Below are 137,032 nucleotides of genomic sequence, written 5' to 3'. Positions count from 1 at the left end.
CAGAGGAGCAACGACATAGTTTGAGCTGGAAGGGCTTGGCAGAGCAGCCGGGGAGAAAAGGCCTCTTGCTATTCTCTTTTCTTTCTGCCTGAATGCGGTCAATTCGCACTTGCCAAAGCAAGGTTTCCCAGCACAAACTACAAAGCAGCAGCTCTCTCCTGGCGGAGGAAGTGCCATGCAGTGTTGCCCTGGCGAGATCGTGTTGCTACAGTGAGGCCCAGGGAAAACACACTGCCTAGAGAAATCCTAGCAAAGCCCTGTGTTTCCCCACAGGAATGTATGTCACTTTCAGTTCTTTGCCAGCAACGGAGCTCAGAGGCAACGTCAGATTGTGTGTATCTCAGGGAGAGGAAGAACACTGTGACTTCCCCCGTTCCTCTGACGAAAGCGGTTAGAGGGAGAAAAGCGTCCTTTGCTTTCGCTTTCCCGCAGTGAGCTCGGCAGATCTGCCCTTCGCGAAGGGCCGTTTTCCCCCGGAGAACTGCCTCGCCGTAGCCCGGTTCTGGAAGTGGAACGAGTATGCAGTGTTAGCGTTCAGCTATTGTGAAGGCTCGCTTTGGCCCAGGGCAAACGAAGCGCCGGGGGAAATCTTAGCAGAGCCCGGCGCCTTTCCACGGTTCAAAGCGTGGAACTGCAGACTCTTTTGCAAAGAAGAGAGCGCCCAGGCAACAGCAGCCCGCACGTTTCTCAGTGAAAGGGAGAACTCCCTGACTTCATCCGGTCCTCTGAGCAAAGCAGGCAGAGGGAGAGAAACTTTCTTTCCTTCCTCTTTCCTGCCACGAATTCCTCATTTGCTCTTGCAAACGCAGGGCTTCTTCGGAAAAACTACGCCGCGGTGCAGGGATCCTTCCAGAGGAGCAACGACATAGTTTGAGCTGGAAGGGCTTGGCAGAGCAGCCGGGGAGAAAAGGCCTCTTGCTATTCTCTTTTCTTTCTGCCTGAATGCGGTCAATTCGCACTTGCCAAAGCAAGGTTTCCCAGCACAAACTACAAAGCAGCAGCTCTCTCCTGGCGGAGGAAGTGCCATGCAGTGTTGCCCTGGCGAGATCGTGTTGCTACAGTGAGGCCCAGGGAAAACACACTGCCTAGAGAAATCCTAGCAAAGCCCTGTGTTTCCCCACAGGAATGTATGTCACTTTCAGTTCTTTGCCAGCAACGGAGCTCAGAGGCAACGTCAGATTGTGTGTATCTCAGGGAGAGGAAGAACACTGTGACTTCCCCCGTTCCTCTGACGAAAGCGGTTAGAGGGAGAAAAGCGTCCTTTGCTTTCGCTTTCCCGCAATGAGCTCGGCAGATCTGCCCTTCGCGAAGGGCCGTTTTCCCCCGGAGAACTGCCTCGCCGTAGCCCGGTTCTGGAAGTGGAACGAGTATGCAGTGTTAGCGTTCAGCTATTGTGAAGGCTCGCTTTGGCCCAGGGCAAACGAAGCGCCGGGGGAAATCTTAGCAGAGCCCGGCGCCTTTCCACGGTTCAAAGCGTGGAACTGCAGACTCTTTTGCAAAGAAGAGAGCGCCCAGGCAACAGCAGCCCGCACGTTTCTCAGTGAAAGGGAGAACTCCCTGACTTCATCCGGTCCTCTGAGCAAAGCAGGCAGAGGGAGAGAAACTTTCTTTCCTTCCTCTTTCCTGCCACGAATTCCTCATTTGCTCTTGCAAACGCAGGGCTTCTTCGGAAAAACTACGCCGCGGTGCAGGGATCCTTCCAGAGGAGCAACGACATAGTTTGAGCTGGAAGGGCTTGGCAGAGCAGCCGGGGAGAAAAGGCCTCTTGCTATTCTCTTTTCTTTCTGCCTGAATGCGGTCAATTCGCACTTGCCAAAGCAAGGTTTCCCAGCACAAACTACAAAGCAGCAGCTCTCTCCTGGCGGAGGAAGTGCCATGCAGTGTTGCCCTGGCGAGATCGTGTTGCTACAGTGAGGCCCAGGGAAAACACACTGCCTAGAGAAATCCTAGCAAAGCCCTGTGTTTCCCCACAGGAATGTATGTCACTTTCAGTTCTTTGCCAGCAACGGAGCTCAGAGGCAACGTCAGATTGTGTGTATCTCAGGGAGAGGAAGAACACTGTGACTTCCCCCGTTCCTCTGACGAAAGCGGTTAGAGGGAGAAAAGCGTCCTTTGCTTTCGCTTTCCCGCAGTGAGCTCGGCAGATCTGCCCTTCGCGAAGGGCCGTTTTCCCCCGGAGAACTGCCTCGCCGTAGCCCGGTTCTGGAAGTGGAACGAGTATGCAGTGTTAGCGTTCAGCTATTGTGAAGGCTCGCTTTGGCCCAGGGCAAACGAAGCGCCGGGGGAAATCTTAGCAGAGCCCGGCGCCTTTCCACGGTTCAAAGCGTGGAACTGCAGACTCTTTTGCAAAGAAGAGAGCGCCCAGGCAACAGCAGCCCGCACGTTTCTCAGTGAAAGGGAGAACTCCCTGACTTCATCCGGTCCTCTGAGCAAAGCAGGCAGAGGGAGAGAAACTTTCTTTCCTTCCTCTTTCCTGCCACGAATTCCTCATTTGCTCGTGCAAACGCAGGGCTTCTTCGGAAAAACTACGCCGCGGTGCAGGGATCCTTCCAGAGGAGCAACGACATAGTTTGAGCTGGAAGGGCTTGGCAGAGCAGCCGGGGAGAAAAGGCCTCTTGCTATTCTCTTTTCTTTCTGCCTGAATGCGGTCAATTCGCACTTGCCAAAGCAAGGTTTCCCAGCACAAACTACAAAGCAGCAGCTCTCTCCTGGCGGAGGAAGTGCCATGCAGTGTTGCCCTGGCGAGATCGTGTTGCTACAGTGAGGCCCAGGGAAAACACACTGCCTAGAGAAATCCTAGCAAAGCCCTGTGTTTCCCCACAGGAATGTATGTCACTTTCAGTTCTTTGCCAGCAACGGAGCTCAGAGGCAACGTCAGATTGTGTGTATCTCAGGGAGAGGAAGAACACTGTGACTTCCCCCGTTCCTCTGACGAAAGCGGTTAGAGGGAGAAAAGCGTCCTTTGCTTTCGCTTTCCCGCAGTGAGCTCGGCAGATCTGCCCTTCGCGAAGGGCCGTTTTCCCCCGGAGAACTGCCTCGCCGTAGCCCGGTTCTGGAAGTGGAACGAGTATGCAGTGTTAGCGTTCAGCTATTGTGAAGGCTCGCTTTGGCCCAGGGCAAACGAAGCGCCGGGGGAAATCTTAGCAGAGCCCGGCGCCTTTCCACGGTTCAAAGCGTGGAACTGCAGACTCTTTTGCAAAGAAGAGAGCGCCCAGGCAACAGCAGCCCGCACGTTTCTCAGTGAAAGGGAGAACTCCCTGACTTCATCCGGTCCTCTGAGCAAAGCAGGCAGAGGGAGAGAAACTTTCTTTCCTTCCTCTTTCCTGCCACGAATTCCTCATTTGCTCTTGCAAACGCAGGGCTTCTTCGGAAAAACTACGCCGCGGTGCAGGGATCCTTCCAGAGGAGCAACGACATAGTTTGAGCTGGAAGGGCTTGGCAGAGCAGCCGGGGAGAAAAGGCCTCTTGCTATTCTCTTTTCTTTCTGCCTGAATGCGGTCAATTCGCACTTGCCAAAGCAAGGTTTCCCAGCACAAACTACAAAGCAGCAGCTCTCTCCTGGCGGAGGAAATCCCATGCAGTTCTGCCCTGGCGAGATCGTGTTGCTACAGTGAGGCCCAGGGAAAACACACTGCCTAGAGAAATCCTAGCAAAGCCCTGTGTTTCCCCACAGGAATGTATGTCACTTTCAGTTCTTTGCCAGCAACGGAGCTCAGAGGCAACGTCAGATTGTGTGTATCTCAGGGAGAGGAAGAACACTGTGACTTCCCCCGTTCCTCTGACGAAAGCGGTTAGAGGGAGAAAAGCGTCCTTTGCTTTCGCTTTCCCGCAATGAGCTCGGCAGATCTGCCCTTCGCGAAGGGCCGTTTTCCCCCGGAGAACTGCCTCGCCGTAGCCCGGTTCTGGAAGTGGAACGAGTATGCAGTGTTAGCGTTCAGCTATTGTGAAGGCTCGCTTTGGCCCAGGGCAAACGAAGCGCCGGGGGAAATCTTAGCAGAGCCCGGCGCCTTTCCACGGTTCAAAGCGTGGAACTGCAGACTCTTTTGCAAAGAAGAGAGCGCCCAGGCAACAGCAGCCCGCACGTTTCTCAGTGAAAGGGAGAACTCCCTGACTTCATCCGGTCCTCTGAGCAAAGCAGGCAGAGGGAGAGAAACTTTCTTTCCTTCCTCTTTCCTGCCACGAATTCCTCATTTGCTCTTGCAAACGCAGGGCTTCTTCGGAAAAACTACGCCGCGGTGCAGGGATCCTTCCAGAGGAGCAACGACATAGTTTGAGCTGGAAGGGCTTGGCAGAGCAGCCGGGGAGAAAAGGCCTCTTGCTATTCTCTTTTCTTTCTGCCTGAATGCGGTCAATTCGCACTTGCCAAAGCAAGGTTTCCCAGCACAAACTACAAAGCAGCAGCTCTCTCCTGGCGGAGGAAGTGCCATGCAGTGTTGCCCTGGCGAGATCGTGTTGCTACAGTGAGGCCCAGGGAAAACACACTGCCTAGAGAAATCCTAGCAAAGCCCTGTGTTTCCCCACAGGAATGTATGTCACTTTCAGTTCTTTGCCAGCAACGGAGCTCAGAGGCAACGTCAGATTGTGTGTATCTCAGGGAGAGGAAGAACACTGTGACTTCCCCCGTTCCTCTGACGAAAGCGGTTAGAGGGAGAAAAGCGTCCTTTGCTTTCGCTTTCCCGCAATGAGCTCGGCAGATCTGCCCTTCGCGAAGGGCCGTTTTCCCCCGGAGAACTGCCTCGCCGTAGCCCGGTTCTGGAAGTGGAACGAGTATGCAGTGTTAGCGTTCAGCTATTGTGAAGGCTCGCTTTGGCCCAGGGCAAACGAAGCGCCGGGGGAAATCTTAGCAGAGCCCGGCGCCTTTCCACGGTTCAAAGCGTGGAACTGCAGACTCTTTTGCAAAGAAGAGAGCGCCCAGGCAACAGCAGCCCGCACGTTTCTCAGTGAAAGGGAGAACTCCCTGACTTCATCCGGTCCTCTGAGCAAAGCAGGCAGAGGGAGAGAAACTTTCTTTCCTTCCTCTTTCCTGCCACGAATTCCTCATTTGCTCTTGCAAACGCAGGGCTTCTTCGGAAAAACTACGCCGCGGTGCAGGGATCCTTCCAGAGGAGCAACGACATAGTTTGAGCTGGAAGGGCTTGGCAGAGCAGCCGGGGAGAAAAGGCCTCTTGCTATTCTCTTTTCTTTCTGCCTGAATGCGGTCAATTCGCACTTGCCAAAGCAAGGTTTCCCAGCACAAACTACAAAGCAGCAGCTCTCTCCTGGCGGAGGAAATCCCATGCAGTTCTGCCCTGGCGAGATCGTGTTGCTACAGTGAGGCCCAGGGAAAACACACTGCCTAGAGAAATCCTAGCAAAGCCCTGTGTTTCCCCACAGGAATGTATGTCACTTTCAGTTCTTTGCCAGCAACGGAGCTCAGAGGCAACGTCAGATTGTGTGTATCTCAGGGAGAGGAAGAACACTGTGACTTCCCCCGTTCCTCTGACGAAAGCGGTTAGAGGGAGAAAAGCGTCCTTTGCTTTCGCTTTCCCGCAGTGAGCTCGGCAGATCTGCCCTTCGCGAAGGGCCGTTTTCCCCCGGAGAACTGCCTCGCCGTAGCCCGGTTCTGGAAGTGGAACGAGTATGCAGTGTTAGCGTTCAGCTATTGTGAAGGCTCGCTTTGGCCCAGGGCAAACGAAGCGCCGGGGGAAATCTTAGCAGAGCCCGGCGCCTTTCCACGGTTCAAAGCGTGGAACTGCAGACTCTTTTGCAAAGAAGAGAGCGCCCAGGCAACAGCAGCCCGCACGTTTCTCAGTGAAAGGGAGAACTCCCTGACTTCATCCGGTCCTCTGAGCAAAGCAGGCAGAGGGAGAGAAACTTTCTTTCCTTCCTCTTTCCTGCCACGAATTCCTCATTTGCTCTTGCAAACGCAGGGCTTCTTCGGAAAAACTACGCCGCGGTGCAGGGATCCTTCCAGAGGAGCAACGACATAGTTTGAGCTGGAAGGGCTTGGCAGAGCAGCCGGGGAGAAAAGGCCTCTTGCTATTCTCTTTTCTTTCTGCCTGAATGCGGTCAATTCGCACTTGCCAAAGCAAGGTTTCCCAGCACAAACTACAAAGCAGCAGCTCTCTCCTGGCGGAGGAAGTGCCATGCAGTGTTGCCCTGGCGAGATCGTGTTGCTACAGTGAGGCCCAGGGAAAACACACTGCCTAGAGAAATCCTAGCAAAGCCCTGTGTTTCCCCACAGGAATGTATGTCACTTTCAGTTCTTTGCCAGCAACGGAGCTCAGAGGCAACGTCAGATTGTGTGTATCTCAGGGAGAGGAAGAACACTGTGACTTCCCCCGTTCCTCTGACGAAAGCGGTTAGAGGGAGAAAAGCGTCCTTTGCTTTCGCTTTCCCGCAATGAGCTCGGCAGATCTGCCCTTCGCGAAGGGCCGTTTTCCCCCGGAGAACTGCCTCGCCGTAGCCCGGTTCTGGAAGTGGAACGAGTATGCAGTGTTAGCGTTCAGCTATTGTGAAGGCTCGCTTTGGCCCAGGGCAAACGAAGCGCCGGGGGAAATCTTAGCAGAGCCCGGCGCCTTTCCACGGTTCAAAGCGTGGAACTGCAGACTCTTTTGCAAAGAAGAGAGCGCCCAGGCAACAGCAGCCCGCACGTTTCTCAGTGAAAGGGAGAACTCCCTGACTTCATCCGGTCCTCTGAGCAAAGCAGGCAGAGGGAGAGAAACTTTCTTTCCTTCCTCTTTCCTGCCACGAATTCCTCATTTGCTCGTGCAAACGCAGGGCTTCTTCGGAAAAACTACGCCGCGGTGCAGGGATCCTTCCAGAGGAGCAACGACATAGTTTGAGCTGGAAGGGCTTGGCAGAGCAGCCGGGGAGAAAAGGCCTCTTGCTATTCTCTTTTCTTTCTGCCTGAATGCGGTCAATTCGCACTTGCCAAAGCAAGGTTTCCCAGCACAAACTACAAAGCAGCAGCTCTCTCCTGGCGGAGGAAGTGCCATGCAGTGTTGCCCTGGCGAGATCGTGTTGCTACAGTGAGGCCCAGGGAAAACACACTGCCTAGAGAAATCCTAGCAAAGCCCTGTGTTTCCCCACAGGAATGTATGTCACTTTCAGTTCTTTGCCAGCAACGGAGCTCAGAGGCAACGTCAGATTGTGTGTATCTCAGGGAGAGGAAGAACACTGTGACTTCCCCCGTTCCTCTGACGAAAGCGGTTAGAGGGAGAAAAGCGTCCTTTGCTTTCGCTTTCCCGCAGTGAGCTCGGCAGATCTGCCCTTCGCGAAGGGCCGTTTTCCCCCGGAGAACTGCCTCGCCGTAGCCCGGTTCTGGAAGTGGAACGAGTATGCAGTGTTAGCGTTCAGCTATTGTGAAGGCTCGCTTTGGCCCAGGGCAAACGAAGCGCCGGGGGAAATCTTAGCAGAGCCCGGCGCCTTTCCACGGTTCAAAGCGTGGAACTGCAGACTCTTTTGCAAAGAAGAGAGCGCCCAGGCAACAGCAGCCCGCACGTTTCTCAGTGAAAGGGAGAACTCCCTGACTTCATCCGGTCCTCTGAGCAAAGCAGGCAGAGGGAGAGAAACTTTCTTTCCTTCCTCTTTCCTGCCACGAATTCCTCATTTGCTCTTGCAAACGCAGGGCTTCTTCGGAAAAACTACGCCGCGGTGCAGGGATCCTTCCAGAGGAGCAACGACATAGTTTGAGCTGGAAGGGCTTGGCAGAGCAGCCGGGGAGAAAAGGCCTCTTGCTATTCTCTTTTCTTTCTGCCTGAATGCGGTCAATTCGCACTTGCCAAAGCAAGGTTTCCCAGCACAAACTACAAAGCAGCAGCTCTCTCCTGGCGGAGGAAGTGCCATGCAGTGTTGCCCTGGCGAGATCGTGTTGCTACAGTGAGGCCCAGGGAAAACACACTGCCTAGAGAAATCCTAGCAAAGCCCTGTGTTTCCCCACAGGAATGTATGTCACTTTCAGTTCTTTGCCAGCAACGGAGCTCAGAGGCAACGTCAGATTGTGTGTATCTCAGGGAGAGGAAGAACACTGTGACTTCCCCCGTTCCTCTGACGAAAGCGGTTAGAGGGAGAAAAGCGTCCTTTGCTTTCGCTTTCCCGCAGTGAGCTCGGCAGATCTGCCCTTCGCGAAGGGCCGTTTTCCCCCGGAGAACTGCCTCGCCGTAGCCCGGTTCTGGAAGTGGAACGAGTATGCAGTGTTAGCGTTCAGCTATTGTGAAGGCTCGCTTTGGCCCAGGGCAAACGAAGCGCCGGGGGAAATCTTAGCAGAGCCCGGCGCCTTTCCACGGTTCAAAGCGTGGAACTGCAGACTCTTTTGCAAAGAAGAGAGCGCCCAGGCAACAGCAGCCCGCACGTTTCTCAGTGAAAGGGAGAACTCCCTGACTTCATCCGGTCCTCTGAGCAAAGCAGGCAGAGGGAGAGAAACTTTCTTTCCTTCCTCTTTCCTGCCACGAATTCCTCATTTGCTCTTGCAAACGCAGGGCTTCTTCGGAAAAACTACGCCGCGGTGCAGGGATCCTTCCAGAGGAGCAACGACATAGTTTGAGCTGGAAGGGCTTGGCAGAGCAGCCGGGGAGAAAAGGCCTCTTGCTATTCTCTTTTCTTTCTGCCTGAATGCGGTCAATTCGCACTTGCCAAAGCAAGGTTTCCCAGCACAAACTACAAAGCAGCAGCTCTCTCCTGGCGGAGGAAGTGCCATGCAGTGTTGCCCTGGCGAGATCGTGTTGCTACAGTGAGGCCCAGGGAAAACACACTGCCTAGAGAAATCCTAGCAAAGCCCTGTGTTTCCCCACAGGAATGTATGTCACTTTCAGTTCTTTGCCAGCAACGGAGCTCAGAGGCAACGTCAGATTGTGTGTATCTCAGGGAGAGGAAGAACACTGTGACTTCCCCCGTTCCTCTGACGAAAGCGGTTAGAGGGAGAAAAGCGTCCTTTGCTTTCGCTTTCCCGCAGTGAGCTCGGCAGATCTGCCCTTCGCGAAGGGCCGTTTTCCCCCGGAGAACTGCCTCGCCGTAGCCCGGTTCTGGAAGTGGAACGAGTATGCAGTGTTAGCGTTCAGCTATTGTGAAGGCTCGCTTTGGCCCAGGGCAAACGAAGCGCCGGGGGAAATCTTAGCAGAGCCCGGCGCCTTTCCACGGTTCAAAGCGTGGAACTGCAGACTCTTTTGCAAAGAAGAGAGCGCCCAGGCAACAGCAGCCCGCACGTTTCTCAGTGAAAGGGAGAACTCCCTGACTTCATCCGGTCCTCTGAGCAAAGCAGGCAGAGGGAGAGAAACTTTCTTTCCTTCCTCTTTCCTGCCACGAATTCCTCATTTGCTCGTGCAAACGCAGGGCTTCTTCGGAAAAACTACGCCGCGGTGCAGGGATCCTTCCAGAGGAGCAACGACATAGTTTGAGCTGGAAGGGCTTGGCAGAGCAGCCGGGGAGAAAAGGCCTCTTGCTATTCTCTTTTCTTTCTGCCTGAATGCGGTCAATTCGCACTTGCCAAAGCAAGGTTTCCCAGCACAAACTACAAAGCAGCAGCTCTCTCCTGGCGGAGGAAGTGCCATGCAGTGTTGCCCTGGCGAGATCGTGTTGCTACAGTGAGGCCCAGGGAAAACACACTGCCTAGAGAAATCCTAGCAAAGCCCTGTGTTTCCCCACAGGAATGTATGTCACTTTCAGTTCTTTGCCAGCAACGGAGCTCAGAGGCAACCTCAGATTGTGTGTATCTCAGGGAGAGGAAGAACACTGTGACTTCCCCCGTTCCTCTGACGAAAGCGGTTAGAGGGAGAAAAGCGTCCTTTGCTTTCGCTTTCCCGCAATGAGCTCGGCAGATCTGCCCTTCGCGAAGGGCCGTTTTCCCCCGGAGAACTGCCTCGCCGTAGCCCGGTTCTGGAAGTGGAACGAGTATGCAGTGTTAGCGTTCAGCTATTGTGAAGGCTCGCTTTGGCCCAGGGCAAACGAAGCGCCGGGGGAAATCTTAGCAGAGCCCGGCGCCTTTCCACGGTTCAAAGCGTGGAACTGCAGACTCTTTTGCAAAGAAGAGAGCGCCCAGGCAACAGCAGCCCGCACGTTTCTCAGTGAAAGGGAGAACTCCCTGACTTCATCCGGTCCTCTGAGCAAAGCAGGCAGAGGGAGAGAAACTTTCTTTCCTTCCTCTTTCCTGCCACGAATTCCTCATTTGCTCTTGCAAACGCAGGGCTTCTTCGGAAAAACTACGCCGCGGTGCAGGGATCCTTCCAGAGGAGCAACGACATAGTTTGAGCTGGAAGGGCTTGGCAGAGCAGCCGGGGAGAAAAGGCCTCTTGCTATTCTCTTTTCTTTCTGCCTGAATGCGGTCAATTCGCACTTGCCAAAGCAAGGTTTCCCAGCACAAACTACAAAGCAGCAGCTCTCTCCTGGCGGAGGAAGTGCCATGCAGTGTTGCCCTGGCGAGATCGTGTTGCTACAGTGAGGCCCAGGGAAAACACACTGCCTAGAGAAATCCTAGCAAAGCCCTGTGTTTCCCCACAGGAATGTATGTCACTTTCAGTTCTTTGCCAGCAACGGAGCTCAGAGGCAACGTCAGATTGTGTGTATCTCAGGGAGAGGAAGAACACTGTGACTTCCCCCGTTCCTCTGACGAAAGCGGTTAGAGGGAGAAAAGCGTCCTTTGCTTTCGCTTTCCCGCAATGAGCTCGGCAGATCTGCCCTTCGCGAAGGGCCGTTTTCCCCCGGAGAACTGCCTCGCCGTAGCCCGGTTCTGGAAGTGGAACGAGTATGCAGTGTTAGCGTTCAGCTATTGTGAAGGCTCGCTTTGGCCCAGGGCAAACGAAGCGCCGGGGGAAATCTTAGCAGAGCCCGGCGCCTTTCCACGGTTCAAAGCGTGGAACTGCAGACTCTTTTGCAAAGAAGAGAGCGCCCAGGCAACAGCAGCCCGCACGTTTCTCAGTGAAAGGGAGAACTCCCTGACTTCATCCGGTCCTCTGAGCAAAGCAGGCAGAGGGAGAGAAACTTTCTTTCCTTCCTCTTTCCTGCCACGAATTCCTCATTTGCTCGTGCAAACGCAGGGCTTCTTCGGAAAAACTACGCCGCGGTGCAGGGATCCTTCCAGAGGAGCAACGACATAGTTTGAGCTGGAAGGGCTTGGCAGAGCAGCCGGGGAGAAAAGGCCTCTTGCTATTCTCTTTTCTTTCTGCCTGAATGCGGTCAATTCGCACTTGCCAAAGCAAGGTTTCCCAGCACAAACTACAAAGCAGCAGCTCTCTCCTGGCGGAGGAAATCCCATGCAGTTCTTCCCTGGCGAGATCGTGTTGCTACAGTGAGGCCCAGGGAAAACACACTGCCTAGAGAAATCCTAGCAAAGCCCTGTGTTTCCCCACAGGAATGTATGTCACTTTCAGTTCTTTGCCAGCAACGGAGCTCAGAGGCAACGTCAGATTGTGTGTATCTCAGGGAGAGGAAGAACACTGTGACTTCCCCCGTTCCTCTGACGAAAGCGGTTAGAGGGAGAAAAGCGTCCTTTGCTTTCGCTTTCCCGCAATGAGCTCGGCAGATCTGCCCTTCGCGAAGGGCCGTTTTCCCCCGGAGAACTGCCTCGCCGTAGCCCGGTTCTGGAAGTGGAACGAGTATGCAGTGTTAGCGTTCAGCTATTGTGAAGGCTCGCTTTGGCCCAGGGCAAACGAAGCGCCGGGGGAAATCTTAGCAGAGCCCGGCGCCTTTCCACGGTTCAAAGCGTGGAACTGCAGACTCTTTTGCAAAGAAGAGAGCGCCCAGGCAACAGCAGCCCGCACGTTTCTCAGTGAAAGGGAGAACTCCCTGACTTCATCCGGTCCTCTGAGCAAAGCAGGCAGAGGGAGAGAAACTTTCTTTCCTTCCTCTTTCCTGCCACGAATTCCTCATTTGCTCTTGCAAACGCAGGGCTTCTTCGGAAAAACTACGCCGCGGTGCAGGGATCCTTCCAGAGGAGCAACGACATAGTTTGAGCTGGAAGGGCTTGGCAGAGCAGCCGGGGAGAAAAGGCCTCTTGCTATTCTCTTTTCTTTCTGCCTGAATGCGGTCAATTCGCACTTGCCAAAGCAAGGTTTCCCAGCACAAACTACAAAGCAGCAGCTCTCTCCTGGCGGAGGAAGTGCCATGCAGTGTTGCCCTGGCGAGATCGTGTTGCTACAGTGAGGCCCAGGGAAAACACACTGCCTAGAGAAATCCTAGCAAAGCCCTGTGTTTCCCCACAGGAATGTATGTCACTTTCAGTTCTTTGCCAGCAACGGAGCTCAGAGGCAACGTCAGATTGTGTGTATCTCAGGGAGAGGAAGAACACTGTGACTTCCCCCGTTCCTCTGACGAAAGCGGTTAGAGGGAGAAAAGCGTCCTTTGCTTTCGCTTTCCCGCAGTGAGCTCGGCAGATCTGCCCTTCGCGAAGGGCCGTTTTCCCCCGGAGAACTGCCTCGCCGTAGCCCGGTTCTGGAAGTGGAACGAGTATGCAGTGTTAGCGTTCAGCTATTGTGAAGGCTCGCTTTGGCCCAGGGCAAACGAAGCGCCGGGGGAAATCTTAGCAGAGCCCGGCGCCTTTCCACGGTTCAAAGCGTGGAACTGCAGACTCTTTTGCAAAGAAGAGAGCGCCCAGGCAACAGCAGCCCGCACGTTTCTCAGTGAAAGGGAGAACTCCCTGACTTCATCCGGTCCTCTGAGCAAAGCAGGCAGAGGGAGAGAAACTTTCTTTCCTTCCTCTTTCCTGCCACGAATTCCTCATTTGCTCGTGCAAACGCAGGGCTTCTTCGGAAAAACTACGCCGCGGTGCAGGGATCCTTCCAGAGGAGCAACGACATAGTTTGAGCTGGAAGGGCTTGGCAGAGCAGCCGGGGAGAAAAGGCCTCTTGCTATTCTCTTTTCTTTCTGCCTGAATGCGGTCAATTCGCACTTGCCAAAGCAAGGTTTCCCAGCACAAACTACAAAGCAGCAGCTCTCTCCTGGCGGAGGAAGTGCCATGCAGTGTTGCCCTGGCGAGATCGTGTTGCTACAGTGAGGCCCAGGGAAAACACACTGCCTAGAGAAATCCTAGCAAAGCCCTGTGTTTCCCCACAGGAATGTATGTCACTTTCAGTTCTTTGCCAGCAACGGAGCTCAGAGGCAACGTCAGATTGTGTGTATCTCAGGGAGAGGAAGAACACTGTGACTTCCCCCGTTCCTCTGACGAAAGCGGTTAGAGGGAGAAAAGCGTCCTTTGCTTTCGCTTTCCCGCAGTGAGCTCGGCAGATCTGCCCTTCGCGAAGGGCCGTTTTCCCCCGGAGAACTGCCTCGCCGTAGCCCGGTTCTGGAAGTGGAACGAGTATGCAGTGTTAGCGTTCAGCTATTGTGAAGGCTCGCTTTGGCCCAGGGCAAACGAAGCGCCGGGGGAAATCTTAGCAGAGCCCGGCGCCTTTCCACGGTTCAAAGCGTGGAACTGCAGACTCTTTTGCAAAGAAGAGAGCGCCCAGGCAACAGCAGCCCGCACGTTTCTCAGTGAAAGGGAGAACTCCCTGACTTCATCCGGTCCTCTGAGCAAAGCAGGCAGAGGGAGAGAAACTTTCTTTCCTTCCTCTTTCCTGCCACGAATTCCTCATTTGCTCTTGCAAACGCAGGGCTTCTTCGGAAAAACTACGCCGCGGTGCAGGGATCCTTCCAGAGGAGCAACGACATAGTTTGAGCTGGAAGGGCTTGGCAGAGCAGCCGGGGAGAAAAGGCCTCTTGCTATTCTCTTTTCTTTCTGCCTGAATGCGGTCAATTCGCACTTGCCAAAGCAAGGTTTCCCAGCACAAACTACAAAGCAGCAGCTCTCTCCTGGCGGAGGAAGTGCCATGCAGTGTTGCCCTGGCGAGATCGTGTTGCTACAGTGAGGCCCAGGGAAAACACACTGCCTAGAGAAATCCTAGCAAAGCCCTGTGTTTCCCCACAGGAATGTATGTCACTTTCAGTTCTTTGCCAGCAACGGAGCTCAGAGGCAACGTCAGATTGTGTGTATCTCAGGGAGAGGAAGAACACTGTGACTTCCCCCGTTCCTCTGACGAAAGCGGTTAGAGGGAGAAAAGCGTCCTTTGCTTTCGCTTTCCCGCAATGAGCTCGGCAGATCTGCCCTTCGCGAAGGGCCGTTTTCCCCCGGAGAACTGCCTCGCCGTAGCCCGGTTCTGGAAGTGGAACGAGTATGCAGTGTTAGCGTTCAGCTATTGTGAAGGCTCGCTTTGGCCCAGGGCAAACGAAGCGCCGGGGGAAATCTTAGCAGAGCCCGGCGCCTTTCCACGGTTCAAAGCGTGGAACTGCAGACTCTTTTGCAAAGAAGAGAGCGCCCAGGCAACAGCAGCCCGCACGTTTCTCAGTGAAAGGGAGAACTCCCTGACTTCATCCGGTCCTCTGAGCAAAGCAGGCAGAGGGAGAGAAACTTTCTTTCCTTCCTCTTTCCTGCCACGAATTCCTCATTTGCTCGTGCAAACGCAGGGCTTCTTCGGAAAAACTACGCCGCGGTGCAGGGATCCTTCCAGAGGAGCAACGACATAGTTTGAGCTGGAAGGGCTTGGCAGAGCAGCCGGGGAGAAAAGGCCTCTTGCTATTCTCTTTTCTTTCTGCCTGAATGCGGTCAATTCGCACTTGCCAAAGCAAGGTTTCCCAGCACAAACTACAAAGCAGCAGCTCTCTCCTGGCGGAGGAAATCCCATGCAGTTCTGCCCTGGCGAGATCGTGTTGCTACAGTGAGGCCCAGGGAAAACACACTGCCTAGAGAAATCCTAGCAAAGCCCTGTGTTTCCCCACAGGAATGTATGTCACTTTCAGTTCTTTGCCAGCAACGGAGCTCAGAGGCAACGTCAGATTGTGTGTATCTCAGGGAGAGGAAGAACACTGTGACTTCCCCCGTTCCTCTGACGAAAGCGGTTAGAGGGAGAAAAGCGTCCTTTGCTTTCGCTTTCCCGCAGTGAGCTCGGCAGATCTGCCCTTCGCGAAGGGCCGTTTTCCCCCGGAGAACTGCCTCGCCGTAGCCCGGTTCTGGAAGTGGAACGAGTATGCAGTGTTAGCGTTCAGCTATTGTGAAGGCTCGCTTTGGCCCAGGGCAAACGAAGCGCCGGGGGAAATCTTAGCAGAGCCCGGCGCCTTTCCACGGTTCAAAGCGTGGAACTGCAGACTCTTTTGCAAAGAAGAGAGCGCCCAGGCAACAGCAGCCCGCACGTTTCTCAGTGAAAGGGAGAACTCCCTGACTTCATCCGGTCCTCTGAGCAAAGCAGGCAGAGGGAGAGAAACTTTCTTTCCTTCCTCTTTCCTGCCACGAATTCCTCATTTGCTCGTGCAAACGCAGGGCTTCTTCGGAAAAACTACGCCGCGGTGCAGGGATCCTTCCAGAGGAGCAACGACATAGTTTGAGCTGGAAGGGCTTGGCAGAGCAGCCGGGGAGAAAAGGCCTCTTGCTATTCTCTTTTCTTTCTGCCTGAATGCGGTCAATTCGCACTTGCCAAAGCAAGGTTTCCCAGCACAAACTACAAAGCAGCAGCTCTCTCCTGGCGGAGGAAGTGCCATGCAGTGTTGCCCTGGCGAGATCGTGTTGCTACAGTGAGGCCCAGGGAAAACACACTGCCTAGAGAAATCCTAGCAAAGCCCTGTGTTTCCCCACAGGAATGTATGTCACTTTCAGTTCTTTGCCAGCAACGGAGCTCAGAGGCAACGTCAGATTGTGTGTATCTCAGGGAGAGGAAGAACACTGTGACTTCCCCCGTTCCTCTGACGAAAGCGGTTAGAGGGAGAAAAGCGTCCTTTGCTTTCGCTTTCCCGCAATGAGCTCGGCAGATCTGCCCTTCGCGAAGGGCCGTTTTCCCCCGGAGAACTGCCTCGCCGTAGCCCGGTTCTGGAAGTGGAACGAGTATGCAGTGTTAGCGTTCAGCTATTGTGAAGGCTCGCTTTGGCCCAGGGCAAACGAAGCGCCGGGGGAAATCTTAGCAGAGCCCGGCGCCTTTCCACGGTTCAAAGCGTGGAACTGCAGACTCTTTTGCAAAGAAGAGAGCGCCCAGGCAACAGCAGCCCGCACGTTTCTCAGTGAAAGGGAGAACTCCCTGACTTCATCCGGTCCTCTGAGCAAAGCAGGCAGAGGGAGAGAAACTTTCTTTCCTTCCTCTTTCCTGCCACGAATTCCTCATTTGCTCTTGCAAACGCAGGGCTTCTTCGGAAAAACTACGCCGCGGTGCAGGGATCCTTCCAGAGGAGCAACGACATAGTTTGAGCTGGAAGGGCTTGGCAGAGCAGCCGGGGAGAAAAGGCCTCTTGCTATTCTCTTTTCTTTCTGCCTGAATGCGGTCAATTCGCACTTGCCAAAGCAAGGTTTCCCAGCACAAACTACAAAGCAGCAGCTCTCTCCTGGCGGAGGAAGTGCCATGCAGTGTTGCCCTGGCGAGATCGTGTTGCTACAGTGAGGCCCAGGGAAAACACACTGCCTAGAGAAATCCTAGCAAAGCCCTGTGTTTCCCCACAGGAATGTATGTCACTTTCAGTTCTTTGCCAGCAACGGAGCTCAGAGGCAACGTCAGATTGTGTGTATCTCAGGGAGAGGAAGAACACTGTGACTTCCCCCGTTCCTCTGACGAAAGCGGTTAGAGGGAGAAAAGCGTCCTTTGCTTTCGCTTTCCCGCAATGAGCTCGGCAGATCTGCCCTTCGCGAAGGGCCGTTTTCCCCCGGAGAACTGCCTCGCCGTAGCCCGGTTCTGGAAGTGGAACGAGTATGCAGTGTTAGCGTTCAGCTATTGTGAAGGCTCGCTTTGGCCCAGGGCAAACGAAGCGCCGGGGGAAATCTTAGCAGAGCCCGGCGCCTTTCCACGGTTCAAAGCGTGGAACTGCAGACTCTTTTGCAAAGAAGAGAGCGCCCAGGCAACAGCAGCCCGCACGTTTCTCAGTGAAAGGGAGAACTCCCTGACTTCATCCGGTCCTCTGAGCAAAGCAGGCAGAGGGAGAGAAACTTTCTTTCCTTCCTCTTTCCTGCCACGAATTCCTCATTTGCTCTTGCAAACGCAGGGCTTCTTCGGAAAAACTACGCCGCGGTGCAGGGATCCTTCCAGAGGAGCAACGACATAGTTTGAGCTGGAAGGGCTTGGCAGAGCAGCCGGGGAGAAAAGGCCTCTTGCTATTCTCTTTTCTTTCTGCCTGAATGCGGTCAATTCGCACTTGCCAAAGCAAGGTTTCCCAGCACAAACTACAAAGCAGCAGCTCTCTCCTGGCGGAGGAAATCCCATGCAGTTCTGCCCTGGCGAGATCGTGTTGCTACAGTGAGGCCCAGGGAAAACACACTGCCTAGAGAAATCCTAGCAAAGCCCTGTGTTTCCCCACAGGAATGTATGTCACTTTCAGTTCTTTGCCAGCAACGGAGCTCAGAGGCAACGTCAGATTGTGTGTATCTCAGGGAGAGGAAGAACACTGTGACTTCCCCCGTTCCTCTGACGAAAGCGGTTAGAGGGAGAAAAGCGTCCTTTGCTTTCGCTTTCCCGCAGTGAGCTCGGCAGATCTGCCCTTCGCGAAGGGCCGTTTTCCCCCGGAGAACTGCCTCGCCGTAGCCCGGTTCTGGAAGTGGAACGAGTATGCAGTGTTAGCGTTCAGCTATTGTGAAGGCTCGCTTTGGCCCAGGGCAAACGAAGCGCCGGGGGAAATCTTAGCAGAGCCCGGCGCCTTTCCACGGTTCAAAGCGTGGAACTGCAGACTCTTTTGCAAAGAAGAGAGCGCCCAGGCAACAGCAGCCCGCACGTTTCTCAGTGAAAGGGAGAACTCCCTGACTTCATCCGGTCCTCTGAGCAAAGCAGGCAGAGGGAGAGAAACTTTCTTTCCTTCCTCTTTCCTGCCACGAATTCCTCATTTGCTCTTGCAAACGCAGGGCTTCTTCGGAAAAACTACGCCGCGGTGCAGGGATCCTTCCAGAGGAGCAACGACATAGTTTGAGCTGGAAGGGCTTGGCAGAGCAGCCGGGGAGAAAAGGCCTCTTGCTATTCTCTTTTCTTTCTGCCTGAATGCGGTCAATTCGCACTTGCCAAAGCAAGGTTTCCCAGCACAAACTACAAAGCAGCAGCTCTCTCCTGGCGGAGGAAGTGCCATGCAGTGTTGCCCTGGCGAGATCGTGTTGCTACAGTGAGGCCCAGGGAAAACACACTGCCTAGAGAAATCCTAGCAAAGCCCTGTGTTTCCCCACAGGAATGTATGTCACTTTCAGTTCTTTGCCAGCAACGGAGCTCAGAGGCAACGTCAGATTGTGTGTATCTCAGGGAGAGGAAGAACACTGTGACTTCCCCCGTTCCTCTGACGAAAGCGGTTAGAGGGAGAAAAGCGTCCTTTGCTTTCGCTTTCCCGCAATGAGCTCGGCAGATCTGCCCTTCGCGAAGGGCCGTTTTCCCCCGGAGAACTGCCTCGCCGTAGCCCGGTTCTGGAAGTGGAACGAGTATGCAGTGTTAGCGTTCAGCTATTGTGAAGGCTCGCTTTGGCCCAGGGCAAACGAAGCGCCGGGGGAAATCTTAGCAGAGCCCGGCGCCTTTCCACGGTTCAAAGCGTGGAACTGCAGACTCTTTTGCAAAGAAGAGAGCGCCCAGGCAACAGCAGCCCGCACGTTTCTCAGTGAAAGGGAGAACTCCCTGACTTCATCCGGTCCTCTGAGCAAAGCAGGCAGAGGGAGAGAAACTTTCTTTCCTTCCTCTTTCCTGCCACGAATTCCTCATTTGCTCTTGCAAACGCAGGGCTTCTTCGGAAAAACTACGCCGCGGTGCAGGGATCCTTCCAGAGGAGCAACGACATAGTTTGAGCTGGAAGGGCTTGGCAGAGCAGCCGGGGAGAAAAGGCCTCTTGCTATTCTCTTTTCTTTCTGCCTGAATGCGGTCAATTCGCACTTGCCAAAGCAAGGTTTCCCAGCACAAACTACAAAGCAGCAGCTCTCTCCTGGCGGAGGAAGTGCCATGCAGTGTTGCCCTGGCGAGATCGTGTTGCTACAGTGAGGCCCAGGGAAAACACACTGCCTAGAGAAATCCTAGCAAAGCCCTGTGTTTCCCCACAGGAATGTATGTCACTTTCAGTTCTTTGCCAGCAACGGAGCTCAGAGGCAACGTCAGATTGTGTGTATCTCAGGGAGAGGAAGAACACTGTGACTTCCCCCGTTCCTCTGACGAAAGCGGTTAGAGGGAGAAAAGCGTCCTTTGCTTTCGCTTTCCCGCAATGAGCTCGGCAGATCTGCCCTTCGCGAAGGGCCGTTTTCCCCCGGAGAACTGCCTCGCCGTAGCCCGGTTCTGGAAGTGGAACGAGTATGCAGTGTTAGCGTTCAGCTATTGTGAAGGCTCGCTTTGGCCCAGGGCAAACGAAGCGCCGGGGGAAATCTTAGCAGAGCCCGGCGCCTTTCCACGGTTCAAAGCGTGGAACTGCAGACTCTTTTGCAAAGAAGAGAGCGCCCAGGCAACAGCAGCCCGCACGTTTCTCAGTGAAAGGGAGAACTCCCTGACTTCATCCGGTCCTCTGAGCAAAGCAGGCAGAGGGAGAGAAACTTTCTTTCCTTCCTCTTTCCTGCCACGAATTCCTCATTTGCTCTTGCAAACGCAGGGCTTCTTCGGAAAAACTACGCCGCGGTGCAGGGATCCTTCCAGAGGAGCAACGACATAGTTTGAGCTGGAAGGGCTTGGCAGAGCAGCCGGGGAGAAAAGGCCTCTTGCTATTCTCTTTTCTTTCTGCCTGAATGCGGTCAATTCGCACTTGCCAAAGCAAGGTTTCCCAGCACAAACTACAAAGCAGCAGCTCTCTCCTGGCGGAGGAAATCCCATGCAGTTCTGCCCTGGCGAGATCGTGTTGCTACAGTGAGGCCCAGGGAAAACACACTGCCTAGAGAAATCCTAGCAAAGCCCTGTGTTTCCCCACAGGAATGTATGTCACTTTCAGTTCTTTGCCAGCAACGGAGCTCAGAGGCAACGTCAGATTGTGTGTATCTCAGGGAGAGGAAGAACACTGTGACTTCCCCCGTTCCTCTGACGAAAGCGGTTAGAGGGAGAAAAGCGTCCTTTGCTTTCGCTTTCCCGCAGTGAGCTCGGCAGATCTGCCCTTCGCGAAGGGCCGTTTTCCCCCGGAGAACTGCCTCGCCGTAGCCCGGTTCTGGAAGTGGAACGAGTATGCAGTGTTAGCGTTCAGCTATTGTGAAGGCTCGCTTTGGCCCAGGGCAAACGAAGCGCCGGGGGAAATCTTAGCAGAGCCCGGCGCCTTTCCACGGTTCAAAGCGTGGAACTGCAGACTCTTTTGCAAAGAAGAGAGCGCCCAGGCAACAGCAGCCCGCACGTTTCTCAGTGAAAGGGAGAACTCCCTGACTTCATCCGGTCCTCTGAGCAAAGCAGGCAGAGGGAGAGAAACTTTCTTTCCTTCCTCTTTCCTGCCACGAATTCCTCATTTGCTCTTGCAAACGCAGGGCTTCTTCGGAAAAACTACGCCGCGGTGCAGGGATCCTTCCAGAGGAGCAACGACATAGTTTGAGCTGGAAGGGCTTGGCAGAGCAGCCGGGGAGAAAAGGCCTCTTGCTATTCTCTTTTCTTTCTGCCTGAATGCGGTCAATTCGCACTTGCCAAAGCAAGGTTTCCCAGCACAAACTACAAAGCAGCAGCTCTCTCCTGGCGGAGGAAGTGCCATGCAGTGTTGCCCTGGCGAGATCGTGTTGCTACAGTGAGGCCCAGGGAAAACACACTGCCTAGAGAAATCCTAGCAAAGCCCTGTGTTTCCCCACAGGAATGTATGTCACTTTCAGTTCTTTGCCAGCAACGGAGCTCAGAGGCAACGTCAGATTGTGTGTATCTCAGGGAGAGGAAGAACACTGTGACTTCCCCCGTTCCTCTGACGAAAGCGGTTAGAGGGAGAAAAGCGTCCTTTGCTTTCGCTTTCCCGCAATGAGCTCGGCAGATCTGCCCTTCGCGAAGGGCCGTTTTCCCCCGGAGAACTGCCTCGCCGTAGCCCGGTTCTGGAAGTGGAACGAGTATGCAGTGTTAGCGTTCAGCTATTGTGAAGGCTCGCTTTGGCCCAGGGCAAACGAAGCGCCGGGGGAAATCTTAGCAGAGCCCGGCGCCTTTCCACGGTTCAAAGCGTGGAACTGCAGACTCTTTTGCAAAGAAGAGAGCGCCCAGGCAACAGCAGCCCGCACGTTTCTCAGTGAAAGGGAGAACTCCCTGACTTCATCCGGTCCTCTGAGCAAAGCAGGCAGAGGGAGAGAAACTTTCTTTCCTTCCTCTTTCCTGCCACGAATTCCTCATTTGCTCTTGCAAACGCAGGGCTTCTTCGGAAAAACTACGCCGCGGTGCAGGGATCCTTCCAGAGGAGCAACGACATAGTTTGAGCTGGAAGGGCTTGGCAGAGCAGCCGGGGAGAAAAGGCCTCTTGCTATTCTCTTTTCTTTCTGCCTGAATGCGGTCAATTCGCACTTGCCAAAGCAAGGTTTCCCAGCACAAACTACAAAGCAGCAGCTCTCTCCTGGCGGAGGAAGTGCCATGCAGTGTTGCCCTGGCGAGATCGTGTTGCTACAGTGAGGCCCAGGGAAAACACACTGCCTAGAGAAATCCTAGCAAAGCCCTGTGTTTCCCCACAGGAATGTATGTCACTTTCAGTTCTTTGCCAGCAACGGAGCTCAGAGGCAACGTCAGATTGTGTGTATCTCAGGGAGAGGAAGAACACTGTGACTTCCCCCGTTCCTCTGACGAAAGCGGTTAGAGGGAGAAAAGCGTCCTTTGCTTTCGCTTTCCCGCAATGAGCTCGGCAGATCTGCCCTTCGCGAAGGGCCGTTTTCCCCCGGAGAACTGCCTCGCCGTAGCCCGGTTCTGGAAGTGGAACGAGTATGCAGTGTTAGCGTTCAGCTATTGTGAAGGCTCGCTTTGGCCCAGGGCAAACGAAGCGCCGGGGGAAATCTTAGCAGAGCCCGGCGCCTTTCCACGGTTCAAAGCGTGGAACTGCAGACTCTTTTGCAAAGAAGAGAGCGCCCAGGCAACAGCAGCCCGCACGTTTCTCAGTGAAAGGGAGAACTCCCTGACTTCATCCGGTCCTCTGAGCAAAGCAGGCAGAGGGAGAGAAACTTTCTTTCCTTCCTCTTTCCTGCCACGAATTCCTCATTTGCTCGTGCAAACGCAGGGCTTCTTCGGAAAAACTACGCCGCGGTGCAGGGATCCTTCCAGAGGAGCAACGACATAGTTTGAGCTGGAAGGGCTTGGCAGAGCAGCCGGGGAGAAAAGGCCTCTTGCTATTCTCTTTTCTTTCTGCCTGAATGCGGTCAATTCGCACTTGCCAAAGCAAGGTTTCCCAGCACAAACTACAAAGCAGCAGCTCTCTCCTGGCGGAGGAAATCCCATGCAGTTCTTCCCTGGCGAGATCGTGTTGCTACAGTGAGGCCCAGGGAAAACACACTGCCTAGAGAAATCCTAGCAAAGCCCTGTGTTTCCCCACAGGAATGTATGTCACTTTCAGTTCTTTGCCAGCAACGGAGCTCAGAGGCAACGTCAGATTGTGTGTATCTCAGGGAGAGGAAGAACACTGTGACTTCCCCCGTTCCTCTGACGAAAGCGGTTAGAGGGAGAAAAGCGTCCTTTGCTTTCGCTTTCCCGCAATGAGCTCGGCAGATCTGCCCTTCGCGAAGGGCCGTTTTCCCCCGGAGAACTGCCTCGCCGTAGCCCGGTTCTGGAAGTGGAACGAGTATGCAGTGTTAGCGTTCAGCTATTGTGAAGGCTCGCTTTGGCCCAGGGCAAACGAAGCGCCGGGGGAAATCTTAGCAGAGCCCGGCGCCTTTCCACGGTTCAAAGCGTGGAACTGCAGACTCTTTTGCAAAGAAGAGAGCGCCCAGGCAACAGCGGCCCGCACGTTTCTCAGTGAAAGGGAGAACTCCCTGACTTCATCCGGTCCTCTGAGCAAAGCAGGCAGAGGGAGAGAAACTTTCTTTCCTTCCTCTTTCCTGCCACGAATTCCTCATTTGCTCTTGCAAACGCAGGGCTTCTTCGGAAAAACTACGCCGCGGTGCAGGGATCCTTCCAGAGGAGCAACGACATAGTTTGAGCTGGAAGGGCTTGGCAGAGCAGCCGGGGAGAAAAGGCCTCTTGCTATTCTCTTTTCTTTCTGCCTGAATGCGGTCAATTCGCACTTGCCAAAGCAAGGTTTCCCAGCACAAACTACAAAGCAGCAGCTCTCTCCTGGCGGAGGAAGTGCCATGCAGTGTTGCCCTGGCGAGATCGTGTTGCTACAGTGAGGCCCAGGGAAAACACACTGCCTAGAGAAATCCTAGCAAAGCCCTGTGTTTCCCCACAGGAATGTATGTCACTTTCAGTTCTTTGCCAGCAACGGAGCTCAGAGGCAACGTCAGATTGTGTGTATCTCAGGGAGAGGAAGAACACTGTGACTTCCCCCGTTCCTCTGACGAAAGCGGTTAGAGGGAGAAAAGCGTCCTTTGCTTTCGCTTTCCCGCAGTGAGCTCGGCAGATCTGCCCTTCGCGAAGGGCCGTTTTCCCCCGGAGAACTGCCTCGCCGTAGCCCGGTTCTGGAAGTGGAACGAGTATGCAGTGTTAGCGTTCAGCTATTGTGAAGGCTCGCTTTGGCCCAGGGCAAACGAAGCGCCGGGGGAAATCTTAGCAGAGCCCGGCGCCTTTCCACGGTTCAAAGCGTGGAACTGCAGACTCTTTTGCAAAGAAGAGAGCGCCCAGGCAACAGCAGCCCGCACGTTTCTCAGTGAAAGGGAGAACTCCCTGACTTCATCCGGTCCTCTGAGCAAAGCAGGCAGAGGGAGAGAAACTTTCTTTCCTTCCTCTTTCCTGCCACGAATTCCTCATTTGCTCGTGCAAACGCAGGGCTTCTTCGGAAAAACTACGCCGCGGTGCAGGGATCCTTCCAGAGGAGCAACGACATAGTTTGAGCTGGAAGGGCTTGGCAGAGCAGCCGGGGAGAAAAGGCCTCTTGCTATTCTCTTTTCTTTCTGCCTGAATGCGGTCAATTCGCACTTGCCAAAGCAAGGTTTCCCAGCACAAACTACAAAGCAGCAGCTCTCTCCTGGCGGAGGAAGTGCCATGCAGTGTTGCCCTGGCGAGATCGTGTTGCTACAGTGAGGCCCAGGGAAAACACACTGCCTAGAGAAATCCTAGCAAAGCCCTGTGTTTCCCCACAGGAATGTATGTCACTTTCAGTTCTTTGCCAGCAACGGAGCTCAGAGGCAACGTCAGATTGTGTGTATCTCAGGGAGAGGAAGAACACTGTGACTTCCCCCGTTCCTCTGACGAAAGCGGTTAGAGGGAGAAAAGCGTCCTTTGCTTTCGCTTTCCCGCAGTGAGCTCGGCAGATCTGCCCTTCGCGAAGGGCCGTTTTCCCCCGGAGAACTGCCTCGCCGTAGCCCGGTTCTGGAAGTGGAACGAGTATGCAGTGTTAGCGTTCAGCTATTGTGAAGGCTCGCTTTGGCCCAGGGCAAACGAAGCGCCGGGGGAAATCTTAGCAGAGCCCGGCGCCTTTCCACGGTTCAAAGCGTGGAACTGCAGACTCTTTTGCAAAGAAGAGAGCGCCCAGGCAACAGCAGCCCGCACGTTTCTCAGTGAAAGGGAGAACTCCCTGACTTCATCCGGTCCTCTGAGCAAAGCAGGCAGAGGGAGAGAAACTTTCTTTCCTTCCTCTTTCCTGCCACGAATTCCTCATTTGCTCTTGCAAACGCAGGGCTTCTTCGGAAAAACTACGCCGCGGTGCAGGGATCCTTCCAGAGGAGCAACGACATAGTTTGAGCTGGAAGGGCTTGGCAGAGCAGCCGGGGAGAAAAGGCCTCTTGCTATTCTCTTTTCTTTCTGCCTGAATGCGGTCAATTCGCACTTGCCAAAGCAAGGTTTCCCAGCACAAACTACAAAGCAGCAGCTCTCTCCTGGCGGAGGAAGTGCCATGCAGTGTTGCCCTGGCGAGATCGTGTTGCTACAGTGAGGCCCAGGGAAAACACACTGCCTAGAGAAATCCTAGCAAAGCCCTGTGTTTCCCCACAGGAATGTATGTCACTTTCAGTTCTTTGCCAGCAACGGAGCTCAGAGGCAACGTCAGATTGTGTGTATCTCAGGGAGAGGAAGAACACTGTGACTTCCCCCGTTCCTCTGACGAAAGCGGTTAGAGGGAGAAAAGCGTCCTTTGCTTTCGCTTTCCCGCAATGAGCTCGGCAGATCTGCCCTTCGCGAAGGGCCGTTTTCCCCCGGAGAACTGCCTCGCCGTAGCCCGGTTCTGGAAGTGGAACGAGTATGCAGTGTTAGCGTTCAGCTATTGTGAAGGCTCGCTTTGGCCCAGGGCAAACGAAGCGCCGGGGGAAATCTTAGCAGAGCCCGGCGCCTTTCCACGGTTCAAAGCGTGGAACTGCAGACTCTTTTGCAAAGAAGAGAGCGCCCAGGCAACAGCAGCCCGCACGTTTCTCAGTGAAAGGGAGAACTCCCTGACTTCATCCGGTCCTCTGAGCAAAGCAGGCAGAGGGAGAGAAACTTTCTTTCCTTCCTCTTTCCTGCCACGAATTCCTCATTTGCTCTTGCAAACGCAGGGCTTCTTCGGAAAAACTACGCCGCGGTGCAGGGATCCTTCCAGAGGAGCAACGACATAGTTTGAGCTGGAAGGGCTTGGCAGAGCAGCCGGGGAGAAAAGGCCTCTTGCTATTCTCTTTTCTTTCTGCCTGAATGCGGTCAATTCGCACTTGCCAAAGCAAGGTTTCCCAGCACAAACTACAAAGCAGCAGCTCTCTCCTGGCGGAGGAAGTGCCATGCAGTGTTGCCCTGGCGAGATCGTGTTGCTACAGTGAGGCCCAGGGAAAACACACTGCCTAGAGAAATCCTAGCAAAGCCCTGTGTTTCCCCACAGGAATGTATGTCACTTTCAGTTCTTTGCCAGCAACGGAGCTCAGAGGCAACGTCAGATTGTGTGTATCTCAGGGAGAGGAAGAACACTGTGACTTCCCCCGTTCCTCTGACGAAAGCGGTTAGAGGGAGAAAAGCGTCCTTTGCTTTCGCTTTCCCGCAGTGAGCTCGGCAGATCTGCCCTTCGCGAAGGGCCGTTTTCCCCCGGAGAACTGCCTCGCCGTAGCCCGGTTCTGGAAGTGGAACGAGTATGCAGTGTTAGCGTTCAGCTATTGTGAAGGCTCGCTTTGGCCCAGGGCAAACGAAGCGCCGGGGGAAATCTTAGCAGAGCCCGGCGCCTTTCCACGGTTCAAAGCGTGGAACTGCAGACTCTTTTGCAAAGAAGAGAGCGCCCAGGCAACAGCAGCCCGCACGTTTCTCAGTGAAAGGGAGAACTCCCTGACTTCATCCGGTCCTCTGAGCAAAGCAGGCAGAGGGAGAGAAACTTTCTTTCCTTCCTCTTTCCTGCCACGAATTCCTCATTTGCTCTTGCAAACGCAGGGCTTCTTCGGAAAAACTACGCCGCGGTGCAGGGATCCTTCCAGAGGAGCAACGACATAGTTTGAGCTGGAAGGGCTTGGCAGAGCAGCCGGGGAGAAAAGGCCTCTTGCTATTCTCTTTTCTTTCTGCCTGAATGCGGTCAATTCGCACTTGCCAAAGCAAGGTTTCCCAGCACAAACTACAAAGCAGCAGCTCTCTCCTGGCGGAGGAAGTGCCATGCAGTGTTGCCCTGGCGAGATCGTGTTGCTACAGTGAGGCCCAGGGAAAACACACTGCCTAGAGAAATCCTAGCAAAGCCCTGTGTTTCCCCACAGGAATGTATGTCACTTTCAGTTCTTTGCCAGCAACGGAGCTCAGAGGCAACGTCAGATTGTGTGTATCTCAGGGAGAGGAAGAACACTGTGACTTCCCCCGTTCCTCTGACGAAAGCGGTTAGAGGGAGAAAAGCGTCCTTTGCTTTCGCTTTCCCGCAATGAGCTCGGCAGATCTGCCCTTCGCGAAGGGCCGTTTTCCCCCGGAGAACTGCCTCGCCGTAGCCCGGTTCTGGAAGTGGAACGAGTATGCAGTGTTAGCGTTCAGCTATTGTGAAGGCTCGCTTTGGCCCAGGGCAAACGAAGCGCCGGGGGAAATCTTAGCAGAGCCCGGCGCCTTTCCACGGTTCAAAGCGTGGAACTGCAGACTCTTTTGCAAAGAAGAGAGCGCCCAGGCAACAGCAGCCCGCACGTTTCTCAGTGAAAGGGAGAACTCCCTGACTTCATCCGGTCCTCTGAGCAAAGCAGGCAGAGGGAGAGAAACTTTCTTTCCTTCCTCTTTCCTGCCACGAATTCCTCATTTGCTCGTGCAAACGCAGGGCTTCTTCGGAAAAACTACGCCGCGGTGCAGGGATCCTTCCAGAGGAGCAACGACATAGTTTGAGCTGGAAGGGCTTGGCAGAGCAGCCGGGGAGAAAAGGCCTCTTGCTATTCTCTTTTCTTTCTGCCTGAATGCGGTCAATTCGCACTTGCCAAAGCAAGGTTTCCCAGCACAAACTACAAAGCAGCAGCTCTCTCCTGGCGGAGGAAGTGCCATGCAGTGTTGCCCTGGCGAGATCGTGTTGCTACAGTGAGGCCCAGGGAAAACACACTGCCTAGAGAAATCCTAGCAAAGCCCTGTGTTTCCCCACAGGAATGTATGTCACTTTCAGTTCTTTGCCAGCAACGGAGCTCAGAGGCAACGTCAGATTGTGTGTATCTCAGGGAGAGGAAGAACACTGTGACTTCCCCCGTTCCTCTGACGAAAGCGGTTAGAGGGAGAAAAGCGTCCTTTGCTTTCGCTTTCCCGCAGTGAGCTCGGCAGATCTGCCCTTCGCGAAGGGCCGTTTTCCCCCGGAGAACTGCCTCGCCGTAGCCCGGTTCTGGAAGTGGAACGAGTATGCAGTGTTAGCGTTCAGCTATTGTGAAGGCTCGCTTTGGCCCAGGGCAAACGAAGCGCCGGGGGAAATCTTAGCAGAGCCCGGCGCCTTTCCACGGTTCAAAGCGTGGAACTGCAGACTCTTTTGCAAAGAAGAGAGCGCCCAGGCAACAGCAGCCCGCACGTTTCTCAGTGAAAGGGAGAACTCCCTGACTTCATCCGGTCCTCTGAGCAAAGCAGGCAGAGGGAGAGAAACTTTCTTTCCTTCCTCTTTCCTGCCACGAATTCCTCATTTGCTCTTGCAAACGCAGGGCTTCTTCGGAAAAACTACGCCGCGGTGCAGGGATCCTTCCAGAGGAGCAACGACATAGTTTGAGCTGGAAGGGCTTGGCAGAGCAGCCGGGGAGAAAAGGCCTCTTGCTATTCTCTTTTCTTTCTGCCTGAATGCGGTCAATTCGCACTTGCCAAAGCAAGGTTTCCCAGCACAAACTACAAAGCAGCAGCTCTCTCCTGGCGGAGGAAGTGCCATGCAGTGTTGCCCTGGCGAGATCGTGTTGCTACAGTGAGGCCCAGGGAAAACACACTGCCTAGAGAAATCCTAGCAAAGCCCTGTGTTTCCCCACAGGAATGTATGTCACTTTCAGTTCTTTGCCAGCAACGGAGCTCAGAGGCAACGTCAGATTGTGTGTATCTCAGGGAGAGGAAGAACACTGTGACTTCCCCCGTTCCTCTGACGAAAGCGGTTAGAGGGAGAAAAGCGTCCTTTGCTTTCGCTTTCCCGCAGTGAGCTCGGCAGATCTGCCCTTCGCGAAGGGCCGTTTTCCCCCGGAGAACTGCCTCGCCGTAGCCCGGTTCTGGAAGTGGAACGAGTATGCAGTGTTAGCGTTCAGCTATTGTGAAGGCTCGCTTTGGCCCAGGGCAAACGAAGCGCCGGGGGAAATCTTAGCAGAGCCCGGCGCCTTTCCACGGTTCAAAGCGTGGAACTGCAGACTCTTTTGCAAAGAAGAGAGCGCCCAGGCAACAGCAGCCCGCACGTTTCTCAGTGAAAGGGAGAACTCCCTGACTTCATCCGGTCCTCTGAGCAAAGCAGGCAGAGGGAGAGAAACTTTCTTTCCTTCCTCTTTCCTGCCACGAATTCCTCATTTGCTCTTGCAAACGCAGGGCTTCTTCGGAAAAACTACGCCGCGGTGCAGGGATCCTTCCAGAGGAGCAACGACATAGTTTGAGCTGGAAGGGCTTGGCAGAGCAGCCGGGGAGAAAAGGCCTCTTGCTATTCTCTTTTCCTTCTGCCTGAATGCGGTCAATTCGCACTTGCCAAAGCAAGGTTTCCCAGCACAAACTACAAAGCAGCAGCTCTCTCCTGGCGGAGGAAGTGCCATGCAGTGTTGCCCTGGCGAGATCGTGTTGCTACAGTGAGGCCCAGGGAAAACACACTGCCTAGAGAAATCCTAGCAAAGCCCTGTGTTTCCCCACAGGAATGTATGTCACTTTCAGTTCTTTGCCAGCAACGGAGCTCAGAGGCAACGTCAGATTGTGTGTATCTCAGGGAGAGGAAGAACACTGTGACTTCCCCCGTTCCTCTGACGAAAGCGGTTAGAGGGAGAAAAGCGTCCTTTGCTTTCGCTTTCCCGCAGTGAGCTCGGCAGATCTGCCCTTCGCGAAGGGCCGTTTTCCCCCGGAGAACTGCCTCGCCGTAGCCCGGTTCTGGAAGTGGAACGAGTATGCAGTGTTAGCGTTCAGCTATTGTGAAGGCTCGCTTTGGCCCAGGGCAAACGAAGCGCCGGGGGAAATCTTAGCAGAGCCCGGCGCCTTTCCACGGTTCAAAGCGTGGAACTGCAGACTCTTTTGCAAAGAAGAGAGCGCCCAGGCAACAGCGGCCCGCACGTTTCTCAGTGAAAGGGAGAACTCCCTGACTTCATCCGGTCCTCTGAGCAAAGCAGGCAGAGGGAGAGAAACTTTCTTTCCTTCCTCTTTCCTGCCACGAATTCCTCATTTGCTCGTGCAAACGCAGGGCTTCTTCGGAAAAACTACGCCGCGGTGCAGGGATCCTTCCAGAGGAGCAACGACATAGTTTGAGCTGGAAGGGCTTGGCAGAGCAGCCGGGGAGAAAAGGCCTCTTGCTATTCTCTTTTCTTTCTGCCTGAATGCGGTCAATTCGCACTTGCCAAAGCAAGGTTTCCCAGCACAAACTACAAAGCAGCAGCTCTCTCCTGGCGGAGGAAGTGCCATGCAGTGTTGCCCTGGCGAGATCGTGTTGCTACAGTGAGGCCCAGGGAAAACACACTGCCTAGAGAAATCCTAGCAAAGCCCTGTGTTTCCCCACAGGAATGTATGTCACTTTCAGTTCTTTGCCAGCAACGGAGCTCAGAGGCAACGTCAGATTGTGTGTATCTCAGGGAGAGGAAGAACACTGTGACTTCCCCCGTTCCTCTGACGAAAGCGGTTAGAGGGAGAAAAGCGTCCTTTGCTTTCGCTTTCCCGCAATGAGCTCGGCAGATCTGCCCTTCGCGAAGGGCCGTTTTCCCCCGGAGAACTGCCTCGCCGTAGCCCGGTTCTGGAAGTGGAACGAGTATGCAGTGTTAGCGTTCAGCTATTGTGAAGGCTCGCTTTGGCCCAGGGCAAACGAAGCGCCGGGGGAAATCTTAGCAGAGCCCGGCGCCTTTCCACGGTTCAAAGCGTGGAACTGCAGACTCTTTTGCAAAGAAGAGAGCGCCCAGGCAACAGCAGCCCGCACGTTTCTCAGTGAAAGGGAGAACTCCCTGACTTCATCCGGTCCTCTGAGCAAAGCAGGCAGAGGGAGAGAAACTTTCTTTCCTTCCTCTTTCCTGCCACGAATTCCTCATTTGCTCTTGCAAACGCAGGGCTTCTTCGGAAAAACTACGCCGCGGTGCAGGGATCCTTCCAGAGGAGCAACGACATAGTTTGAGCTGGAAGGGCTTGGCAGAGCAGCCGGGGAGAAAAGGCCTCTTGCTATTCTCTTTTCTTTCTGCCTGAATGCGGTCAATTCGCACTTGCCAAAGCAAGGTTTCCCAGCACAAACTACAAAGCAGCAGCTCTCTCCTGGCGGAGGAAGTGCCATGCAGTGTTGCCCTGGCGAGATCGTGTTGCTACAGTGAGGCCCAGGGAAAACACACTGCCTAGAGAAATCCTAGCAAAGCCCTGTGTTTCCCCACAGGAATGTATGTCACTTTCAGTTCTTTGCCAGCAACGGAGCTCAGAGGCAACGTCAGATTGTGTGTATCTCAGGGAGAGGAAGAACACTGTGACTTCCCCCGTTCCTCTGACGAAAGCGGTTAGAGGGAGAAAAGCGTCCTTTGCTTTCGCTTTCCCGCAATGAGCTCGGCAGATCTGCCCTTCGCGAAGGGCCGTTTTCCCCCGGAGAACTGCCTCGCCGTAGCCCGGTTCTGGAAGTGGAACGAGTATGCAGTGTTAGCGTTCAGCTATTGTGAAGGCTCGCTTTGGCCCAGGGCAAACGAAGCGCCGGGGGAAATCTTAGCAGAGCCCGGCGCCTTTCCACGGTTCAAAGCGTGGAACTGCAGACTCTTTTGCAAAGAAGAGAGCGCCCAGGCAACAGCAGCCCGCACGTTTCTCAGTGAAAGGGAGAACTCCCTGACTTCATCCGGTCCTCTGAGCAAAGCAGGCAGAGGGAGAGAAACTTTCTTTCCTTCCTCTTTCCTGCCACGAATTCCTCATTTGCTCGTGCAAACGCAGGGCTTCTTCGGAAAAACTACGCCGCGGTGCAGGGATCCTTCCAGAGGAGCAACGACATAGTTTGAGCTGGAAGGGCTTGGCAGAGCAGCCGGGGAGAAAAGGCCTCTTGCTATTCTCTTTTCTTTCTGCCTGAATGCGGTCAATTCGCACTTGCCAAAGCAAGGTTTCCCAGCACAAACTACAAAGCAGCAGCTCTCTCCTGGCGGAGGAAATCCCATGCAGTTCTTCCCTGGCGAGATCGTGTTGCTACAGTGAGGCCCAGGGAAAACACACTGCCTAGAGAAATCCTAGCAAAGCCCTGTGTTTCCCCACAGGAATGTATGTCACTTTCAGTTCTTTGCCAGCAACGGAGCTCAGAGGCAACGTCAGATTGTGTGTATCTCAGGGAGAGGAAGAACACTGTGACTTCCCCCGTTCCTCTGACGAAAGCGGTTAGAGGGAGAAAAGCGTCCTTTGCTTTCGCTTTCCCGCAATGAGCTCGGCAGATCTGCCCTTCGCGAAGGGCCGTTTTCCCCCGGAGAACTGCCTCGCCGTAGCCCGGTTCTGGAAGTGGAACGAGTATGCAGTGTTAGCGTTCAGCTATTGTGAAGGCTCGCTTTGGCCCAGGGCAAACGAAGCGCCGGGGGAAATCTTAGCAGAGCCCGGCGCCTTTCCACGGTTCAAAGCGTGGAACTGCAGACTCTTTTGCAAAGAAGAGAGCGCCCAGGCAACAGCAGCCCGCACGTTTCTCAGTGAAAGGGAGAACTCCCTGACTTCATCCGGTCCTCTGAGCAAAGCAGGCAGAGGGAGAGAAACTTTCTTTCCTTCCTCTTTCCTGCCACGAATTCCTCATTTGCTCGTGCAAACGCAGGGCTTCTTCGGAAAAACTACGCCGCGGTGCAGGGATCCTTCCAGAGGAGCAACGACATAGTTTGAGCTGGAAGGGCTTGGCAGAGCAGCCGGGGAGAAAAGGCCTCTTGCTATTCTCTTTTCTTTCTGCCTGAATGCGGTCAATTCGCACTTGCCAAAGCAAGGTTTCCCAGCACAAACTACAAAGCAGCAGCTCTCTCCTGGCGGAGGAAATCCCATGCAGTTCTTCCCTGGCGAGATCGTGTTGCTACAGTGAGGCCCAGGGAAAACACACTGCCTAGAGAAATCCTAGCAAAGCCCTGTGTTTCCCCACAGGAATGTATGTCACTTTCAGTTCTTTGCCAGCAACGGAGCTCAGAGGCAACGTCAGATTGTGTGTATCTCAGGGAGAGGAAGAACACTGTGACTTCCCCCGTTCCTCTGACGAAAGCGGTTAGAGGGAGAAAAGCGTCCTTTGCTTTCGCTTTCCCGCAATGAGCTCGGCAGATCTGCCCTTCGCGAAGGGCCGTTTTCCCCCGGAGAACTGCCTCGCCGTAGCCCGGTTCTGGAAGTGGAACGAGTATGCAGTGTTAGCGTTCAGCTATTGTGAAGGCTCGCTTTGGCCCAGGGCAAACGAAGCGCCGGGGGAAATCTTAGCAGAGCCCGGCGCCTTTCCACGGTTCAAAGCGTGGAACTGCAGACTCTTTTGCAAAGAAGAGAGCGCCCAGGCAACAGCAGCCCGCACGTTTCTCAGTGAAAGGGAGAACTCCCTGACTTCATCCGGTCCTCTGAGCAAAGCAGGCAGAGGGAGAGAAACTTTCTTTCCTTCCTCTTTCCTGCCACGAATTCCTCATTTGCTCGTGCAAACGCAGGGCTTCTTCGGAAAAACTACGCCGCGGTGCAGGGATCCTTCCAGAGGAGCAACGACATAGTTTGAGCTGGAAGGGCTTGGCAGAGCAGCCGGGGAGAAAAGGCCTCTTGCTATTCTCTTTTCTTTCTGCCTGAATGCGGTCAATTCGCACTTGCCAAAGCAAGGTTTCCCAGCACAAACTACAAAGCAGCAGCTCTCTCCTGGCGGAGGAAATCCCATGCAGTTCTGCCCTGGCGAGATCGTGTTGCTACAGTGAGGCCCAGGGAAAACACACTGCCTAGAGAAATCCTAGCAAAGCCCTGTGTTTCCCCACAGGAATGTATGTCACTTTCAGTTCTTTGCCAGCAACGGAGCTCAGAGGCAACGTCAGATTGTGTGTATCTCAGGGAGAGGAAGAACACTGTGACTTCCCCCGTTCCTCTGACGAAAGCGGTTAGAGGGAGAAAAGCGTCCTTTGCTTTCGCTTTCCCGCAATGAGCTCGGCAGATCTGCCCTTCGCGAAGGGCCGTTTTCCCCCGGAGAACTGCCTCGCCGTAGCCCGGTTCTGGAAGTGGAACGAGTATGCAGTGTTAGCGTTCAGCTATTGTGAAGGCTCGCTTTGGCCCAGGGCAAACGAAGCGCCGGGGGAAATCTTAGCAGAGCCCGGCGCCTTTCCACGGTTCAAAGCGTGGAACTGCAGACTCTTTTGCAAAGAAGAGAGCGCCCAGGCAACAGCAGCCCGCACGTTTCTCAGTGAAAGGGAGAACTCCCTGACTTCATCCGGTCCTCTGAGCAAAGCAGGCAGAGGGAGAGAAACTTTCTTTCCTTCCTCTTTCCTGCCACGAATTCCTCATTTGCTCTTGCAAACGCAGGGCTTCTTCGGAAAAACTACGCCGCGGTGCAGGGATCCTTCCAGAGGAGCAACGACATAGTTTGAGCTGGAAGGGCTTGGCAGAGCAGCCGGGGAGAAAAGGCCTCTTGCTATTCTCTTTTCTTTCTGCCTGAATGCGGTCAATTCGCACTTGCCAAAGCAAGGTTTCCCAGCACAAACTACAAAGCAGCAGCTCTCTCCTGGCGGAGGAAGTGCCATGCAGTGTTGCCCTGGCGAGATCGTGTTGCTACAGTGAGGCCCAGGGAAAACACACTGCCTAGAGAAATCCTAGCAAAGCCCTGTGTTTCCCCACAGGAATGTATGTCACTTTCAGTTCTTTGCCAGCAACGGAGCTCAGAGGCAACGTCAGATTGTGTGTATCTCAGGGAGAGGAAGAACACTGTGACTTCCCCCGTTCCTCTGACGAAAGCGGTTAGAGGGAGAAAAGCGTCCTTTGCTTTCGCTTTCCCGCAGTGAGCTCGGCAGATCTGCCCTTCGCGAAGGGCCGTTTTCCCCCGGAGAACTGCCTCGCCGTAGCCCGGTTCTGGAAGTGGAACGAGTATGCAGTGTTAGCGTTCAGCTATTGTGAAGGCTCGCTTTGGCCCAGGGCAAACGAAGCGCCGGGGGAAATCTTAGCAGAGCCCGGCGCCTTTCCACGGTTCAAAGCGTGGAACTGCAGACTCTTTTGCAAAGAAGAGAGCGCCCAGGCAACAGCAGCCCGCACGTTTCTCAGTGAAAGGGAGAACTCCCTGACTTCATCCGGTCCTCTGAGCAAAGCAGGCAGAGGGAGAGAAACTTTCTTTCCTTCCTCTTTCCTGCCACGAATTCCTCATTTGCTCGTGCAAACGCAGGGCTTCTTCGGAAAAACTACGCCGCGGTGCAGGGATCCTTCCAGAGGAGCAACGACATAGTTTGAGCTGGAAGGGCTTGGCAGAGCAGCCGGGGAGAAAAGGCCTCTTGCTATTCTCTTTTCTTTCTGCCTGAATGCGGTCAATTCGCACTTGCCAAAGCAAGGTTTCCCAGCACAAACTACAAAGCAGCAGCTCTCTCCTGGCGGAGGAAGTGCCATGCAGTGTTGCCCTGGCGAGATCGTGTTGCTACAGTGAGGCCCAGGGAAAACACACTGCCTAGAGAAATCCTAGCAAAGCCCTGTGTTTCCCCACAGGAATGTATGTCACTTTCAGTTCTTTGCCAGCAACGGAGCTCAGAGGCAACGTCAGATTGTGTGTATCTCAGGGAGAGGAAGAACACTGTGACTTCCCCCGTTCCTCTGACGAAAGCGGTTAGAGGGAGAAAAGCGTCCTTTGCTTTCGCTTTCCCGCAGTGAGCTCGGCAGATCTGCCCTTCGCGAAGGGCCGTTTTCCCCCGGAGAACTGCCTCGCCGTAGCCCGGTTCTGGAAGTGGAACGAGTATGCAGTGTTAGCGTTCAGCTATTGTGAAGGCTCGCTTTGGCCCAGGGCAAACGAAGCGCCGGGGGAAATCTTAGCAGAGCCCGGCGCCTTTCCACGGTTCAAAGCGTGGAACTGCAGACTCTTTTGCAAAGAAGAGAGCGCCCAGGCAACAGCGGCCCGCACGTTTCTCAGTGAAAGGGAGAACTCCCTGACTTCATCCGGTCCTCTGAGCAAAGCAGGCAGAGGGAGAGAAACTTTCTTTCCTTCCTCTTTCCTGCCACGAATTCCTCATTTGCTCTTGCAAACGCAGGGCTTCTTCGGAAAAACTACGCCGCGGTGCAGGGATCCTTCCAGAGGAGCAACGACATAGTTTGAGCTGGAAGGGCTTGGCAGAGCAGCCGGGGAGAAAAGGCCTCTTGCTATTCTCTTTTCTTTCTGCCTGAATGCGGTCAATTCGCACTTGCCAAAGCAAGGTTTCCCAGCACAAACTACAAAGCAGCAGCTCTCTCCTGGCGGAGGAAGTGCCATGCAGTGTTGCCCTGGCGAGATCGTGTTGCTACAGTGAGGCCCAGGGAAAACACACTGCCTAGAGAAATCCTAGCAAAGCCCTGTGTTTCCCCACAGGAATGTATGTCACTTTCAGTTCTTTGCCAGCAACGGAGCTCAGAGGCAACGTCAGATTGTGTGTATCTCAGGGAGAGGAAGAACACTGTGACTTCCCCCGTTCCTCTGACGAAAGCGGTTAGAGGGAGAAAAGCGTCCTTTGCTTTCGCTTTCCCGCAATGAGCTCGGCAGATCTGCCCTTCGCGAAGGGCCGTTTTCCCCCGGAGAACTGCCTCGCCGTAGCCCGGTTCTGGAAGTGGAACGAGTATGCAGTGTTAGCGTTCAGCTATTGTGAAGGCTCGCTTTGGCCCAGGGCAAACGAAGCGCCGGGGGAAATCTTAGCAGAGCCCGGCGCCTTTCCACGGTTCAAAGCGTGGAACTGCAGACTCTTTTGCAAAGAAGAGAGCGCCCAGGCAACAGCAGCCCGCACGTTTCTCAGTGAAAGGGAGAACTCCCTGACTTCATCCGGTCCTCTGAGCAAAGCAGGCAGAGGGAGAGAAACTTTCTTTCCTTCCTCTTTCCTGCCACGAATTCCTCATTTGCTCGTGCAAACGCAGGGCTTCTTCGGAAAAACTACGCCGCGGTGCAGGGATCCTTCCAGAGGAGCAACGACATAGTTTGAGCTGGAAGGGCTTGGCAGAGCAGCCGGGGAGAAAAGGCCTCTTGCTATTCTCTTTTCTTTCTGCCTGAATGCGGTCAATTCGCACTTGCCAAAGCAAGGTTTCCCAGCACAAACTACAAAGCAGCAGCTCTCTCCTGGCGGAGGAAATCCCATGCAGTTCTGCCCTGGCGAGATCGTGTTGCTACAGTGAGGCCCAGGGAAAACACACTGCCTAGAGAAATCCTAGCAAAGCCCTGTGTTTCCCCACAGGAATGTATGTCACTTTCAGTTCTTTGCCAGCAACGGAGCTCAGAGGCAACGTCAGATTGTGTGTATCTCAGGGAGAGGAAGAACACTGTGACTTCCCCCGTTCCTCTGACGAAAGCGGTTAGAGGGAGAAAAGCGTCCTTTGCTTTCGCTTTCCCGCAGTGAGCTCGGCAGATCTGCCCTTCGCGAAGGGCCGTTTTCCCCCGGAGAACTGCCTCGCCGTAGCCCGGTTCTGGAAGTGGAACGAGTATGCAGTGTTAGCGTTCAGCTATTGTGAAGGCTCGCTTTGGCCCAGGGCAAACGAAGCGCCGGGGGAAATCTTAGCAGAGCCCGGCGCCTTTCCACGGTTCAAAGCGTGGAACTGCAGACTCTTTTGCAAAGAAGAGAGCGCCCAGGCAACAGCAGCCCGCACGTTTCTCAGTGAAAGGGAGAACTCCCTGACTTCATCCGGTCCTCTGAGCAAAGCAGGCAGAGGGAGAGAAACTTTCTTTCCTTCCTCTTTCCTGCCACGAATTCCTCATTTGCTCGTGCAAACGCAGGGCTTCTTCGGAAAAACTACGCCGCGGTGCAGGGATCCTTCCAGAGGAGCAACGACATAGTTTGAGCTGGAAGGGCTTGGCAGAGCAGCCGGGGAGAAAAGGCCTCTTGCTATTCTCTTTTCTTTCTGCCTGAATGCGGTCAATTCGCACTTGCCAAAGCAAGGTTTCCCAGCACAAACTACAAAGCAGCAGCTCTCTCCTGGCGGAGGAAGTGCCATGCAGTGTTGCCCTGGCGAGATCGTGTTGCTACAGTGAGGCCCAGGGAAAACACACTGCCTAGAGAAATCCTAGCAAAGCCCTGTGTTTCCCCACAGGAATGTATGTCACTTTCAGTTCTTTGCCAGCAACGGAGCTCAGAGGCAACGTCAGATTGTGTGTATCTCAGGGAGAGGAAGAACACTGTGACTTCCCCCGTTCCTCTGACGAAAGCGGTTAGAGGGAGAAAACCGTCCTTTGCTTTCGCTTTCCCGCAGTGAGCTCGGCAGATCTGCCCTTCGCGAAGGGCCGTTTTCCCCCGGAGAACTGCCTCGCCGTAGCCCGGTTCTGGAAGTGGAACGAGTATGCAGTGTTAGCGTTCAGCTATTGTGAAGGCTCGCTTTGGCCCAGGGCAAACGAAGCGCCGGGGGAAATCTTAGCAGAGCCCGGCGCCTTTCCACGGTTCAAAGCGTGGAACTGCAGACTCTTTTGCAAAGAAGAGAGCGCCCAGGCAACAGCAGCCCGCACGTTTCTCAGTGAAAGGGAGAACTCCCTGACTTCATCCGGTCCTCTGAGCAAAGCAGGCAGAGGGAGAGAAACTTTCTTTCCTTCCTCTTTCCTGCCACGAATTCCTCATTTGCTCTTGCAAACGCAGGGCTTCTTAGGAAAAACTACGCCGCGGTGCAGGGATCCTTCCAGAGGAGCAACGACATAGTTTGAGCTGGAAGGGCTTGGCAGAGCAGCCGGGGAGAAAAGGCCTCTTGCTATTCTCTTTTCTTTCTGCCTGAATGCGGTCAATTCGCACTTGCCAAAGCAAGGTTTCCCAGCACAAACTACAAAGCAGCAGCTCTCTCCTGGCGGAGGAAATCCCATGCAGTTCTGCCCTGGCGAGATCGTGTTGCTACAGTGAGGCCCAGGGAAAACACACTGCCTAGAGAAATCCTAGCAAAGCCCTGTGTTTCCCCACAGGAATGTATGTCACTTTCAGTTCTTTGCCAGCAACGGAGCTCAGAGGCAACGTCAGATTGTGTGTATCTCAGGGAGAGGAAGAACACTGTGACTTCCCCCGTTCCTCTGACGAAAGCGGTTAGAGGGAGAAAAGCGTCCTTTGCTTTCGCTTTCCCGCAATGAGCTCGGCAGATCTGCCCTTCGCGAAGGGCCGTTTTCCCCCGGAGAACTGCCTCGCCGTAGCCCGGTTCTGGAAGTGGAACGAGTATGCAGTGTTAGCGTTCAGCTATTGTGAAGGCTCGCTTTGGCCCAGGGCAAACGAAGCGCCGGGGGAAATCTTAGCAGAGCCCGGCGCCTTTCCACGGTTCAAAGCGTGGAACTGCAGACTCTTTTGCAAAGAAGAGAGCGCCCAGGCAACAGCGGCCCGCACGTTTCTCAGTGAAAGGGAGAACTCCCTGACTTCATCCGGTCCTCTGAGCAAAGCAGGCAGAGGGAGAGAAACTTTCTTTCCTTCCTCTTTCCTGCCACGAATTCCTCATTTGCTCTTGCAAACGCAGGGCTTCTTCGGAAAAACTACGCCGCGGTGCAGGGATCCTTCCAGAGGAGCAACGACATAGTTTGAGCTGGAAGGGCTTGGCAGAGCAGCCGGGGAGAAAAGGCCTCTTGCTATTCTCTTTTCTTTCTGCCTGAATGCGGTCAATTCGCACTTGCCAAAGCAAGGTTTCCCAGCACAAACTACAAAGCAGCAGCTCTCTCCTGGCGGAGGAAGTGCCATGCAGTGTTGCCCTGGCGAGATCGTGTTGCTACAGTGAGGCCCAGGGAAAACACACTGCCTAGAGAAATCCTAGCAAAGCCCTGTGTTTCCCCACAGGAATGTATGTCACTTTCAGTTCTTTGCCAGCAACGGAGCTCAGAGGCAACGTCAGATTGTGTGTATCTCAGGGAGAGGAAGAACACTGTGACTTCCCCCGTTCCTCTGACGAAAGCGGTTAGAGGGAGAAAAGCGTCCTTTGCTTTCGCTTTCCCGCAATGAGCTCGGCAGATCTGCCCTTCGCGAAGGGCCGTTTTCCCCCGGAGAACTGCCTCGCCGTAGCCCGGTTCTGGAAGTGGAACGAGTATGCAGTGTTAGCGTTCAGCTATTGTGAAGGCTCGCTTTGGCCCAGGGCAAACGAAGCGCCGGGGGAAATCTTAGCAGAGCCCGGCGCCTTTCCACGGTTCAAAGCGTGGAACTGCAGACTCTTTTGCAAAGAAGAGAGCGCCCAGGCAACAGCGGCCCGCACGTTTCTCAGTGAAAGGGAGAACTCCCTGACTTCATCCGGTCCTCTGAGCAAAGCAGGCAGAGGGAGAGAAACTTTCTTTCCTTCCTCTTTCCTGCCACGAATTCCTCATTTGCTCTTGCAAACGCAGGGCTTCTTCGGAAAAACTACGCCGCGGTGCAGGGATCCTTCCAGAGGAGCAACGACATAGTTTGAGCTGGAAGGGCTTGGCAGAGCAGCCGGGGAGAAAAGGCCTCTTGCTATTCTCTTTTCTTTCTGCCTGAATGCGGTCAATTCGCACTTGCCAAAGCAAGGTTTCCCAGCACAAACTACAAAGCAGCAGCTCTCTCCTGGCGGAGGAAATCCCATGCAGTTCTGCCCTGGCGAGATCGTGTTGCTACAGTGAGGCCCAGGGAAAACACACTGCCTAGAGAAATCCTAGCAAAGCCCTGTGTTTCCCCACAGGAATGTATGTCACTTTCAGTTCTTTGCCAGCAACGGAGCTCAGAGGCAACGTCAGATTGTGTGTATCTCAGGGAGAGGAAGAACACTGTGACTTCCCCCGTTCCTCTGACGAAAGCGGTTAGAGGGAGAAAAGCGTCCTTTGCTTTCGCTTTCCCGCAGTGAGCTCGGCAGATCTGCCCTTCGCGAAGGGCCGTTTTCCCCCGGAGAACTGCCTCGCCGTAGCCCGGTTCTGGAAGTGGAACGAGTATGCAGTGTTAGCGTTCAGCTATTGTGAAGGCTCGCTTTGGCCCAGGGCAAACGAAGCGCCGGGGGAAATCTTAGCAGAGCCCGGCGCCTTTCCACGGTTCAAAGCGTGGAACTGCAGACTCTTTTGCAAAGAAGAGAGCGCCCAGGCAACAGCAGCCCGCACGTTTCTCAGTGAAAGGGAGAACTCCCTGACTTCATCCGGTCCTCTGAGCAAAGCAGGCAGAGGGAGAGAAACTTTCTTTCCTTCCTCTTTCCTGCCACGAATTCCTCATTTGCTCTTGCAAACGCAGGGCTTCTTCGGAAAAACTACGCCGCGGTGCAGGGATCCTTCCAGAGGAGCAACGACATAGTTTGAGCTGGAAGGGCTTGGCAGAGCAGCCGGGGAGAAAAGGCCTCTTGCTATTCTCTTTTCTTTCTGCCTGAATGCGGTCAATTCGCACTTGCCAAAGCAAGGTTTCCCAGCACAAACTACAAAGCAGCAGCTCTCTCCTGGCGGAGGAAGTGCCATGCAGTGTTGCCCTGGCGAGATCGTGTTGCTACAGTGAGGCCCAGGGAAAACACACTGCCTAGAGAAATCCTAGCAAAGCCCTGTGTTTCCCCACAGGAATGTATGTCACTTTCAGTTCTTTGCCAGCAACGGAGCTCAGAGGCAACGTCAGATTGTGTGTATCTCAGGGAGAGGAAGAACACTGTGACTTCCCCCGTTCCTCTGACGAAAGCGGTTAGAGGGAGAAAAGCGTCCTTTGCTTTCGCTTTCCCGCAATGAGCTCGGCAGATCTGCCCTTCGCGAAGGGCCGTTTTCCCCCGGAGAACTGCCTCGCCGTAGCCCGGTTCTGGAAGTGGAACGAGTATGCAGTGTTAGCGTTCAGCTATTGTGAAGGCTCGCTTTGGCCCAGGGCAAACGAAGCGCCGGGGGAAATCTTAGCAGAGCCCGGCGCCTTTCCACGGTTCAAAGCGTGGAACTGCAGACTCTTTTGCAAAGAAGAGAGCGCCCAGGCAACAGCAGCCCGCACGTTTCTCAGTGAAAGGGAGAACTCCCTGACTTCATCCGGTCCTCTGAGCAAAGCAGGCAGAGGGAGAGAAACTTTCTTTCCTTCCTCTTTCCTGCCACGAATTCCTCATTTGCTCTTGCAAACGCAGGGCTTCTTCGGAAAAACTACGCCGCGGTGCAGGGATCCTTCCAGAGGAGCAACGACATAGTTTGAGCTGGAAGGGCTTGGCAGAGCAGCCGGGGAGAAAAGGCCTCTTGCTATTCTCTTTTCTTTCTGCCTGAATGCGGTCAATTCGCACTTGCCAAAGCAAGGTTTCCCAGCACAAACTACAAAGCAGCAGCTCTCTCCTGGCGGAGGAAGTGCCATGCAGTGTTGCCCTGGCGAGATCGTGTTGCTACAGTGAGGCCCAGGGAAAACACACTGCCTAGAGAAATCCTAGCAAAGCCCTGTGTTTCCCCACAGGAATGTATGTCACTTTCAGTTCTTTGCCAGCAACGGAGCTCAGAGGCAACGTCAGATTGTGTGTATCTCAGGGAGAGGAAGAACACTGTGACTTCCCCCGTTCCTCTGACGAAAGCGGTTAGAGGGAGAAAAGCGTCCTTTGCTTTCGCTTTCCCGCAGTGAGCTCGGCAGATCTGCCCTTCGCGAAGGGCCGTTTTCCCCCGGAGAACTGCCTCGCCGTAGCCCGGTTCTGGAAGTGGAACGAGTATGCAGTGTTAGCGTTCAGCTATTGTGAAGGCTCGCTTTGGCCCAGGGCAAACGAAGCGCCGGGGGAAATCTTAGCAGAGCCCGGCGCCTTTCCACGGTTCAAAGCGTGGAACTGCAGACTCTTTTGCAAAGAAGAGAGCGCCCAGGCAACAGCGGCCCGCACGTTTCTCAGTGAAAGGGAGAACTCCCTGACTTCATCCGGTCCTCTGAGCAAAGCAGGCAGAGGGAGAGAAACTTTCTTTCCTTCCTCTTTCCTGCCACGAATTCCTCATTTGCTCGTGCAAACGCAGGGCTTCTTCGGAAAAACTACGCCGCGGTGCAGGGATCCTTCCAGAGGAGCAACGACATAGTTTGAGCTGGAAGGGCTTGGCAGAGCAGCCGGGGAGAAAAGGCCTCTTGCTATTCTCTTTTCTTTCTGCCTGAATGCGGTCAATTCGCACTTGCCAAAGCAAGGTTTCCCAGCACAAACTACAAAGCAGCAGCTCTCTCCTGGCGGAGGAAGTGCCATGCAGTGTTGCCCTGGCGAGATCGTGTTGCTACAGTGAGGCCCAGGGAAAACACACTGCCTAGAGAAATCCTAGCAAAGCCCTGTGTTTCCCCACAGGAATGTATGTCACTTTCAGTTCTTTGCCAGCAACGGAGCTCAGAGGCAACGTCAGATTGTGTGTATCTCAGGGAGAGGAAGAACACTGTGACTTCCCCCGTTCCTCTGACGAAAGCGGTTAGAGGGAGAAAAGCGTCCTTTGCTTTCGCTTTCCCGCAATGAGCTCGGCAGATCTGCCCTTCGCGAAGGGCCGTTTTCCCCCGGAGAACTGCCTCGCCGTAGCCCGGTTCTGGAAGTGGAACGAGTATGCAGTGTTAGCGTTCAGCTATTGTGAAGGCTCGCTTTGGCCCAGGGCAAACGAAGCGCCGGGGGAAATCTTAGCAGAGCCCGGCGCCTTTCCACGGTTCAAAGCGTGGAACTGCAGACTCTTTTGCAAAGAAGAGAGCGCCCAGGCAACAGCAGCCCGCACGTTTCTCAGTGAAAGGGAGAACTCCCTGACTTCATCCGGTCCTCTGAGCAAAGCAGGCAGAGGGAGAGAAACTTTCTTTCCTTCCTCTTTCCTGCCACGAATTCCTCATTTGCTCGTGCAAACGCAGGGCTTCTTCGGAAAAACTACGCCGCGGTGCAGGGATCCTTCCAGAGGAGCAACGACATAGTTTGAGCTGGAAGGGCTTGGCAGAGCAGCCGGGGAGAAAAGGCCTCTTGCTATTCTCTTTTCTTTCTGCCTGAATGCGGTCAATTCGCACTTGCCAAAGCAAGGTTTCCCAGCACAAACTACAAAGCAGCAGCTCTCTCCTGGCGGAGGAAGTGCCATGCAGTGTTGCCCTGGCGAGATCGTGTTGCTACAGTGAGGCCCAGGGAAAACACACTGCCTAGAGAAATCCTAGCAAAGCCCTGTGTTTCCCCACAGGAATGTATGTCACTTTCAGTTCTTTGCCAGCAACGGAGCTCAGAGGCAACGTCAGATTGTGTGTATCTCAGGGAGAGGAAGAACACTGTGACTTCCCCCGTTCCTCTGACGAAAGCGGTTAGAGGGAGAAAAGCGTCCTTTGCTTTCGCTTTCCCGCAGTGAGCTCGGCAGATCTGCCCTTCGCGAAGGGCCGTTTTCCCCCGGAGAACTGCCTCGCCGTAGCCCGGTTCTGGAAGTGGAACGAGTATGCAGTGTTAGCGTTCAGCTATTGTGAAGGCTCGCTTTGGCCCAGGGCAAACGAAGCGCCGGGGGAAATCTTAGCAGAGCCCGGCGCCTTTCCACGGTTCAAAGCGTGGAACTGCAGACTCTTTTGCAAAGAAGAGAGCGCCCAGGCAACAGCAGCCCGCACGTTTCTCAGTGAAAGGGAGAACTCCCTGACTTCATCCGGTCCTCTGAGCAAAGCAGGCAGAGGGAGAGAAACTTTCTTTCCTTCCTCTTTCCTGCCACGAATTCCTCATTTGCTCGTGCAAACGCAGGGCTTCTTCGGAAAAACTACGCCGCGGTGCAGGGATCCTTCCAGAGGAGCAACGACATAGTTTGAGCTGGAAGGGCTTGGCAGAGCAGCCGGGGAGAAAAGGCCTCTTGCTATTCTCTTTTCTTTCTGCCTGAATGCGGTCAATTCGCACTTGCCAAAGCAAGGTTTCCCAGCACAAACTACAAAGCAGCAGCTCTCTCCTGGCGGAGGAAGTGCCATGCAGTGTTGCCCTGGCGAGATCGTGTTGCTACAGTGAGGCCCAGGGAAAACACACTGCCTAGAGAAATCCTAGCAAAGCCCTGTGTTTCCCCACAGGAATGTATGTCACTTTCAGTTCTTTGCCAGCAACGGAGCTCAGAGGCAACGTCAGATTGTGTGTATCTCAGGGAGAGGAAGAACACTGTGACTTCCCCCGTTCCTCTGACGAAAGCGGTTAGAGGGAGAAAAGCGTCCTTTGCTTTCGCTTTCCCGCAATGAGCTCGGCAGATCTGCCCTTCGCGAAGGGCCGTTTTCCCCCGGAGAACTGCCTCGCCGTAGCCCGGTTCTGGAAGTGGAACGAGTATGCAGTGTTAGCGTTCAGCTATTGTGAAGGCTCGCTTTGGCCCAGGGCAAACGAAGCGCCGGGGGAAATCTTAGCAGAGCCCGGCGCCTTTCCACGGTTCAAAGCGTGGAACTGCAGACTCTTTTGCAAAGAAGAGAGCGCCCAGGCAACAGCAGCCCGCACGTTTCTCAGTGAAAGGGAGAACTCCCTGACTTCATCCGGTCCTCTGAGCAAAGCAGGCAGAGGGAGAGAAACTTTCTTTCCTTCCTCTTTCCTGCCACGAATTCCTCATTTGCTCTTGCAAACGCAGGGCTTCTTCGGAAAAACTACGCCGCGGTGCAGGGATCCTTCCAGAGGAGCAACGACATAGTTTGAGCTGGAAGGGCTTGGCAGAGCAGCCGGGGAGAAAAGGCCTCTTGCTATTCTCTTTTCTTTCTGCCTGAATGCGGTCAATTCGCACTTGCCAAAGCAAGGTTTCCCAGCACAAACTACAAAGCAGCAGCTCTCTCCTGGCGGAGGAAGTGCCATGCAGTGTTGCCCTGGCGAGATCGTGTTGCTACAGTGAGGCCCAGGGAAAACACACTGCCTAGAGAAATCCTAGCAAAGCCCTGTGTTTCCCCACAGGAATGTATGTCACTTTCAGTTCTTTGCCAGCAACGGAGCTCAGAGGCAACGTCAGATTGTGTGTATCTCAGGGAGAGGAAGAACACTGTGACTTCCCCCGTTCCTCTGACGAAAGCGGTTAGAGGGAGAAAAGCGTCCTTTGCTTTCGCTTTCCCGCAATGAGCTCGGCAGATCTGCCCTTCGCGAAGGGCCGTTTTCCCCCGGAGAACTGCCTCGCCGTAGCCCGGTTCTGGAAGTGGAACGAGTATGCAGTGTTAGCGTTCAGCTATTGTGAAGGCTCGCTTTGGCCCAGGGCAAACGAAGCGCCGGGGGAAATCTTAGCAGAGCCCGGCGCCTTTCCACGGTTCAAAGCGTGGAACTGCAGACTCTTTTGCAAAGAAGAGAGCGCCCAGGCAACAGCAGCCCGCACGTTTCTCAGTGAAAGGGAGAACTCCCTGACTTCATCCGGTCCTCTGAGCAAAGCAGGCAGAGGGAGAGAAACTTTCTTTCCTTCCTCTTTCCTGCCACGAATTCCTCATTTGCTCTTGCAAACGCAGGGCTTCTTCGGAAAAACTACGCCGCGGTGCAGGGATCCTTCCAGAGGAGCAACGACATAGTTTGAGCTGGAAGGGCTTGGCAGAGCAGCCGGGGAGAAAAGGCCTCTTGCTATTCTCTTTTCTTTCTGCCTGAATGCGGTCAATTCGCACTTGCCAAAGCAAGGTTTCCCAGCACAAACTACAAAGCAGCAGCTCTCTCCTGGCGGAGGAAATCCCATGCAGTTCTGCCCTGGCGAGATCGTGTTGCTACAGTGAGGCCCAGGGAAAACACACTGCCTAGAGAAATCCTAGCAAAGCCCTGTGTTTCCCCACAGGAATGTATGTCACTTTCAGTTCTTTGCCAGCAACGGAGCTCAGAGGCAACGTCAGATTGTGTGTATCTCAGGGAGAGGAAGAACACTGTGACTTCCCCCGTTCCTCTGACGAAAGCGGTTAGAGGGAGAAAAGCGTCCTTTGCTTTCGCTTTCCCGCAGTGAGCTCGGCAGATCTGCCCTTCGCGAAGGGCCGTTTTCCCCCGGAGAACTGCCTCGCCGTAGCCCGGTTCTGGAAGTGGAACGAGTATGCAGTGTTAGCGTTCAGCTATTGTGAAGGCTCGCTTTGGCCCAGGGCAAACGAAGCGCCGGGGGAAATCTTAGCAGAGCCCGGCGCCTTTCCACGGTTCAAAGCGTGGAACTGCAGACTCTTTTGCAAAGAAGAGAGCGCCCAGGCAACAGCAGCCCGCACGTTTCTCAGTGAAAGGGAGAACTCCCTGACTTCATCCGGTCCTCTGAGCAAAGCAGGCAGAGGGAGAGAAACTTTCTTTCCTTCCTCTTTCCTGCCACGAATTCCTCATTTGCTCTTGCAAACGCAGGGCTTCTTCGGAAAAACTACGCCGCGGTGCAGGGATCCTTCCAGAGGAGCAACGACATAGTTTGAGCTGGAAGGGCTTGGCAGAGCAGCCGGGGAGAAAAGGCCTCTTGCTATTCTCTTTTCTTTCTGCCTGAATGCGGTCAATTCGCACTTGCCAAAGCAAGGTTTCCCAGCACAAACTACAAAGCAGCAGCTCTCTCCTGGCGGAGGAAGTGCCATGCAGTGTTGCCCTGGCGAGATCGTGTTGCTACAGTGAGGCCCAGGGAAAACACACTGCCTAGAGAAATCCTAGCAAAGCCCTGTGTTTCCCCACAGGAATGTATGTCACTTTCAGTTCTTTGCCAGCAACGGAGCTCAGAGGCAACGTCAGATTGTGTGTATCTCAGGGAGAGGAAGAACACTGTGACTTCCCCCGTTCCTCTGACGAAAGCGGTTAGAGGGAGAAAAGCGTCCTTTGCTTTCGCTTTCCCGCAATGAGCTCGGCAGATCTGCCCTTCGCGAAGGGCCGTTTTCCCCCGGAGAACTGCCTCGCCGTAGCCCGGTTCTGGAAGTGGAACGAGTATGCAGTGTTAGCGTTCAGCTATTGTGAAGGCTCGCTTTGGCCCAGGGCAAACGAAGCGCCGGGGGAAATCTTAGCAGAGCCCGGCGCCTTTCCACGGTTCAAAGCGTGGAACTGCAGACTCTTTTGCAAAGAAGAGAGCGCCCAGGCAACAGCAGCCCGCACGTTTCTCAGTGAAAGGGAGAACTCCCTGACTTCATCCGGTCCTCTGAGCAAAGCAGGCAGAGGGAGAGAAACTTTCTTTCCTTCCTCTTTCCTGCCACGAATTCCTCATTTGCTCTTGCAAACGCAGGGCTTCTTCGGAAAAACTACGCCGCGGTGCAGGGATCCTTCCAGAGGAGCAACGACATAGTTTGAGCTGGAAGGGCTTGGCAGAGCAGCCGGGGAGAAAAGGCCTCTTGCTATTCTCTTTTCTTTCTGCCTGAATGCGGTCAATTCGCACTTGCCAAAGCAAGGTTTCCCAGCACAAACTACAAAGCAGCAGCTCTCTCCTGGCGGAGGAAGTGCCATGCAGTGTTGCCCTGGCGAGATCGTGTTGCTACAGTGAGGCCCAGGGAAAACACACTGCCTAGAGAAATCCTAGCAAAGCCCTGTGTTTCCCCACAGGAATGTATGTCACTTTCAGTTCTTTGCCAGCAACGGAGCTCAGAGGCAACGTCAGATTGTGTGTATCTCAGGGAGAGGAAGAACACTGTGACTTCCCCCGTTCCTCTGACGAAAGCGGTTAGAGGGAGAAAAGCGTCCTTTGCTTTCGCTTTCCCGCAATGAGCTCGGCAGATCTGCCCTTCACGAAGGGCCGTTTTCCCCCGGAGAACTGCCTCGCCGTAGCCCGGTTCTGGAAGTGGAACGAGTATGCAGTGTTAGCGTTCAGCTATTGTGAAGGCTCGCTTTGGCCCAGGGCAAACGAAGCGCCGGGGGAAATCTTAGCAGAGCCCGGCGCCTTTCCACGGTTCAAAGCGTGGAACTGCAGACTCTTTTGCAAAGAAGAGAGCGCCCAGGCAACAGCAGCCCGCACGTTTCTCAGTGAAAGGGAGAACTCCCTGACTTCATCCGGTCCTCTGAGCAAAGCAGGCAGAGGGAGAGAAACTTTCTTTCCTTCCTCTTTCCTGCCACGAATTCCTCATTTGCTCGTGCAAACGCAGGGCTTCTTCGGAAAAACTACGCCGCGGTGCAGGGATCCTTCCAGAGGAGCAACGACATAGTTTGAGCTGGAAGGGCTTGGCAGAGCAGCCGGGGAGAAAAGGCCTCTTGCTATTCTCTTTTCTTTCTGCCTGAATGCGGTCAATTCGCACTTGCCAAAGCAAGGTTTCCCAGCACAAACTACAAAGCAGCAGCTCTCTCCTGGCGGAGGAAGTGCCATGCAGTGTTGCCCTGGCGAGATCGTGTTGCTACAGTGAGGCCCAGGGAAAACACACTGCCTAGAGAAATCCTAGCAAAGCCCTGTGTTTCCCCACAGGAATGTATGTCACTTTCAGTTCTTTGCCAGCAACGGAGCTCAGAGGCAACGTCAGATTGTGTGTATCTCAGGGAGAGGAAGAACACTGTGACTTCCCCCGTTCCTCTGACGAAAGCGGTTAGAGGGAGAAAAGCGTCCTTTGCTTTCGCTTTCCCGCAATGAGCTCGGCAGATCTGCCCTTCGCGAAGGGCCGTTTTCCCCCGGAGAACTGCCTCGCCGTAGCCCGGTTCTGGAAGTGGAACGAGTATGCAGTGTTAGCGTTCAGCTATTGTGAAGGCTCGCTTTGGCCCAGGGCAAACGAAGCGCCGGGGGAAATCTTAGCAGAGCCCGGCGCCTTTCCACGGTTCAAAGCGTGGAACTGCAGACTCTTTTGCAAAGAAGAGAGCGCCCAGGCAACAGCAGCCCGCACGTTTCTCAGTGAAAGGGAGAACTCCCTGACTTCATCCGGTCCTCTGAGCAAAGCAGGCAGAGGGAGAGAAACTTTCTTTCCTTCCTCTTTCCTGCCACGAATTCCTCATTTGCTCTTGCAAACGCAGGGCTTCTTCGGAAAAACTACGCCGCGGTGCAGGGATCCTTCCAGAGGAGCAACGACATAGTTTGAGCTGGAAGGGCTTGGCAGAGCAGCCGGGGAGAAAAGGCCTCTTGCTATTCTCTTTTCTTTCTGCCTGAATGCGGTCAATTCGCACTTGCCAAAGCAAGGTTTCCCAGCACAAACTACAAAGCAGCAGCTCTCTCCTGGCGGAGGAAGTGCCATGCAGTGTTGCCCTGGCGAGATCGTGTTGCTACAGTGAGGCCCAGGGAAAACACACTGCCTAGAGAAATCCTAGCAAAGCCCTGTGTTTCCCCACAGGAATGTATGTCACTTTCAGTTCTTTGCCAGCAACGGAGCTCAGAGGCAACGTCAGATTGTGTGTATCTCAGGGAGAGGAAGAACACTGTGACTTCCCCCGTTCCTCTGACGAAAGCGGTTAGAGGGAGAAAAGCGTCCTTTGCTTTCGCTTTCCCGCAATGAGCTCGGCAGATCTGCCCTTCGCGAAGGGCCGTTTTCCCCCGGAGAACTGCCTCGCCGTAGCCCGGTTCTGGAAGTGGAACGAGTATGCAGTGTTAGCGTTCAGCTATTGTGAAGGCTCGCTTTGGCCCAGGGCAAACGAAGCGCCGGGGGAAATCTTAGCAGAGCCCGGCGCCTTTCCACGGTTCAAAGCGTGGAACTGCAGACTCTTTTGCAAAGAAGAGAGCGCCCAGGCAACAGCAGCCCGCACGTTTCTCAGTGAAAGGGAGAACTCCCTGACTTCATCCGGTCCTCTGAGCAAAGCAGGCAGAGGGAGAGAAACTTTCTTTCCTTCCTCTTTCCTGCCACGAATTCCTCATTTGCTCGTGCAAACGCAGGGCTTCTTCGGAAAAACTACGCCGCGGTGCAGGGATCCTTCCAGAGGAGCAACGACATAGTTTGAGCTGGAAGGGCTTGGCAGAGCAGCCGGGGAGAAAAGGCCTCTTGCTATTCTCTTTTCTTTCTGCCTGAATGCGGTCAATTCGCACTTGCCAAAGCAAGGTTTCCCAGCACAAACTACAAAGCAGCAGCTCTCTCCTGGCGGAGGAAATCCCATGCAGTTCTTCCCTGGCGAGATCGTGTTGCTACAGTGAGGCCCAGGGAAAACACACTGCCTAGAGAAATCCTAGCAAAGCCCTGTGTTTCCCCACAGGAATGTATGTCACTTTCAGTTCTTTGCCAGCAACGGAGCTCAGAGGCAACGTCAGATTGTGTGTATCTCAGGGAGAGGAAGAACACTGTGACTTCCCCCGTTCCTCTGACGAAAGCGGTTAGAGGGAGAAAAGCGTCCTTTGCTTTCGCTTTCCCGCAATGAGCTCGGCAGATCTGCCCTTCGCGAAGGGCCGTTTTCCCCCGGAGAACTGCCTCGCCGTAGCCCGGTTCTGGAAGTGGAACGAGTATGCAGTGTTAGCGTTCAGCTATTGTGAAGGCTCGCTTTGGCCCAGGGCAAACGAAGCGCCGGGGGAAATCTTAGCAGAGCCCGGCGCCTTTCCACGGTTCAAAGCGTGGAACTGCAGACTCTTTTGCAAAGAAGAGAGCGCCCAGGCAACAGCAGCCCGCACGTTTCTCAGTGAAAGGGAGAACTCCCTGACTTCATCCGGTCCTCTGAGCAAAGCAGGCAGAGGGAGAGAAACTTTCTTTCCTTCCTCTTTCCTGCCACGAATTCCTCATTTGCTCGTGCAAACGCAGGGCTTCTTCGGAAAAACTACGCCGCGGTGCAGGGATCCTTCCAGAGGAGCAACGACATAGTTTGAGCTGGAAGGGCTTGGCAGAGCAGCCGGGGAGAAAAGGCCTCTTGCTATTCTCTTTTCTTTCTGCCTGAATGCGGTCAATTCGCACTTGCCAAAGCAAGGTTTCCCAGCACAAACTACAAAGCAGCAGCTCTCTCCTGGCGGAGGAAATCCCATGCAGTTCTGCCCTGGCGAGATCGTGTTGCTACAGTGAGGCCCAGGGAAAACACACTGCCTAGAGAAATCCTAGCAAAGCCCTGTGTTTCCCCACAGGAATGTATGTCACTTTCAGTTCTTTGCCAGCAACGGAGCTCAGAGGCAACGTCAGATTGTGTGTATCTCAGGGAGAGGAAGAACACTGTGACTTCCCCCGTTCCTCTGACGAAAGCGGTTAGAGGGAGAAAAGCGTCCTTTGCTTTCGCTTTCCCGCAATGAGCTCGGCAGATCTGCCCTTCGCGAAGGGCCGTTTTCCCCCGGAGAACTGCCTCGCCGTAGCCCGGTTCTGGAAGTGGAACGAGTATGCAGTGTTAGCGTTCAGCTATTGTGAAGGCTCGCTTTGGCCCAGGGCAAACGAAGCGCCGGGGGAAATCTTAGCAGAGCCCGGCGCCTTTCCACGGTTCAAAGCGTGGAACTGCAGACTCTTTTGCAAAGAAGAGAGCGCCCAGGCAACAGCAGCCCGCACGTTTCTCAGTGAAAGGGAGAACTCCCTGACTTCATCCGGTCCTCTGAGCAAAGCAGGCAGAGGGAGAGAAACTTTCTTTCCTTCCTCTTTCCTGCCACGAATTCCTCATTTGCTCGTGCAAACGCAGGGCTTCTTCGGAAAAACTACGCCGCGGTGCAGGGATCCTTCCAGAGGAGCAACGACATAGTTTGAGCTGGAAGGGCTTGGCAGAGCAGCCGGGGAGAAAAGGCCTCTTGCTATTCTCTTTTCCTTCTGCCTGAATGCGGTCAATTCGCACTTGCCAAAGCAAGGTTTCCCAGCACAAACTACAAAGCAGCAGCTCTCTCCTGGCGGAGGAAGTGCCATGCAGTGTTGCCCTGGCGAGATCGTGTTGCTACAGTGAGGCCCAGGGAAAACACACTGCCTAGAGAAATCCTAGCAAAGCCCTGTGTTTCCCCACAGGAATGTATGTCACTTTCAGTTCTTTGCCAGCAACGGAGCTCAGAGGCAACGTCAGATTGTGTGTATCTCAGGGAGAGGAAGAACACTGTGACTTCCCCCGTTCCTCTGACGAAAGCGGTTAGAGGGAGAAAAGCGTCCTTTGCTTTCGCTTTCCCGCAATGAGCTCGGCAGATCTGCCCTTCGCGAAGGGCCGTTTTCCCCCGGAGAACTGCCTCGCCGTAGCCCGGTTCTGGAAGTGGAACGAGTATGCAGTGTTAGCGTTCAGCTATTGTGAAGGCTCGCTTTGGCCCAGGGCAAACGAAGCGCCGGGGGAAATCTTAGCAGAGCCCGGCGCCTTTCCACGGTTCAAAGCGTGGAACTGCAGACTCTTTTGCAAAGAAGAGAGCGCCCAGGCAACAGCGGCCCGCACGTTTCTCAGTGAAAGGGAGAACTCCCTGACTTCATCCGGTCCTCTGAGCAAAGCAGGCAGAGGGAGAGAAACTTTCTTTCCTTCCTCTTTCCTGCCACGAATTCCTCATTTGCTCGTGCAAACGCAGGGCTTCTTCGGAAAAACTACGCCGCGGTGCAGGGATCCTTCCAGAGGAGCAACGACATAGTTTGAGCTGGAAGGGCTTGGCAGAGCAGCCGGGGAGAAAAGGCCTCTTGCTATTCTCTTTTCTTTCTGCCTGAATGCGGTCAATTCGCACTTGCCAAAGCAAGGTTTCCCAGCACAAACTACAAAGCAGCAGCTCTCTCCTGGCGGAGGAAGTGCCATGCAGTGTTGCCCTGGCGAGATCGTGTTGCTACAGTGAGGCCCAGGGAAAACACACTGCCTAGAGAAATCCTAGCAAAGCCCTGTGTTTCCCCACAGGAATGTATGTCACTTTCAGTTCTTTGCCAGCAACGGAGCTCAGAGGCAACGTCAGATTGTGTGTATCTCAGGGAGAGGAAGAACACTGTGACTTCCCCCGTTCCTCTGACGAAAGCGGTTAGAGGGAGAAAAGCGTCCTTTGCTTTCGCTTTCCCGCAATGAGCTCGGCAGATCTGCCCTTCGCGAAGGGCCGTTTTCCCCCGGAGAACTGCCTCGCCGTAGCCCGGTTCTGGAAGTGGAACGAGTATGCAGTGTTAGCGTTCAGCTATTGTGAAGGCTCGCTTTGGCCCAGGGCAAACGAAGCGCCGGGGGAAATCTTAGCAGAGCCCGGCGCCTTTCCACGGTTCAAAGCGTGGAACTGCAGACTCTTTTGCAAAGAAGAGAGCGCCCAGGCAACAGCAGCCCGCACGTTTCTCAGTGAAAGGGAGAACTCCCTGACTTCATCCGGTCCTCTGAGCAAAGCAGGCAGAGGGAGAGAAACTTTCTTTCCTTCCTCTTTCCTGCCACGAATTCCTCATTTGCTCGTGCAAACGCAGGGCTTCTTCGGAAAAACTACGCCGCGGTGCAGGGATCCTTCCAGAGGAGCAACGACATAGTTTGAGCTGGAAGGGCTTGGCAGAGCAGCCGGGGAGAAAAGGCCTCTTGCTATTCTCTTTTCTTTCTGCCTGAATGCGGTCAATTCGCACTTGCCAAAGCAAGGTTTCCCAGCACAAACTACAAAGCAGCAGCTCTCTCCTGGCGGAGGAAGTGCCATGCAGTGTTGCCCTGGCGAGATCGTGTTGCTACAGTGAGGCCCAGGGAAAACACACTGCCTAGAGAAATCCTAGCAAAGCCCTGTGTTTCCCCACAGGAATGTATGTCACTTTCAGTTCTTTGCCAGCAACGGAGCTCAGAGGCAACGTCAGATTGTGTGTATCTCAGGGAGAGGAAGAACACTGTGACTTCCCCCGTTCCTCTGACGAAAGCGGTTAGAGGGAGAAAAGCGTCCTTTGCTTTCGCTTTCCCGCAATGAGCTCGGCAGATCTGCCCTTCGCGAAGGGCCGTTTTCCCCCGGAGAACTGCCTCGCCGTAGCCCGGTTCTGGAAGTGGAACGAGTATGCAGTGTTAGCGTTCAGCTATTGTGAAGGCTCGCTTTGGCCCAGGGCAAACGAAGCGCCGGGGGAAATCTTAGCAGAGCCCGGCGCCTTTCCACGGTTCAAAGCGTGGAACTGCAGACTCTTTTGCAAAGAAGAGAGCGCCCAGGCAACAGCAGCCCGCACGTTTCTCAGTGAAAGGGAGAACTCCCTGACTTCATCCGGTCCTCTGAGCAAAGCAGGCAGAGGGAGAGAAACTTTCTTTCCTTCCTCTTTCCTGCCACGAATTCCTCATTTGCTCTTGCAAACGCAGGGCTTCTTCGGAAAAACTACGCCGCGGTGCAGGGATCCTTCCAGAGGAGCAACGACATAGTTTGAGCTGGAAGGGCTTGGCAGAGCAGCCGGGGAGAAAAGGCCTCTTGCTATTCTCTTTTCTTTCTGCCTGAATGCGGTCAATTCGCACTTGCCAAAGCAAGGTTTCCCAGCACAAACTACAAAGCAGCAGCTCTCTCCTGGCGGAGGAAGTGCCATGCAGTGTTGCCCTGGCGAGATCGTGTTGCTACAGTGAGGCCCAGGGAAAACACACTGCCTAGAGAAATCCTAGCAAAGCCCTGTGTTTCCCCACAGGAATGTATGTCACTTTCAGTTCTTTGCCAGCAACGGAGCTCAGAGGCAACGTCAGATTGTGTGTATCTCAGGGAGAGGAAGAACACTGTGACTTCCCCCGTTCCTCTGACGAAAGCGGTTAGAGGGAGAAAAGCGTCCTTTGCTTTCGCTTTCCCGCAATGAGCTCGGCAGATCTGCCCTTCGCGAAGGGCCGTTTTCCCCCGGAGAACTGCCTCGCCGTAGCCCGGTTCTGGAAGTGGAACGAGTATGCAGTGTTAGCGTTCAGCTATTGTGAAGGCTCGCTTTGGCCCAGGGCAAACGAAGCGCCGGGGGAAATCTTAGCAGAGCCCGGCGCCTTTCCACGGTTCAAAGCGTGGAACTGCAGACTCTTTTGCAAAGAAGAGAGCGCCCAGGCAACAGCAGCCCGCACGTTTCTCAGTGAAAGGGAGAACTCCCTGACTTCATCCGGTCCTCTGAGCAAAGCAGGCAGAGGGAGAGAAACTTTCTTTCCTTCCTCTTTCCTGCCACGAATTCCTCATTTGCTCGTGCAAACGCAGGGCTTCTTCGGAAAAACTACGCCGCGGTGCAGGGATCCTTCCAGAGGAGCAACGACATAGTTTGAGCTGGAAGGGCTTGGCAGAGCAGCCGGGGAGAAAAGGCCTCTTGCTATTCTCTTTTCTTTCTGCCTGAATGCGGTCAATTCGCACTTGCCAAAGCAAGGTTTCCCAGCACAAACTACAAAGCAGCAGCTCTCTCCTGGCGGAGGAAATCCCATGCAGTTCTTCCCTGGCGAGATCGTGTTGCTACAGTGAGGCCCAGGGAAAACACACTGCCTAGAGAAATCCTAGCAAAGCCCTGTGTTTCCCCACAGGAATGTATGTCACTTTCAGTTCTTTGCCAGCAACGGAGCTCAGAGGCAACGTCAGATTGTGTGTATCTCAGGGAGAGGAAGAACACTGTGACTTCCCCCGTTCCTCTGACGAAAGCGGTTAGAGGGAGAAAAGCGTCCTTTGCTTTCGCTTTCCCGCAATGAGCTCGGCAGATCTGCCCTTCGCGAAGGGCCGTTTTCCCCCGGAGAACTGCCTCGCCGTAGCCCGGTTCTGGAAGTGGAACGAGTATGCAGTGTTAGCGTTCAGCTATTGTGAAGGCTCGCTTTGGCCCAGGGCAAACGAAGCGCCGGGGGAAATCTTAGCAGAGCCCGGCGCCTTTCCACGGTTCAAAGCGTGGAACTGCAGACTCTTTTGCAAAGAAGAGAGCGCCCAGGCAACAGCAGCCCGCACGTTTCTCAGTGAAAGGGAGAACTCCCTGACTTCATCCGGTCCTCTGAGCAAAGCAGGCAGAGGGAGAGAAACTTTCTTTCCTTCCTCTTTCCTGCCACGAATTCCTCATTTGCTCGTGCAAACGCAGGGCTTCTTCGGAAAAACTACGCCGCGGTGCAGGGATCCTTCCAGAGGAGCAACGACATAGTTTGAGCTGGAAGGGCTTGGCAGAGCAGCCGGGGAGAAAAGGCCTCTTGCTATTCTCTTTTCTTTCTGCCTGAATGCGGTCAATTCGCACTTGCCAAAGCAAGGTTTCCCAGCACAAACTACAAAGCAGCAGCTCTCTCCTGGCGGAGGAAATCCCATGCAGTTCTGCCCTGGCGAGATCGTGTTGCTACAGTGAGGCCCAGGGAAAACACACTGCCTAGAGAAATCCTAGCAAAGCCCTGTGTTTCCCCACAGGAATGTATGTCACTTTCAGTTCTTTGCCAGCAACGGAGCTCAGAGGCAACGTCAGATTGTGTGTATCTCAGGGAGAGGAAGAACACTGTGACTTCCCCCGTTCCTCTGACGAAAGCGGTTAGAGGGAGAAAAGCGTCCTTTGCTTTCGCTTTCCCGCAATGAGCTCGGCAGATCTGCCCTTCGCGAAGGGCCGTTTTCCCCCGGAGAACTGCCTCGCCGTAGCCCGGTTCTGGAAGTGGAACGAGTATGCAGTGTTAGCGTTCAGCTATTGTGAAGGCTCGCTTTGGCCCAGGGCAAACGAAGCGCCGGGGGAAATCTTAGCAGAGCCCGGCGCCTTTCCACGGTTCAAAGCGTGGAACTGCAGACTCTTTTGCAAAGAAGAGAGCGCCCAGGCAACAGCAGCCCGCACGTTTCTCAGTGAAAGGGAGAACTCCCTGACTTCATCCGGTCCTCTGAGCAAAGCAGGCAGAGGGAGAGAAACTTTCTTTCCTTCCTCTTTCCTGCCACGAATTCCTCATTTGCTCGTGCAAACGCAGGGCTTCTTCGGAAAAACTACGCCGCGGTGCAGGGATCCTTCCAGAGGAGCAACGACATAGTTTGAGCTGGAAGGGCTTGGCAGAGCAGCCGGGGAGAAAAGGCCTCTTGCTATTCTCTTTTCCTTCTGCCTGAATGCGGTCAATTCGCACTTGCCAAAGCAAGGTTTCCCAGCACAAACTACAAAGCAGCAGCTCTCTCCTGGCGGAGGAAGTGCCATGCAGTGTTGCCCTGGCGAGATCGTGTTGCTACAGTGAGGCCCAGGGAAAACACACTGCCTAGAGAAATCCTAGCAAAGCCCTGTGTTTCCCCACAGGAATGTATGTCACTTTCAGTTCTTTGCCAGCAACGGAGCTCAGAGGCAACGTCAGATTGTGTGTATCTCAGGGAGAGGAAGAACACTGTGACTTCCCCCGTTCCTCTGACGAAAGCGGTTAGAGGGAGAAAAGCGTCCTTTGCTTTCGCTTTCCCGCAATGAGCTCGGCAGATCTGCCCTTCGCGAAGGGCCGTTTTCCCCCGGAGAACTGCCTCGCCGTAGCCCGGTTCTGGAAGTGGAACGAGTATGCAGTGTTAGCGTTCAGCTATTGTGAAGGCTCGCTTTGGCCCAGGGCAAACGAAGCGCCGGGGGAAATCTTAGCAGAGCCCGGCGCCTTTCCACGGTTCAAAGCGTGGAACTGCAGACTCTTTTGCAAAGAAGAGAGCGCCCAGGCAACAGCGGCCCGCACGTTTCTCAGTGAAAGGGAGAACTCCCTGACTTCATCCGGTCCTCTGAGCAAAGCAGGCAGAGGGAGAGAAACTTTCTTTCCTTCCTCTTTCCTGCCACGAATTCCTCATTTGCTCGTGCAAACGCAGGGCTTCTTCGGAAAAACTACGCCGCGGTGCAGGGATCCTTCCAGAGGAGCAACGACATAGTTTGAGCTGGAAGGGCTTGGCAGAGCAGCCGGGGAGAAAAGGCCTCTTGCTATTCTCTTTTCTTTCTGCCTGAATGCGGTCAATTCGCACTTGCCAAAGCAAGGTTTCCCAGCACAAACTACAAAGCAGCAGCTCTCTCCTGGCGGAGGAAGTGCCATGCAGTGTTGCCCTGGCGAGATCGTGTTGCTACAGTGAGGCCCAGGGAAAACACACTGCCTAGAGAAATCCTAGCAAAGCCCTGTGTTTCCCCACAGGAATGTATGTCACTTTCAGTTCTTTGCCAGCAACGGAGCTCAGAGGCAACGTCAGATTGTGTGTATCTCAGGGAGAGGAAGAACACTGTGACTTCCCCCGTTCCTCTGACGAAAGCGGTTAGAGGGAGAAAAGCGTCCTTTGCTTTCGCTTTCCCGCAATGAGCTCGGCAGATCTGCCCTTCGCGAAGGGCCGTTTTCCCCCGGAGAACTGCCTCGCCGTAGCCCGGTTCTGGAAGTGGAACGAGTATGCAGTGTTAGCGTTCAGCTATTGTGAAGGCTCGCTTTGGCCCAGGGCAAACGAAGCGCCGGGGGAAATCTTAGCAGAGCCCGGCGCCTTTCCACGGTTCAAAGCGTGGAACTGCAGACTCTTTTGCAAAGAAGAGAGCGCCCAGGCAACAGCAGCCCGCACGTTTCTCAGTGAAAGGGAGAACTCCCTGACTTCATCCGGTCCTCTGAGCAAAGCAGGCAGAGGGAGAGAAACTTTCTTTCCTTCCTCTTTCCTGCCACGAATTCCTCATTTGCTCTTGCAAACGCAGGGCTTCTTCGGAAAAACTACGCCGCGGTGCAGGGATCCTTCCAGAGGAGCAACGACATAGTTTGAGCTGGAAGGGCTTGGCAGAGCAGCCGGGGAGAAAAGGCCTCTTGCTATTCTCTTTTCTTTCTGCCTGAATGCGGTCAATTCGCACTTGCCAAAGCAAGGTTTCCCAGCACAAACTACAAAGCAGCAGCTCTCTCCTGGCGGAGGAAGTGCCATGCAGTGTTGCCCTGGCGAGATCGTGTTGCTACAGTGAGGCCCAGGGAAAACACACTGCCTAGAGAAATCCTAGCAAAGCCCTGTGTTTCCCCACAGGAATGTATGTCACTTTCAGTTCTTTGCCAGCAACGGAGCTCAGAGGCAACGTCAGATTGTGTGTATCTCAGGGAGAGGAAGAACACTGTGACTTCCCCCGTTCCTCTGACGAAAGCGGTTAGAGGGAGAAAAGCGTCCTTTGCTTTCGCTTTCCCGCAATGAGCTCGGCAGATCTGCCCTTCGCGAAGGGCCGTTTTCCCCCGGAGAACTGCCTCGCCGTAGCCCGGTTCTGGAAGTGGAACGAGTATGCAGTGTTAGCGTTCAGCTATTGTGAAGGCTCGCTTTGGCCCAGGGCAAACGAAGCGCCGGGGGAAATCTTAGCAGAGCCCGGCGCCTTTCCACGGTTCAAAGCGTGGAACTGCAGACTCTTTTGCAAAGAAGAGAGCGCCCAGGCAACAGCAGCCCGCACGTTTCTCAGTGAAAGGGAGAACTCCCTGACTTCATCCGGTCCTCTGAGCAAAGCAGGCAGAGGGAGAGAAACTTTCTTTCCTTCCTCTTTCCTGCCACGAATTCCTCATTTGCTCGTGCAAACGCAGGGCTTCTTCGGAAAAACTACGCCGCGGTGCAGGGATCCTTCCAGAGGAGCAACGACATAGTTTGAGCTGGAAGGGCTTGGCAGAGCAGCCGGGGAGAAAAGGCCTCTTGCTATTCTCTTTTCTTTCTAACGCAAACCCTAACGCAAACCCTAAAATATAAAACCAAAACCTACCCTAAACGTTAACACTATCCCTCACCCTAACTCTAACACTAACCCGAAACCTAATCATAAACCTAACCCTAACACTGAACCAAACTTAACCATGACCAGAATCACAATGCCTAACCGAAACCCTCACCCAAACCCTAACCCTAAACTACACCTCTACACCCTAACACCTTACCATAACCATAATCCTAACTCTACGCAACGCTAACCATAAACCTAACACTCACCCCAACCACAATGCCTAACACAAATCGTAACCCTAACTGTTACACTTAACGTAACCCTAACCTAAAATCTAACCCTAACCCTAAAACTAAACAGAACCCATATACTTAACCCTAACCCTAAACATAAACTTAACACTAACCTGAAAACGAACCCAAACCTTAGCCATAACCCTAACCCTCACCCTACTTTACTTCACCCTATCCCTAACCTAAAGCTAACCCTAACTTTAACCCTAATCCTACCCCTAAACCTAACCCTAACCTTAACCTTAGCCCATCTATAACCCTAAACCTAACCCTTATAATAACTCTGACACTAACCCTCGCCCGAAACCTCATTCTAATCCTAACCCTGACCCTAACCCTAACCTAACCTTAACCCTAACTTTAAGCCTACCATAAACTTAACCAAAACCTAACCCCTAACCCAACTCTAACCCTAAGCCTAGCCCTAACCCTAACCGTAACAGTTACGCAAAACCCTCACCTTAACTGTAAACGTAAATCTAACTCTTACCGTAACCCTAAACTTAAACCTAATTATAACCCTATCCTAAACCTAACTGAAACACTAACCACTAACCCTAACTCTAACCCTAATGCTTAGCCTAAACCTCACCTTAACCACTAACCCTAACTCTAACCCTAACCCGAAACCAAACCCTCACACTTAACCAAAATTTCAACCTAACCATAACCCTAAACCTACCCTAACTTCATTCAAACCCTAACCCTAAGCTAAACTAACACTAAACCTAACCCTAACCCTAAACCTAAATCTAACCCTAACCCTGAATCTAACCTGAACTCTAAACCCAAACCCTAAACCTGACCCTAACATTAATCCAAACACCTACCCCAACCCTAACCCTCATACTTAACCTAAATTCCACCCTAAACCTAAGCCTAAAGCACTATCACCATACTCTAGCCCTAACTCTAAACCAAACCTAACTCTAACCCTAAACCTTACTGTAACACCCAAAAACATCAGCTTAATGTAAACATAACACTAATCCTCACACGAAACCCTAACCCTTTCCCTAACCCTAACCCTATCCCTCATCCTAACCCTAAACCTGACGTAAACCTAACTCTTACCTTAACCTTCAACTTAACCTTAACCTTAACTCTACCCTAACCTTAACCGTAAACCTAACAATAACTCTAAACCTGACCTTAACCCTAACCCTAAACCCTAGCACTAACTCTAAACCTAATCTTAACCTAGCCTTACACTTTACCGTAAACCTAGTCTTAACCCTAACCTGACCGCTACCTTAACCCTAACCTAAACCTAACCCTAACACTAACCTTAACCCTAAATCTAACATTAACCCTGAACCCCACTATTAACTGAAACTTCACCATGACCCTAACTCTAACCCTAACCATAACAATTACCCTAAACCCTCACCGTAACTGTAAACCTAAACCTAACCCTCACCATATCCCCAACCCTCACCCTAACCCCTAACTATATTCCTAACCCTAAACCTAATGCTATCCCTAACCCTAACTGTAACACTAACATGAACTGTAACCCTAATCTAACACTAACCCTAACATTAACCCTAAACTTAAACCTACCCTAACCATAAACCTACAACTAGCACCCTAAACCTAACGTCTAACACGAACCCTAATCCTAACCCTAACCCTAACTCTCACCCTTAACCTGAACTTCACACTAACCCTAAACCCAAAACTAACCCTAACACTAAACCTAACCCCTAACCCTAAACTGGACCCTAAATCTAACCATAACACTAACCTGAACACAAACCCAAACTCTAGCCCTAACCCTAAAAGTAACCCTCAGCCTATGCTAAACTTCAACCAAATCCCAACCCTAACCATAACCGTAAACGTAAACCTAGCCCAAACCCTAACCTTAAACCTAACTCTAACCGTAAAGCTAGTCCATCTGTAACCCTAAACCTAAGCCTTACAATAGCTCTGAACCTAACCCTAATCCTAAGCCCAACAATAGACCTAATCCTAAACCTAACCCGAACTCTAAACTTGACCCTAAATAGAACACTAACTCTAACCCTAAACCAGGACTTAAACCTAAAACTTACCCTGCACCTAACCCTAAACCTAACCCTAACTCTAACTCTAACCCTAATCCTAACACTTGCCCTAAAACCTAACCTTAACTGCAATACTAACTGTAACCCTCACCTAACCCCTAACCGTACCCCCAAAAGCTAACCCTAATGCTATCCCTAACCCTAACCCTAACACTCACCTGAAAACCTAAGCCCTAATGATAACCCTAACCCTAACCCAAAACCTAACCCCTAGCACCAAAGCCTAACCCTAACTCTAACACTAACCCTAAACCTAATCATAAAACTAACCCTAACCCTAAACCAAACCTAACCATGACCAGAACCACAATGCCTAACCGGAACCCTCACCCAAGCCCTAACCCAAAACTACTCCTCTAATCCCTAACACCTTACCATAACCAGAATCCTAACCCTACCCAACCCTAATGCTAAACCTAATCCTCACACCAACCACAATGCCTAACACAAACCGTAAACCTAACCCTAACCGTAACACTGAACTTAACCCTAACCTAAAATCTACCCCAACCCTAAAAGTAAACAGAACCCATAAACTTATTCCTAACCCTAAACATAACCTTAACACTAACCTGAAAACTCAAGCAAACCTTAGCCATAACCCTAACCCTCACCCTATCTTAAACTTCACCCTATCCCTAATCTAAAGCACACCCTAACTTTAACCCTGACCCTAACCTTAACCTTGACCCACCTGTAACCCCAAACCTAACCCTTACAATAACTCTGACCCTAACCCTCACCCTAAACCTAATCCTAATCCTAACCCTGACCCTAACCCTAACCAAACCTTAACCGTAACTTTACCCTACCATAAACTTAAACCTAACCCTAACCTGTAACCTGAAATCTAAACCTAACCCTAGCCCTAGCCCTAAACCTAACCCTAACCCTAAATGTAACACTTACCCAAAACCCTCACCTTAACTGTAAACATAAATCTAACTCTTAACCTAACCCTAAATATAACCCTACCCTAAACCTAACCGAAACACTAACACCTAACTCGGAATCAAATCCTGATCTTTAGCCTAAACCTAACCTTAACCCTAAGCCTAACCCTAACCACTAACCCTAATTCTAATCCTAACCCTAAGCCTGATCCTAAACCGAACCCTAACCCTTACCCTAAACCTGACCCTAACATTAACCGAAACACCTAACCCTAACCCAAACCCTAAACCTAACCCTAACCTTAACCCAAACACCTAACCCTAACGCTAACCCTAACCCTCATCCTTAACATAAATTTCAAGATAAACCTAAGCCTAACCTTAACCCTAAAACTAAACCTAACCCTAAACTATCCCCTAAATATAGCCCTAAACCTAAACCTCATCCTAACCCTAACTACAACCCTGACCTAACCGTAACACTGTAAAACATCAGCTTAAGTGTAAACCTAACACTACCCCTCCCATGAACACCTAACCCTTTCCCTAAACCTAACCCTAATCCTAACCTTAACCCTGACCTAAACCTAACACTTACCCTAACGCTAAGCTTAACCTTAACTCCACCCTCAAACTAACAAAAACTCTAAACCTGACCCTACCTCTTACCCTAAACCCTAGTACTAGCTCTAACTCTAAACCTAACCCTAACCTAGCCCTACCCTTTACCGTAAACCTAGCCTTAACCCTAACCTTACCCCTACCCTAACCCTAACCCTAACACTAAACTTAACCCTAACTGTAATCTTAACCCTAACCCTTACCCTGACCCTGACTATTAACTGAAACTTCACCCTAAACCTAACCCAAACCCTAACTCGAACCCTAACTATAACACTTACCCTAAACCCTCACCTTAACTGTAAACCTAACCCTAACCCACACCCTAACCACAACCCTCACCCTAACCCCTAACCGTATCCCCAACCCTAAACCTAATGCTATTCCTAACCCTATCCCTAACCCAAACACGAACATTAAACCTAATCTAACCCTAACTCTAACATTAACCCAACTCTAACCATAAACCTAACGTTAGCATCCTAAATCTAACCTCTAACACTAACTATAATCCTAACCCTAATTCTAACTCTTATCCTAACCCTCACCCTTAACCTAAACTTCACACTAACCCTAAACCAAAACATAACCCTAACCCTAAACATAGCCCCTAACCCTAACCTGAACCCTAGCCTTAAAGCTAACCTGAACACAAACCCAAACTCTAGCCCTAACCATAAAAATAACCCTCACCCTATCCTAAACTTCATCCAAACTCTAACACTACCTTAAACCTAAACCTAACCCAAACCCTAACCTTAAACCTACCTCTAACCATAGCGCTAGTCCATCTGTAACCCTAAACCTAACCCTTACAATAGCCCTGAAATTAACCCTAAACCTAATCCTAGCCCTAGACCTAATCCTAACCTAACCCTAACTGCACCCTTGACCCTAAAGAGAACACTAACTCTAACCCTAAACCTGGACCTAAACCTAAATCTTCCCCTACACCTAACCCTAAACCTAAAAATAACTCCAACTCTAACCCTAATCATAACACTTATCCTAAACCCACACTTTAACTGTAAAACTAACCGTAACCCTCACCCTAACCCCTAACCGTATCCCCAAACCTAACCCTAATGCAATCCCTAACCTTAACCCTAAAACTAACCTGAAACCCCTGAGCCCTAACGATAACCCTAACTCTAACACAAACCCTAACCCCTAACACCAAAGCCTAATCCAAACCTTAACCCTAACTCTCACCCTAACTCTAACACTAACCCGAAACCGAATCATAAACCTAAACCAAACCCAACCATGACCAGAACCACAATTCCTAACCGGAACCCTCACCCAAACCCTAACCCTAAACTACACCTCTAACCACTAACACCTTACCATAAACCTAATCCTAACCTTTATCCTAACCCTCACCCTTAACGTAAACTTCACACTAACCCTAAACCAAAGCGTAACCCAAACCCTAAACATAACCCCTAACCCAAAACCGAACCCTAAACCTAACCTTAACACTAAGCTGAACACAAAACCAAACTTTAGCCCAAACCATAAAAATAACCCTCACCTATCCTAAACTTCATCCAAACCCTAATCTTAATCTTAACTGTAAACCTAAACCTAACCCAAACCCTAACCTTAAACCTAACTCTAAGTATAATGCTAGTCCACCTGTAACCTTAAACCTAAGCATTTCAATAGCCCTGAACTTAACCCTAAAACTAATCCTAACCCTAGACCAAATCCTAAACCTAACTCTAACCTTGACCCTAAATAGAACACTACCTCTCACCCTGAACCTGAAAGTAAACCTAAATCTTACCCTACATCTAAACCTAACCCTAAACCTAACCGTAACTCTAACTCTAACCCTAATCATAAGACTTGCCCTAAACCCTCACCTTAACTGTAAAACTAACCGTAACCCTCACCAGAACCCCTAAACGTATCCCCCAACACTAACCCTAATGCTAGCCCTAACACTAACCTGAAACCCTAAGCCCTAACGATAACCCTAACCCAAACCAAACCCCTAACACCAAAGCCTAACCCAAACCTTAAACCAAACACTCACCCTAAATCTAACACTAACCCGAAACCTAATCATAAACCTAACCCTAAACCAAACCTAACCATGACCAGAACCAAAATGCCTAACCAGAACCCTCACCGAAACCCTAACCATAAACTACACCTCTAACCCCTAACACCTTATCATAACCATAATCCTAAGCCTACTCAACCCTGACGCTAAAACTAACCCTCAACCCAACCACAACGCCTAAAACAAACCGTAACCCTAACCCTAACTGTAACACTAAACTTAACCCTAACCCTAAACGTAACCTTAACAATAACCTGAAAACTTACCCAAACCTTTAGCCATAACCCTCACCCTAACCCACACCCTATCTTAAACTTCACCCTATCCCTAACCTAAAGCTAACCCTAACTTTAACCCTAACACTACCCCTAAACCTAACACTAACCTTAACCTTGGCCCACCAGTCACCCTACACCTAACCCTTATGATAACTCTGACCCTAAACCTCACCCTAAACCTAATCCTAATCCTAACCCTACCCTAACTCTAACCTAACCTTAACCTTAACTTTAACCCTACCATAAAATTAAACCTAACCCTAAACCCTAATCCTACCTCTAACCCTAACCCTAACCGTAACACATACCCAAAACCTTCACCTTAACTGTAAACGTAACTCTAATTCTTACCCTAACCCTAAATAAAACCCTACCCTAAACCTAACCAAAACACCCCTAACCCTAACTCTAACCCTAATCCTTAGCCCAGACCTAACCATAACCCTAAACCTACCCTAACTTTATTCAAACCCTAACCTTAAACAAAACTAAAACAAACCCTAAACCTATCCCTAACCCTACCCCTGACACTAATCTGAACAATAACCCCTAGCCCTAACCCTAACCTGCACGCTTAACATCAACTTCACCCTAACCCTATCCTAAAACTAAACATAACACTAAATCTCCCCCAACCATGAACCTAACCCAATCCTAAGCATAAAACTAACCCTAAACTTAACCCTAACCCTGACCCTGACCCTAACTCTAACCTTAATCCTAACCATAAAAATTACCCTACACACTCAGCTTAAATGGAAACCTAGCACTAACCCACACCCTAACATCTAAACCTAAACCCAACCCTTAACCTGACCCTATCTCTAATCTTAACCATGCCCTAGCCTAACCATGATTTAACCCTAACACTTACCCTAAACCTAACCCTAAACCTAATCTTAAACCTAAACCTAAAACTAACCTTAACCCTAACCCTAACCCCTAACCCTAAGCTCAACCCTCACTCTTAACTTAAATTTCACCCAAACACTAACCCTAAAACGAACCCAACCCTAACCCTAAACGCAAACATAAACCTGACCCTAACGTTAATCCAAACACCTAACCCGAACCCTAACGCTAACCCGAACTCTAAACCGAACCCTAAACTGACCCTAACCTTAACCCAAACACCTAACCCTAACACTAACCCTAAACATAACCCTCATCCTTAACCTAAACTTCACCCTAAACCTAAGCCTAAGCCTAACCCTAAAACTAAACCTAACCCTAAACTATCACCTAACTCTAGCCCGAACGCTAAACCTAACAATGACCCTAACCATAACAGCCTAAAACATCAGCTTAACTGTAAACCTAACACTTACCCTCAGACGAACCCCTAACCCTTTCACAAACCCTAACCCGATCCCTAATCCTAAACCTAACGCTGACGTAAACCTAACCCTTCCCCTAAACCTAAATTAAACCTAACCTTAACTCTACCTATACCTAAACCAAACAATAACTCGAATCCTGACACTAACCCTAACCCTAAACTCAGCACTAAGTATAATTCTAAACCTAACCCTAACCCTAACCCAGCCCAACCCTTTACCGTAAACCTAGTCTTAACCCTAACCTTACCTACCCTAAACCTAACACTAACGCTAACCTTAACCCTAACTCTAACATTAACCCTAACTTTTAGCGTAACCCTCACTATTAACTGAAACTTCACCCAAACCCTAACCCTAACTCTAACCATAACCATAACACTTACCCTGAACACTCACCTTAACTGTAAAACTAACCATAGCCCTCAACCTAACCCCTAACTGTATCCCGAACCCTAACCCTAAAGCTATCCCTAAGCCTAACCCTAACACTCACCTGAACCTTTAAGCCCTAAGGATAACCCGAACCTGAAATCAAACCCTAACGCATAACACCAAAGCATAACCCAAACCTTAACCCTAACTCTCACCTTAACTCTAACACTAACCCGAAACCTAATCATAAATCTAACCCTAACCCTAAACCAAACCTAACCATGACCAGAACCACAATGCCTAACCAAAACCCTCACCCAAACCCTAACCCTAAACTACACCTCTAACTCCTAACACATTACCATAACCATAATCCTAACCCTAACCAAACCTAACCCTAAACCTAACCCTCATCCCAACCACAACGCCTGACACAAACCATAACCCTAACCCTAACAGTAACACTGTAAATAACCCTAACCTAAAATCTAAACCTGACCCTAAAACTAAACAGAACCCGTAAACTTAACCCTAACCCTAAACATAACCTTAACAATAACCTGAAAACTAACGCAAACCTTAGCCATAACCCTAAACCTAACCCGCACCCTATCTTAAACTTCACCCTATCTCTATCCTAAAGCTAACCCTAACTTTAACCCTAAACCTAACCCTAACCTTAACCTTGGCCAACCTGTAACCCTCATCCAAACCCTTACAATAACTCTGACCCTATCCTTCGCCCTAAACCTAATGCTAATCCTAACCCTAACCTAACCTTAACCCTACCATAATCTTAAACCAAACCCTAACTCCTAACCCTAACTCTAACCCTAACCCTAGCACTAAGCCTAACCCTAACACTAACACTTACCCAAAACCCTCATCTTAACTGTAAACGTAACTCTAACTCTTACCCTAACCCTAAACTTAACCCTAAATATAACTCTACCGTAAACCAAACTGAAACACTAACCCCTAACCCTAACTCTAACCCTAATCCTTAGCCTAAGCCTACCCTTAAACGTAAACCTAACCCTAACCCTAAACCGAACCCTCACTCTTAACCAAAATTCACCCTAACCATGACCCTAAACCTCCCCTAACTTCATTCAAACCCTAACCTTAACCAAAAATAAAACTAAACTTAAACCTAACCCTAAATGTAAACCTAACCCTAACCCGGACCATAACCTGAACCCTAACCCCTAACCCTAACCCTCACGCTTAACATAAACTTCACCCTAACTCTAACCCTAAAACTAAATATAACACTAAATCTCCGCCTAACCCTGACCCTAACCCTAATCCTAACCATAAACCTAACCCAAACCTGAACCTAACTCTAACCCTAACCCTAATCCTAACACTACACACTCAGCTTAAATGGAAACCTAGAACTAACCCTCACCCTAACATCTAAACCTAACCCCAACCCTTAACCTAACCCTATCTCTAACCTTAACCTAGCCCTAAACCTAACAATGACTTAACCCTAACATGTACTCTAAACCTAAGCATAAACCTAAACTTAACCCTAAACCTAATCCTAACCTTAACCCTAACCCTAACACCTAACGCTAACCTGAGCTCAACACTCGCCCTTAACTTTAAATGCACCCTAACACTAACCCTAAACTGAACCCTAACCCTAACCCTAAACCTAAGCCTAAACCTGACCCTAGCATTAACCCAAACACGTAAACCTGACCCTAATACTAACCCTAAATCTAACCCTAACCTTAACGCAAACACGTAACGCTAACACTAGTCCTAACCCTCATCCTTAACGTATGCTTCACCCTAAACGTAAGCCTAAGCCTAACCTGAAACTAAACCTAACCCTAAACTATCCCCTCAGTCTAGCCCTAACCCTAAACCTAACCCTAACCCTAACTCTAACCATACCCCTAACCATAACACTCTAAAACATCAGCTAAACTGTAAACCTAACACTAACCATCACATGAATCGCTAACCCTTTCCCTAATCCTACCCCTATCCCTAATCCTAACCTTAACCTTGACCTAATCCTAACCCTTACCCTAACCCTAAACTTAACACTAACCTTAACTCGAACTTAACCCTAACCCTAACAATAACTCTAAACCTGACCCTAACCCTAAGCCTAAACCCTAGCACTAACTCTAACTCTAAACCTAACCCTAACCCTAACCTAGCCCTACCCTTTACCGTAAATCTAGCCTAAACCCTAACCTTACCCCTACCTTAAACCTAACCCTGACACTAACCTTAAGCATAACTCTAACCTTAACCCTAACCCTGACTATTAACTGAAACTTCACCCTAACCATAAGCCTAACTCTAACTCTAACCCTAACCATAACAATTACCCTAAACCTTCACCTTAAATGTAAACCTAAACCTAACCCTTAACCGTATCCCCAACCCTAAACCTAATGCTATCTATCCCTCACATTATCCCTAACCCTAACCCGAAGACGAACAGTAACCCTAATCTAACGCTAACCCTAACATTAACCCTAAACTTAACCCTTCCCTAACCATAAACCTAACCCTAACACCCTAAACCTAAACTCTAACACTAACTATAATCCAAACCCTAATGCAAACCCTTATCCTAACCCTCACCCTTAACCTAAACTTCACACTAACCCTAAACCTAAACATAATCTGAACATAACCACTAACCCTATCCTGAACCCTAAACCTAACCTTAGCACTAACATGAACACAAACCCAAAGTCTAGCCCTAACCCTAAAAATAACCCTCACCCTATCCTAAACTTCATCCAAACCCTAACGCTAACCTTAGTCCTAAACCTAAACCTAAACCTAACCCAACCCCTAACATTAAATCTAACTCTAACCATAATGCTAGTCCACCTGTAACCCTAAACCTAACCCTTAAAATACCCCTCAACCTAATCCTAAACCTAATCCTAACCCTAGACCTAATCCTAACCCTAACCCGAACTCTAACCTTGACCCTAAATAGAACACTAACTCTACCCCTAAACCTGAAACTAAAGCTAAATCTTACCCTACACCTAACCCTAAACGTAAACCTACCCCTAACTCTATGTCCAACGATAATCGGGACACTTATCCTAAACCCTCGCCTTAAATGTAAAACTAACCGTAACACTCACTCAAACCCCTAACGGTATCCCACAACTCTTACCCTAATGCTCTCCCTAACCCTAACACTAACCTGAACACCTAAGCCCTAATGATAACCCTAACCCGAACCCCAAACCTAACCCATAACACCAAAACCTAACCCTAACCTTAAAGGTAGCTCTCACCCTAACTCTAACCCTAACACTAACCCGAAACCTAATCATAAACCTAACCCTAACCCTAAACCAATCCTAACCATGACCAGAACCACAATGCCTAACCGGAACCCTCACCCAAACCCTAACCCTAAACTACACCTCTAACACCTAACACCTTACCGTAACCATAATCCTAACCCTACCCAACCCTAACCCTAAACCTAAACCTCACCCCAACCACAACGTCTAACAGAAAACGTAACCCTAACCCTAACTGTAACACTAAACTTAACCCTAACCTTAAACATAACCCTAACCCTAAAACTAAACAGAACCCGTAAACTTAACCCTAACACGAAACACAACCTTAACACGAACCTGAAAACTAACCCAAACCTTAGCCATAACCCTAACCCTAACCCTCACCCTAACTTAAACTTCACCCTATCCCTAACCTAAAGCTCACCCTAATTCTAATTATGTTTAGTTTTAGGGCTAGGGTTAGGGTGAAGTTTATGTTAACCTAATTCTAAACCTATCCCTACCCCTAAACCTAACCCTAACCTTAACCTTGGCCCACCTGTAACCCTAAAACTAACCCTTACAATAACTCGGACCCTAACCCTCACCCTAAACCTAATCCTAACCCTGACCATAACCCTAACCTAACCTTAACCCTAACTTTAACCCTACGATAAACTCAAACCTAGCCCTAACCCCGAACAATAACTCTAACCAAAATTTCACCCTACCCATAACCCTAAACCTACCCTAACTTCATTCAAATCCTAACCCTAACCAAAACTAAGGCTAACCCTAAACCTAACGCAAACCCTAACCCTGACCCTAACCTGAACCCTTACCCCTAACCCTAACCCTCACGCTTGACATAAACTTCACCCTAACCCTAGCCCTAAAACTAAACATAATACTAAATCTCCCCAACGCTGACCCTAACCCTAATCCTAACCATATACCTAACCCTAACCTTAAACATAATCCTAACCCTGACCCTAAATCTATCTCTAACCCTAATCCTAACCCTAAAACTTACCCTACACACTCAGCTTAAATGGAAACCTAGCACTAACCCTCACACTAACATCTAAACCTAAACGCTACCCTTAACCTAATCTTATCTCTAACCTTTACCTAGCCCTAAACCTAACCATGACTTAATCGTAACACTTACCCTAACCCTAAAACTAATCTTAACCCTAATCCTAATCCTAACCTTAACCCTAACCCTAACCCCTAACACTAACCCTAAGCTCAACCCTCACCCTTAACTTAAACTTCACCCTGACCCTAACCTTAAACTAAACCCTAACCCTAAAGCTAACCCTAACATTAACCCAAATACCAAAACCTAACCCTGACACTAACACTAACCCTAAACCTAACCCTAACCTGATCCTAACCTTAACCCAAACACCTAACTCTAATATTTACCCTAACGCTAATCTTAACTTAACTTTCACCCTATACATAAGCATAACCCTAAAATTAAACCTAACCCTAAACTATCCCCTCAGTCTAGCCCTAACCCTAACTCTAACTCTAACCCTGACCCTAACTGTAACACTGTAAAACATCAGCTTAACTGTAAATCTAACACTAACCCTCACACGAACCCTAACCCTATCCCTAAACCTAACCCTATCCCTAACCCTAACCCTAACCCTGACCTAAACATAACCCTTACCCTAACCCTAAACTTAACCCTAACCTTAACTCTACCCTAACCCTAACACTAACAATAACTCTAAACCTGACCCGAACCCTACCCCTAAACCCTAGCACTAACTCTAACTCTACACCTAATCCTAACCCTAACCTAGATGTACCCTTGACCGTAAACCTAGCCTTAACCCTAACCTTACCCCTATCCTAACCCTAACCCTAAACCTAACCCTAACACTAATCTTAATCCTAACTCTAACCTTAACCCTAACCCTTACCCTAACCCTCACTATTAACTGAAAATTTACCCTAACCCTAACTCTAACTCTAACCCTAACCATAACACTTACCCTAAACCCTCACCTTAACTGTAAACCTAACACTAAACTTCACCCGAACCCCTAACCGAATCCCCAACCCTAAACCTGCCGCTATCCCTAAACTTATCCCTAACCCTAACCCAAACACGAACAGTAACACTAATCTAATACTAACCCTTACATTAACCCTAAACTTAACCCTACCCTAACCATAAACCTAACCCTAACACCCTAAACGTAAACTCTAACACTAAGTATAATCCTCACCGTAATCCTAACCCTTACCTTGACCCTCACTATGAACCTAAACATCACTCTAACCCTGAACCTAAACCTAACACTAACCCTAAACGTAACTCCTAACACTAATCCGAACCCTAAAACTAACCTTAACACTAACCTGAACACAAAATCAAACTTCAGCCCTAAGCATAAGAATAACCCTCACCCCGTCCTAAGGTTCATCCAACACTAACCCTAACCTTCACCCTAAACCTAAACCTAACCCAAACCCTAACCTTAAACCAAACTCTAACCATAACACTACTCCACCTGTAACCCTAAAACTAAGCCTTACATTAGCCCTGAACCTAACCCTAGACCTAACCCTAATCCTAACCCTAACCCTAACTCTAAGCTTGATCCTAAATAGAACACTAACTCTAATTCTAAACCTGAACCTAAACCGAAATCTTACCCTACACCTAACCCTAACCCTGAACCTAACCCTAACTCTAACCCTAAAAATAACACTTACCCTAAACCCTCACCTTAACTGTAAAACTAACCGCAACCCTCACCCTAACCCCTAACCGTATCCCCCAACCCTAACCCTAATGCTATTCCTAACCCTAACACTAACCGGAACCCCTAAGCCCTAACGATAACCCTAACCCCTAACCCAAACCCTAACCCCTAACACCAAAGCCTAACCCAAACCTTAACCCTAAGTCTCACCCTAACTCTAACTCTAACATTAACCCGAAACCTAATAATAAACCTAACCCTAACCCTAAACCAAACCTAACCATGACCAGAACCACAATGACTAACCGGAACCCTCACCCAAACCCTAACCCTAAACTAAAACTCTAACCCTTAACACCTTACCATAACCATAATCCTAACCCTACCCAACCCGAACCCTAAACCTAACCCTCACCCAAACGACAAAGCCTAACACAAACCGTGACCCTAATCCTAACCATAACACTAAACTTAACCCTAACCTAAAATTTAACCCTAACCCTAAAACTAAAAAGAACCCATAAACTTAACCCTAACCCTAAACATAACCTTAACACTAACCTGAAACCAAACTCAAACCTTAGCCATAACCCTAACATTAACCCTCAGCCTATCTTAAACTTCACCCTATCCCTAAGCTAAAGCTCACCCTAACTTTAACCCTAACCCTACCCCTAAATCAAACCCTAAACTTAACCTTGGCCCACCTGTAGTACCCTAAACCTAACCCTTACAATAACTCTGACCCTAACCCTCACCCTTACCCTAACCCTAACCGTAACCCTCACCCTTAACCTAAACTTCACACTAACCCTAAATCTAAACATAACCCTACCCCCAAACATAACCCCTAACCCTAATCCAAACGCTAAACCTAACCTTAACACTAACCTGAACACGAACCCAAACTCTAGCCCTAACCTTAAAAATAACACTCACCATATCGTAAACTTCATCCAAACCCTAACCCTAAATCTAAACCTAACCCAAACCCTAAACTTAAACTTAACTCTAATCATAACGCTAGTCCACCTGTAACCCTAAACCTAACCCTTACAATAGCCCTGAACCTAACAATAACCCTTACCCAAACCCTAACCCAAATCCTAACCCGAAGCCTAAACCGAAGCCTAACGTGAACCCAAACCCGAACCCTAAACCCAAACCATATCACTAGCCCTAGCCCTAGGCCCTAGCCCAAGTCCTAGCCCTAGCCCTAGCCCTAACCCTAACACTAACTCGAACCCTAAAACCTAACCCTAAACATTAACCCTAACCCTGAACACTAACCCTAACACTAACAGCTAACCCTAAACCCAAACCCTAAAAACTAACCCTAAACCTGAACACTAACCCTAACACTAACTGCTAACCCTAAACCCTAACCCTAACCCTAAACCCTAACACTAACCCTAACACTAACCATAAACCCTAACCCTAAACTCTAACCATAAGCCTAACCCAAAACCCTAACCCTAACCCTAAACTCTAGCCCTAAAACCCTAGCCCTAGACCTAGCCCTAACACCAAGCCCTAGCCCTAGCCCTAACCCTAACCCTAACCCTAAACTCTAACCTCTAAAACTAACCCTAGCCCTAACCCTAAACCCTAAATCCTAACCCTAAACCCAAACCCTAAACCTAACCCTGACTCTAACCCCTAACCCTGACCCAGACCCTGACCCTAAACCGTGACAATGACCCTAAACCCTGACCATGACCCTAACCCTGACCATGACCCTAACCCTGACCCTAAACTCTGACCCTGACACTAAACACTGACTCTGACCCTGACCCTAAACTCTATCACTAAACACTAAACCCTAACCCCTAGCCCTAACCTTACCCCAACCCTAATCCTAAACCCTAAACCCTAACCATAAAAACAAACCCTAAACCTAACCCTGACCCTAACCCCTAACCCTGACTCTGACCCTGACCGTAAACCCTGACCATAAACCCTGACCCTGACACTAAAAACTGACCCTGACCCTAAACTCGAACACTAAACCCTAAAACCTAACCTTAACCCCTAAACCAGATCCCGAACCATAACACTAACACTAAACTAAACCCTAAACCCTAACCTGTGTAGGGAGTGAGGAGGTGGGAGGGACTAGGCTGGGCGCTGTGAAGGGAGTCAGGAGGTGGGAGAGACCATGCAGGGCCCTGTATAGAGAGTGAGAGACCAGGCAGGGCACTGTATAGGGAGTAAGATGGTGGAACAAAAGAGACAGAAACCTGTGTAGGGAGTGAAGAGCTGAGAGACCAGACAGAGACCTTTGTAGGGAGTGAGGAGGTGGGTGAGACCAGGCAGGGCCCTGAGTAGGGAGAGAGGAGATGGAAGAGACCAGGCAGGGACAGGTGTAGGAAGTGAGGAGGTGGGAGGGACCAGGAAGGGCCCTGTGTAAGGAGTGAGGATGTGGAAGAGAACAGGCAGAGAACTCTGTAGGGAGTAAGGAGGTGGGACAGACTAGGCAGAGACCTTTACAGGGATGGAGGAGGTGGGAGAGAAAAGGCGGGGCCCTGAGTAGGGAGTGAGGAGCTGGGAGCAACCAGGCACGGCCATGTCTAGGGAGTGAGGAGGTGGGAGAGGTCAGGCAGGGACCTGAGTAGGGAGTTAGGCCTTAGGAGAGACCAGGCAGAGACCTGCATAGGGAGTGAGGAGGTGAGAGAGACCAGGTAGGATGCTGTGTAAAGAGTGAGGATGTAGGAGAGACCAGGCAGGGCCCTGTGTAAGGAGTGATGAGGTGGGAGAGACGAAGCAGGGACCTGTGTAGGGAGTGAGGAAGTGGGAGAGGCCAGGCAGAGACCTGTGTAGGGAGTGAGGAGGTGGGAGAGAATAGGCAGAAACCTGTGTAGGGATTGAGAAGATGGTAGGCAGCAGGCAGGGCCCTGTGTAGGGAGTGAAGAGGTGGGAGAACCATTCAGAGACCTGCATAGGGAGTGAGGAGATGGGAGAGACCAGGAAGGGCCCTCTGTAGGGAGTGAGTTGGCCAGAGATCAGGCATGTCCCTGTATGGAGTAAGGATATGGGAGAGACCAGGCAGGGCCCTGTGCAGGGAGTTAGGAGGTGGGAGAGAACAGGCAGAGAAGAGTGTAGGGAGTGAGGAGGTGGGACAGACCAGGCAGGGCTCTGTGCATAGAGAAGATGGGAGACAGCAGACAGGGCCCTGTGTAGGGAGTGAAGAAGAGGGAGACCCAGGCAGAGTCCTGCTTAGGGAGTGAGGAGATGGGAGAGACCAGGCAGAGCCAAGTATAGGGAGTGAGGATATGGGAGAGACCAGGCAGGCCCTGTGTAAGGAGTGATGAGGTGGGAGAGACCAAGCAGGACCCTGTGCAGGGTGTGAGGGGGAGGGAGCATCCAGGCAGAGCCCTGTGGAGGGAGTGAGGTGTTGGGAGAGACCACACAGGTCCTGTGTAGGGAGTGAGAATGTGCCAGAGATCAGGCAGGGCCCTGTGTAGAGAGTGAGGAGGTGGGAGAGAACAGACAGAGACATATGTAGGGAGTAAGCAGAAGGGAGACACCAGGCAGGGCCCTCTGTAGGGAGTGAGGAGGAGGGACATACCAGGCAGGGCCCTGTGTAAGGAGTGAGGAGGTGGGAGAATCCAGGCAGACACCTGTGTAGGGAGTGAGGAGCTGGAAGAGACCAGGCAGGGACCTGTGTAGGTCCTGAGGAGGTGGGAGAGGCCAGGCAGCGTCCTGTGTAGGGAGTGAGAAGGTGGGAGAGACCAGGCAGGGCCCTATGTTGGGAGTGAGGATGCAGGAGAGAAGAGGCAGAGATGTGGGAGAGACCAGGCAAAGACCTGTGAAGGGACTGAGGAGGTGGGAGAGACCTGGCAGGGCCCAGTGTAGGGAGTGAGTATCTTGGAGAGAAGAGGCAGAGACCTGTGTAGGGATTGAGAAGAAGGAGAGACCAGGCCGGGCCCTGTGTAGGGAGTGAGGAGGTGGGAGAGGCCAGGCAGAGCCCTGTGTAGGGAGTGAGGTGTTAGGAGAGACCAGGCAGGGCCCTGTGTAGGGAGTGATGAGGTGAGAGAGACCAGGTAGGACTCTGTGTACAGAGTGAGGATGTGGAAGAGAACAGGCAAGGCTGTGTGTAGGAAGTAAGGTGGTGGAGATACCAGTCAGGGACCTGTGTAGGGATTGAGGAAGTGGGAGAGACCAGGCAGGACCCTGTGTAGGGAGTGAGGAGGTGGGAGAGACCATCAGGGCCCTGTGTAGGGAGTGAGGAGGTGATAGAGAACAGGTAAGGCCCTGCATACACAGTGAGGAGTTGGGAGAGACCACCCAGATACCTGAGTAGGGAGTCAGGATGTGGGAGAGATCAGGCAGAGCCCTGTGTAGGAAGTGAGGTGTTAGGAGAGACCAGGCAGGGCCCTGTGTAGGGAGTGAGGAGGTGGGAGAGACCAGGCAGGTCTGTGTGTAGGGAGTAAGGAGGTGGAGATGCCAGGCAGGGCCCTGTGTAGGGAGTGAGGATGTAGGAGAGATCATCAGGGCCCTGTGCAGGGAGTGAGCAGATGGGATACACCAGGCAGGGCCCTGTATAGGGAGTGAGGAGATGAGAGAGAACAAGCACAGCCCTGTGTAGGGAGTGAGAAGAAGGGAGATAACAGCCAGAAACACAGTGCAGGGACTGAGGAGGTGGGAGAGGTAAGGCAGGACCCTGTGTAGGGAGTGAGGGGGTGATAGAGACCAGGCAGAGCCCTGTGTAGGGAGTGAGGAGGTGGGAGAGACCAGGCAGGGCCCTGTGGAGGGAGTAAGGAGGTGGAGAGACCAGGCAGTGGCTTGTTTAGGGAGTGAGCAGGTGCGAGAGAACATCAGGGCCCTGTGTAGGGAGTGAGGAGGAGGGAGAAAACAGGCTAACACCTGTGTATGTAGTAAGGAGGTGGGAAAGACCACCCAGAGACCTGTGTAGGGATTGAGGAATGGGAGGGAACAGGCAGAGAACTGTGTAGGGAGTGAGGAGGTAGGAGAGACCAGGCAAGGCCCTGTGTAGGGAGCGAAGAGGTGGAGAACCAGGCAGAGTCCTGCATAGGGAGTGAGAAGGTGAGAGAGGACAGGCAGAGCCCTGCGTAGGGAGTGAGGAGGTGGGATTGACTAGGCAGGACCCTGGGTAGGGTGTGAGGAGGTGGGAGATTCCAGGCAGGGCCCTTTGTAGGGAGTGAGGTGTTGGGAGAGACCAGGCAGAGTCCTGTGTAGGGAGTGAGGATTTGGGAGAGACCAGGCAGGGCCCTGTGTATGGCCTGAGGAGGTTAGAAATACCAGGCAGGGCCCTGAGTAGGGAGTGAGGAAGTGGGAGAGAAGAGGCAGGGCCCTGTCTAGGGATTGAAGAGGTGGGAGAGAACAGGCAGAGACCCTTGTAGGGAATGGGAAGGTGGGAGAACCATGCAGAGACCTGTGTAGGGATGGAGAAGGTGGGAGGGACCAGTTAGGGCCCTGTGTGTGCAGTCAGGATGTGAGAGAGAGGAGGCAGGGCCCTGTGTGAATTGAGGATGTGGGAGAGGCCAGACAGGGCCCTGTATAGGGAGTGAGGAGGTGAGAGAGGCCAGTCAGGGACCTGTGTAGGGAGTTAGGCGTTAGGAGAGATCAGGCAGGGCCCTGTGTAGGGAGTGAGGAGGTGGGAGAGACCAGGCAGAGACCTGCATAGGGAGTGAGGAGGTGAGAAAGACCAGGTAGGATGCTGTATAAAGAGTGAGGATGTAGGAGAGACTAGCCAGAGCCCTGTGTAGGGAGTAAGGAGGTGGAGAGACCAGGCAGGGTCCTGTTTAGGGAGTGAGGAGGTGGGAGAGATCATCAGGGCCCTGTAAAGGGAGTGAGGAGGTGGGAGAGACCACCCAGATACCTGTGTAGGGACTGAGGAGGTGGGAGAGAAAAGACAGAGCCCTGTGTAGGGAGTGAGGAGGTGGGAGATACCAGGCAGGGCCCTGTGTAGGGAGTGAGAAGGTGGCAGAGACCAGGCAGGGCCCTGTCTAGGGAGTGAGGAGTTGGAAGAGACCAGGCAGAGACCTGTGTACTGAGTCAGGAGGTGGGAAAGAACAGGCAGGACTGTGTTTAGCAAGTGAGGGGGTGAGAGAGAATAGGCAGAAACTTGTGTAGGGAGTGAGAAGATGGAAGACAGCAGGCAGGGCCCTGTGTAGGGAGGGAAGAGGTGGGAGAAACATTCAGAGACCTGAATAGGGAGTGAGGAGTTGGGAGAGACCAGGCAGGGCTCTGTGCAGGGAGTGAGGAGGCCAGAGATCAGGCAAGTCCCTTTGTATGGAGTAAGGATGTGGGAGAGACCAGGCAGGGCCCTGTGCAGGGAGTGAGGAGGTAGGAGAGATCAGGCAGGGACTGGTGTAGGGAGTGAGGAGGTGGGAGAGACCAGGCAGGGCCCCGTGTAGGAAGTGAGGAAGTGGGAAAGAAGAGGCAGAAAGCTGTGTATGGAGTGAGAAGATGGGAGACACTAGCCAGGGCCCTGTGTAGGGAGTGAAGAGGTGAGAGAACAAGGCAGAGTCCTGCATAGAGAGTGAGGAGGTGGGAGAGGACAGGCAGAGCCCTGCTTAGGGAGTGAGGATGTGGGAGAGACAAAGCAGGGCTCTTTGTAAGGAGTGATGAGGTGGGAGAGACTAGGCAGGACCCTGCTAGGGGTTATTGATATTGTAAGGGTTAGGTTTAGGGTTAGGGTAGGGGTAAGGTTAGGGTTAAGGCTAGCTTTACTGTAAAGGGTGGGGCCAGGTAAGGGTTAGGGTTAGGTTTAGAGTTAGAGTTAGATCTAGGGTTTAGGGTTAGGGTTAGGGTCCGGTTTAGAGTTATTGTTAGGTTTAGGGTAGAGTTAAGGTTAGCGTTAAGTTTAGGGTTAGGGTAAGGATTAAGTTTAGGTCAGGGTTAGGGTTAGGATGAGTGATAGGGTTAGGGAAAGGGTTAGGGGTTCGTGTGAGGCTTAGTGTTACATTTACAGTTAAGCTGATGTTTTAGGGTGTTACTACCAGGGTTTACCAGGGTTAGGGTTAGAGTTAGGGTTAGGGTTAGGTTTAGGGTTAGGGCGAGAGTTAGAGGATAGTTTAGGGTTAGGTGTAATTTTAGGGTTAGGGTTAGGCTTAGGTTTAGGGTGAAGTTTAGGTTAAGGATGAGGGTTAGGATTAGGCTTTGGTGTTTAGGTTAAGGTTAGGGTTACGTTTAGGGTTAGGCTTAGTGTTAGGTTTAGCGTTAAGTGTTTGGGTTAATGTTAGGGTCAGGTTTAAGGTTAGGTTTAGGGTTAGGGTTAGTGTTTGGTTTAGGGTTAGGGTTAGGGTGAAGTTTAAGTTAAGGGTGAGTGTTGAGCTTAGGGTTAGTGTTGGGGTTAGGGTTAGGGTTAAGGTTAGGATTAAGTTTAGGGTTAAGGTCAGGTTTAGAGTTAGGGTAAGTGTTAGGGTTAAGTCATAGTTAGGTTTAGGACTAGTTTTTAGTTAGAGATAGGGTTGGGTTCAGGGTTGGGGTTAGGTTTAGATGTTAGGGTGAGGGATAGTGCCAGGTTTCCATTCAAACTGAGTGTGTAGGGTAAGTTTTAGGGTTAAAGTTAGAGTTAGAGTCAGGGTTAGGTTTAAGTTTAGTGTTGGGATTATGTTTATGGTTAGGGTCAGGGTTGGGGAGATTTAGTGTTTAGGGTTACAGTGAATTTATGTTCTGCGAGAGGGTTAGGGTTAGGGGTTTGGGTTCAGGTTAGAGTCAGGGTTAGGGTTAGGTTTAGGGTTAGGGTTAGGTTTAGTGTTAGTGTTAGTTTTGCTTAGGGTTAGGGTTTGAATGAAGTTAGGGTAGGCTTAGCATTATGCTTAGGGTGAAATTTTGGATAAGGGTGAGGGTTCGGCTTAGGCTTAGGGTTAGAGTTAGGGTCAGTGGTTAGGGTTAGGTTTAGGGTTAAGGTTAGTTTTAGGCTAAGGATTAGGGTTAGAGTTACGGTTAAGGGTTAGCATTTCAGTTAGGTTTAGGTTAGGGTTATAATTAGGGTTAAGTTTAGGGTTAGGGTAAGAGTTAGAGTTACATTTACAGTTAAGATGAGGGTTTTGGGTAAGTGTTACAGTTAAGATTAGGGTTAGGGCTAGGGTTAGGGTTAGAGTTAGGGTTAAGGGTTAGGGTTAGGTTTAAGATTATGGTAGGCTTAAAGATAGGGTTAAGGTTAGGTTAGGGTTAGGGTCAGGGTTAGGATTAGAATTAGGTTTAGGGTGAGGATTAGGGTCAGAGTTATTGTAAGGGTTAGGTTTAGGGTTACAGGTGGGCCAAGGTTAAGGTGAGGGTTAGGTTTAGGGGTAGGGTTAGGGTTAAAGTTAGGGTGAGTTTTAGGTTAGGGATAGGGTGAAGTTTAAGACAGGGTGAGGGTTAGGGTTATGGCTAAGGTTTGGGCTTGTTTTCAGGTTAGTGTTAAGGTTATGTTCAGGGTTAGGGTTAAGTTCATGGGTTGTGTTTAGTTTTAGGGTTAGGGTTAGATTTAAGGTTAGGGTTAAGTTTAGTGTTACGGTTAGGGTAAGGGTTATGGTTGTGTTAGGCGTTGTGGTTGGGGTGAGGGTTAGGTTTAGGGTTAGGGTTGGGTAGGTTTTGGATTATGGTTATGGTAAAGTGTTAGATTTAGAGGTGTAGTTTAGGATTAGGTTTTGGGTGAGGGTTCCGGTTAGACCTTGTGGTTCTGGTCATGGTTAGGTTTGGTTTAGGGTTAGGGTTAGGTTCATGATTAGGTTTTGGGTTAGTGTTAGAGTTAGGGTGAGAGTTAGGGTTAAGGTTTTTGCTAGGCTTTCGCTTTGGTGTTAGGGTTTGGGTTAGGGTTAGGGTTATCATTAGGGCTCAGGGGTTTCAGGTTAGTGTTAGGGTTAGGGTTAGGGTTAGGGATAGCATTAGGGTTAGCGTTGTGGGATACGGTTAGGGGTTAGGGTGAGGGTTACGGTTAGTTTTACAGTTAAGGTGAGGGTTTAGGGTAAGTGTTATGATTAGGGTTAGAGTTCGAGTGAGGGTTAGGTTTAGGGTTAGGGTTAGGTGTAGGGTAAGATTTAGGTTTAGGTCCAAGTTGAGGGTTAGACTTAGTGTTCTATTTAGGGTCAAGGTTAGAGTTAGGGTTAGGATTAGGTCTAGGTTTAGGATTAGGATTAAGTTTAGGGTTAGGTTCAAGGCTATTGTAAGTGTTTGGTTTAGGGTTACAGATGGACTAGCGTTACTGTTAGAGTTAGGTTTAAGGTTAGGATTTGGGTTAGCTTTAGGTTTAGGGTTAAGGTTATGGTTACTGTTTGGATGAAGTTCAGGATAGGGTGAGGGTTATTTTTATGGTGAGGGCTAGGGTTTGGGTTTGTGTTCAGGTTAGTGTTAAGGATAGGTTTAGGGTTCGGTTAGGGTTAGGCGTTATGTCTAGGGTCAGCGTTAGGTTAGGTTTAGGGTTAGTGTGAAGTTTAGGTTAAGGGTGAGGGTTATGGTAGGGGTTAGGATTATAGACGGTGTTAGACGTTAGGTTTAGGGTGTTAGGGTTAGGTTTACGGTTAGGGTAGATTTAAGTTTAGGTTTAATATTAGGGTTAGGGTTAGATTTGGGTTACTGTTCGTATTAGGGTTAGGGTTAGGGATAAGTTTGGGGATAGCGTTAGGTTTAGGGTTGGGGATACGGTTATGGATTAGGGTTAGGTTTACAGTTAGGGCGAGGGTTTAGGGTAATTGTTATGGTTAGGGTTAGAGTTAGAGTTAGGCTTAGGGTTAGGGTGAAGTTTCAGTTAATAGTCAGGGTTAGGCTTAAGGTTAGAGTAGGGTTAAGGTTAGTGTTTGGGTTAGGTATAGCATTAGGGTATGGGTAGGGGTAAGGTTAGGGTTAAGGCTAGGTTTACGGTAAAGGGTAGGGCTAGCTTAGGGTTAGATTTAGAGTTAGAGTTAGTGCTAGGGTTTAGGATTATGGTTATGGTCAGGTTTAGAGTTATTGTTAGGGTTAGGGTAGAGTTAAGGTTAGGGTTAATTTAGGGTTAGAGAAAGGGTTAGGTTTAGGTCTGGGTTAGGTGTAGGATGCGGGGTAGGGTTAGGGTTAGGGGTTCATGGGAGGGTTAGTGTTAAGTTTACATTAAGCTGATGTTTTAGGGTGTTACTGTTAGGGCTAGGGTTAGCATTAGGTTTAGGGTCAGGGCTAGAGTTAGGGGATTGTTAAGGGTTAGCTTTACTTTCAGGGTTAGGGTTAGCCTTAGGTTTAGGGTGAAGTTTAGGTTAAGGATGAGGGTTAGGGTTAGGGTTAGGCATTTGGGTTAAGGTTAGGGTTAGGTTTAGGATTAGGCTTAGGGTTAGGGTTAGGTGTTTGGGTTAATGTTAGGGTCAGGTTTAGGGTTCGGCTTAGGGTTAGGGCTACAGCTGGGGTAAAGTTTAATTGAAGGGTGAGGGTTGAGCTTAGGGTTAGCGTTAGGGGTTAGGGTTAGAGCTTAGGTTAGGATTAAGTTTAGGGTTAAGGTTAGGTTTAGATTAAGGGTTAGGGTTAGTGTTAGGGTTAAGTCATGTTTAGGTTTAGGGCTAGGTGAAGGTTATAGATAGGGTTAGGTTAAGGGTTGAGGTTAGGTTTAGATGGTAAGATGAGGGTTAGTGCTAGGTTTCCATTTAAGCTGAGTGTGTAGGGTAAGTTTTAGGGTTAGGATTAGGGTTAGAGTTAGAGTTAGGGTCAGGGTTAGTTTTGAGTTTAGAGTTAGGGTTACGTTTATGGTACGGTCAGGGTTAGGGGAGATTTAGTGTTACGTTTCGTTTTAGGGTTAGGGTTACAGAGAAGTTTATGTTAAGCGAGAGGGTTGGGGTTAGGGGTTTGGGTTCAGGTCAGAGTCAGGGTTAGGGTTAGGTTTAAGGTTAGGGTTACGTGTAGTGCTAGTGTTAGTTTTGCTTAGGGTTCGGGTTTGAATGAAGTTAGGGTACGCTTAGCGTTATGCTTAGGGTGAAACTCTGGTTAAGGGTGAGGGTTCGGCTTAGGGTTAGGGTTAGAGTTAGGGTCAGTGGTTAGGGTTAGGTTTAGGGTTAAGGTTAGTTTTAGGCTAAGGATTAGAGTTAGGGTTAAGGGTTACTGTTTCAGTTAGGTTTAGGTTAAGGTTATAATTAGGGTTAAGTTTAGGGTTAGGGTAAGAGTTAGAGTTACATTCACAGTTAAGGTGAGGGTTTTGGGTAAGTGTCACCGTTAAGGTTAGGGTTAGGGCTAGGGTTAGGGTTAGAGTTAAGGTTAAGGGTTAGGGTTAGGTTTAAGTTTATGGTAGGCTTAAAGATAGGGTTAAGGTTAGGTTAGGGTTAGGGTCAGGGTTAGAATTAGAATTAGGTTTAGGGCGAGGATTAGGGTCAGAGTTATTGTAAGGGTTAGGTTTCGGGTTACAGTTGGACCAAGGTTAAGGTGAGCGTTAGGTTTAGGGGTAGGGTTAGGGTTAAAGTCAGGGTGAGTTTTAGGTTAGGGATAGGGTGAAGTTTAAGATAGGGTGAGGGTTAGGGTTATGGCTAAGGTTTGGGCTTGTTTTGAGGTTAGTGTTAAAGTTATGTTCAGGGTTAGGGTTACGTTCAGGGGTTGTGTTCAGTTTTAGGGTTAGGGTTAGATTTAAGGTTAGGGTTAAGTTTAGTGTTGCGTTTAGGGTTAGGGTCATGGTTGTGTTAGGCTTTGTGGTTGGGGTGAGGGTTAGTTTTAGGGTTAGGGTTGGTTAGGGTTAGGATTATCGTTATGATAAGGCGTTAGGGGTTAGAGGTGTAGTTTAGGGTTAGGGTTTGGGTGAGGGTTCCGGTTAGGCCTTGCGGTTCTGGTCATGGTTAGGTTTGGTTTAGGCTTAGGGTTAGGTTCATGATTCGGTTTCGGGTTAGTGTTAGAGTTAGGGTGAGAGTTAGGGTTAAGGTTTTTGCTAGGCTTTGGTGTTAGGTTTAGGGTTTGTGTTAGGGTTAGGTTTATCATTAGGGCTCAGGGGTTTCAGGTTAATGTTAGGGTTACGGTTAGGGATAGCATTAGGGTTAGGGTTGTGGGATACGGTTAGGATTTAGGGTGAGGGTTACAGTTAGTTTTACAGTTATGGTGAGGGTTTAGAGTAATTGTTATGATTAGGGTTATAGTCAGAGTTAGGGTTTGGTTTAGGATTAGGGTTAGGTGTAGGGTAAGAATTAGGTTTAGGTCCATGTTGAGGGTTAGACTTAGTGTTCTATTTAGGGTCAAGGTTAGGGGTAGGGTTAGGATTAGGTCTAGGGTTAGGATTAGGATTATTTTAGGGTTAGGTTCAGGGCTATTGTAAGTGTTCAGTTTAGGGTTACAGATGGACTAGCGTTATTCTTAGAGTTAGGTTTAAGGTTAGGGTTTGGGTTAGGTCTAGGTTTAGGGTTAAGGTTATGGTTAGTGTTTGGATGAAGTTCAGGATAGGGTGAGGGTTATTTTTATGGTGAGGGCTCGGGTTTGGGTTTGTGTTCAGGTTAGTGTTAAGGATAGGTTTAGGGTTCGGTTAGGGTTAGGCGTTATGTCTAGGGTCAGCGTTAGGTTAGGTTTAGGGTTAGTGTGAAGTTTAGGTTAAGGGTGAGGGTTATGATAAGGGTTAGGATTATAGATGGTGTTAGACATTAGGTTTAGGGTGTTAGGGTTAGGTTTATGGTTAGGGTAGATTTAAGTTTAGGTTTAATATTAGGGTTAGGGTTAGATTTGGGTTACTGTTCGTATTAGGGTTAGGGTTAGGGATAAGTTTGGGGATAGCGTTAGGTTTAGGGTTGGGGATACGGTTAAGGATTAGGGTGAGGGTTAGGGTTAGGTTTACAGTTAAGGCGAGGGTTTAGTGTAATTGTTATGGTTAGGGCTCGAGTTAGATTTAGGCTTAGGGTTAGGGTGATGTTTCAGTTAATAGTCACGTTAGAGTTAAAGTTAGAGTAGGGTCAAGGTTAGTGTTCGGGTTAGGTATAGAGTTAGGGTTCGGGTAGGGGTAAGGTTAGGGTTAAGGATAGGTTTAAGGTAAAGGGCAGGGCTAGGTTAGTGTTAAGTTTAGAGTTAGAGTTAGTGCTAGGGTTTGGGGTTATGCTTATGGTCAGGTTTAAAGTTATTGTTAGGCTTTGTTAGGGGGTTAGGGTTGTGTTTGTTACGGGGTTACGATTGTATTTTTCGGGGTTTAGAGTTGTGCTTGTTAGGGGCTTAGGGTTGTTTTCGTGAGGGGGTTAGGGTTCTTTGTTGTTTGGGGGTTAGGGTTGTTTGTTGTTTGGGGGTTAGGTTTGTTTGTTGTTAGGGGGTTAAGCTTGTTTGTTGTTAGGAGGATAGTGTTGTTTGTTGTTAGGGGTTCAGGGTTGTTCGTTGTTAGGGGGTTAGTGTTGTTTGTTGTTAGGGTGTTAGGTTTGTTTGTTGTTAGTGGGTTAGGGTTGTTTGTTGTTAGGGAGTTAGGGTTGATTTTTGTTAGGGGGTTAGTGTTGTTTCTGGTCGGGGGTTAGTGTTGTTTGTTAGGGCGTTAGTTTTGTTTGTTGTTAGTGGGTTAGGGATGTTTGTTGTTAGGGGGTTAGTGTTGTTTGTTGTTAGGGGGTTAGGATTGTTTGTTGTTAGAGGGTTAGTGTTGTTTGTTATTAGGGGGTTAGTGTTGTTTGTGGATGGGGGTTAGTGTTGTGGGTTGTTATGGGGTTAGGGTTGTTTGTTGATAGGGGGTTACTGTTTGTTGTTAGGGGTTTTGGGTTGTTGGCTTTTAGAGGGTGAGGGTTGTTTTTTGTTAGAGACTTAGGGTTGTTTGTTGTTAGGGGGTTAGTGTTGTTTGTTGTTACTTGGTTAGGGTAGTTTCTTGTTAGGGGGTTAGTGTTGTTGGTTGTTAAGGGGTTAGTGTTTTTTGTAGTTAGTGGGTTGGTGCTGTTTGTTGTTAGGGGCTTAGTGTTGTTTGTTTTTAGGTGTTCAGTGTTGTTTGTTTTTAGGGTTTTAGGGTTGTTTGTTTTTAGGGGGTTAGTGTTGTTTGTTGTTAGGGGGTTAGTGTTGTTTGTGGATAGGCAGTTAGTGTTGTTTGTTGTTAGGGGGTTAGTGTTGTTTGTTCTTACGGGGTTAGTGTTGTTTGTGGTTAGGGGTTTAGGGTTGTTTGCTGTTAGGGGGTTAGTGTTGTTTGTTGTTAGGGTGTTAGGGTTGTTTGTTGTTAGTGGGTTAGGGTTGTGTGTTGATAAGGGGTTAGGTTTTGTGTTGTTAGGGGGTTAGTATTGTTCATTGTTGGGGGTTAGTGTTGTTTTTTCTTAGGGGGTTAGTGTTGTTTGTTCTTAGGGGGTTAGGGTTGGTTGTTGCTTGGGGGTTAGTGTTGTTTGTTGTTAGGGGTTTAGTGTTGTTTGTTTTTAGGGGTTCAGTGTTGTTTGCTTTTAGGGTTTTAGGGTTGTTTGTTTTTAGGGGGTTAGGATTGTTTGTTGTTAGGGGGTTAGTGTTGGTTGTTGTTAGGGGTTTAGGGTTGTTTCTTGTTAGGGGGTTAGTGTTGTTTGTTGTTAGGGGGTTAGTGTTTTTGTTCTTAGGGGTTAGTGTTTGTTGTTAGAGGGTTAGTGTTGTTTGTTCTTAGGGGATAAGTGTTGTTTGTTTTTAGGGGTTTGTTGTTTCTTTTTATGGGGTTAGTGTTGTTTGTTGTTAGGTGGTTAGGACTGTTGTTAGGGGGTTAGTGTTGTTTCTTGTTAGAGGGTTAGTGTTGTTTGTTGTTGGGGGTTAGGGTTGTTTCTAGTTGCGGTTTAGTAGTGTTTGTTGTTAGGGTGTTAGTGTTGTTTGTTGTTAGGGGCTTAGTGTTGTTTGTTTTTAGGGGTGCAGTGTTGTTTGTTTTTAGGGTTTTAGAGTTGTTTGTTTTTAGGGGGTTATTGTTGTTTGTTGTTAGGGGGTTAGTGTTTTTGTTCTTAGGGGTTAGTGTTGTTTGTTGTTAGAGGGTTAGTGTTGTTTGTTCTTAGGGGATGAGTGTTGTTTGTTTTTAGGAGTTTATTCTTGTTTCTTTTTAGGGGGTTAGTGTTGTTTGTTGTTAGGTGGTTAGGACTGTTGTTAGGGGGTTAGTGTTGTTTGTTGTTAGAGGGGTAGTGTTGTTTGTTGTTAGGGGGTTAGGGTTGTTTCTAGTTGTGGTTTAGTAGTGTTTGTTGTTAGGGTGTTAGTGTTGATTGTTTTTGGGGGTTTGTGTTGTTGTTAGGGGTTAGCGTTGTTTGTTGTTAGGGTGTGAGAGTTGTTTGTTGTTGGGGGTTTGTGTTGTTTTTTAGGGGGTTAGTTTTGTTTGTTGTTAGTGGGTTAGTGTTGTTTGTAGTTAGGGGATTAGGGTTGCTGTTAGAGGGTTAGTGTTGTTTGTTGTTGGGGCTTAGTGTTGTTTGTTGTTAGGGGGTTAGGGATGGTTGTTGTTAGGGTGTTAGTGTTATTTTTTGTTAGGGTGTTAGTGTTGTTTGTTGTTAGGTGTTTAGGGTTGTTTTTTGTTGGGGTTTAGTGGTTTTTGTTGTTAGGGTGTTAGTGTTTTTGGTTAGGGGGTTAGTGTTGTTGGTTGTTAGGGGGTAAGGGTTGTTTGTTGTTAGGGGTTTAGGGTTGTTTGTTGTTAGTGGGTTAGTGTTGTTTGTTGTTAGGGGTTCAGAGTTTTTTGTTGTTAGGGGGTTAGAGTTGTTTGTTGTTAGAGGATTTGGGTTCTTTCTTGTTGGGGGTTAGTGTTGTTTGTTTTTAGGGGATAAGTGTTGTTTGTTCTTAGGGGGTTAGTTTTTTTTGTTTTTACTGGGTTAGTGCTGTTGGTGGTTAGGGGGTTAGTGTTGTTGGTTGTTTAGGGGGTTAGGGTTGTTTGTTGTTAGAGGGTGAGTGTTGTTGGTTGTTAGGGGGTTAGGGTTGTTGTTAGGGGTTTACGGTTGTTGGTTGTTAGGGGGTTAGGGTTGTTTTTTGTTAGTTGGTTAGGGTTGTTTGTTGTTAGGGGTTAGGGTTGTTTGTTGTTACTGGGTTAGGGTAGTTTCTTGTTAGGGGGTTAGTGTTGTTTGTTCTTAGTGGGTTACTGTTGTTTGTTGTTAGAGGATTTGGCTTCTTTCTTGTTAGGGGGTTAGTGTTGTTTGTTTTCAGGGGATAAGTGTTGGTTGTTGTTAGGGGCATAGTGTTTTATGTTTTTACTGGGTTAGTGCTGTTGGTAGTTAGGGGGTTAGTGTTGTTGGTTGTTTAGGGGGTTAGGGTTGTTTGTTGTCAGGGGGTTAGGATTGTTTGTTGTTAGGGGGTTCGTGTTGTTTGTGGTTAGGGCGTTACTCTTCGATGTTGTCAGCTGGTTAGTGTTTTTTGTTGTTAGTGGGTTAGTGCTGTTTGATGTTATTGGCTTAGTGTTGTTTGATTTTAGGGGTTTATTGTTTCTTTTTAGGGTGTTAGTGTTGTTTGTTGTTAGGTGGTTAGGACTGTTGTTAGGAGGTTAGTGTTGTTTGTTGTTAGAGGGTTAGTGTTGTTTGTTGTTAGGGGGTTAGGGTTGTTTCTATTTGCGGTTTAGTAGTGTTTGTTGTTAGGGGGTTAGTGTTGTTTGTTGTTAGGTGTTTATGGTTGTTTCTTGTTGGGGTTTAGTGGTTTTTGTTGTTAGGGTGTTAGTGTTTTTGGTTAGGGATTTAGTGTTGTTTGTTTTTAGGGGGTTAGTGTTGGTTGTTCTTAGGGGGTTAGTGTTGTTTGTTGTTAGGGGGTTAGTGTTGTTTGTTGTTAAGGGTTTAGGGTTGTTTCTTCTTAGGGGGTTAGTGTTGTTTGCTGTTAGGGGTTTAGGGTTGTTTCTTGTTGGGGTTTAGTGGTGTTTGTTGTTATGGTGTTAGTGTTGTTTGTTGTTAGGGGCTTAGTGTTGTTTGTTTTTAGGGGTTCAGTGTTATTTGCTTTTAGGGATTTTGGGTTGTTTGTTTTTAGGGGTGAGTGTTGTTTGTTGTTAGGGGTTTAGGATTGTTTGTTTTTAGGGGTTTAGTGTTGTTAGTGGTTAGGGCGTTACTGTTGGATGTTGTTAGCGGGTTAGTGTTTTTTGTTGTTAGTGGGTTAGTGCTGTTTGTTGTTATTGGCTTAGTGTTGTTTGTTTTTAGGGGTTCAGTGTTGTTTGTTTCTAGGGTTTTAGGGTTGTTTGTTTTTAGGGGGTTAGTGTTGTTTGTTTTTAGGGGGTTAGGATTGTTTGTTGTTAGGGGGTTAGTGTTGGTTGTTGTTAGCATGTCAGTGTTTTTTGTTGTTAGAGTGTTAGTGCTGTTTGTTGTTAGGGGCTTAGTGTTTGTTTTAAGGGGTTCAGTGTTGTTTGTTTTTAGGGTTTTAGGGTTGTTTGTTTTTAGAGGGTTAGTGTTGTTTGCTGTTAGGGGGTTAGAGTTTTTGTTCTTAGGGGTTACTGTTGTTTGTTGTTAGAGGGTTAGTGTTGTTTGTTTTTAGGGGATGAGTGTTGTTTGTTTTTAGGGGTTTATTGTTGTTTCTTTTTAGGGGGTTAGTGTTGTTTGTTGTTAGGTGGTTAGGACTGTTGTTAGGGGGTTAGTGTTGTTTGTTCTTACGGGGTTAGTGTTGTTTGTGGTTAGGGGGTTCGTGTTGTAGGTTGTTAGGGGGTTACGATTGTTGTTAGGGGGTTAGTGTTGGTTGTTGTTAGCGTGTCAGTGTTTTTTGTTGTTAGAGTGTTAGTGCTGTTTGTTGTTAGGGGCTTAGTGTTGTTTGTTTTAAGGGGTTCAGTGTTGTTTGTTTTTAGGGTTTTAGGGTTGTTTGTTTTTAGGGGGTTAGAGTTGTTTGTGGTTAGGGGGTTAGTGTTTTTGTTCTTAGGGGTTAGTGTTGTTTGTTGTTAGAGGATTTGTGTTGTTTGTTCTTAGGGGATGAGTGTTGTTTGTTTTTAGGGGTTTATTGTTGTTTCTTTTTAGGGGGTTAGTGTTGTTTGTTGTTAGGGTGTTAGGGTTGTTTGTTGTTAGTGGGTTAGTGTTTTTGGTTTTTAGGGGTTAGGGTTGTTTGTTGTTAGGGGATTAGGGTTGTTTGTTGTTAGGGGTTATGGTTGTTTGTTGTTACTGGGTTAGGGTAGTTTCTTGTTAGGGGGTTAGTGTTGTTTGTTGTTAGTGGGTTAGTGTTTTTCGTTTTTAGGGGTTAGGGTTGTTTGTTGTTAGGGGGTTAGGGTTGTTTGTTGTTAGTGGGTTAGTGTTTTTGGTTTTTAGGGGTTAGGGCTGTTTGTTATTTGGGCGTTAGTGCTGTTTGTTTTAAGGGGTTCAGTGTTGTTTGTTTTTAGGGTTTTAGGGTTGTTTGTTTTTAGGGGGTTAGTGTTGTTTGTTGTTAGGGGGTTAGTGTTTTTGTTCTTAGGGGTTAATGTTGTTTGTTGTTAGAGGGTTAGTGTTGTTTGTTCTTAGGGGATGAGTGTTGTTTGTTTTTAGGGGTTTATTGTTTCTTTTTAGGGGGTTAGTGTTGTTTGTTGTTAGGTGGTTAGGACTGTTGTTAGGGGGTTAGGGTTGTTTTTTGTTAGTTGGTTAGGGTTGTTTGTTGTTAGGGGTTAGGGTTGTTTGTTGTTACTGGGTTAGGGTAGTTTCTTGTTAGGGGGTTAGTGTTGTTTGTTATTAGTGGGTTAGTGTTGTTTGTTGTTAGAGGATTTGGGTTCTTTCTTGTTAGGGGGTTCGTGTTGTTTGTGGTTAGGGCGTTACTCTTCGATGTTGTCAGCTGGTTAGTGTTTTTTGTTGTTAGTGGGTTAGTGCTGTTTGTTGTTATTGGCTTAGTGTTGTTTGATTTTAGGGGTTTATTGTTTCTTTTTAGGGTGTAAGTGTTGTTTGTTGTTAGGTGGTTAGGACTGTTGTTAGGAGGTTAGTGTTGTTTGTTGTTAGAGGGTTAGTGTTGTTTGTTGTTAGGGGGTTAGGGTTGTTTCTATTTGCGGTTTAGTAGTGTTTGTTGTTAGGGGGTTAGTGTTGTTTGTTGTTAGGTGTTTAGGGTTGTTTCTTGTTGGGGTTTAGTGGTTTTTGTTGTTAGGGTGTTAGTGTTTTTGGTTAGGGATTTAGTGTTGTTTGTTGTTAGGGGGTTAGTGTTGGTTGTTCTTAGGGGGTTAGTGTTATTTCTTGTTAGGGGGTTAGTGTTGTTTTTTGTTTGTCGGTTAGGGTTGTTTGTTGTTTGGTTAGGGTTGTTTGTTGTTAGGGGGTTAGGGTTGTTTGTTTTTAGGGGTTAGGGTTGTTTGTTGTTACGGGGTAAGTGTAGTTTATTGTTAGGGGGTTAGTGTTGTTTGTTGTTAGTGGATTAGGGTTGTTTGTTGTTTGGTTAGGGTTGTTTGTTGTTAGGGGGTTAGTGTTGTTTGTTGTTAGGGGTTTAGGGTTGTTTTTTGTTGGGGTTTAGTGGTTTTTGTTGTTAGGGTGTTAGTGTTGTTTGTTCTTAGGGTTTTATTGTTGTTTGTTGTTAGGGGGTTAGTGTTGTTTGATGTTAGGGGTTTAGGGTTGTTTGTTGTTAGGGGGTTAGGGTTGTTTGTTGCTAGTGGGTTAGTGTTTTTGGTTTCTAGGGGTTAGGGTTGTTTGTTGTTTCGGGGTTAGTGTTGTTTGTTGTTAGGGGGTTAGGGTTGTTTGTTGTTAGGGTGTTAGTGTTGTTTGTTGTTAGTGGGTTAGGGTTTTTTGTTGTTTGGTCAAGGTTGTGTGTTGTTAGGGGGTTAGTGTTGATTGTTGTTACGGGTTTAGTGTTGTTTCTTGTTGGGGTTTAGTGGTTTTTGTTGTTAGGGTGTTAGTGTTTATTGTGGTTAGGGGGTTAGTGTTGTTTTTGTTCGGGGGTTAGGATTGTTTGTTGTTAGAGGGTTAGGGTTGTTTGTTGTTAGGGTGTTAGGGTTCTTTGATGTTAGGGGTTTAGGGTTGTTTGTTGTTTGAGGGTTAGTGTTGTTTGTTGTTAGGGGGTTAGGGTTGTTTGTTGTTAGGGTGTTAGGGTTGTTTTTTGTTAGTGCGTTAGGTTTGTTTGTTGATAAGGGGTTAGGATTTGTGTTGTTAGGGGGTTAGTATTGTTCGTTGTTGGGGGTTAGTGTTGTTCTTAGGGGTTTAGTGTCGTTTGATCTTAGGGGGTTAGGGATGGTTGTTGTTAGGGTGTTAGTGTTGTTTGTTGTTAGGGGGTTAGTGTTGTTTCTTGTTAGGGGGTTAGTGTTGTTTGTTGTTAGTCGGTTAGGGTTGTTTGTTGTTTGGTTAGGGTTTTTTGTTGTTAGGGGGCTAGGTTGTTTGTTTTTAGGGGTTAGGGTTGTTTGTTGTTACGGGGTTAGTGTAGTTTTTTGTGAGGGGGTTAGTGTTGTTTGATTTTAGGGGTTTAGGGTTGTTTGTTGTTAGTGGTTAGGGTTGTTTGTTGTTAGTGGGTTAGTGTTTTTGGTTTTTAGGGGTTAGGGTTGTTTGTTGTTTGGGGGTTAGTGTTGTTTCTTGTTAGGGGTTTAGGGTTGTTTGTTGTTAGGGTGTTAGGGTTTTTTTTTGTTAGGGGGTTAGGGTTGTTTGTTGATAAGGGGTTAGGTTTTGTGTTGTTAGGGGTTGGTATTGTTCGTTGTTGGGGGTTAGTATTGTTTGTTCTTAGTGCTTAGTGTTGTTTGTTCTTAGGGGGTTAGGGTTGGTTGTTGTTAGGGTGTTAGTGTTGTTTGTTGTTAGGGGGTTAGTGTTGTTTCTTGTTAGGGGATTACTGTCCTTTCTTGTTAGTTGGTTACTGTTGTTTGCTGTTAGTCGGTTAGGGTTTTTTGTTGCTTGGTTAGGGTTGTTTCTTGTTAGGGGGTTAGTGTTGTTTGTTTTTCGGGGTTAGGGTTGTTTGTTGTTTGGTTAGGGTTGTTTGTTCTTGGGGGTTAGTGTTGTTTGTTGTTAGGGGTTTAGGGTTCTTTCTTGTTGGGGTTTAGTGGTTTTTGTTGTTAGGGTGTTAGTGTTTACTGTGGTTAGGGCGTTAGTGTTGTTGGTTGTTCGGGGGTTAGGATTGTTTGTTGTTAGGGTGTTAGTGTTTTGTGTTGTTAGGGGGTTAGTGTTGTTTGATGTAAGGGGTTTAGGGTCGTTTTTGTTAGGGGGTTAGTGTTGTTTGTTGTTAGGGTGTTAGGGTTGTTTGTTGTTAGTGGGTTAGGGTTGTTTGTTGATAAGGGGTTAGGTTTTGTGTTGTTAGGGGGTTAGTATTGTTCGTTGCTGGGGGTTAGTGTTGTTTGTTCTTAGGGCGTTAGTGTTGTTTGTTCTTAGGGTTTAGGGTTGGTTGTTGTTAGGGGGTTAGGGTTGTTTGTTGTTAGGGGCTTAGGGTTGTTTGTTGTTTGGTTAGTGTTGTTTGTTGTTAGGTGGTTAGTGTTGTTTCTTCTTTGGGGGTTAGAGTTATTTCTTGTTAGGGGGTTAGTGTTGTTTGTTGTTTGTCGGTTAGGGTTGTTTGTTGTTTGGTTAGGGTTGTTTGTTGTTAGGGGGTTAGGGTTGTTTGTTTTTAGGGTTTAGGGTTGTTTGTTGTTACGGGGTAAGTGTAGTTTTTTGTTAGGGGGTTAGTGTTGTTTGTTGTTAGTGGATTAGGGTTGTTTGTTGTTTGGTTAGGGTTGTTTGTTGTTAGGGGGTTAGTGTTGTTTGTTGTTAGGGGTTTAGGGTTGTTTCTTGTTGGGGTTTAGTGGTTTTTGTTGTTAGGGTGTTAGTGTTGTTTGTTGTTAGGGTTTTATTGTTGTTTGTTGTTAGGGGGTTAGTGTTGTTTGTTGCTAGTGGGTTAGTGTTTTTGGTTTTTAGGGGTTAGGGTTGTTTGTTGTTTGGGGGTTAGTGTTGTTTGTTGTTAGGGGGTTAGGGTTGTTTGTTGTTAGGGTGTTAGTGTTGTTTGTTGTTAGTGGGTTAGGGTTTTTTGTTGTTTGGTCAAGGTTGTGTGTTGTTAGGGGGTTAGTGTTGATTGTTGTTACGGGTTTGGTGTTGTTTCTTGTTGGGGTTTAGTGGTTTTTGTTGTTAGGGTGTTAGTGTTTATTGTGGTTAGGGGGTTAGTGTTGTTTTTATTCGGGGGTTAGGATTGTTTGTTGTTAGAGGGTTAGGGTTGTTTGTTGTTAGGGTGTTAGGGTTCTTTGATGTTAGGGGTTTAGGGTTGTTTGTTGTTAGAGGGTTAGTGTTGTTTGTTGTTAGGGGTTTAGGGTTGTTTGTTGTTAGGGTGTTAGGGTTGTTTTTTGTTAGTGGGTTAGGTTTGTTTCTTGATAAGGGGTTAGGTTTTCTGTTGTTAGGGGGTTAGTATTGTTCGTTGTTGGGGGTTAGTGTTGTTCTTAGGGGTTTAGTGTCGTTTGATCTTAGGGGGTTAGGGTTGGTTGTTGTTAGGGTGTTAGTGTTGTTTGTTGTTAGGGGGTTAGTGTTGTTTCCTGTTAGGGGGTTAGTGTTGTTTGTTGTTAGTCGGTTAGGGTTGTTTGTTGTTTGGTTAGGGTTTTTTGTTGTTAAGGGGCTAGGTTGTTTGTTTTTAGGGGTTAGGGTTGTTTGTTGTTTGGGGATTAGGGTTGTTTGTTGTTACGGGGTTAGTGTTGTTTGTTGTTACGGGGTTAGGGTAGTTTCTTGTTAGGGGTTTAGTGTTGTTTGTTGTTAGGGGGTTAGTGTTTGTTGTTAGGGGGTTAGGGTTGTTTCCAGTTGCGGTATAGTAGTGTTTTTTGTTAGGGTGTTAGTGTTGTTTGTTGTTAGGGAGTTAGTGTTTTTTGTTCTTACGGGGTTAGTGTTGTTTGTGGTTAGGGTGTTATTGTTGTTTGTAGTTAGGGGGTTAGTGTTGTAGGTTGTTAGGGGGTTAGGATTGTTTGTTGTTAGGGGTTCAGGGATGTTTGTTGTTAGGGGGTTAAGGTTGTTTGTTGTTAGAAGGTTAGTGTTTGTTGTTACGGGGTTAGGTTAGTTTCTTGTTAGGGGTTTAGTGTTGTTTGTTGTTAGGGGGTTAGTGTTTGTTCTTAGGGGTTTAGGAGACTTTCTTGTTGGGGTTTAGTGGTTTTTGTTGTTAGGGTGTTAGTGTTGTTTGTTGTTAGGGTGTTAGTGTTTTGTGTTGTTAGGGGGTTAGTGTTGTTTGATGTTAGGGGTTTAGGGTTGTTTGTTGTTAGGGGGTTAGGGTTGTTTGTTGTTAGGGGGTTAGGGTTCTTTGTTGTTACGGGGTTAGGGTAGTTTCTTGTTAGGGGTTTAGTGTTGTTTGTTGTTAGTGGGTTAGGGTTGTTTGTTGTTTGGTTAGGGGTGTTTGTTGTTAGGGGGTTAGGGTTGTTTGTTTTTAGGGGTTAGGGTTGTTTGTTGTTACGGGGTTAGAGTAGTTTCTTGTTAGGGGTTTAGTGTTGTTTGTTGTTAGTGGGTTAGGGTTGTTTGTTGTTTGGTTAGGGTTGTTTGTTGTTAGGGGGTTAGTGTTGTTTGTTGTTAGTGGGTTAGGTTCGTTTGTTGTTTGGTTAGGGTTGTTTGTTGTTCGGGGGTTAGGATTGTTTGTTGTGAGGGGGTTAGGGTTGTTTGTTGTTTGGGGGTTAGGGTTGTTTCTAGTTGCGGTTTAGTAGTGTTTGTTTTTAGGGTGTTAGTGTTGTTTGTTTTTGGGGTTTAGTGTTGTTGTTGTTAGGGGGTTAGTGTTGTTTGTTGTTAGGGAGTTAGTGTTGTTTGTTCTTACGGGGTTAGTGTTGTTTGTGGCTAGGGTGTTATTGTTGTTTGTGGTTAGGGGGTTAGTGTTGTAGGTTGTTAGGTGGTTAGGATTGTTTGTTGTTAGGGGTTTAGGGTTGTTTGTTGTTAGGGGGTTAAGGTTGTTTGTTGTTAGGAGGTTAGTGTTTGTTGTTACGGGGTTAGGTTAGTTTCTTTTTAGGGGTTTAGTGTTGTTTGTTGTTAGGGGGTTAGTGTTTGTTGTTAGGGGTTTAGGGTTGTTTCTTGTTGGGGTTTAGTGGTTTTTGTTGTTAGGGTGTTAGTGTTGTTTGTTGTTAGGGTGTTAGTGTTTTGTGTTGTTTGGGCGTTAGTGTTGTTTGATGTTAGAGGTTTAGGGTTGTTTGTTGTTAGGGGGTTAGGGTTGTTTGTTGTTAGGGGTTATGGTTGTTTGTTGTTACTGGGTTAGGGTAGTTTCTTGTTAGGGGGTTAGTGTTGTTTGTTGTTAGTGGGTTAGTGTTTTTCGTTTTTAGGGGTTAGGGTTGTTTGTTGTTAGGGGGTTAGGGTTGTTTGTTGTTAGTGGGTTAGTGTTTTTGGTTTTTAGGGGTTAGGGCTGTTTGTTATTTGGGCGTTAGTGCTGTTTGTTTTAAGGGGTTCAGTGTTGTTTGTTTTTAGGGTTTTAGGGTTGTTTGTTTTTAGGGGGTTAGTGTTGTTTGTTGTTAGGGGGTTAGTGTTTTTGTTCTTAGGGGTTAATGTTGTTTGTTGTTAGAGGGTTAGTGTTGTTTGTTCTTAGGGGATGAGTGTTGTTTGTTTTTAGGGGTTTATTGTTTCTTTTTAGGGGGTTAGTGTTGTTTGTTGTTAGGTGGTTAGGACTGTTGTTAGGGGGTTAGGGTTGTTTTTTGTTAGTTGGTTAGGGTTGTTTGTTGTTAGGGGTTAGGGTTGTTTGTTGTTACTGGGTTAGGGTAGTTTCTTGTTAGGGGGTTAGTGTTGTTTGTTATTAGTGGGTTAGTGTTGTTTGTTGTTAGAGGATTTGGGTTCTTTCTTGTTAGGGGGTTCGTGTTGTTTGTGGTTAGGGCGTTACTCTTCGATGTTGTCAGCTGGTTAGTGTTTTTTGTTGTTAGTGGGTTAGTGCTGTTTGTTGTTATTGGCTTAGTGTTGTTTGATTTTAGGGGTTTATTGTTTCTTTTTAGGGTGTAAGTGTTGTTTGTTGTTAGGTGGTTAGGACTGTTGTTAGGAGGTTAGTGTTGTTTGTTGTTAGAGGGTTAGTGTTGTTTGTTGTTAGGGGGTTAGGGTTGTTTCTATTTGCGGTTTAGTAGTGTTTGTTGTTAGGGGGTTAGTGTTGTTTGTTGTTAGGTGTTTAGGGTTGTTTCTTGTTGGGGTTTAGTGGTTTTTGTTGTTAGGGTGTTAGTGTTTTTGGTTAGGGATTTAGTGTTGTTTGTTGTTAGGGGGTTAGTGTTGGTTGTTCTTAGGGGGTTAGTGTTATTTCTTGTTAGGGGGTTAGTGTTGTTTTTTGTTTGTCGGTTAGGGTTGTTTGTTGTTTGGTTAGGGTTGTTTGTTGTTAGGGGGTTAGGGTTGTTTGTTTTTAGGGGTTAGGGTTGTTTGTTGTTACGGGGTAAGTGTAGTTTATTGTTAGGGGGTTAGTGTTGTTTGTTGTTAGTGGATTAGGGTTGTTTGTTGTTTGGTTAGGGTTGTTTGTTGTTAGGGGGTTAGTGTTGTTTGTTGTTAGGGGTTTAGGGTTGTTTTTTGTTGGGGTTTAGTGGTTTTTGTTGTTAGGGTGTTAGTGTTGTTTGTTCTTAGGGTTTTATTGTTGTTTGTTGTTAGGGGGTTAGTGTTGTTTGATGTTAGGGGTTTAGGGTTGTTTGTTGTTAGGGGGTTAGGGTTGTTTGTTGCTAGTGGGTTAGTGTTTTTGGTTTCTAGGGGTTAGGGTTGTTTGTTGTTTCGGGGTTAGTGTTGTTTGTTGTTAGGGGGTTAGGGTTGTTTGTTGTTAGGGTGTTAGTGTTGTTTGTTGTTAGTGGGTTAGGGTTTTTTGTTGTTTGGTCAAGGTTGTGTGTTGTTAGGGGGTTAGTGTTGATTGTTGTTACGGGTTTAGTGTTGTTTCTTGTTGGGGTTTAGTGGTTTTTGTTGTTAGGGTGTTAGTGTTTATTGTGGTTAGGGGGTTAGTGTTGTTTTTGTTCGGGGGTTAGGATTGTTTGTTGTTAGAGGGTTAGGGTTGTTTGTTGTTAGGGTGTTAGGGTTCTTTGATGTTAGGGGTTTAGGGTTGTTTGTTGTTTGAGGGTTAGTGTTGTTTGTTGTTAGGGGGTTAGGGTTGTTTGTTGTTAGGGTGTTAGGGTTGTTTTTTGTTAGTGCGTTAGGTTTGTTTGTTGATAAGGGGTTAGGATTTGTGTTGTTAGGGGGTTAGTATTGTTCGTTGTTGGGGGTTAGTGTTGTTCTTAGGGGTTTAGTGTCGTTTGATCTTAGGGGGTTAGGGTTGGTTGTTGTTAGGGTGTTAGTGTTGTTTGTTGTTAGGGGGTTAGTGTTGTTTCTTATTAGGGGGTTAGTGTTGTTTGTTGTTAGTCGGTTAGGGTTGTTTGTTGTTTGGTTAGGGTTTTTTGTTGTTAGGGGGCTAGGTTGTTTGTTTTTAGGGGTTAGGGTTGTTTGTTGTTACGGGGTTAGTGTAGTTTTTTGTGAGGGGGTTAGTGTTGTTTGATTTTAGGGGTTTAGGGTTGTTTGTTGTTAGTGGTTAGGGTTGTTTGTTGTTAGTGGGTTAGTGTTTTTGGTTTTTAGGGGTTAGGGTTGTTTGTTGTTTGGGGGTTAGTGTTGTTTCTTGTTAGGGGTTTAGGGTTGTTTGTTGTTAGGGTGTTAGGGTTTTTTTTTTGTTAGGGGGTTAGGGTTGTTTGTTGATAAGGGGTTAGGTTTTGTGTTGTTAGGGGTTGGTATTGTTCGTTGTTGGGGGTTAGTATTGTTTGTTCTTAGTGCTTAGTGTTGTTTGTTCTTAGGGGGTTAGGGTTGGTTGTTGTTAGGGTGTTAGTGTTGTTTGTTGTTAGGGGGTTAGTGTTGTTTCTTGTTAGGGGATTACTGTCCTTTCTTGTTAGTTGGTTACTGTTGTTTGCTGTTAGTCGGTTAGGGTTTTTTGTTGCTTGGTTAGGGTTGTTTCTTGTTAGGGGGTTAGTGTTGTTTGTTTTTCGGGGTTAGGGTTGTTTGTTGTTTGGTTAGGGTTGTTTGTTCTTGGGGGTTAGTGTTGTTTGTTCTTAGGGGTTTAGGGTTCTTTCTTGTTGGGGTTTAGTGGTTTTTGTTGTTAGGGTGTTAGTGTTTACTGTGGTTAGGGCGTTAGTGTTGTTGGTTGTTCGGGGGTTAGGATTGTTTGTTGTTAGGGTGTTAGTGTTTTGTGTTGTTAGGGGGTTAGTGTTGTTTGATGTAAGGGGTTTAGGGTCGTTTTTGTTAGGGGGTTAGTGTTGTTTGTTGTTAGGGTGTTAGGGTTGTTTGTTGTTAGTGGGTTAGGGTTGTTTGTTGATAAGGGGTTAGGTTTTGTGTTGTTAGGGGGTTAGTATTGTTCGTTGCTGGGGGTTAGTGTTGTTTGTTCTTAGGGCGTTAGTGTTGTTTGTTCTTAGGGTTTAGGGTTGGTTGTTGTTAGGGGGTTAGGGTTGTTTGTTGTTAGGGGCTTAGGGTTGTTTGTTGTTTGGTTAGTGTTGTTTGTTGTTAGGTGGTTAGTGTTGTTTCTTCTTTGGGGGTTAGAGTTATTTCTTGTTAGGGGGTTAGTGTTGTTTGTTGTTTGTCGGTTAGGGTTGTTTGTTGTTTGGTTAGGGTTGTTTGTTGTTAGGGGGTTAGGGTTGTTTGTTTTTAGGGTTTAGGGTTGTTTGTTGTTACGGGGTAAGTGTAGTTTTTTGTTAGGGGGTTAGTGTTGTTTGTTGTTAGTGGATTAGGGTTGTTTGTTGTTTGGTTAGGGTTGTTTGTTGTTAGGGGGTTAGTGTTGTTTGTTGTTAGGGGTTTAGGGTTGTTTCTTGTTGGGGTTTAGTGGTTTTTGTTGTTAGGGTGTTAGTGTTGTTTGTTGTTAGGGTTTTATTGTTGTTTGTTGTTAGGGGGTTAGTGTTGTTTGTTGCTAGTGGGTTAGTGTTTTTGGTTTTTAGGGGTTAGGGTTGTTTGTTGTTTGGGGGTTAGTGTTGTTTGTTGTTAGGGGGTTAGGGTTGTTTGTTGTTAGGGTGTTAGTGTTGTTTGTTGTTAGTGGGTTAGGGTTTTTTGTTGTTTGGTCAAGGTTGTGTGTTGTTAGGGGGTTAGTGTTGATTGTTGTTACGGGTTTGGTGTTGTTTCTTGTTGGGGTTTAGTGGTTTTTGTTGTTAGGGTGTTAGTGTTTATTGTGGTTAGGGGGTTAGTGTTGTTTTTATTCGGGGGTTAGGATTGTTTGTTGTTAGAGGGTTAGGGTTGTTTGTTGTTAGGGTGTTAGGGTTCTTTGATGTTAGGGGTTTAGGGTTGTTTGTTGTTAGAGGGTTAGTGTTGTTTGTTGTTAGGGGTTTAGGGTTGTTTGTTGTTAGGGTGTTAGGGTTGTTTTTTGTTAGTGGGTTAGGTTTGTTTCTTGATAAGGGGTTAGGTTTTCTGTTGTTAGGGGGTTAGTATTGTTCGTTGTTGGGGGTTAGTGTTGTTCTTAGGGGTTTAGTGTCGTTTGATCTTAGGGGGTTAGGGTTGGTTGTTGTTAGGGTGTTAGTGTTGTTTGTTGTTAGGGGGTTAGTGTTGTTTCCTGTTAGGGGGTTAGTGTTGTTTGTTGTTAGTCGGTTAGGGTTGTTTGTTGTTTGGTTAGGGTTTTTTGTTGTTAAGGGGCTAGGTTGTTTGTTTTTAGGGGTTAGGGTTGTTTGTTGTTTGGGGGTTAGGGTTGTTTGTTGTTACGGGGTTAGTGTTGTTTGTTGTTACGGGGTTAGGGTAGTTTCTTGTTAGGGGTTTAGTGTTGTTTGTTGTTAGGGGGTTAGTGTTTGTTGTTAGGGGGTTAGGGTTGTTTCCAGTTGCGGTATAGTAGTGTTTTTTGTTAGGGTGTTAGTGTTGTTTGTTGTTAGGGAGTTAGTGTTTTTTGTTCTTACGGGGTTAGTGTTGTTTGTGGTTAGGGTGTTATTGTTGTTTGTAGTTAGGGGGTTAGTGTTGTAGGTTGTTAGGGGGTTAGGATTGTTTGTTGTTAGGGGTTCAGGGATGTTTGTTGTTAGGGGGTTAAGGTTGTTTGTTGTTAGAAGGTTAGTGTTTGTTGTTACGGGGTTAGGTTAGTTTCTTGTTAGGGGTTTAGTGTTGTTTGTTGTTAGGGGGTTAGTGTTTGTTCTTAGGGGTTTAGGAGACTTTCTTGTTGGGGTTTAGTGGTTTTTGTTGTTAGGGTGTTAGTGTTGTTTGTTGTTAGGGTGTTAGTGTTTTGTGTTGTTAGGGGGTTAGTGTTGTTTGATGTTAGGGGTTTAGGGTTGTTTGTTGTTAGGGGGTTAGGGTTGTTTGTTGTTAGGGGGTTAGGGTTCTTTGTTGTTACGGGGTTAGGGTAGTTTCTTGTTAGGGGTTTAGTGTTGTTTGTTGTTAGTGGGTTAGGGTTGTTTGTTGTTTGGTTAGGGGTGTTTGTTGTTAGGGGGTTAGGGTTGTTTGTTTTTAGGGGTTAGGGTTGTTTGTTGTTACGGGGTTAGAGTAGTTTCTTGTTAGGGGTTTAGTGTTGTTTGTTGTTAGTGGGTTAGGGTTGTTTGTTGTTTGGTTAGGGTTGTTTGTTGTTAGGGGGTTAGTGTTGTTTGTTGTTAGTGGGTTAGGTTCGTTTGTTGTTTGGTTAGGGTTGTTTGTTGTTCGGGGGTTAGGATTGTTTGTTGTGAGGGGGTTAGGGTTGTTTGTTGTTTGGGGGTTAGGGTTGTTTCTAGTTGCGGTTTAGTAGTGTTTGTTTTTAGGGTGTTAGTGTTGTTTGTTTTTGGGGTTTAGTGTTGTTGTTGTTAGGGGGTTAGTGTTGTTTGTTGTTAGGGAGTTAGTGTTGTTTGTTCTTACGGGGTTAGTGTTGTTTGTGGTTAGGGTGTTATTGTTGTTTGTGGTTAGGGGGTTAGTGTTGTAGGTTGTTAGGTGGTTAGGATTGTTTGTTGTTAGGGGTTTAGGGTTGTTTGTTGTTAGGGGGTTAAGGTTGTTTGTTGTTAGGAGGTTAGTGTTTGTTGTTACGGGGTTAGGTTAGTTTCTTTTTAGGGGTTTAGTGTTGTTTGTTGTTAGGGGGTTAGTGTTTGTTGTTAGGGGTTTAGGGTTGTTTCTTGTTGGGGTTTAGTGGTTTTTGTTGTTAGGGTGTTAGTGTTGTTTGTTGTTAGGGTGTTAGTGTTTTGTGTTGTTTGGGCGTTAGTGTTGTTTGATGTTAGAGGTTTAGGGTTGTTTGTTGTTAGGGGGTTAGTGTTGTTTGTTGTTAGGGTGTTAGGGTTGTTTGTTGTTAGTGGGTTAGGGTTGTTTGTTGTTAGTGGGTTAGTGTTTTTGGTTTTTAGGGGTTAGGGTTGTTTGTTGTTTGGGGTTAGTGTTTGTTGTTAGGGGGTTAGGGTTGTTTGTTGTTAGGGTGTTAGTGTTCTTTGATGTTAGGGGTTTAGGGGTGTTTGTTGTTTGGGGGTTAGGGTTGTTTGTTGTTACAGGGTTACTGTTGTTTGTTGTTACGGGGTTAGGGTAGTTTCTTGTTAGGGGTTTAGTGTTGTTTGTTGTTAGGGGTTTAGTGTTTGTTGTTAGGGGTTTAGGGTTTTTTCTTGTTGGGGTTTAGTGGTTTTTGTTGTTAGGGTGTTAGTGTTTGTTTTTAGGGTGTTAGTGTTTTTTGTTGTTAGGGGGTTAGTTTTGTTTGATGTTAGGGGTTTAGGGTTGTTTGTTGTTATTGTGTTAGGGTTGTTTGTTTTTAGGGTGTTAGGGTTGTTTGTTGTTAGTAGGTTAGGGTTGTTTGTTGTTAGTGGGATAGTGTTTTTGGTTTTTAGGAGTTAGGTTTGTTTGTTGTTTGGGGTTAGTGTTTGTTGTTAGGGGGTTAGGGTTGTTTGTTGTTAGGGTGTTAGTGTTTTTGATGTTAGGGGTTTAGGGTTGCTTGTTGTTAGAGGGTTAGTGTTGTTTGTTGTTAGGGGGTTAGGGTTGTTTGTTGTTAGGGTGTTAGGGTTTTTTTTTTTTAGTGGGTTAGGGTTGTTTGTTGATAAGGGGTTAAGTTTTGTGTTGTTAGGGGGTTAGTATTGTTCGTTGTTGGGGGTTAGTGTTGTTTGTTCTTAGGGGGTTAGTGTTGTTTGTTCTTGGGGGTTAGGGTTGGTTGTTGTTAGGGTGTTAGTGTTGTTTGTTGTTAGGGGGTTAGTGTTGTTTGTTGTTAGGGGGTTAGTGTTGTTTGTTGTTAGGGGGTTAGTGTTGTTTCTTCTTAGGGGGTTAGTGTTGTTTCTTGTTAGGGGGTTAGTGTTTGTTGTTAGTGGGTTAGGGTTGTTTGTTGTTTCGTTAGGGTTGTTTGTTGTTATGGGGTTAGGGTTGTTTGTTTTTAGGGGTTAGGGTTGTTTGTTGTTACGGGGTTAGAGTAGTTTATTGTTAGGGGGTTAGTGTTGTTTGTTGTTAGGGGGTTAGTGTTGTTTCTTCCTAGGGGGTTAGTGTTGTTTCTTCTTAGGGGGTTAGTGTTGTTTGTTGTTAGTCGGTTAGCATTGTTTGCTGTTTGGTTATTGTTGTTTGTTGTTAGGGGGTTAGGTTTGTTTGATTTAGGGGTTAGGGTTGTTTTTTGTTACGGGGTTAGAGTAGTTTCTTGTTAGGGGGTTAGTGTTGTTTGTTGTTAGTGGGTGAGTGTTGTTTGTTGTTTGGTTAGGGTCGTTTGTTGTTAGGGGGTTAGTGTTGTTTGCTGTTAGGGGTTTAGGGTTGTTTCTTGTTGGGGTTTAGTGGTTTTTTTTGTTAGGGTGTTAGTGTTTATTGTGGTTAGGGGGTTAGTGTTGTTGGTTGTTCGGGGGTTAGGATTGTTTGTTGTTAGGGGTTTAGGGTTGTTTGTTGTTTGGGGGTTAGGTTGTTTGTTGTTACGGGGTTAGTGTTGTTTGTTGTTACGGGGTTAGGGTAGTTTCTTGTTAGGGGTTTAGTGTTGTTTGTTGTTAGGGGGTTAGTGTTTGTTGTTAGGGGTTTAGGGTTGTTTCTTGTTGGGGTTTAGTGGTTTTTGTTGTTAGGGTGTTAGGGTTGTTTGTTGTTAGTGGGTTAGGGTTGTTTGTTGTTAGTGGGTTAGTGTTTTTGGTTTTTAGGGGTTAGGGTTGTTTGTTGTTTGGGGCTTAGTGTTTGTTGTTTGGGGTTAGGGTTGTTTGTTGTTAGGGTGTTAGTGTTTTTGATGTTAGGGGTATAGGTTTGTTTGTTGTTGGAGGGTTAATGTTGTTTGTTGTTAGGGGGTTAGGGTTGTTTGTTGTTAGGGCGTTAGGGTTGTTTGTTGTTTGGTTAGGGTTGTTTATTGTTAGGGGGTGAGGGTTGTTTGTTTTTAGGGGTTAGGTTTGTTTGTTGTTACGGGGTTAGAGTAGTTTATTGTTAAGGGGTTAGTGTTGTTTGTTGTTAGGGGGTTAGTGTTGTTTGTTGTTAGGGGTTTAGGGTTGTTTCTTCTTGGGGTTTAGTGGTTTTTGTTGTTAGGGTGTTAGGGTTTATTTTGGTTAGGGGGTTAGTGTTGTTGGTTGTTCGGGGGTTAGGATTGTTTGTTGTTAGGGGGTTAGTGTTGTTTGTTGTTTGGGGGTTAGGGGTGTTTGTTGTTACGGGGTTAGTGTTTGTTGTTAGTGGTTTAGGGTTGTTTCTTTTTGGGTTTTAGTGGTTTTTGTTGTTAGGGTGTTAGTGTTGTTTGTTGTTAGGGTGTTAGTGTCTTGTGTTGTTAGGGGGTTAGTGCTGTTTGATGTTAGGGGTTTAGGGTTGTTTGTAGTTAGGGGGTTAGTGTTGTTTGTTGGTAGGGTGTTAGGGTTGTTTGTTGTTAGTGGGTTAGGGTTGTTTGTTGTTAGTGGGTTAGTGTTTTTGGTTTTTAGGGGTTAGGGTTGTTTGTTGTTTGGGGGTTAGTGTTTGTTGTTAGGGGGTTAGGGTTGTTTGTTGTTAGGGTGTTAGTGTTCTTTGATGTTAGGGGTTTACGGTTGTTTGTTGTTAGGGGGTTAGTGTTGTTTGTTGTCAGGGGGTTAGGGTTGTTTGTTGTTAGGGTGTTAGTGTTGTTTGTTGTTAGTGGGTTAGGGTTGTTTGTTGTTTGGTTAGGGTTGTTTGTTTTTAGGGGGTTAGTGTTGTTTGTTGTTAGGGGTTAGTGTTGTTTGTTGTTAGGGGTTTAGGGTTGTTTCTTGTTGGGGTTTAGTGGTTTTTGTTGTTTGGGTGTTAGTGTTTATTGTGGTTAGGGGGTTAGTGTTGTTGGTTCTCGGGGGTTAGGATTGATTGTTGTTAGGGGGTTAGTGTTGTTTGTTATTAGGGGGTTAGTGTTGTTTCTTCTTAGGGGGTTAGTGTTGTTTCTTGTTAGGGGGTTATTGTTGTTTGTTGTTAGTCGGTTAGCGTTGTTTGTTGTTTGGTTAGGGTTGTTTGTTGTTAGGGGGTTAGGGTTGTTTGTTTTTAGGGGTTAGGGTTGTTTTTTGTTACGGGGTTAGAGTAGTTTCTTGTTAGGGGGTTAGTGTTGTTTGTTGTTAGTGGGTTAGGGTTGTTTGTTGTTTGGTTAGGGTCGTTTGTTGTTAGGGGGTTAGTGTTGTTTGTTGTTAGGGGTTTAGGGTTGTTTGTTGTTGGGTTTAGTGGTTTTTGTTGTTCGGGTGTTAGTGTTTATTGTGGTTAGGGGGTTAGTGTTGTTGGTTGTTCGGGGGTTAGGATTGTTTGTTGTTAGGGGGTAAGGGTTGTTTGTTGTTTGGGGGTTAGGTTTTTTGTTGTTACGGGGTTAGTGTTGTTTGTTGTTATGGGGTTAGGGTAGTTTCTTGTTAGGGGTTTAGTGTTGTTTGTTGTTAGGGGGTTAGTGTTTGTTGTTAGGGGTTTAGGGTTGTTTCTTGTTGGGGTTTAGTGGTTTTTGTTGTTAGGGTGTTAGTGTTGTTTCCTGTTAGAGTGTTAGGGTTGTTTGTTTTTAGGGTGTTAGAGTTGCTTGTTGTTAGTGGGTTAGGGTTGTTTGTTGTTAGTGGGTTAGTGTTTTTGGTTTTTAGGGGTTAGGGTTGTTTTTTGTTTGGGGGTTAGTGTTTGTTGTTAGGGGGTTAGGGTTGTTTGTTGTTAGGGTGTCAGTGTTTTTGATGTTAGGGGTTTAGGGTTGTTTGTTGTTAGAGGGTTAGTGTTGTTTGTTGTTAGGGGGTTAGGGTTGTTTGTTGTTAGGGTGTTAGGGTTGTTTTTTTTAGTGGGTAGGGTTGTTTGTTTATAAGGGGTTAGGTTTTGTGTTGTTAGGGGGTTATTATTGTTCGTTGTTGGGGTTTAGTGTTGTTTGTTCTTACGGGGTTAGTGTTTGTTCTTGGGGGTTAGGGTTGATTGTTGTTAGGGTGTTAGTGTTGTTTGTTGTTAGGGGGTTAGTGTTGTTTGTTGATAGGGGGTTAGTGTTGTTTCTTCTTAGGGGGTTAGTGTTGTTTCCTGTTAGGGGGTTAGTGTTTGTTGTTAGTGGGTTAGGGTTGTTTGTTGTTTGGTTAGGGTTGTTTGTTGTTAGGGGGTTAGGGTTGTTTGTTTTTAGGGGTTAGGGTTGTTTGTTGTTACGGGGTTAGAGTAGTTTATTGTTAGGGGGTTAGAGTTGTTTGTTGTTAGGGGGTTAGTGTTGTTTCTTCTTAGGGGGTTACTGTTGTTTCTTGTTAGGGGGTTAGTGTTGTTTGTTGTTAGTCGGTTAGCGTTGTTTGTTGTTTGGTTAGGGTTGTTTCTTGTTAGGGGGTTAGGGTTGTTTGTTTTTAGGGGTTAGGGTTGTTTTTTTTACGGGGTTAGAGTAGTTTCTTGTTAGGGGGTTAGTGTTGTTTTTTGTTAGTGGGTTAGGGTTGTTTGTTGTTTGGTTAGGGTCGTTTGTTGTTAGGGGGTTAGTGTTGTTTGTTGTTAGGGGTTTAGGGTTGTTTCTTGTTGGGGTTTAGTGTTTTTTGTTGTTAGGGTGTTAGTGTTGTTTGTTGTTAGGGTGTTAGTGTCTTGTGTTGTTAGGGGGTTAGTGCTGTTTGATGTTAGGGGTTTAGGGTTGTTTGTTGTTAGGGGGTTAGTGTTGTTTGTTGTTAGGGTGTTAGGGTTGATTGTTGTTAGGGGGTTAGGGTTGTTTCTTCTTAGGAGGTTAGTTTTGTTTGTTGTTAGGGGTTTAGGTTTGTTTCTTGTTGGGGTTTAGTGGTGTTTGTTGTTCGGGTGTTAGTGTTGTTTGTTGTTAGGGGCTTAGTGTTTTTTGTTTTTATGGGTTCAGTGTTGTTTGCTTTTAGGGTTTTAGGGTTGTTTGTTTTTAGGGGTGAATGTTGTTTGTTGTTAGGGGTTAGGATTGTTTGTTGTTAGGGGGTTAGTGTTGTTTGTGGTTAGGGCGTTACTGTTGGATGTTGTTAGCGGGTTAGTGTTTTTTGTTGTTAGTGGGTTAGTGCTGTTTGTTGTTATTGGCTTAGTGTTGTTTGTTTTTAGGGTTCAGTGTTGTTTGTTTTTAGGGTTTTAGGGTTGTTTGTTTTTAGGGGGTTAGTGTTGTTTGTTTTTAGGGGGTTAGGATTGTTTGTTGTTAAGGGTTTAGTGTTGGTTGTTGTTAGCGTGTCAGTGTTTTTTGTTTTTAGTGTGTTAGTGCTGGTTGTTGTTAGGGGCTTAGTGTTGTTTGCTTTAAGGGGTTCAGTGTTGTTTGTTTTTAGGGTTTTCGGATTGTTTGTTTTTAGGGGGTTAGTGTTGTTTGTGCTTAGAGGGTTAGTGTTGTTTGTTCTTAGGGCATGAGTGTTGTTTGTTTTTAGGGGTTTATTGTTGTTTCTTTTTAGGCGGTTAGTGTTGTTTGTTGTTAGGTGGTTAGGACTGTTGTTAGGGGGCTAGTGTTGTTTGTTGTTAGAGGGTTAGTGTTGTTTGTTGTTACGGGGTTAGGGTTGTTTCTAGTTGCGGTTTAGTAGTGTTTGTTGTTCGGGGGTTAGTGTTGTTTGTTGTTAGGTGTTTAGGGTTGTTTGTTGTGGGGGTTTAGTGGTTTTTGTTCTTAGGGTGTTAGTGTTTTTGGTTGGGGGTAAGGGTTGTTTGTTGTTAGGGGTTTAGCGTTGTTTGTTGTTAGTGGTTTAGTGTTGTTTGTTGTTAGGGGTTCAGAGTTTTTTGTTGTTAGGGGGTTAGTGTTGTTTGTTGTTAGGGGTTTAGGGTTGTTTCTTGTTGGGGTTTAGTGGTTTTTGTTGTTAGGGTGTTAGTGTTGTTTGTTGTTAGGGTGTTAGTGTTTTGTGTTGTTAGGGGGTTAATGTTGTTTGATGTTAGGGGTTTAGGGTTGTTTGTTGTTAGGGATTTAGTGTTGTTTGTTGTTAGGGTATTAGGGTTGTTTGTTGTTAGTGGGTTAGGGTTGTTTGTTGTTAGTGGGATAGTGTTTTTGGTTTTTTAGGGTTAGGGTTGTTTGTTGTTTCGGGGTTAGTGTTGTTTGTTGTTGGGGGCTAGGGTTGTTTGTTGTTAGGGTGTTAGCGTTTTTGATGTTAGGGGTTTAGGGTTGTTTGTTGTTAGGGGGTTAGTTTTGTTTGTTGTTAGGGTGTTAGGGTTGTTTGTTGTTAGTGGGTTAGGGTTGTTTGTTGATAAGGGGTTAGGTTTTGTGTTGTTAGGGGGTTAGTATTGTTCGTTGTTGGGGGTTAGTGTTGTTTGTTCTTAGGGGGTTAGTGTTGTTTGCTCTTAGGGGGTTAGGGTTGGTTGTTGTTAGTGGGTTAGGGTTGTTTGTTGATAAGGGGTTAGGTTTTGTGTTGTTAGGGGGTTAGTATTGTTCGTTGTTGGGGGTTAGTGTTGTTTGTTCTTAGGGGGTTAGTGTTGTTTGTTCTTGGGGGTTAGGGTTGGTTCTTGTTAAGGTTTTAGTGCTGTTTGTTGTTAGGGGGTTAGTGTTGTTTGTTCTTACGGGGTTAGTGTTGTTTGTGGTTAGGGTGTTAATGTTGTTTCTGGTTAGGGGGTTAGTGTTGTTGGTTGTTAGGGGGTGAGGATTGTTTGTTGTTAGGGGTTTAGGGGTGTTTGTTGTTAGGGGGTTAAGGTTGTTTGTTGTTAGGAGGTTAGTGTTGTTTGTTGTTACGGGGTTAGGTTAGTTTCTTGTTAGGGGTTTAGTGTTGTTTGTTTTTAGGGGGTTAGTGTTTGTTGTTAGGGGTTTAGGGTTGTTTCTTGTTGGGGTTTAGTGGTTTTTGTTGTTAGGGTGTTAGTGCTGTTTGTTGTTAGGGTTTTAGTGTTGTTTGTTGTTAGGGGGTTAGTGTTGTTTGATGTTAGGGGTTTAGGGTTCTTTGTTGTTAGGGGGTTAGTGTTGTTTGTTGTTAGGGTGTTAGGGTTGTTTGTTGTTAGTGGGTTAGGGTTGTTTGTTGTTAGTGGGTTAGTGTTTTTGGTTTTTAGGGGTTAGGGTTGATTTTTGTTAGGGGGTTAGTGTTGTTTCTGGTCGGGGGTTAGTGTTGTTAGGGAGTTAATTTTGTTTGTTGTTAGTGGGTTAGGGATGTTTGTTGTTAGGGGGTTAGTGTTGTTTGTTGTTAGGGGGTTAGGATTCTTTGTTGTTAGAGGGTTAGTGTTGTTTGTTATTAGGGCGTTAGTGTTGTTTGTGGATGGGGGTTAGTGTTGTTGGTTGTTATGGGGTTAGGTTTGTTTGTTGATAGGGGGTTACTGTTTGTTGTTAGGGGGTTAGGGTTGTTTGTTTTTAGGGGTTAGGGTTGTTTGTTGTTACGGGGTTAGAGTAGTTTATTGTTAGGGGGTTAGTGTTGTTTTTTCTTAGGGGGTTAGTGTTGTTTCTTGTTAGGGGGTTAGTGTTGTTTGTTGTTAGGGGTTTAGGGTTGTTTCTTGTAGGGGTTTAGTGGTTTTTGTTGTTAGGGTGTTAGTGTATACTGTGGTTAGGGGGTTAGTGTTGTAGGTTGTTAGGGGGTTAGGATTGTTTGTTGTTAGGGGTTTAGGGGTGTTTCTTGTTTGGTTAAGGTTGTTTGTTGTTAGGAGGTTAGTGTTGTTTGTTGTTAGGGGGTTAGTGTTTGTTGTTAGGGGTTTAGGGTTGTTTCTTGTTGGGGTTTAGTGGTTTTTGTTGTTAGGGTGTTAGAGTTGTTTGTTGTTAGGGTGTTAGTGTTTTGTGCTGTCAGGGGGTTAGTGTTGTTTGATGTTAGGAGTTTAGGGTTGTTTGTTGTTAGGGGTTTAGGGTTGTTTGTTGTTAGTGGGTTAGGGTTGTTTTTTGTTAGTGGGTTAGTGTTTTTGGTTTTTAGGGGTTAGGGTTGTTTGTTGTTTGGTGGTTAGTGTTTGTTGTTAGGGGGCTAGGGTTGTTTGTTGTTAGGGTGTTAGTGTTCTTTGATGTTAGGGGTTAGGGGTTGTTTGTTGTTAGGGGGTTAGTGTTGTTTGTTGTTACGGTGTTAGGGTTGTTTGTTGTTAGTGGGTTAGGGTTGTTTGTTGATAAGGGGTTAGGTTTTGTGTTGTTAGGGGGTTAGTAGTGTTCGTTGTTGGGGGTTAGTGTTGTTTGTTCTTAGGGGGTTAGTGTTGTTTGCTCTTAGGGGGTTAGGGTTGGTTGTTGTTAGTGGGTTAGGGTTGTTTGTTGATAAGGCGTTAGGTTTTGTGTTGTTAGGGGGTTAGTATTGTTCGTTGTTGGGGGTTAGTGTTGTTTGTTCTTAGGGGGTTAGTGTTGTTTGTTCTTGGGGGTTAGGGTTGGTTCTTGTTAAGGTGTTAGTGCTGTTTGTTGTTAGGGGGTTAGTGTTGTTTGTTGTTAGGGGGTTAGTGTTGTTTCTTCTTAGGGGTTAGTGTTGTTTCTTGTTAGGGTGTTAGTGTTGTTTGTTGTTAGTCGGTTAGGCTTGTTTGTTGTTTGGTTAGGGTTGTTTGTTGTTAGGGGGTTAGGGTGTTTGTTTTTAGGGGTTAGGGTTGTTTGTTGTTACGGGGTTGGGGTAGTTTCTTGTTAGGGGGTTAGTGTTGGTTGTTGTTAGTGGGTTAGGGTTTTTTGTTGTTTGGTTAGGGTTGTTTGTTGTTAGGGGGTTAGTGTTGTTTGTTGTTAGGGGTTCAGTGTTGTTTCTTGTTGGGGTTTAGTGGTTTTTATTGTTAGTGTGTTAGTGTTGATTGTGGTTAGGGGCTTAGTGTTGTTGGTTGTTCGGGGGTTAGGATTGTTTGCTGTTAGGGGGTTAGGTTTATTTGTTGTTTGGGGGTTAGGGTTGTTTGTTGTTACAGGGTTAGGGTAGTTTCTTGTTAGGGGTTTAGTGTTTTTTGTTGTTAGGGGCTTAGTGTTTGTTGTTAGGGGTTTAGTGGTGTTTGTTGTTAGGGTTTTAGTGTTTGTGGTTAGGGGTTTAGTGGTTTTTGTTGTTAGGGTGTTAGTGTTGTTTGTTGTTAGTGTGTTAGTGTGTGTTGTTAGGGGGTTAGTGTTGTTTGATGTTAGGGGTTTAGGGTTGTTTGTTGTTAGGGCGTTAGTGTTGTTTGTTGTTAGGGTGTTAGGGTTGTTTGTTGTTAGTGGGTTAGGGTTGTTCGTTGTTAGTGGGTTGGTGTTTTTGGTTTTTAGGGGTTAGGGTTGTTTGTTGTTAGTGGGTTAGGGTTGTTTCTTGTTAGGGGGTTAGTGTTGTTTCTTGTTAGGGGGTTAGTGTTGTTTCTTGTTAGGGGCTCAGTGTTCTTTGTTTTTAGGGGTTTAGTGTTGTTTGCTTTTAGGGTTTTAGGGTTGTTTGTTTTTAGGGGTTAGTGTTGTTTGTTGTTAGGGGGTTAGTGTTGTTTGTTGTTAGGGGGTTAGTGTTGTTTCTTCTTAGGGGTTTAGTGTTTCTTGTTAGGGGGTTAGTGTTGTTTGTTGTCAGTCGGTTAGAGTTGTTTGTTGTTTGGTTAGGGTTGTTTGATGTTAGGGGGTTAGGGTTGTTTGTTTTTAGGGGTTAGGGTTGTTTGTTGTTAGGGTGTTAGTGTTGTTTGTTGTTAGGGGGTTAGTGTTGGTTGTTGTTAGCATGTCAGTGTTTTCTGTTGTTAGAGTGTTAGTGCTGTTTGTTGTTAGGGGCTTAGTGTTGTTTGTTTTAAGGGGTTCAGTGTTGTTTGTTTTTAGGGTTTTAGGGTTGTTGGTTTTTAGGGGGTTAGTGTTGTTTGTTGTTCGGGGGTTAGTGTTGTTGGTTGTTAGGGGGTTAGGGTTGTTTGTTGTTAGGGGTTTAGGGTAGTTTATTTTTAGGGGGTTAGTGTTGTTTGTTGTTAGTGGGTTAGTGTTGTTTGTTGTTAGCGGTTCAGAGTTGTTTGTTGTTAGTGGGTTAGAGTTGTTTCTTGTTGGTGGTTAGGGTTGCTTGTTGTTAGGGGGTTATGCTTGTTGTTAGGGGGTTAAAGTTTTTTGTATTTAGGGGTTTCATGTTGTTTCTTCTTGGGGTTTAGTGGTTTTTGTTGTTAGGGTTTTAGTGTTGTTTGTTCTTAGGGGGTTACTGTTGTTTGTTCTTAGTTGGTTAGGGTTGGTTGTTGTTAGGGTGTTAGTGTTGTTTGTTGTTAGGGGTTTAGGGTTGTTTCTTGTTAGGGGGTTAGTGTTGTTTGTTGTTAGGGGCTTAGGGTTGTTTCTTGTTGGGGTTTATTGGTGTTTGTTGTTCGGGTGTTAGTGTTGTTTGTTGTTAGGGGCTTAGTGTTGTTTGTTTTTCGGGGTTCAGTGTTGTTTGCTTTTAGGGTTTTAGGGTTTTTTGTTTTTTAGGGGTGAGTGTTGTTTGTTGATACGGGGTTAGGATTGTTTGTTGTTAGGGGGTTAGTGTTGTTTGTGGTTAGGGCGTTACTGTTAGATGTTGTTAGCGGGTTAGTGTTTTTTGTTGTTAGTGGGTTAGTGCTGTTTGTTGTTATTGGCTTAGTGTTGTTTGTTTTTAGGGGTTCAGTGTTGTTCGTTTTTAGGGTTTTAGGGTTGTTTGTTTTTAGGGGGTTAGTGTTGTTTGTTTTTAGGGGGTTAGGATTGTTTGTTGTTAGGGGGTTAGTGTTGGTTGTTGTTAGCGTCTCAGTGTTTTTTGTTGTTAGAGTGTTAGTACTGGTTGTTGTTAGGGGCTTAGTGTTGTTTGTTTTTCAGGTTTTAGGGTTGTTTGTTTTTAGGGGTTTAGGGTTGTTTGTTGTTAGGGGTTTAGTGTTGTTTGTTGATAGGGGTTTACGGTTGTTGGTTGCTAGGGGGTTAGGATTGTTTGTTGTTAGGGGGTTAGGGTTGTTTGTTGTTACGGGTTAGGGTTGTTTGTTGTTACGGGGTTAGGGTAGTTTCTTGTTAGGGGGTTAGTGTTTTTTGTTGTTAGTGGGTTAGTGTTGTTTATTGTCAGGGGTTCCGAGTTCTTTGTTGTTAGGGGGTTTGAGTTGTTCGCTGTTAGAGGATTTGGGTCTTTCTTATAGGGGGTTAGTGTTGTATGTTTTCAAGGGATAAGTTTTGGTTGTTCTTAGGTTGTTAGTGTTTTATGTTTTTAGTGGGTTAGTGCTGTTGGTAGTTAGGGGGTTAGTGTTGTTGGTTGTTTAGGGGGTTAGGGTTGTTTGCTGTTAGGGGGTTAGTGTTGTTTGTTGTTAGGGGGTTAGTGTTGTTTGTTGTTAGGGGTTTATGGTTGTTGGTTGTTAGGGGGTTAGGGTTGTTTGTTGTTACGGGTGTAGGGTAGTTTCTTGTTAGGGGTTTAGTGTTGTTTGTTGTTAGTCGGTTAGGGTTGTTTGTTGTTTGGTTACGGTTGTTTGTTGTTAGGGGGTTAGGGTTGTTTATTGTTAGGGGTTAGGGTTGTTTTTTGTTACGGGGTTAGGGTAGTTTCTTGATAGGGGTTTAGTGTTGTTTGTTGTTAGTCGGTTAGGGTTCTTTGTTGTTTGGTTAGGGTTGTTTGTTGTTAGGGGGTTAGTGTTGTTTGTTGTTAGGGGTTTAGGGTTGTTTCTTGTTGGGGATTAGTGGTTTTTGTTGTTAGGGTGTTAGTGTTGTTTGTGGTTAGGGGGTTAGTGTTGTTGGTTGTTAGGGGGTTAGGATTGTTGGTTGTTAGGGGGTTAGGGTTGTTTGTTGTTTGGGGGTTAGGGTTGTTTGTTGTTACGGGGTTAGTGTTGTTTGTTGTTACGGGGTTAGGGTAGTTTCTTGTTAGGGGTTTAGTGTTGTTTGTTGTTAGGGGGTTAGTGTTTGTTGTTAGGGGTTTAGGGTTGTTTCTTGTTGGGGTTTAGTGGTTTTTGTTGTTACGGTGTTAGTGTTGTTTGTTGTTAGGGTGTTAGTGTTGTGTGTTGTTAAAGGGTTAGTGTTGTTGATGTTAGGGGTTTAGGGTTGATTGTTGTTAGGGTGTTAGTGTTGTTTGTTGTTAGGGTTTTAGTGTTGTTTGTTGGTAGGGGGTTAGTGTTGTTTGATGTTAGGGGTTTAGGGTTGTTTGTTGTTAGGCGGTTAGTGTTGTTTGTTGTTAGGGTGTTAGGGTTGTTTGTTGTTAGTGGGTTAGGGTTGTTTGTTGTTAGTGGGTAAGTGTTTTTGGTTTTTACGGGTTAGGGTTGTTTGTTCTTTGGGAGTTAGTGTTGTTTGTTGTTAGGGGGTTAGGGTTGTTTGTTGTTAGGGTGTTAGGGTTGTTTTTTGTTAGTGGGTTAGGTTTGTTTGTTGATAAGGGGTTAGGATTTGTTTTGTTAAGGGGTTAGTCTTGTTCGTTGTTGGGGGTTAGTGTTGTTTGTTCTTAGGGCGTTAGGGTTGGTTGTTGTTAGGGTGTTAGTGTTGTTTGTTGTTAGGGGTTTAGTGTTGCTTCTAGTTAGGGGGTTAGTGTTGTTTGTTGTTACTCGGTTAGGGTTGTTTGTTGTTTGGTTAGGGTTGTTTGTTGTTAGGGGGTCAGGGTTGTTTGTTTTTAGGGTTTTAGGGTTGTTTGTTTTTAGGGGGTTAGTGTTGTTTGTTTTTAGGGGGTTAGGATATTTTGTTGTTAGGGGGTTAGTGTTGGTTGTTGTTATCGTGTCAGTGTTTTTTGTTGTTAGAGTGTTAGTGCTGTTTGTTGTTAGGGGCTTAGTGTTGTTTGTTTTAAGGGTTTCAGTGTTGTTTGTTTTTAGGGTTTTAAAGGTTGTTTGTTTTTAGGGGGTTAGTGTTGTTTGTTGTTAGGGGGTTAGTGTTTTTGTTCTTAGGGGTTAGTGTTGTTTGTTGTTAGAGGGTTAGTGTTGTTTGTTCTTAGGGGATGAGTGTTGTTTGTTTTTAGGGGTTTATTGTTGTTTCTTTTTAGGGGGTTAGTGTTGTTTGTTGTTAGGTGGTTAGGACTGTTGTTAGGGGGTTAGTGTTGTTTGTTCTTACGGGGTTAGTGTTGTTTGTGGTTAGGGGGTTAGTGTTGTAGGTTGTTAGGGGGTTAGGATTGTTTATTGTTAGGGGTTTAGGGGTGTTTGTTGTTAGGGGGTTAAGGTTGTTTGTTGTTAGGAGGTTAGTGTTGTTTGTTGTTACGGGGTTAGGTTAGTTTCTTCTTAGGGGTTTAGTGTTGTTTGTTGTTAGGGGGTTAGTGTTTGTTGTTAGGGGTTTAGGGTTGTTTCTTGTTGGGGTTTAGTGGTTTTTGTTGTTAGGGTGTTAGTGTTGTTTGTTGTTAGGGTGTTAGTGTTTTGTGTTGTTAGGGGGTTAGTGTTGTTTGATATTAGGGGTTTAGGGTTGTTTGTTTTTAGGGGGTTAGTGTTGTTTGTTGTTAGGGTGATAGGGTTGTTTGTTGTTAGTGGGTTAGGGTTGTTTGTTGTTAGTGGGTTAGTGTTTTTGGTTTTCAGGGGTTAGGGTTGTTTGTTCTTAGGGTGTTAGTGTTGTTTGTTGTTAGGGCGTTAGGGTTGTTTGTTGTTGGGGTGTTAGTGTTGTTTGTTGTTAGTAGGTTATGTTTGTTTGTTGTTTGGTTAGGGTTGTTTGTTGTTAGGGGGTTAGTGTTTGTTGTTAGGGTTTTAGGGTTGTTTCTTGTTGGGGTTTAGTGGTTTTTGTTGTTAGGGTGTTAGTGTTGTTTGGTAGGGTGTTAGTTTTTTGTGTTGTTAGGGGGTTAGTGTTGTTTGATGTTAGGGGTTTAGTGTTGTTTGTTGTTAGGGGGTTAGTGTTGTTTGTTGTTAGGGGTTTAGGGTTGTTTGTTGTTAGGTGGTTAGTCTTTGTTGTTAGGGGTTGAGGGTTGTTTCTTGTTGGGGTTTAGTGTTGTTTGTTGTTAGGGGTTTAGGGTTGTTTGTTGTTAGGGTGTTAGTGTTGTTTGTTGTTAGGGGGTTATGGTTGTTTGTTGTTAGGGTGTTAGTGTTGTTTGTTGTTAGTGGGTTAGGGTTATTTGTTGTTTGGTTAGGGTTGTTTGTTGTTAGGGGGTTAGTGTTGTTTGTTGTTAGGGGTTTAGGGTTGTTTCTTGTTGGGGTTTAGTGGTTTTTGTTGTTAGGGTGTTAGTGTTTACTGTGGTTAGGGGGTTAGTGTTGTTGGTTGTTCGGGGGTTAGGATTGTTTGTTGTTAGGGGGTTAGGGTTGTTTGTTGTTTGGGGGTTAGGGTTGTTTGTTGTTACGGGGTTAGTGTTGTTTGTTGTTACGGGGTTAGGGTAGTTTCTTGTTAGGGGTTTAGTGTTGTTTGTTGTTAGGGGGTTAGTGTTTGTTGTTAGGGGTTTAGGGTTGTTTCTTGTTGGGGTTTAGTGGTTTTTGTTGTTAGGGTGTTAGTGTTGTTTGTTGTTAGGGTGTTAGTGTTTTGTGTTGTTAGGGGGTTAGTGTTGTTTGATGTTAGGGGTTTAGGGTTGTTTGTTGTTAGGGGGTTAGGGTTGTTTGCTGTTAGTGAGTTACTGTTGTTTGTTGTTAGTGGGTTAGTGTTTTTGGTTTTTAGGGGTTAGTGTTGTTTGTTGTTTGGGGGTTAGTGTTTGTTGTTAGGGGGCTAGGGTTGTTTGTTGTTAGGGTGTTAGTGTTCTTTGATTGTTAGGGATTTAGGTTTGTTTGTTGTTAGGGGGTTAGTGTTGTTTGTTGTTAGGGTGTTAGGGTTGTTTGTTGTTAGTGGGTTAAGGTTGCTTGTTGATAAGGGGTTAGGTTTTGTGTTGTTAGGGGGTTATTACTGTTCGTTGCTGGGGGATAGTGTTGTTGGTTCTTAGGGCGTTAGTGTTGTTTGTTCTTAGGGGTTAGGGTTGGTTGTTCTTAGGGTGTTAGTGTTGTTTGTTGTTAGGGGGTTAGTGTTGGTTGTTGTTAGGGGTTTAGGGTTGTTTCTTGTTAGGGGGTTAGTGTTGTTTGCTGTTAGGGGCTTAGGGTTGTTTCTGGTTGGGGTTTAGTGGTGTTTGTTGTTCGGGTGTTAGTGTTGTTTGTTGTTAGGGGCTTGGTGTTGTTTGTTTTTAGGGGTTCAGTGTTGTTTGCTTTTAGGGTTTTAGGGGTTTTTTTTTTAGTGGTGATTGTTGTTTGTTGTTAGGGGGTTAGGATTGTTTGTTTTTAGGGGGTTAGTGTTGTTTGTGGTTAGGGCGTTACTGTTGGATGTTGTTAGTGGGTTAGTGCTGTTTGTTGTTATTGGCTTAGTGTTGTTTGTTTTTAGGGGTTCATTGTTGTTTGTTTTTAGGGTTTTAGGGTTGTTTGTCTTTAGGGGATTAGTGTTGTTTGTTTTTAGGGGGTTAGGATAGTTTGTTGTTAGGGGGTTAGTGTTGGTTGTTGTTACCGTGCCAGTGTTTTTTCTTGTTAGAGTGTTAGTGCTGTTTGTTGTTACGGGCTTAGTGTTGTTTGTTTTAAGGGGTTCCGTGTTGTTTGTTTTTAGGGTTTTAGGGTTGTTTGTTTTTAGGGGGTTAGTGTTGTTTGTTGTTAGGGGGTTAGTGTTTTTGTTCTTAGAGGTTAGTGCTGCTTGTTTTTAGAGGGTTAGTGTTGTTTGTTCTTAGGGGATGAGTGTTGTTTGTTTTTCGGGGTTTATTGTTGTTTCTTTTTAGGGGGTTAGTGTTGTTTGTTGTTAGGTGGTTAGGACTGTTTTTAGGGGGTTAGTGTTGTTTGTTCTTACGGGGTTAGTGTTGTTTGTGTTTAGTGGGTTAGTGTTGTAGGTTGTAAGGGGGTTAGGATTGTTTGTTGTTAGGGGTTTAGGTGTGTTTGTTGTTTGGGGGTTAAGGTTGTTTGTTGTTAGGAGGTTTTAGGGTTAGGATTAGGGTTAGAGTTAGAGTTAATGTCAGGGTTAGTTTTGAGTTTAGAGTTAGGGTTACGTTTATGGTACGGTCAGGGTTAGGGGAGATTTAGTGTGACGTTTAGTTTTAGTGTTAGGGTTACAGAGAAGTTTATGTTAAGCGAGAGGGTTGGGGTTAGGGGTTTGGGTTCAGGTCAGAGTCAGGGTTAGGGTTAGGTTTCAGGTTCGGGTTACGTGTAGTGTTAGTGTTAGTTTTGCTTAGGGTTCGGGTTTGAATGAAGTTAGGGTACGCTTAGCGTTATGCTTTAGGGTGAAATTCTGGTTAAGGGTGAGGGTTCGGCTCAGGGTTAGGGTTAGAGTTAGGGTCAGTGGTTAGGGTTAGGTTTAGGGTTAAGGTTAGTTTTAGGCTAAGGATTAGGATTAGAGTTACGGTTAAGGGTTACTGTTTCAGTTAGGTTTAGGTTAAGGTTATAATTAGGGTTAAGTTTAGGGTTAGGGTAAGAGTTAGAGTTACATTTACAGTTAAGGTGAGGGTTTTGGGTAAGTGTCACCGTTAAGGTTAGGGTTAGGGCTAGGGTTAGGGTTAGAGTTAAGGTTAAGGGTTAGGGTTAGGTTTAAGTTTATGGTAGGCTTAAAGATAGGGTTAAGGTTAGGTTAGGGTTAGGGTCAGGGTTAGAATTAGAATTAGGTTTAGGGCGAGGATTAGGGTCAGAGTTATTGTAAGGGTTAGGTTTCGGGTTACAGGTGGGCCAAGGTTAAGGTGAGGGTTAGGTTTAGGGGTAGGGTTAGGGTTAAAGTCAGGGTGAGTTTTAGGTTAGGGATAGGGTGAAGTTTAAGATAGGGTGAGGGTTAGGGTTATGGCTAAGGTTTGGGCTTGTTTTCAGGTTAGTGTTAAGGTTATGTTCAGGGTTAGGGTTACGTTCAGGGGTTGTGTTCAGTTTTAGGGTTAGGGTTAGATTTAAGGTTACGGCTAAGTTTAGTGTTACGTTTAGGGTTAGGGTCACGGTTGTGTTAGGCTTTGTGGTTGGGGTGAGGGTTAGTTTTAGGGTTAGGGTTGGTTAGGGTTAGGATTATCGTTATGATAAGGCGTTAGGGGTTAGAGGTGTAGTTTAGGGTTAGGGTTTGGGTGAGGGTTCCGGTTAGGCCTTGCGGTTCTGGTCATGGTTAGGCTTGGTTTAGGCTTAGGGTTAGGTTCATGATTCGGTTTCGGGTTAGTGTTAGAGTTAGGGTGAGAGTTAGTGTTAAGGTTTTTGCTAGGCTTTGGTGTTAGGGTTAGGGTTTGTGTTAGGGTTAGGTTTATCATTAGGGCTCAGGGGTTTCAGGTTAATGTTAGGGTTAGGGTTAGGGACAGCATTAGGGTTAGGGTTGTGGGATACGGTTAGGATTTAGGGTGCGGGTTACGGTTAGTTTTACAGTTAAGGTGAGGGTTTAGGGTAGTTGTTATGATTAGGGTTATAGTCAGAGTTAGGGTTTGGTTTAGGATTAGGGTTAGGTGTAGGGTAAGAATTAGGTTTAGGTCCATGTTGAGGGTTAGACTTAGTGTTCTATTTAGGGTCAAGGTTAGGGGTAGGGTTAGGATTAGGTCTAGGGTTAGGATTAGGATTATTTTAGGGTTAGGTTCAGGGCTATTGTAAGTGTTCGGTTTAGGGTTACAGATGGACTAGCGTTATTCTTAGAGTTAGGTTTAAGGTTAGGGTTTGGGTTAGGTCTAGGTTTAGGGTTAAGGTTATGGTTAGTGTTTGGATGAAGTTCAGGATAGGGTGAGGGTTATTTTTATGGTGAGGGCTCGGGTTTGGGTTTGTGTTCAGGTTAGTGTTAAGGATAGGTTTAGGGTTCGGTTAGGGTTAGGCGTTATGTCTAGGGTCAGCGTTAGGTTAGGTTTAGGGTTAGTGTGAAGTTTAGGTTAAGGGTGAGGGTTATGGTAAGGGTTAGGATTATAGACGGTGTTAGACGTTAGGTTTAGGGTGTTAGGGTTAGGTTTATGGTTAGGGTAGATTTAAGTTTAGGTTTAATATTAGGGTTAGGGTTAGATTTGGGTTACTGTTCGTATTAGGGTTAGGGTTAGGGATAAGTTTGGGGATAGCGTTAGGTTTAGGGTTGGGGATACGGTTAAGGATTAGGGTGAGGGTTAGGGTTAGGTTTACAGTTAAGGCGAGGGTTTAGGGTAATTGTTATGGTTAGGGTTAGAGTTAGAGTTAGGCTTAGGGTTAGGGTGAAGTTTCAGTTAATAGTCAGGGTTAGGCTTAAGGTTAGAGTCGGGTTAAGGTTAGTGTTCGGGTTAGGTATAGCGTTAGGGTATGGGTAGGGGTAAGGTTAGGGTTAAGGCTAGGTTTACGGTAAAGGGTAGGGCTAGCTTAGGGTTAGATTTAGAGTTAGAGTTAGTGCTAGGGTTTAGGATTATGGTTATGGTCAGGTTTAGAGTTATTGTTAGGGTTAGGGTAGAGTTAAGGTTAGGGTTAATTTAGGGTTAGAGAAAGGGTTAGGTTTAGGTCTGGGTTAGGTGTAGGATGCGGGGTAGGGTTAGGGTTAGGGGTTCATGGGAGGGTTAGTGTTAAGTTTACATTAAGCTGATGTTTTAGGGTGTTACTGTTAGGGCTAGGGTTAGCATTAGGTTTAGGGTCAGGGCTAGAGTTAGGGGATAGTTAAGGGTTAGCTTTACTTTCAGGGTTAGGGTTAGCCTTAGGTTTAGGGTGAAGTTTAGGTTAAGGATGAGGGTTAGGGTTAGGGTTAGGCATTTGGGTTAAGGTTAGTGTTAGGTTTAGGATTAGGCTTAGGGTTAGGGTTAGGTGTTTGGGTTAATGTTAGGGTCAGGTTTAGGGTTCGGCTTAGGGTTAGGGCTACAGCTGGGGTAAAGTTTAATTGAAGGGTGAGGGTTGAGCTTAGGGTTAGCGTTAGGGGTTAGGGTTAGAGCTTAGGTTACGATTAAGTTTAGGGTTAAGGTTAGGTTTAGATTTAGGGTTAGGGTTAGTGTTAGGGTTAAGTCATGTTTAGGTTTAGGGCTAGGTGAAGGTTATAGATAGGGTTAGGTTAAGGGTTGAGGTTAGGTTTAGATGGTAAGATGAGGGTTAGTGCTAGGTTTCCATTTAAGCTGAGTGTGTAGGGTAAGTTTTAGGGTTAGGATTAGGGTTAGAGTTAGAGTTAATGTCAGGGTTAGTTTTGAGTTTAGAGTTAGGGTTACATTTATGGTACGGTCAGGGTTAGGGGAGATTTAGTGTGACGTTTCGTTTTAGGGTTAGGGTTACAGAGAAGTTTATGTTAAGCGAGAGGGTTGGGGTTAGGGGTTTGGGTTCAGGTCAGAGTCAGGGTTAGGGTTAGGTTTCAGGTTCGGGTTACGTGTAGTGCTAGTGTTAGTTTTGCTTAGGGTTCGGGTTTGAATGAAGTTAGGGTACGCTTAGCGTTATGCTTTAGGGTGAAATTCTGGTTAAGGGTGAGGGTTCGGCTCAGGTTTAGGGTTAGAGTTAGGGTCAGTGGTTAGGGTTAGGTTTAGGGTTAAGGTTAGTTTTAGGCTAAGGATTAGAGTTAGGGTTAAGGGTTACTGTTTCAGTTAGGTTTAGGTTAAGGTTATAATTAGGGTTAAGTTTAGGGTTAGGGTAAGAGTTAGAGTTACATTTACAGTTAAGGTGAGGGTTTTGGGTAAGTGTCACCGTTAAGGTTAGGGTTAGGGCTAGGGTTAGGGTTAGAGTTAAGGTTAAGGGTTAGGGTTAGGTTTAAGTTTATGGTAGGCTTAAAGATAGGGTTAAGGTTAGGTTAGGGTTAGGGTCAGGGTTAGAATTAGAATTAGGTTTAGGGCGAGGATTAGGGTCAGAGTTATTGTAAGGGTTAGGTTTCGGGTTACAGGTGGGCCAAGGTTAAGGTGAGGGTTAGGTTTAGGGGTAGGGTTAGGGTTAAAGTCAGGGTGAGTTTTAGGTTAGGGATAGGGTGAAGTTTAAGATAGGGTGAGGGTTAGGGTTATGGCTAAGGTTTGGGCTTGTTTTGAGGTTAGTGTTAAAGTTATGTTCAGGGTTAGGGTTACGTTCAGGGGTTGTGTTCAGTTTTAGGGTTAGGGTTAGATTTAAGGTTAGGGTTAAGTTTAGTGTTACGTTTAGGGTTAGGGTCACAGTTGTGTTAGGCTTTGTGGTTGGGGTGAGGGTTAGTTTTAGGGTTAGGGTTGGTTAGGGTTAGGATTATCGTTATGATAAGGCGTTAGGGGTTAGAGGTGTAGTTTAGGGTTAGGGTTTGGGTGAGGGTTCCGGTTAGGCCTTGCGGTTCTGGTCATGGTTAGGTTTGGTTTAGGCTTAGGGTTAGGTTCATGATTCGGTTTCGGGTTAGTGTTAGAGTTAGTGTGAGAGTTAGGGTTAAGGTTTTTGCTAGGCTTTGGTGTTAGGTTTAGGGTTTGTGTTAGGGTTAGGTTTATCATTAGGGCTCAGGGGTTTCAGGTTAATGTTAGGGTTAGGGTTAGGGATAGCATTAGGGTTAGGGTTGTGGGATACGGTTAGGATTTAGGGTGAGGGTTACGGTTAGTTTTACAGTTATGGTGAGGGTTTAGAGTAATTGTTATGATTAGGGTTATAGTCAGAGTTAGGGTTTGGTTTAGGATTAGGGTTAGGTGTAGGGTAAGAATTAGGTTTAGGTCCATGTTGAGGGTTAGACTTAGTGTTCTATTTAGGGTCAAGGTTAGGGGTAGGGTTAGGATTAGGTCTAGGGTTAGGATTAGGATTATTTTAGGGTTAGGTTCAGGGCTATTGTAAGTGTTCGGTTTAGAGTTACAGATGGACTAGCGTTATTCTTAGAGTTAGGTTTAAGGTTAGGGTTTGGGTTAGGTCTAGGTTTAGGGTTAAGGTTATGGTTAGTGTTTGGATGAAGTTCAGGATAGGGTGAGGGTTATTTTTATGGTGAGGGCTAGGGTTTGGGTTTGTGTTCAGGTTAGTGTTAAGGATAGGTTTAGGGTTCGGTTAGGGTTAGGCGTTATGTCTAGGGTCAGCGTTAGGTTAGGTTTAGGGTTAGTGTGAAGTTTAGGTTAAGGGTGAGGGTTATGATAAGGGTTAGGATTATAGATGGTGTTAGACGTTAGGTTTAGGGTGTTAGGGTTAGGTTTATGGTTAGGGTAGATTTAAGTTTAGGTTTAATATTAGGGTTAGGGTTAGATTTGGGTTACTGTTCGTATTAGGGTTAGAGTTAGGGATAAGTTTGGGGATAGCGTTAGGTTTAGGGTTGGGGATACGGTTAAGGATTAGGGTGAGGGTTAGGGTTAGGTTTACAGTTAAGGCGAGGGTTTAGTGTAATTGTTATGGTTAGGGCTCGAGTTAGATTTAGGCTTAGGGTTAGGGTGATGTTTCAGTTAATAGTCACGTTAGAGTTAAAGTTAGAGTAGGGTCAAGGTTAGTGTTCGGGTTAGGTATAGAGTTAGGGTTCGGGTAGGGGTAAGGTTAGGGTTAAGGCTAGGTTTACGGTAAAGGGCAGGGCTAGGTTAGTGTTAAGTTTAGAGTTAGAGTTAGTGCTAGGGTTTGGGGTTATGCTTATGGTCAGGTTTAAAGTTATTGTTAGGCTTTGTTAGGGGGTTAGGGTTGTGTTTGTTACGGGGTTACGATTGTATTTTTCGGGGTTTAGAGTTGTGCTTGTTAGGGGCTTAGGGTTGTTTTTTGTTAGTGGGTTAGGGTTGTTTGCTGATAAGGGGTTAGGTTTTGTGTTGTTAATGGGTTAGTCTTGTTCGTTGTTGGGGGTTAGTGTTGTTTGTTGTTAGAGGGTTATTGTTGTTTGTTGTTAGGGGGTTAGGGTTCTTTCTAGTTGCGGTTTAGTAGTGTTTGTTGTTAGGGTGTTAGTGTTGTTTGTTTTTGGGGGTTAGTGTTGTTGTTGTTAGGCGGTAAGTGTTGTTTGTTGTTAGGGGGTTAGTGTTGTTTGTTCTTACGGGGTTAGTGTTGTTTGTGGTTAGGGTGTTAGTGTTGTTTCTGGTTAGGGGGTTAGTGTTGTTGGTTGTTAGGGGGTTAGGATTGTTTGTTGTTAGGGGTTTAGGGGTGTTTGTTGTTAGGGGGTTAAGGTTGTTTGTTGTTAGGAGGTTAGTGTTGTTTGTTGTTACGGGGTTAGGTTAGTTTCTTGTTAGGGGTTTAGTGTTGTTTGTTTTTAGGGGGTTAGTGTTTGTTGTTAGGGGTTTAGGGTTGTTTCTTGTTGGGGTTTAGTGGTTTTTGTTGTTAGGGTGTTAGTGCTGTTTGTTGTTAGGGTTTTAGTGTTGTTTGTTGTTAGGGGGTTAGTGTTGTTTGATGTTAGGGGTTTAGGGTTCTTTGTTGTTAGGGGGTTAGTGTTGTTTGTTGTTAGGGTGTTAGGGTTGTTTGTTGTTAGTGGGTTAGGGTTGTTTGTTGTTAGTGGGTTAGTGTTTTTGGTTTTTAGGGGTTAGGGTTGATTTTTGTTAGGGGGTTAGTGTTGTTTCTGGTCGGGGGTTAGTGTTGTTAGGGAGTTAATTTTGTTTGTTGTTAGTGGGTTAGGGATGTTTGTTGTTAGGGGGTTAGTGTTGTTTGTTGTTAGGGGGTTAGGATTCTTTGTTGTTAGAGGGTTAGTGTTGTTTGTTATTAGGGCGTTAGTGTTGTTTGTGGATGGGGGTTAGTGTTGTTGGTTGTTATGGGGTTAGGTTTGTTTGTTGATAGGGGGTTACTGTTTGTTGTTAGGGGGTTAGGGTTGTTTGTTTTTAGGGGTTAGGGTTGTTTGTTGTTACGGGGTTAGAGTAGTTTATTGTTAGGGGGTTAGTGTTGTTTTTTCTTAGGGGGTTAGTGTTGTTTCTTGTTAGGGGGTTAGTGTTGTTTGTTGTTAGGGGTTTAGGGTTGTTTCTTGTAGGGGTTTAGTGGTTTTTGTTGTTAGGGTGTTAGTGTATACTGTGGTTAGGGGGTTAGTGTTGTAGGTTGTTAGGGGGTTAGGATTGTTTGTTGTTAGGGGTTTAGGGGTGTTTCTTGTTTGGTTAAGGTTGTTTGTTGTTAGGAGGTTAGTGTTGTTTGTTGTTAGGGGGTTAGTGTTTGTTGTTAGGGGTTTAGGGTTGTTTCTTGTTGGGGTTTAGTGGTTTTTGTTGTTAGGGTGTTAGAGTTGTTTGTTGTTAGGGTGTTAGTGTTTTGTGCTGTCAGGGGGTTAGTGTTGTTTGATGTTAGGAGTTTAGGGTACTTTGTTGTTAGGGGGTTAGGGTTGTTTGTTGTTAGTGGGTTAGGGTTGTTTTTTGTTAGTGGGTTAGTGTTTTTGGTTTTTAGGGGTTCGGGTTGTTTGTTGTTTGGTGGTTAGTGTTTGTTGTTAGGGGGCTAGGGTTGTTTGTTGTTAGGGTGTTAGTGTTCTTTGATGTTAGGGGTTAGGGGTTGTTTGTTGTTAGGGGGTTAGTGTTGTTTGTTGTTACGGTGTTAGGGTTGTTTGTTGTTAGTGGGTTAGGGTTGTTTGTTGATAAGGTGTTAGGTTTTGTGTTGTTAGGGGGTTAGTATTGTTCGTTGCTGGGGGTTAGTGTTGTTTGTTCTTAGGGCGTTAGTGTTGTTTGTTCTTAGGGGTTAGGGTTGGGTGCTGTTAGGGTGTTAGTGTTGTTTGTTGTTAGGGGGTTAGTGTTGTTTGTTGTTAGGGGTTTAGGGTTGTTTCTTGTTAGGGGGTTAGTGTTGTTTGTTGTTAGGGGCTTAGGGTTGTTTCTTGTTGGGGTTTAGTGGTGTTTGTTGTTCGGGTGTTAGTGTTGTTTGTTGTTAGGGGCTTAGTGTTGTTTGTTTTTAGGGGTTCAGTGTTGTTTGCTTTTAGGGTTTTAGGGTTGTTTGTTTTTTAGGGGTGAGTGTTGTTTGTTGTTTGGGGGTTAGGATTGTTCGTTTTTAGGGGGTTAGTGTTGTTTGTGGTTAGGGCGTTACTGTTGGATGTTGTTAGCGGGTTAGTGTTTTTTTTTGTTAGTGGGTTAGTGCTGTTTGTTGTTAGGGGCTTAGTGTTGTTTGTTTTAAGGGGTTTAGTGTTGTTCGTTTTTAGGGTTTTAGGGTTGTTTGTTTTTAGGGGGTTAGTGTTGTTTGTTGTTAGGGGGTTAGTGTTTTTGTTCTTAGGGGTTAGTGTTGTTTGTTGTTAGAGGGTTAGTGTTGTTTGTTCTTAGGGTATGAGTGTTGTTTGTTTTTAGGGGTTTATTGTTGTTTCTTTTTAGGGGGTTAGTGTTGTTTGTTGTTAGGTGGTTAGGACTGTTGTTAGGGGGTTAGTGTTGTTTGTTCTTACGGGGTTAGTGTTGTTTGTGGTTAGGGGGTTAGTGTTGTAGGTTGTTAGGGGTTTAGGATTGTTTGTTGTTAGGGGTTTAGGGGTGTTTGTTGTTAGGGGGTTAAGGTTGTTTGTTGTTAGGAGGTTAGTGTTGTTTGTTGTTACGGGGTTAGGTTAGTTTCTTGTTTGGGGTTTAGTGTTGTTTGTTTTTAGGGGGTTAGTGTTTGTTCTTAGGGGTTTAGGGTTGTTTCTTATTGGGGTTTAGTGGTTTTTGTTGTTAGGGTGTTAGTGTTGTTTGTTGTTAGGGTTTTAGTGTTGTTTGTTGTTAGGGGGTTAGTGTTTGATGTTAGGGGTTTAGGGTTGTCTGTTGTTAGGGGGTTAGGGATTTTTGTTGTTAGTGGGGTAATGTTTTTCGTTTTTAGGGGTTAGGGTTGTTTGTTGTTTGGGGGTTAGTGTTGTTTGTTGTTAGGGTTTTAGGGTTGTTTGCTTTTAGGGTGTTAGGGTTTTTTTGTTAGTGGGTTAGGGTTGTTTGTTGATAAGGGGTTAGGTTTTGTGTTGTTAGAGGTTGGTATTGTTCATTGTTGGGGGTTAGTGTTGTTTGTTTTTATTGCTTAGTGTTGTTTGTTCTTAGGGGGTTAGGGTTGGTTGTTGTTAGGGTGTTAGTGTTGTTTGTTGTTAGAGGGTTAGTGTTGTTTGTTGTTAGGGGGTCAGTGTTGTTTCTTGTTAGGGGGTTACTGTTGTTTCTTGTTAGGGGGTTAGTGTTGTTTGTTTTTAGTCAGTTAGGGTTTTTTGTTGTTTGGTTAGGGTTGTTTGTTGTTAGGGTGTTAGGGTTGTTTGTTGTTAGGGGTTTAGGGTTGTTTCTTGTTGGGGTTTAGTGGTTTTTGTTGTTAGGGTGTTAGTGTTGTTTGTTGTTAGGGTGTTAGTGTTTTGTGATGTTAGGGTGTTAGTGTTCTTTGATGTTAGGGGTTTAGGGTTGTTTGTTGTTAGGGGGTTAGTGTTGTTTGTTGTTAGGGGGTTAGGGTTGTTTGTTGTTAGGGTGTTAGTGTTGTTTGTTGTTAGGGGGTTAGGGTTGTTTCTTGTTGGGGTTTAGTGGTTTTTGTTGTTCGGGTGTTAGTGTTTATTGTGGTTAGGGGGTTAGTGTTGTTTTTTGTTCGGGGGTTAGGATTGTTTGTTGTTAGGGGGTTAGGGTTGTTTGTTGTTTGGGGGTAGGGTTGTTTGTTCTTACCGGGTTAGTGTTGTTTGTTGTTACGGGGTTAGGGTAGTTTCTTGTTAGGGGTTGAGTGTTGTTTGTTGTTAGGGGGTTAGTGTTTGTTGTTAGGGGTTTCGGGTTGTTTCTTGTTGGGGTTTAGTGGTTTTTGTTGTTAGGGTGTTAGTGTTGTTTGTTGTTAGGGTGTTAGTGTTGTTTGTTGTTAGGGGGTTAGGGTTGTTTGTTGTTAGGGTGTTAGTGTTGTTTGTTGTTAGGGGGTTAGGGTTGTTTGTTGTTAGGGTGTTAGTGTTGTTTGTTGTTAGTAGGTTAGGGTTTTTTGTTGTTTGGTTAGGGTTGTTTGTTGTTAGGGGGTTAGTGTTGTTTGTTCTTAGGGGTTTAGGGTTGTTTCTTGTTGGGGTTTAGGGGTTTTTGTTGTTAGGGTGTTAGTGTTGTTTGTTGTTAGGGTGTTAGTGTTTTGTGTTGTTAGGGGGTTAGTGTTGTTTGATGTTAGGGGTTTAGGGTTGTTTGTTGTTAGGGGGTTAGTGTTGTTTGTTGTTAGGTTGTTAGGGTTGTTTGTTGTTAGGGTGTTAGTGTTGTTTGTTGTTAGGGAGTTAGGGTTGTTTTTTGTTAGGGTGTTAGTGTTGTTTGTTGTTGGTGGGTTAGGGTTTTTTGTTGTTTGGTTAGGGTTGTTTTTTGTTAGGGGGTTAGGGTTGTTTGTTGTGAGGGGTTTAGGGTTGTTTCTTGTTGGGGTTTAGTGGTTTTTGTTGTTAGGGTGTTAGTGTTTATTGTGGTTAGGGGGTTAGTGTTGTTGGTTGTTCGGGGGGTTAGGATTGTTTGTTGTTAAGGGGTTAGGGTTGTTTGTTGTTTGGGGTTTAGGGTTGTTTGTTGTTTGGGGGTTAGGGTTGTTTGTTGTTACGGGTTAGTGTTGTTTGTTGTTACGGGATTAGGGTATTTTCTTGTTAGGGGTTCAGTGTTGTTTGTTGTTAGGGGGTTAGTGTTTGCTGTTAGGGGTTTAGGGTTGTTTCTTGTTGGGGTTTAGTGGTTTCTGTTGTTAGGGTGTTAGTGTTGTTTGTTGTTAGGGTGTTAGTATTTTGTGTTGTTAGGGGGTTAGTGTTGTTTGATGTTAGGGTGTTAGGGTTGTTTGTTGTTAGTGGGTTAGGGTTGTTTGTTGTTAGTGGGTTAGTTTTTTTGGTTTTTAGGGGTTAGACTTGTTTGTTGTTTGGGGGTTAGTGTTTGTTGTTAGGGGGTTAGGGTTGTTTGTTGTTAGGGTGTTAGTGTTGCTTGTTGTTAGTGGGTTAGGGTTTTTTGTTGTTTGGTTAGGGTTGTTTGTTGTTAGGGGGTTAGTGTTGTTTTTTCTTAGGGGTTTAGGGTTGTTTCTTGTTGGGGTTTAGTGGTTTTGTTGTTAGGGTGTTAGTGTTGTTTGTTGTTAGGGTGTTAGTGTTTTGTGATGTTAGGGTGTTAGTGTTGTTTGATGGTAGGGGTTTAGGGTTGTTTGTTGTTAGGGGGTTAGTGTTTTTTGTTGTTAGGGTGTTAGGGTTGTTTGTTGTTAGTGGGTTAGGGTTGTTTGTTGTTAGTGGGTTAGTGTTTTTGGTTTTTAGGGGTTAGGGTTGTTTGTTCTTTGGGGGTTAGTGTTTGTTGCTAGAGGGTTAGGGTTGTTTGTTGTTAGGGTGTTAGTGTTCTTTGATGTTAGGGGTTTAGGGTTGTTTGTTGTTAGGGGGTTAGTGTTGTTGGTTGTTCGGGGGTTAGGATTGTTTGTTGTTTGGGTGTTAGGGCTGTTTGTTGTTACGCGGTTAGTGTTGTTTGTTGTTACGGGGTTAGGGTAGTTTCTTGTTAGGGGTTTAGTGTTGTTTGTTGTTAGGGGGTTAGTGTTTGTTGTTAGGGGTTTAGGGTTGTTTCTTGTTGGGGTTTAGTGGTTTTTGTTGTTAGGGTGTTAGTGTTGTTTGTTGTTAGGGTGTTAGTGTTTTGTGTTGTTAGGGGGTTAGTGTTGTTTGATGTTCGGGGTTTAGGGTTGTTTGTTGTTAGGGAGTTAGTGTTGTTTGTTGTTAGGGTGTTAGGGTTGTTTGTTGTTAGTGGTTTACGGTAGTTTGTTGTTAGTGGGTTAGTGTTTTTGGTTTTTAGGGTTTAGGGTTGTTTGTTGTTAGGGTGTTAGTGTTGTTTGTTGTTAGGGAGTTAGGGTTGTTTTTTGTTAGGGTGTTAGTGATGTTTGTTGTTGGTGGGTTAGGATATTTTGTTGTTTGGTCAGGGTTGTTTTTTGTTAGGGAGTTAGTGTTGTTTGTTGTGAGGGGTTTCGGGTTGTTTCTTGTTGGGGTTTAGTGGTTTTTGTTGTTAGGGTGTTAGTGTTTATTGTGGTTAGGGGGTTAGTGTTGTTGGTTGTTCGGGGGGTTAGGATTGTTTGTTGTTAAGGGGTTAGGGTTGTTTGTTGTTTGGGGTTTAGGGTTGTTTGTTGTTACGGGTTAGTGTTTGTTGTTACGGGGTTAGGGTATTTTCTTGTTAGGGGTTCAGTGTTGTTTGTTGTTAGGGGGTTAGTGTTTTTTGTTAGGGGTTTAGGGTTGTTTCTTGTTGGGGTTTAGTGGTTTCTGTTGTTAGGGTGTTAGTGTTGTTTGTTGTTAGGGTGTTAGTGTTTTGTGTTGTTAGGGGGTTAGTGTTGTTTCATGTTAGGGGGTAAGGGTTGTTTGTTGTTAGGGTGTTAGTGTTGTTTGTTGTTAGGGGTTTAGGGTTGTTTTTTGTTGGGGTTTAGTGGTTTTTGTTGTTAGGGTGTTAGTCTTTATTGTGGTTAGGGGGTTAGTGTTGTTGGTTGTTCGGGGGTTAGGATTGTTGGTTGTAAGGGGGTTAGGGTTGTTTGTTGTTTGGGGGTTAGGGCTGTTTGTTGTTACAGGGTTAGTGTTGTTTGTTGTTACGGAGTTAGGGTAGTTTCTTTTTAGGGGTTTAGTGTTGTTTGTTGTTAGGGGGTTAGTGTTTGTTGTTAGGGTTTTCGGGTTTTTCTTGTTGGGGTTTAGTGGTTTATGTTGTTAGGGTGTTAGTGTTGTTTGTTTTTAGGGTGTTAGTGTTTTGTGTTGTTAGGGGGTTAGTGTTGTTTGATGTTAGGGGTTTAGGGTTGTTTGTTGTTAGGGGGTTAGTGTTGTTTGTTGTTAGGGTGTTAGGGTTGTTTGTTGTTAGTGGTTTAGGGTAGTTTGTTGTTAGTGGGTTAATGTTTTTGGTTTTTAGGGTTTAGGGTTGTTTGTTGCTAGGGTGTTAGTGTTGTTTGTTGTTAGGGAGTTAGGGTTGTTTTTTGTTAGGGTGTTAGTGCTGTTTGTTGTTGGTGGGTTAGGGTTTTCTGTTGTTTGGTTAGGGTTGTTTTTGTTAGGGGGTTAGTGTTGTTTGTTGTGAGGGGTTTAGGGTTGTTTCTTGTTGGGGTTTAGTGGTTTTTGTTGTTAGGGTGTTAGTGTTTATTGTGGTTAGGGGGTTAGTGTTGTTGGTTGTTCGGGGGGTTAGGATTGTTTGTTGTTAAGGGGTTAGGGTTGTTTGTTGTTTGGGGGTTAGGGTTGTTTGTTGTTACGGGTTAGTGTTGTTTGTTGTTACGGGGTTAGGGTAGTTTCTTGTTAGGGGTTCAGTGTTGTTTGTTGTTAGGGGGTTAGTGTTTGTTGTTAGGGGTTTAGGGTTGTTTCTTGTTGGGGTTTAGTTGTTTCTGTTGTTAGGGTGTTAGTGTTGTTTGTTGTTAGGGTGTTAGTGTTTTGTGTTGTTAGGGGGTTAGTGTTGTTTCATGTTAAGGGGTAAGGGTTGTTTGTTGTTAGGGGGTTAGTGTTGCTTGTAGTTAGGGTGTTAGGGTTGTTTGTTGTTAGGGTGTTAGTGTTGTTTGTTGTTAGGGGGTTAGGTTTGTTTGTTGTTAGGGTGTTACTGTTGTTTGTTGTTAGTGGGTTAGGGTTTTTTGTTGTTTGGTTAGGGTTGTTTGTTGTTAGGGGGTTAGTGTTGTTTTTTCTTAGGGGTTTAGGGTTGTTTCTTGTTGGGGTTTAGTGGTTTTGTTGTTAGGGTGTTAGTGTTGTTTGTTGTTATGGTGTTAGTGTTTTGTGATGTTAGGGTGTTAGTGTTGTTTGATGGTAGGGGTTTAGGGTTGTTTGTTGTTAGGGGGTTAGTGTTGTTTGTTGTTAGGGGTTTAGGGTTGTTTTTTGTTGGGGTTTAGTGGTTTTTGTTGTTAGGGTGTTAGTCTTTATTGTGGTTAGGGGGTTAGTGTTGTTGGTTGTTCGGGGGTTAGTATTGTTTGTTGTTAGGGCGTTAGGGTTGTTTGTTGTTAGGGTGTTAGGGTTGTTTGTTGTTAGTGGTTTAGGGTAGTTTGTTGTTAGTGGGTTAGTGTTTTAGGTTTGTAGGGTTTAGGGTTGTTTGTTGTTAGGGTGTTAGTGTTGTTTGTTGTTAGGGGTTTAGGGTTGTTTTTTGTTGGGGTTTAGTGGTTTTTGTTGTTAGGGTGTTAGTCTTTATTGTGGTTAGGGGGTTAGTGTTGTTGGTTGTTCGGGGGTTAGGATTGTTGGTTGTAAGGGGGTTAGGGTTGTCTGTTGTTTGGGGGTTAGGGCTGTTTGTTGTTACAGGGTTAGTGTTGTTTGTTGTTACGGAGTTAGGGCAGTTTCTTGTTAGGGGTTTAGTGTTGTTTGTTGTTAGGGGGTTAGTGTTTGTTGTTAGGGTTTTCGGGTTTTTCTTGTTGGGGTTTAGTGGTTTATGTTGTTAGGGTGTTAGTGTTGTTTGTTTTTAGGGTGTTAGTGTTTTGTGTTGTTAGGGGGTTAGTGTTGTTTGATGTTAGGGGTTTAGGGTTGTTTGTTGTTAGGGGGTTAGTGTTGTTTGTTGTTAGGGTGTTAGGGTTGTTTGTTGTTAGTGGTTTAGGGTAGTTTGTTGTTAGTGGGTTAATGTTTTTGGTTTTTAGGGTTTAGGGTTGTTTGTTGTTAGGGTGTTAGTGTTGTTTGTTGTTAGGGAGTTAGGGTTGTTTTTTGTTAGGGTGTTAGTGCTGTTTGTTGTTGGTGGGTTAGGGTTTTCTGTTGTTTGGTTAGGGTTGTTTTTTGTTAGGGGGTTAGTGTTGTTTGTTGTGAGGGGTTTAGGGTTGTTTCTTGTTGGGGTTTAGTGGTTTTTGTTGTTAGGGTGTTAGTGTTTATTGTGGTTAGGGGGTTAGTGTTGTTGGTTGTTCGGGGGGTTAGGATTGTTTGTTGTTAAGGGGTTAGGGTTGTTTGTTGTTTGGGGGTTAGGGTTGTTTGTTGTTAGGGTGTTAGTGTTGTTTGTTGTTAGGGTGTTAGTGTTGTTTGTTGTTAGGGAGTTAGGGTTGTTTGTTGTTAGGGTGTTAGTGTTCTTTGTTGTTAGTGGGTTAGGGTTTTTTGTTGTTTGGTTCGGATTGTTTGTTGTTAGGGGTTTAGTGTTGTTTGTTGTTAGGGGTTTAGGGTTGTTTCTTGTTGGGGTTTAGTGGTTTTTGTTGTTAGGGTGTTAGTCTTTATTGTGGTTAGGGGGTTAGTGTTGTTGGTTGTTCGGGGGTTAGGATTGTGTGTTGTTAGGGGGTTAGTGTTGTTTGTTGTTTGGGGGTTAGGGCTGTTTGTTGTTACGGGGTTAGTGTTTGTTGTTACGGGGTTAAGGTAGTTTCTTGTTAGGGGTTTAGTGTTGTTTGTTGTTAGGGGGTTAGTGTTTGTTGTTAGGGGTTTCGGGTTGTTTCTTGTTGGGGTTTAGTGGTTTTTGTTGTTAGGGTGTTAGTGTTTTGTGTTGTTAGGGGGTTAGTGTTGTTTGATGTTAGGGGTTTAGGGTTGTTTGTTGTTAGGGGGTTAGTGTTGTTTGTTGTTAGGGTGTTAGGGTTGTTTGTTGTTAGTGGTTTAGGGTTGTTTGTTGTTAGTGGGTTAGTGTTTTTGGTTTTTAGGGGTTAGGGTTGTGTGTTGTTTGGGGGTTAGTGTTTGTTGTTAGGGGGTTAGGGTTGTTTCTTGTTGGGGTTATTGGTTTCTGTTGTTAGGGTGTTAGTGTTGTTTGTTGTTAGGGTGTTAGTGTTTTGTGTTGTTAGGGGGTTAGTGTTGTTTCATGTTAGGGGGTAAGGGTTGTTTGTTGTTAGGGTGTTAGTGTTGTTTGTTGTTAGGGTGTTAGGGTTGTTTGTTGTTAGTGGGTTAGGGTTGTTTGTTGTTAGTGGGTTAGTTTTTTTGGTTTTTAGGGGTTAGGGTTGTTTGTTGTTAGGGGGTTAGGGTTGTTTGTTGTTAGGGTGTTAGTGTTCTTTGATGTTAGGGGTTTAGGGTTGTTTGTTGTTAGGGGGTTAGTGTTGTTTGTTGTTAGGGGGTTAGGGTTGTTTGTTGTTAGGGTGTTAGTGTTGTTTGTTGTTAGGGGGTTAGGGTTGTTTGCTGTTAGGGTGTTAGTGTTGTTTGTTGTTAGTGGGTTAGGGTTTTTTGTTGTTTGGTTAGGGTTGTTTGTTGTTAGGGGGTTAGTGTTGTTTGTTCTTAGGGGTTTAGAGTTGTTTCTTATTGGGGTTTAGTGGTTTTTGTTGTTAGGGTTTTAGTGTTGTTTGTTGTTAGGGTGTTAGTGTTTTGTGATGTTAGGGGGTTAGTGTTGTTTGATGTTAGGTGTTTAGGGTTTTTTGTTGTTAGGGGGTTAGTGTTGTTTGTTGTTAGGGTGTTAGGGTTGTTTGTTGTTAGTGGGTTAGTGTTTTTGGTTTTTAGGGGTTAGGGTTGTTTGTTGTTTGGGGGTTAGTGTTTGTTGTTAGGGGGTTAGGGTTGTTTGTTGTTAGGGTGTTAGTGTTCTTTGATGTTAGGGGTTTAGGGTTGTTTGTTGTTAGGGGGTTAGTGTTGTTTGTTGTTAGGGGGTTAGGGTTGTTTGTTGTTAGGGTGTTAGTGTTGTTTGTTGTTAGGGGGTTAGGGTTGTTTGTTGTTAGGGTGTTAGTGTTGTTTGCTGTTAGTGGGTTAGGGTTTTTTGTTGTTTGGTTAGGATTGTTCGTTGTTAGGGGGTTAGTGTTGTTTGTTGTTAGGGGGTTAGTGTTGTTTGTTGTTAGGGGTTTAGGGTTGTTTGTTGTTGGGGTTTAGTGGTTTTTGTTGTTAGGGTGTTAGTCGTTATTGTGGTTAGGGGGTTAGAGTTGTTGGTTGTTCGGGGGGTTAGGATTGTTTGTTGTTAAGGGGTTAGGGTTGTTTTTTGTTTGGGGTTTAGGGTTGTTTGTTGTTTGGGGGTTAGGGTTGTTTGTTGTTACGGGGTAGTGTTGTTTGTTTTTACGGGGTTAGGGTGTTTTCTTGTTAGGGGTTCAGTGTTGTTTGTTGTTAGGGTGTTAGTGTTTTGTGTTGTTAGGGGGTTAGTGTTGTTTGATGTTAGGGGTTTAGGGTTGTTTGTTGTTACTGGGTTAGTGTTGTTTGTTGTTAGGGTGTTAGGGTTGTTTGTTGTTAGTGGTTTAGTGTAGTTTGTTGTTAGTGGGTTAGTGTTTTTGGTTTTTAGGGTTTAGGGTTGTTTGTTGTTAGGGTGTTAGTGTTGTTTGTTGTTAGGGGGTTAGGGTTGTTTGTTGTTAGGGTGTTAGTGTTGTTTTTACTTAATAGGTTAGGGTTGTTTTTGTTTGGTTAGGGTTGTTTGTTGTTCGGTTAGGGTTGTTTGTTGTTAGGGGTTTAGGGTTGTTTCTTGTTGGGGTTTAGTGGTTTTTGTTGGTAGGGTGTTAGTGTTGTTTGTTGTTAGGTGTTAGTGTTTTGTGTTGTTAGGGGGTTAGTGTTGTTTGATGTTAGGGGTTTAGGGTTGTTTGTTGTTAGGGGGTTAGGGTTGTTTGCTGTTAGTGGGTTAGGGTTGTTTGTTGTTAGTGGGTTAGTGTTTTTGGTTCTAAGGGGTTAGGGTTGTTTGTTGTTTGGTGGTTAGTGTTTGTTGTTAGGGGGTTAGGGTTGTTTGTTGTTAGGGTGTTAGTGTTCTTTGATGTTAGGGGTTTAGGGTTGTTTGTTGTTAGGGGGTTAGTGTGGTTTGTTGTTAGGGTGTTAGGGTTGTTTGTTGTTAGGGTGTTAGTGTTGTTTGCTGTTAGGGGGTTAGGGTTGTTTGTTGCTGGGGTGTTAGTGTTGTTTTTTGTTAGTGGGTTAGGTTTGTTTGTTGTTTGCTTAGGGTTGTTTGTGGTTAGGGGGTTAGTGTTGTTTGTTAGGGGTTTAGGGTTGTTTCTTGTTGGGGTTTAGTGGTTTTTGTTATTAGGGTGTTAGTGTTTATTGTGGTTAGGGCTTTAGTGTTGTTGGTTGTTCGGGTATTACGATTGTTTGTTGTTAGGGGGTTAGCGTTGTTTGTTGTTTGGGGGTTAGGTTTGTTTGTTGTTACGGGGTTAGTGTTGTTTGTTGTTACGGGGTTAGGGTAGTTTCTTGTTAGGGGTTTAGTGTTGTTTCTTGTTAGGGGGTTAGTGTTTGTTGTTAGGGGTTTAGGGTTGTTTCTTGTTGCGGTTTAGTGGTTTTTGTTGTTAGGGGGTTAGTGTTGTTTGTTGTTAGGGGGTTAGTGTTGTTTCTTCTTAGGGGGTTAGTGTTGTTTCTTGCTAATTAGGGGGTTAGTGTTGTTTGTTGTTAGTCGGTTTGGGTTGTTTGTTGTTTGGTTAGGGTTGTTTGTTTTTAGGGGTTAGGGTTGTTTGTTGTTATGGGGTTAAAGTAGTTTATTGTTAGGGGGTTAGTGTTGTTTGTTGTTAGGGGTTTAGGGTTGTTTCTTGTTGGGGTTTAGTGGTTTTTGTTGTTAGGTTGTTAGTGATTATTGTGGTTAGGGGGTTAGTGTTGTTGGTTGTTCGGGGGTTAGGATTGTTTGTTGTTAGGGGTTAGTGTTGCTTGTTGTTAGGGGTTTAGGGTTGTTTCCGGTTGGGGTTTAGTTGTTTCTGTTGTTAGGGTGTTAGTGTTGTTTGTTGTTAGGGTGTTAGTGTTTTGTGTTGTTAGGGGGTTAGTGTTGTTTCATGTTACGGGGTAAGGGTTGTTTGTTGTTAGGGGGTTAGTGTTGCTTGTAGTTAGGGTGTTAGGGTTGTTTGTTGTTAGTGGGTT

Source organism: Elephas maximus, chromosome 10 (assembly GCF_024166365.1).
Source record: "Elephas maximus indicus isolate mEleMax1 chromosome 10, mEleMax1 primary haplotype, whole genome shotgun sequence".
Taxonomy (NCBI): Eukaryota; Metazoa; Chordata; class Mammalia; order Proboscidea; family Elephantidae; genus Elephas; species Elephas maximus.
This window is presented reverse-complemented; position numbering follows the sequence as displayed.